The sequence below is a fragment of the Astyanax mexicanus genome, chromosome 21 (assembly GCF_023375975.1).
Source record: "Astyanax mexicanus isolate ESR-SI-001 chromosome 21, AstMex3_surface, whole genome shotgun sequence".
NCBI classification, from domain to species: Eukaryota; Metazoa; Chordata; class Actinopteri; order Characiformes; family Acestrorhamphidae; genus Astyanax; species Astyanax mexicanus.
In genome coordinates this window covers 9,222,198-9,366,376 of record NC_064428.1, presented here as the reverse complement: position 1 = coordinate 9,366,376, position 144,179 = coordinate 9,222,198, and the positions used below count along the sequence as shown (strand labels likewise).

General features: G+C 38.5%; 1 protein-coding gene, 1 long non-coding RNA gene and 1 pseudogene across 2 annotated transcripts; 1 reads left to right on the top strand and 2 right to left on the bottom strand.

The window, feature by feature from the left end:
• Positions 1-27,789: 27,789 nt before the first annotated feature.
• Positions 27,790-92,864, bottom strand: LOC125785908 (uncharacterized). The gene is made up of 14 exons (XM_049470119.1): positions 92,802-92,864; positions 68,099-68,264; positions 67,751-67,850; positions 66,368-66,427; positions 59,817-60,167; positions 58,286-58,375; positions 56,482-56,647; positions 54,698-54,871; positions 50,756-50,929; positions 50,454-50,624; positions 48,136-48,306; positions 47,866-48,030; positions 28,620-28,666; positions 27,790-28,448 (listed from the first exon to the last, which is right to left on the bottom strand). Exons 3-14 carry the CDS (start codon positions 67,839-67,841, stop codon positions 27,844-27,846), a joined length of 2,265 nt encoding a protein of 754 aa, XP_049326076.1. The 5' UTR covers positions 67,842-67,850; positions 68,099-68,264; positions 92,802-92,864; the 3' UTR covers positions 27,790-27,843.
• Positions 92,865-98,249: 5,385 nt separating this feature from the next.
• LOC111188820 (exosome complex exonuclease RRP44-like) lies at positions 98,250-122,887 on the bottom strand (annotated as a pseudogene).
• A 7,473-nt stretch (positions 122,888-130,360) lies between these two features.
• Positions 130,361-131,256, top strand: LOC125785912 (uncharacterized). The gene is made up of 2 exons (XR_007428200.1): positions 130,361-130,635; positions 131,138-131,256. It is a non-coding gene; the product is annotated as an uncharacterized LOC125785912 (long non-coding RNA).
• Positions 131,257-144,179: the final 12,923 nt, after the last annotated feature.

Here is a 144,179-nt window from a genome sequence, read left to right as displayed (position 1 = left end):
GCCTCAAGTACCACCCCTGGTACAGGAACTACAGTACTAAATAATTAATAGTAGATGATGAATAATTATAAGTAAATAAATAATAGGTAGTGATGTTATCCTGTTATTATTTTTTATTAACCCTCAGTTCTACAGTGTAGAGGTTCTATACGGATACATGCAGTGCTGCCTCTGTCCTGTAGATGTCACCATTACCCAGATTTAGAAATACACACTAGAGTAATATATATGTGTGTGTATATACACTGCTCAAAAAAATAAAGGGAACACTCAAATAACACATCCTAGATCTAAATGAATGAAATATTCTCATTGAATACTTTGTTCTGTACAAAGTTGAATGTGCTGACAACAAAATCACACAAAAATCATCAATGGAAATCAAATTTATTAACCAATGGAGGCCTGGATTTGGAGCCACACACAAAATTAAAGTGAAAAAACACACTACAGGCTTATCCAACTTTAATGTAATGTCCTTAAAACAAGTCAAAATGAGGCTCAGTATTGTGTGTGGCATCCACGTGCCTGTATGACCTCCCTACAACGCCTGGGCATGCTCCTGATGAGGTGGCGGATGGTCTCCTGAGGGATCTCCTCCCAGACCTGGACTAAAGCATCCACCAACTCCTGGACAGTCTGTGGTGCAACGTGACGTAGGTGGATGGAGCGAGACATGATGTCCCAGATGTGCTCAATCGGATTCAGGTCTGGGGAACGGGCGGGCCAGTCCATAGCTTCAATGCCTTCATCTTGCAGGAACTGCTGACACACTCCAGCCACATGAGGTCTAGCATTGTCCTGCATTAGGAGGAACCCAGGGCCAACCGCACCAGCATATGGCCTCACAAGGGGTCTGAGGATCTCATCTCGGTACCTAATGGCAGTCAGGCTACCTCTGGTGAGCACATGGAGGGCTGTGCGGCCCTCCAAAGAAATGCCACCCCACACCATTACTGACCCACTGCCAAACCGGTCATGCTGAAGGATGTTGCAGGCAGCAGACCGCTCTCCACGGCGTCTCCAGACTCTGTCACGTCTGTCATGTGCTCAGTGTGAACCTGCTTTCATCTGTGAGGAGCACAAGGCGCCAGTGGCAAATTTGCCAATCCTGGTGTTCTCTGACAAATGCCAAGCGTCCTGCACGGTGTTGGGCTGTGAGCACAACCCCCATCTGTGGACGTCGGGCCCTCATACCATCCTCATGGAGTCGGTTTCTAACCGTTTGTGCAGACACATGCACATTTGTGGCCTGCTGGAGGTAATTTTGCAGGGCTCTGGCAGTGCTCCTCCTGTTCCTTCTTGCACAAAGGCGGAGGTAGCGGTCCTGCTGCTGGGTTGTTGCCCTCCTACGGCCTCCTCCACGTCTCCTGGTGTACTGGCCTGTCCCCTGGTAGCGCCTCCAGCCTCTGGACACTACGCTGACAGACACAGCAAACCTTCTTGCCACAGCTCGCATTGATGTGCCATCCTGGATGAGCTGCACTACCTGAGCCACTTGTGTGGGTTGTAGAGTCCGTCTCATGCTACCACGAGTGTGAAAGCACCACCAACATTCAAAACTGACCAAAACATCAGCCAGACAGCATAGGTTCTGAGAAGTGGTCTGTGGTCCCCACCTGCAGAACCACTCCTTTATTGAGTGTGTCTTGCTAATTGCCAATAATTTCCACCTGTTGTCTATTCCATTTGCACAACAGCAGGTGAAATTGATTGTCAATCAGTGTTGCTTCCTAAGTGGACAATTTAATTTCACAGAAGTTTGATTTACTTGGAGTTTTATTGTGTTATTTGAGTGTTCCCTTTATTTTTTTGAGCAGTGTATATATATATATATATATATATATATATATATATATATATATATATATATATATATATATATATATATATATATAGTGGTGTGAAAACGTGTTTGCCCCCTTCCTGCACTCACAGAAATATTTAACCCTAACTTTTAAAACCCTAATTTTATTACATGACAAATTCCCATTTAATTTTTTTTTTGTAATTTTAACACAAACCTATCAAATAGACCTTATGTGATGCATATTCATTCATGTAATACAGATTATTTATTTTAAATGCATAATAATCAGGTTTATGTATTGAGTATTAATAAAGTATAATTACTCTAAATGAATAACAATAATGAGTGAATTTATTTCAAATACATAAAGTATACAGTTTGAATTATAATGAGCGTAATCAGGTTACCTATTCAAAATAAATTGCATAAATTTATTTGAATTACATGTCTTTTATGTTTAAGGAATAAACCAAATTAATCAAAATGCATCACATTTATGTAATTCATTTCCATTCAGTACAATCATAATAAGAACATTCATAACCCCTTGTTGATTAAACAAAGCTTTATTAATAATAAAGCCAAACATATAAGAGACACGGAATTATAATTTCTTAAAATCACATTTCAGTCATACTTATGTAATTAAATTAAAGTTTGGCACAAGACGCGAGTTTGTCAAAAATTTTAATTCAATATTAAAAGAAAAAAAAAGACGACTTAAGTGACAAACCACTTTGGTAGGAACTGAAGTACTTTTTTGTTTAACAAATATTGTTTAAAAAACATGGAGAACTCCAATGTAAAATTGACTTTGGCTGTAGTACAAACTTGTAAACTGTTTTTTTTAATAAACTTCTTGTGCATTTTTAAAGTTATTAATGCCTCGTTTTAGATGTCAGGGCTCTGCGGATTCTACCAATGAGGTGTGGAGCTACTTTTGCTTTAAAAATTGCTTTATCTCGGAAAGTTGTGGGAGAAAAGAGGTGGGATATTTACCAAAGGTTAGTACTTCATCATGTTTTACTACACCCAAAATCAATTTCACACCAGAGCTTTCCTTTGAAGAAAAATCTGGGTTGACACTACAACAATGCCAGCTAACATTTAGAAACTACACATCCCCAATGAGAAGGTTTGGAGAAGGTTGGATAGGAGAGGAGTAAAACTTACTCCTACAGGAGCTTAGGAGAGAGGAGGGGAGTAGAGAAAGCAGAGGATAGAAGAGAGGGAGAGGTTTGTTTCCTTTCCTTCAATTTTCCCTGCATCAAAGAACAGTTTATTTGGTATCTACATAACAGATCTCTGAACAAAATTTGATTGCTTCAACACCAAGGTACAAATTTATCAAACAGCTATTTCACTGGCATACCCTTCAAGAACTAAGGTACCATTTCAACAAATATCGTGTGTGTGTGTTTGTGGTAGGTGTCAACCAAATCACTGGAGCAATTTGAGTTTCAGTGCATGTACTTTGGGTGTAAGCTTAGTTGAGTCCAGGTCCATCAGGACTTTCTGGTACACCTCAAATGTACGCTTCAGGCTTTTTGGATAGCTCAAGTTGAGTGCATAAAATCAGTCCATAAAGCATCACGCATGCATGGGTGACACTCTGCAGGTTATGGAGAACTTCCACGCCTTCCAGCACAACACCAACATCAGCAAAGCGTCCATCACCTAGACAATCAGAACCATGTCCCTCTGCTCGGACAGTGTAGATGCCCATGGTCTTCTCTGCAATCTCTGCCTCAGCCTCTCTGGATTCAATGTCCTGGAATATAAAGAGAACAGAATGATGTTCTGTGTGACCCTAACCATGACCACCAAAATCTAAGCAGCTCGCCCATAGGCCAACTGAGTATTAATTTGTAGTTATTTCTTTAAAGCACTGCGCTCATGAGAATGAGATAGATGCAAGTTCATGGTAACAATGACCTTTGACCCCCTCCTAAAAGCCTGGAACGAAAGAAAAAGTCACAAGGATGCATTTGTGTTCTTGTTAACATGAGATTATATACAGGCTACAGTTTATTAAGCGCAAAGCAGAATTAACCGTTCGATCCCCCCTGGCTACGGGCCTGTAACATCACTGGCTCTTTTTTTGGTTGTTGTGACGTCATAATGCTATTATGACATCACAATTACTGAATAAATAGAAGAAAAATGCAGAAAAATGGTAGCCAGTCATCCCATGTTAAAACATCATAATGGCATCATAACTGTTGCAAAAGACATGTTAAAGCTCATGGCATCATATTGGGATTATTATGTTACAACTGCTAAAAATGGTAACCAGTAATTCCAGTTTAAATATCATGATGTCACAATTGCACTGTGATGTCACAACTATCAAAAGAGGTAGCCAGTCATGCCATATTAAATTAACACCATGACATCATAATCCCATTATTGGGATTATGATGTCACAACTGTCCAAAAAGGTAGCCAGTCCCCCCCATGTTAAACATCATGAAATCCTAATGGCATCATAACATCACAATTGCAGAAAATAGTAGCCGGTCATTCCATGTTAATAAATATCATTACATTATAATGTCCCTGACGTCACAATTGCCAGAAATATACCCAGTAACCCCATGTTAACTATCATGACATCATAATAGCATTATGATGTCAGAATTGCCAAACAATTTAGCCAGTTATATCAGGTTATATTACCCTGCGCTCGTTTTTAAGAATAGAAAAGCACATCATTTATTTAGCACCAGGCGTACATAGAGATGTACAGGCAGAATACATTTAGGTCAGATGGCTCAGAGCCCTTTTAGAGTACAGCTCGGAGAGTTTACGTTAATCTACAAGAATTACACTACATTTAATCTCAGGCAACTGTAATCTCGCCGCAGACAGACCGTCTGCATGTCAGCAAGCAGCAAATGGGATAATCCAATATTATAATCCTGACCCGCTTTTATAGGCCATCGTGGCAATGACGTCATATAACATCCATGACGCCACAGCGTTCCTGTGACCTTCATGTAAAAGAGGGCAGCTCCACTCGCTGTGTGATTGGTATCCAGGTAATGATGTGTTCAGAATATGGATTGTGTCCATTATTAAAAATACTGATGTATGGAGTATTTATATTAATATCCCTTATATTTTATATGGTCAATATTCAGAGATTTAACCTCTTAAGCTCCAAGCCTATTTTTACCATTTTCCGCCTGAAATTACATACTCACATTTGAAGGCTTATCACTAATATTAAATGATTCAGAGTCAAATCTATGAATTAATATTACTAAGAAGCCTTTACACAATTCATTTAAGACACTTTAATTATTCAATTGAAGATGTAATGGCCAAAATATGGTAAAAACCAGGAAAATTCTTAGGCGCTTTTCAGATTTTTTTATTTTATTTTCAGACATGAACATAAAATGAACTATGTATATGAATGAAGTGTTTTGGCAGCTCTACATTGTGCTATAATGTGTTTACAATCATCATATAAAATGATAAAATGATGCCTTTTACTGGTTAGATTTTATTGTGATCCGAGCCTGTAATGGTATTTTCTTTCTCCAAAGGACTGGAAACTATATAATAATAAAAACTACTCATTTTATAAGTTATTCTGCAGTTTGAAGCTGCAAATATGAGAGTTATGAATTCTTATATTCATAACCAAAGGCATATTTCGCCCTAAATGTTTATTTTCTGAAAGAGATACTGCTAAATAGGCTAAATAACTGGAAAGCAGAGATTCTAAGCTTTAAAATTGCATATTGTTTGTCTATATTGAACCTATAAGTGTCCATTACTATTCATAAACACATCAAGATATTATTTTCCATATATTTCTGGCCCGCCGGCGTGTTAAGAGGTTAACCATTTTGCACACACAGTTCAAAAGCTATTGAAGAAAGAAGAAATCCGAATATGCAACCAACTTTCCAGGAGTTGAACAGTGCCCTTCCCTCCAGCTCCACCACGCTGTTCGCCACATCGCCGCTTAACCATGTTTCAGTAAAGAACATGAGATTACAGTCCATGAGCCTTCTCTGTGTGAGGGTCCAGATCTTTAATTCATCCAGCTTTCCCGGCAGCGAGCAAACATATGCTGGGCAGCGCTGGGAAGCACTATTTTAGGTGCTTCTGATGTATATTGAAGTGTAAAAATACAATAGGAGCTTCTGATGTATATGTAAGTGTAAAAATACAAAAGAAGCACTATTTTAAGTGCTTCTAATGTATATTAAAGTGTAAAAATACAAAAAAAGCACTATTTTAAGTGCTTCTAATGTATATTAAAGTGTAAAAATACAAAAAAAAGCACTATTTTAAGTGCTTCTAATGTATATTAAAGTGTAAAAATACAAAAGAAGCACTATTTTAAGTGCTTCTTGTTACGGTTTAGTGGGGGAGGTGGACTCAAATGCAGGGTTGTTTTATTTATTTAATTGTATTTTATTTTGTGTTTATTATTATTATTTATTTATTATTATTTATCAATATATTTGATATTACTTGTTTGTGTGTGCATGAATGGAGTGTTTCAACTTGGATTTGAACTCCCAACCTTTGGGACTGCAGACGGGTGTGCTACCACTGCACTACACAGAGTGTGTGGAGTGGCTTTGGAAGATGGCCTTAAATGTGGCAGTGGAGAAAAAGGGCGGGAAAATCAAACAAAGTGCCTGCCACATGGCATGGCCCAAGCAAAGGAAGTTGAATCAAATAAACAAAGAAACTTAGGGAAGGCTTTTTGAAAAAAGGCATAACTTAGAAAAACACCGAGATCTTTTTTATCTCCGTTTGTGACTTCAAGATCTCTTTTGCTTTTTTCTCTTGTGAGCCTTTGTTTGGTTTGAGATCCTTTTTTTTTTTTTTTTTTTTTTTTTGTGGCTTCTTTTAAGATCTCCTTTTTTTGTGAGCCTTTGTTTGTTTGTTTTGAGATCTCTTCTCTTTTTTTGTGGCTTCTTTTAAGATCTCTTTTTGTGAGCCTTTGTTTCTTTTGAGATCCTTTTTTTTTTTGTGGCTTCTTTTAAGATTTCTTTTCTTTCTAATCTCTTTTCTCTTTACCCCCTGTTACCGGTCACCCCTCTACAAAGGTATGACAGTGAACTGAGATTTGGCTGGGGTTTTTAAGCTGTGTTCACAGCTGAGCCTGTTTTGCACTAATTACTGCTGGGGATTCTGGGACTTGGAGTTTTTTGCCCCAGATCCACCAGCTCTTCCACTGCAGTGTCCACCCTGGTGGTGGTTGGCGGCACATGCCGCTTTCTTACACTTCTGATGTATATTGAAGTGTAAAAATACATAAAGAAGCACTATTTTAGGTGCTTCTAATGCATATTTAAGTGTAAAAATACAAAAGGAGCACTGTTTTAGGTGCTTCTAATGTATATTTAAGTGTAAAATACAAAATGAGCACTATTTTAGGTGCTTCTGATGTATATTTAAGTGTAAAAATACAAAATGAGCACTGTTTTAGGTGCTTCTAATGTATATTGAAGTGTACAAATACAAAAGAAGCACTATTTTAGGTGCTTCTAATGTATATTTAAGTGTAAAATACAAAATGAGCACTATTTTAGGTGCTTCTGATGTATATGTAATTGTAAAATACAAAAGAAACACTATTTTAGGTGCTTCTAATGTATATGTAATTGTAAAATACAAAAGAAACACTATTTTAGGTGCTTCTATTGTATATTTAAGTGTAAAATACAAAATGAGCACTATTTTAGGTGCTTCTAATGTATATGTAAGTGTGAAAATACAAAAGAAACACTATTTTAGGTGCTTCTAATGTATATTTAAGTGTAAAATACAAAATGAGCACTATTTTAGGTGCTTCTAATGTATATGTAAGTGTGAAAATACAAAAGAAGCACTATTTTAGGTGCTTCTAATGTATATTTAAGTGTAAAATACAAAAGTAACACTATTTTAGGTGCTTCTAATGTATATGTAAGTGTAAAAATACAAAAGGAGCACTATTTTAGGTGCTTCTAATGTATATGTAAGTGTAAAAATACAAAAGGAGCACTATTTTAGGTGCTTCTAATGTATATGTAAGTGTGAAAATACAAAAGAAACACTATTTTAGGTGCTTCTAATGTATATTTAAGTGTAAAATACAAAATGAGCACTATTTTAGGTGCTTCTAATGTATATGTAAGTGTGAAAATACAAAAGAAGCACTATTTTAGGTGCTTCTAATGTATATTTAAGTGTAAAATACAAAAGTAACACTATTTTAGGTGCTTCTAATGTATATGTAAGTGTGAAAATACAAAAGAAACACTATTTTAGGTGCTTCTAATGTATATTTAAGTGTAAAATACAAAAGTAACACTATTTTAGGTGCTTCTAATGTATATGTAAGTGTGAAAATACAAAAGAAACACTATTTTAGGTGCTTCTAATGTATATTAAAGTGTAACAATACAAAATGAGCACTATTTTAGGTGCTTCTAATGTATATGTAAGTGTGAAAATACAAAAGAAACACTATTTTAGGTGCTTCTAATGTATATTAAAGTGTAACAATACAAAATGAGCACTATTTTAGGTGCTTCTAATGTATATTAAAGTGTAAAAATACAAAATGAGCACTGTTTTAGGTGCTTCTAATGTATATTTAAGTGTAAAAATACAAAATGAGCACTATTTTAGGTGCTTCTGATGTATATTTAAGTGTAAAAATACAAACGGAGCACTATTTTATGTGCTTCTAATGTATATTGAAGTGTAAAAATACAAAAGAAGCACTATTTTATGTGCTTCTAATGTATATTGAAGTGTAAAAATACAAAAGAAGCACTATTTTAGGTGCTTCTAATGTATATTAAAGTGTAACAATACAAAAGAAGCACTATTTTAGGTGCTTCTAATGTATATTTAACTGTAAGATACAAAAGAAACTCTATTTTAGGTGCTTCTGGTGTATATTTAAGTGTAAAAATACAAAAGAAGCACTATTTTAGGTGCTTCTGATGTATATTTTAGTGTAAAAATACAAAAGAAGCACTATTTTAGGTGCTTCTAATGTATATTTAAGTGTAAAATACAAAAGGAGCACTATTTTAGGTGCTTCTAATGTATATGTAAGTGTAAAAATACAAAAGGAGCACTATTTTAGGTGCTTCTAATGTATATGTAAGTGTAAACATACAAAAGGAGCACTATTTTAGGTGCTTCTAATGTATATGTAAGTGTAAAAATACAAAAGGAGCACTATTTTAGGTGCTTCTAATGTATATGTAAGTGTGAAAATACAAAAGAAGCACTATTTTAGGTGCTTCTAATGTATATTTAAGTGTAAAATACAAAATGAGCACTATTTTAGGTGCTTCTAATGTATATGTAAGTGTAAAAATACAAAATGAGCACTATTTTAGGTGCTTCTAATGTATATGTAAGTGTAAAAATACAAAATGAGCCCTATTTTTGGTGCTTCTAATGTATATTTAAGTGTAAAAATACAAAATGAGCACTGTTTTAGGTGCTTCTAACGTATATGTAAGTGTAAAAATACAAAAGGAGCACTATTTTAGGTGCTTCTAATGTATATGTAAGTGTAAAAATACAAAAGAAGCACTATTTTAGGTGCTTCTGATGTATATGTAAGTGTAAAAAACAAAAGAAACACTATTTTAGGTGCTTCTAATGTACATTTAAGTGTAAAAATACAAAATAAGCACTATTTTAGGTAGTGCTACAAGTGCTATGACATAGGTGTAAACTATGGTCGTGAAGGTGATTAAAACGTATTTGTTTTATAGTTTATTATTCTTATATTTTTTTATTTGCCATCACTTTTTTAATTGCAATTAAACATTGAAGCAGGTGGTTTAATTCACCCAAGGAAAAAAATAATCGTTATTAAAAACATGAAAAAATTAAAAACTGTGGGTCGGCGCATGCGCACTGCCGTTAAGAAGCACATATCGAGGGATAGCATAACTTGACAGAACACCAAAAGGCAATAGCCTTGTGTAAGTTACCAGTCTTGATCGCGTTAGTTACTCACACAATATCACACAGAACTTCATGTATTGATTTTGTGAATAAATAATAAAACACTGAGATACTGTGAAGCTCTTAATATTTATTAATTAACCTGCAAATTTACCCGTTGTTTAATTTCACCGGATTCTGCTTTTTACCGAGTCCCAAAAACTGGAGAGACGCCGAGCCTCGCGGTGTGGTCGCGACACCATCTTCTAAATTGTTTATTTAAAAATGTAAAATAGTCTAATAATTAAAGATTTGTTTGTTTAATTATTACACATAAGTCTGTGTCTAATTACTTGTTGCCTATTAAGCAGAGATAGTTAAATAGTTACATATATATATATATATATATATATATATATATATATATATATATATATATATATATATATATATATGAATGGTATATAGTATATACCATTCATTAAATCCCTGAATATTGACCATATAAAATATAAGGTATATTAATATAAATACTCCATACTTCAGTATTTTTAATAATGGACACAATCCATATTCTGAACACATCATTACCTGGCTACCAATCACACAGCGAGTGGAGCTGCCCTCTTTTACATGACGGTCACAGGAACGCTGTGGCGTCATGGATGTTCCATGACGTCATCGCCGCGATAGCCTATAAAAGCGGCTCAGACTGGCAGGTTGGTGTTTTGTGACTGTGCTGATAGAGTTGGAGATTGAGAGAGATACAGAGACAGAAAGTGATAGATAGGATCATGGAGGAACTTCTCGAAATGATGAGTGATCCATTTCGGGCGGCTATACTGTTCACAATCTTTTGCAAGTCCGTTTGTTCTGGCTTTATGTTGGGGGGTGCTGTGGGAGCTGCCCTCGGAGCTGCCCTGGGATATAAGGTGGTCGCTAGTGTGTTGGTCGCTGGTGTGTTGGTTGCTGGGTCTATTCTGTTTCGCTCTGTGAGGAGGGTGTTTTGCGGCTGATAGCCCGCCCCCGGCGGCTGGGTCGAGCCGCTCTCCAGCGCTGATAGCCCGCCTCCGGCGACTGGGTCGAGCCGCTCTCCAGCGCTGATAGCCCGCCTCCGGCGACTGGGTCGAGCCGCTCTCCAGCGCTGATAGCCCGCCTCCGGCGACTGGGTCGAGCCGCTCTCCAGCGCTGATAGCCCGCCTCCGGCGACTGGGTCGAGCCGCTCTCCAGCGCTGATAGCCCGCCCCCAGCGGCTGGGTCGAGCCGCTCTCCAGCGCTGATAGCCCGCCTCCGGCGACTGGGTCGAGCCGCTCTCCAGCGCTGATAGCCCGAAGTCAGGTCGGACAGTCTCCACCTGCAGCTCACCTGAACAACAGCGGATCTCGCGATGATTGCGCTGTTTATTTACTTCTGGTGTGAATAAAACCGTTTATAAGTGAAACAGAGATAACATGAGTGTTATTAAATTTAGATAAAACCTTGTTATAAATATTCACAAAACATACTGTCATGTTACAGGTGTATTGTGTAGCACAAAATGAATAATGGGATTATATTGGGCATTATTCAAAAGTCTGTTCCTCAGACACAGAAAAGTAAATTTTCAGACACTAAAGATGAATCACACATAAAACAATCCGCTTTAAAACAGTTTTTTGCAGACCAGCTTCTCTGTTCTTTGTTCTTGGAAATAAATACAACATCATTCTCATTTACACAGCTTTAATTGTTTAGCGCATTTCACAACAGAAAAAAATAGGACAGAAATGTAGATCTCAGTATAATAGTTACGTAGTGCTTTTAAAGATAATTAATAAGAGCAGTTCAGAATGCTTTATAAAACAGTTTAAATGATAGCAGTTGAGCTTTATTATTATATAAAATGCTGATTATGAACAAATAAATATTTTAAATACTGTATGAAAATGAACTGTCTTGCTACTAGATATGACAGTGTAAATTCTGTGTTTTTAAGGGGTTTTAGAGGAGATATATATTTTATAATAAAAAGATTCACACGTGATTGGTGTCTGCGGATCTTCTAACCAATGAGGATTAAGCTCTGTCGTCATCAGGGCGTGTCTAGGCTCACGCAGTTGGTGGGGAGCAACTGCAGCGTCTACGTAAAGCGCCTGGCGTTCGGGCACACTCGCGGGACTATAACGCCGGAAGTCATCGTCACGTGATGAAGGCGCAGACGCAAGTCGGACAAAAAAACTAACCGGCATGCACCGTACCGAGCCAGGCGGCGATCGGACTGCGCAGCGCCGGGTTAAGTCGAACAAGCCTTTTGGCTAGGTCTGCATAACGACAGAGCGATCTATTTTCTGATTGGCTCAAGCGTGTGAAATGCCATGTGTGGCGTGAGAGCGTGTGAACTCGCTGAAAAGCGTGAGACTTGAGAACCCTGATAAGACCTACATTCAAAAAATTATTTTGAATGTAGTGAACATTCTGGTTGAAGTCTCCTGATCAAAAACCATAACCTGTAGACAACTGTTGACTAATTGTAACTCATTTAATGAATATCCTGCCAACATTAATAGATTAGTATGTGAATTCAAGCACTGATCATTTTGAAAGGCCTCTGCTCAACATTAATAACAGGTGAAATATTTTTGATAATCTCTAAATGTGACAGAGGTTCTCCAATTATATTAGACCTTCTAACACCTCACCACCCTGTGCTCTAGTATGCACCATTGTGCCAATGCCGGTGCTTGAACCCACTGGTTGCCGCTTGCGGCTATATTTAGGGTTCAAGCACCAAAGGTGCGTAGAACCGTATTGTTTTTACTCAGATTTTTCTTATTATTAGGGTTCAAGCACCAAAGGTGCGTAGAACCGTATTGTTTTTACTCAGATTTTTCTTCTTCTTATTATTATTATTATTCTTTTTCTCCTGAAAAAGCATATCTACAGCCTAAACCGTAAGTCATAGAGACATGTCACTTGGTAGGCAGATGTAGTATCAGTGCCTCAGTATCTCGGTGGACAACAAAAATGGCACGATTGGTCTAGTGGTGGCACTATAAACAAGGAAATTCATTTTTCACATTTTTCTCAATAACTCAAAAACCATAAGACCGTTCAAAATTATTTTTTTTGCTGGATTCCTTGGGTCAATATCTACAACTTTCCAATTTGGACCATGCACTTCGGTCTAATTAGATTTTTTGCTAATTTGCAAAACATACTTTTGCAAACTAGTCCTAGGGATTTTGACCAATCCTGGCATGTTTGGTATCAAAATACTCAGGAGAGCATGGGCTTCAAAAGTCCTCAAAAACATTACAATTTGTAAACAACATGGCCACCATATGCAAATTAGTCTTCCGGATATATGCCCCATTTCTCAGCAACCGTGAAACCTAGCAACCTGAAACTTTGCATACAGAATCTACCATACACACTCTAAAGGATGTTCAAAGGGCAACTTCATCAATCAAAATGGCCGAACCCCATCAGCCAATCAGCATTCAGCAGGCATTTTGGCAGACTGTATGTTGCCCAATCAGGATGGAACTTGGGAGTTATGTTCAGGTGGAGACATTATAGTGACCTGCAAAGTGGTGAAACAATATGGCCACTGGGGGCGCTGTTCCAAAAAACTACTATATGTCAATCCTACTGTAATATTTTGACATCTAATTGCTTTTGCCATATTAAGTGCAGTGCCTCTGTCAAAATTTTAAACTATGTTTAAAAAATGCTTTGTTTATTCATAATTGCTAATTGTTTAGAAATAGCTTTAGTCAAACTACTCTCTGGATATTTGGCCTATCACCTCCATTTTGGTCTTGTTGCACACTGTAGAGTCTGTAGGTAAATAGTTATTAAATAGTTATTGAGTCATTAAACTCAATTGTGAAATGGTCACTTAAAAGAGTGTCCAGGCTTTAAGCAATCTGTGCGTCCTTGGTATTACCACCCTAAATTGCTGTAACTCTGCAGGATTTGCTCTAATCATCTCACAATGTTAAAGACCTCTCTACAATATCACTGTGATGAAGCGCCATTTAATTCAGAACTGGATTTAGAACAACTTTATAATTACATGTCATGTCAGAACATTCACTCCTTGGTGTTAATATAAACTTGTTTGGTCAAAAACATCAGCTTATTTTGAAAAGGTCAAAAGGTCAATCTGAACACCACTTTGTGAACAGTCTCTTGATCAAAAACCATAACATGTGGACAACTTTTGACTAATTCTACCTCACTTAATGAATATTCTACAAACTTCAACATAATTGTATGTGAATTGTAGGACTGATCATGTTGAAAGACCTCTGCTCAACATTAATAACAGGAGAAAGACTTTTGATCATTTCTAAATGTGACAGAGTGTCTACAATTACTAAGCCTTCTTACACATCACCATCTTATGCTCTATGAGGCACAATTGTGCCAGTTGGTGCTTGAACCCGCTGGTTGCCGCTTGCAGCTATATTTTTTATTTATTTTTTCTTAATTTTAAATATGTTTTACTTTTTGTGTAAATCTTATGGTTTATATATATATATATTTTTTCTCATCCATATTATCACTTTTCAATCCCTTCTAAACTGTAAATGTTCAGCTGCATTGTAAATGAGGGTCACCAAGGTGTAAATAAGTGATCATAAAGGTTGATTGACTGATTATCAATTTAGCTGGTGAGTTGGATCAGCTGGATAATGAGTGCCCTAGAATAGGATTCACAAATACACAAAAAAAAAATCATTATTCTTTATTAATAAACAACAGCCAACAGAAGAGGGCTCCACTCACTCTCTCATCCTACTCTCTCACCCCACTCACAACCATTTCATGGTATGTCTGTAACATTAGAGAAATCTGTTAAATTCCCTTTGAAGGTTAATGCCAGTTTTCCTTCGGATTCCTGTTCCAGAAAAAAGCAGCATAATATCTGCAACAAAAATAAGATGACATTAGAAGACAGTAATACTGCAGTAAACTTGTGTGTGGATGTGGGGACAAATGTTTTTACTTTCGTGACTTTTGTTTACAAGCTCAAAATCTCCAATGAATCTCCTTCAACGTAGTAAGTTCATAGAGGAGTGAGGAAGGTGTGAGAGCTTGAGACTGCTACTACACCCAGCTAATCCTTGTGCATTTCACCTTTTACATATTATTATGTTTTTTTTTTCTTTTTCATGGACAGATTTCATGTAACTTGCTATCAAGACACGTCTGCTTTGTGGTGTTGCTGCCCTCTTTTCTTTTGTGCATCACTTTCTTTAATTTTCCTTAATGCCAATTTATCTCGGGAGCTTTTGTGATCAGCATTTTGATTCTAGCAACACTAGAAAAAAAAAAATTCTGTTAAAATGAAAGTAAAAAAATGAATAAAATTATTTTTTGAGTGTGTAAATGAAATAATATGAAGTAGTTTAAGAAAATAGAGTTTTTAAACTAAAATTAAAATGCATAAATCAAATGTAGATAATGAAGGAAAGAAATTGCTATAAAGCAAGTTTTGCTGTTTAAGAGAAATACATACTTAGCACTGTACTTTTAAAGAATAAACGACCATCCTTTTATCAAAATGTTTAAGCTTCAGAATGAGCACTAGACATCTTATGGGGTACAATTTGGTGGAGAGTGTCAATATAAAGCAATGTCAACTGTCAAATTTTCCATTCACATTCATGCACTACGGGAGCAAGATCACAAAAAAATCTTTAAAAAGAATTCAGGAAAAAACTAATTAATGCTAACACTTTACAATAAGGATACATTAATTAACAGTACCTATGACGGAATGTCTCAACTAATTATCACACAAGTGAAGTGAAGTAGAGTGGGTACTCTGGGGGTGCTGGCTTGGTAGGTCTTAGAAACAGGAGGCTCTGGTAAGAGAGCAGGGCTCAGAGAGATATTCATCCATATTTCTTACAGTGACTATAGTTAGTGCAAACTACTCACTATAAAGCAGTTACTCTACTAATAGGACACACATTTGAAGTGCTTAAGTAGTCAAATAGCGTAAAAGATTGACATAGGATTAACAAACATACACAATATCATTCACTTTAACTCCTGCAGTTAGCTCTGCTAGTAAAAAAATGGATGCAATATGTAACCTAGGATCAACATATGAAGCCAACTACAAAATATATTACTCATTATAGCGTTAGAGTTATCAACAAACGTACTTTGGTCAAATTGACGTACACAAACTGTAGATTATAGTGCATTTGTCATCAAATGAACAGTGGATCTGCTTCCAGCTCTGTTTACTGCACGAGGGAACTACAGCAGAACATGAAGGACAAAACACTAGCTACACAGGAAAATAGCATTCAACTATAAGGCTTTATCGCCATCTAGTGGGTGGTCTATGAACTACACCTTGCTGATTTAACTGAAACAAACAAAGTGAAGACTTTCCTACATTAAGGCATTATTAATCATTAACTAGTTATAAATAATTATTATTCATTATAACATTCTTAAGTTTAATGTATAATATCAATTAATAATTAGTTGTAAAGCTGACAATGATGCTGATAAGATACTCCAGAAAGGCCCATTTTCTAACTGTACCTGGGATTCATATTGTCCAGAAGGAGTCCTATTGTAATATGCATATGAAATGAATATTTTGTACACATTTGATCATATTCTTAGATGTCATACGATGCCTCTGATCTGGTTGGAACATAAAGGATTACTATGCCCATCATCAAAGGAAAGTTTAAAAAAACACTATGATATGTTTAAAATATAATATAATGGAAATACATTTTAATATGCACAGGTTTAAAATGTTTTTCTGTATATATTCAAAGATAAAGCAGCAATTTTAAGAGGCTAGCAAACCAATTAGTCTGGGTCTTCCCAAGGTTTCTTCCTTTTTCACTAACAGAATGGAGTTTTTCATTGCCACCGCACTCATTGGGCAGTAAAGACTAGCTGCATCTAATTATTTAGCGGTTTTATATTTTGACTGTCAAATTGACCTGGTTGGCTATGGTCATTGTTTGTAATAAAGAATTGCCTGAGTGATGGATTTGTTTGTCTGTCTTCTCCCTCTCCACTGTTATCTGTGGATTAGTTTCAAGGTTTTGTGTGATACTGACAAATGGTAAAAGAAGAAGACACGCCCATCCGTTCGTCTGTCTGTCAATCTTCATTATAGACTAAACAGTGCATGTTCAGTGCTGATTCATATGATAAAAGAAAAGATCTAACTAAACTAACTAACTAAAGGGATTAATCTGAAGATGGGCAAGTTTATTCACTGTAGCTATTTATAGGCAGTATCTCAGTAATGCTGGTCTGTACTGTGTCTAAATGGGATGATTGGTGTGACCCACATTATCTCATCAAGAAGTCTCACCCGATTCGAATGTTATCTCAATGGAATGATAACATTCGAATCGGGTGGCAGAAATTACTATCAGTATTACGGTTTGCTTCTTACTGTAGGCTTTAAAGATATATCATAAAATATTTCATTCTGATTTTGCGAGAAAGTGTGTTTAAATTGAGTATATATTTTATCAAATAATCACTTGTAGCCCATTTTGCTACCCCAAGTCTGACTGTCAGATTTTTCAGAATTTTCAGATGATAGAATTAAAAGGTTTACGTTCTATTGTGACTACTTTTGAAATAAATATTATGAAAAATAACTAATACCGCTACACTTGCACAATTATTTCAGCAGTTTTAGTTTAATGTTATTTTTTTTCTTCTTATATATTATTTATTTATCTGTTTCTTCTATATCTATTGCCACAGGTCAGCAAGGGTTAAATTGACCAATATCAGAGTTGTAGTATGTCATGTGTGTGGTACTTGATCTAATACAACTTGTTTTATATCAGTACCATCAACGGTTTAAAAGCTATTGAAATTAATTCACAAAAACCTATTGCCACAGATCAGCAAGGGATAAAGATATAAATATAAGAGTTGTAGTACATCATGTGGGTGGAATTTGTTCTAATCCAACTTGTTCTGTATCAATATCATCAAGGTTTAAAAGCTATTGAAATAAATTCACAAGAAAACGTCACCACAGATGAGACAGTATTATTATTACATTTAGAAAAATATTATGTGTAGTACATCATGTTGTTTGAACTTGATTTAACTTCGTGCATCACAGGATGTGTGCAGTCTACACATAGTTAGTATTTTCAACAACTGTTAGATTTCATCATCATTTTTTATTTTTGCTTTGGTTTACATAACGGGTGTTTGGCTCATTTGCAACAACGCTGAGAGCATTCCAAAGTAAACAAGGTATTGGAAGTAATTGATATTGTTAAAACAAAGATTTAGAAGAAACAGATAAATAATATATATATATATATATATAAGAAGGTGTAGAGGTATCCCTTATGAAACAAAAATATATGGCAAAAGTACATATATTGTTTAATATAGGGCAATATATGCATGGACCATGTATGTCTATATATTGGTTAATATAAAAACACCGACAAATTCTCTAAACTCCAATTTTTTTTAGACCAAATGTTTTTATACATCAGCGCTGGAGAGCGGCTCGACCCAGACTTCGAAGGCGGGCTATCAGCGCTGGAGAGCGGCTCGACCCAGACTTCGAAGGCGGGTTATCAGCGCTGGAGAGCGGCTCGACCCAGACTTCGAAGGCGGGCTATCAGCGCTGGAGAGCGGCTCGACCCAGCCGCCGGAGACGGTTTACCAGCGCCAAAACACCCTCCTCACAGAGCGAAACAGAACAGACCGATTGGCCAACACACCAACGACCCACACACCAGCGACCACCTTATATCCCAGGGCAACTGCCAGGGCAGCTCCGAGGGCAGCTCCCAAAGCACCCCCCAACATAAGGCCAAAACAAACGGAATCGAAAATCAATGCTTTCAGTATAACTGCCCGAAGTGGATCACGCATAATATGGCAAATTTCCTCCAGGATCCTATCACTTTCTGTCTCTGTATATATCTCCATCTCCATCTCCATCTCCAACTCTATCAGCACAGTCACAAAACACCAACCTGCCAGTCTGAGCCGCTTTTATACGCTATCGCGGCGATGACGTCATAGAACATCCATGACGCCACAGCGTTCCTGTGACCGTCATGTAAAAGAGGGCAGCTCCACTCGCTGTGTGATTGGTAGCCAGGTAATGATGTGTTCAGAATATGGATTGTGTCTATTATTAAAAATACTGAAGTATGGAGTATTTATATTAATATACCTTATATTTTATATGGTCAATATTCAGAGATTTAATGAATGGTTCCACTGAATGGTTCTAATTACTTGTTGCCTATTAAGCAGAGGTAGTTTAATATCTACACACACACACACACACACACATGTATATATATATATATATATATATATATATATATATATATATATATATATATATATATATATATATATATATATCGCAAACGTAAAAAAGGCGAGGTAATCGCGGAGGTCTGTGTGCTAAGCTAAGGTTAAACCCACTCCGGCCGGTGTTCTGTCGAATTGTGCTACCCATCGATACATGCTTCCCAAAGGTACTGCGCATGCGCTGACCTACACAATTTAATTTTTTATTGTGTTTTTTTTATTTACAATTCATCTGTTTTAGGGGGGTTTATGTGCATCAAACAACCTGGACGCACTGCCATTGCACAAAAGTGTAACTGGAAACAGTGCTTCTTTTGTATTTTTACACTTTAATATACATTAGAAGCACCTAAAATAGTGTTTATTTTGTATTTTACACTTTAATATACATTAGAAGCACCTAAAATAGTGCTTCTTTTGTATTTATTTTACACTTTAATATACATTAGAAGCACATAAAATAGTGCTTCTTTTGTATTTATTTTACACTTTAATATACATTAGAAGCACCTAAAATAGTGCTTCTTTTGTATTTATTTTACACTTTAATATACATTAGAAGCACATAAAATAGTGCTTATTTTGTATTTTACACTTAAGTATACATTAGAAGCACCTAAAAGTGCTTCTTTTGTATTGTTACACTTTAATATACATTAGAAGCACCTAAAATAGTGCTCCTTTTGTATTTTTACACTTTAATATACATTAGAAGCACCTAAAATAGTGTTTATTTTGTATTTATTTTACACTTTAATATACATTAGAAGCACATAAAATAGTGCTTATTTTGTATTTTACACTTAAGTATAAATTAGAAGCACCTAAACTTATCAAGTTATCAAGTAGTTTTATTGTCAATGCTGCATATGTACAGGACATACATAGAATTGAAATTACGTTACTCTCCTTCCCAATTTTACAGCAAGTACAGATAATGGATAATAAAGAAAAATAAAGAAAAAGGGGAGACACTATGTGTACAATACAGCAGCAGGGACACAGACATACATGAGACAGAACAAGGTGCAGTAGTGGTGGGGGTGAAATAGATATATAAATAGAAATAAAAAGAAATAAATATATAATCTAAATCTAAATGAGTGGGAGACACTATATGTACAATACAACAAAAACACAATAGACATTTGTGAGACAGAAGATAATAGTGCAATATTAATGGTGATTAAGATCAAGTGACAATATAAATAGAACCCGTATAACAGTAGTGCAATGTTGTATCTAGCTTAAGGCTGGTAAAGTTCTTAAAGTTCCCAGTTCTTGGGGAATTAAAGTGTGTATGACAGTGCAGCGTAACAGTAGTGCAGGTATTGGGTGTGTAGTGCAGGTCCTTTACAAAAGTTACAGTACTGTGTGTGTTCTAAAAGTGCTTCTTTTGTATTTTTACACTTTAATATACATTAGAAGCACCTAAATAGTGCTTCTTTTGTATTTTTATACTTCAATATGCATCAGAAGCACCTAAAATAGTGCTCCTTTTGTATTTTTACACTTTAATATACATTAGAAGCACCTAAATAGTGCTTCTTTTGTATTTTACACTTACATATACATCAGAAGAACCTAAAATAGTGCTTCTTTTGTTTTTTTACACTTTAATATACATTAGAAGCACCTAAAATAGTGCTTCTTTTGTATTTTACACTTTAATATACATTAGGGCAGCACGGTTCGACACGGTAGGACATTTCGAAAGAACACCGGTTTGAACAAGGTGGTTGGAGAACTCATTCTCCAAAGCCTTGCAAAGAGCAGGATAATCTCTCTTAACCTGGGGTGGTTGGCGCTCAATGAAACGTCCAACTTCCCGACTAGAGGACACCTTAATGAGGTAGATTTTATCATCTACCGTGGCCTTGGGGAAACGGCGTAAGAAGAAGTCAATGTCGCGAAGATACTGGTGGACATCATTAGAACCGTCCGGTTCTGGTTCAAAGCGTGGGATGTTACGCGCAATTTTGTCCAGATCTCTATCAGAGGGTGCTTGAGGTTGCACAGAGGTCCCATGTGGCTGGGAACGCTGAGTGAACCTTGGTTCTACTGGCGCTTCAGCACCTTTAAGGGAGACTAGAGGGATTGTATTTGTGGATGGTTGTTGCTTAGGATCCGGAACCCCAGGGGTTCCTGATTTACCAGCTGGATTGATGGGGGAGTCTCCCTCCATCATCAGCTCAAATGTTAACTCTGTTTGGTCTCGAGTTAATTTGACTGCATTGTTAGCATGTGCTAATTCAGTTTGTAGCTCAACCTGTCTTGCAATAGCATGTTTTAGTTTTTCCTGTGACTGAGCTGCAAGTTGGGTAGCTATGTTGGCTTCCTTTTGAAGCAGCTGCACTTCGGTTTTGAGGTCTCTTTGGTTCATTTCAGACTGTACAGTTTTGTTCTCTAGGTCTGCAACTCTATCATTTAAAGTCACAATCTCTGCTTGGAGATTTTGAATGGTTTTGGAGGAAGCAGCAAGTTGATCCTGTGACAACAGCAGTTGTTTCCACAGTATTAGGGAAATCGGATCCACTTGTTGCTTGCCCTCAAGGATTTTAGATACACACTCATTGAGGCTTTTGGCAATTAGTGCATGGAGACCCCCACTGTCCATTTGTTGGACTGGGATGGTAAGTCCTGGGGGTAGACCAGCTGTAAGCTCTAAAAGAGCTTTTTCGGTGGCACACATTTTGATTTACGTAAAGCACGTGGAATCAAACAATTTTGATGACAAACAAGTTTATTTTATGTTCGAGTCAATTAGCATTGTGCCTTTTCTAAGAAGAAAATCTGTTAAAAGTGGGCGACCTAAGGTTACAATTAGTAGATTAATTTTAAAAGAATAGTTAGATTTGTTGTCAGTGATGCTAGTGAACAGTTTAATAACTGTAGGGCACTATACACAATGTCTAAATCTAAATATGGGTATAGTTATTAACTATGTACAGGATGGGAGAATTTAACTATGTATTAAGCACAGGTGTGCTGGGTATATGGTTGAGTAACTGATAACTGGATAAGTTTTTTTTTTTTTTTTTTTTTTTTTTTTTTATGGTTAATTAATTAATTAATTTCAATCAGTTATTAATAATTGATCTTAATCGATCAATAATTAAGCTTAATTTATTTGAAGATGGTTGAATTAAATTGAAAATAATTAATTAACAAAAATTTAATTAACTTTACTTAATCAAATTGATTAAAATGACCAGTTAATTATTTTATGTTGTGATTAGTTACTCAATGGAGATAGCTATTTAGCTTGGTTCAATGTAACATAAAGAGTGATGTTTGAGAGAGCAGACCTGAAACTTAAATTTAACTATTTAATATAAACCGATTAAATGAATGCAGTTATTTGTTTACTTATTTAGAAACCATTTAACCAAACCACAATGCAAATTCCCTTTATTAACTTAACGAAAAGTTTGTTTGAAATTGGCACCCTCTGGCGACAGAAACTCTAAATGCACTCTACAGGATGATAGCAATTACACAAGTACAACACCAGGTGGCGACACAGCTATGTGGCTAAGTGGCTCCCTCTGGTGGTCAAACAAATGAGATGCACCTTTCTGCACTGTATGCAGTTACCCAAATCAAACACCAGATGGCGATGTGGCAGTGTACCCCCCCCTAGTGGTGAGGGGTAGTAAAACACCCTTTGAGTTTGAGTGTAAATAGTTAGGCTGTCCACCAGATGGTGGCAGAGGCCGACTGGTGGGAGTGGTCACGCCCACTGATGATGCCACGTTAAGGACCGCCCCTTGGGTCTGGGACCTGGTCAGCAGATTTGACTGACTCAGTCGACTGTGAATAGCAGAGGAGAAGGACACGGCTGTCCGAAAGTTTAACACAGCAGCAACACACTTCACAAGATGAGCAAAGAGGATTTACATCCTGGCGTGGTTAGTTTAATCACGCACACAATAAACTTCCTGCCACTCAGGGTGGTGTTACGTAAAAGTTAGCTACTCTTTTACGCACGTGGAAGTGTCCAGTACTGCAGGATTTTACGGATTTCGCGCAAAAACCGGCAGTTTTAACTGGAGCGCGGAGTCGATGAGCCGGAGATCCGCGACTCAGGGCTGCGCGAAGGCCTTATCAGATCAACACTGGCAAAATATGTCTATTTTACCGGAAACAGTTCGAACTTATGTAAGTACACACGTATATACACGTATATACACCCGGGTTTAAGGTTACCCACACACGGCGGTGTGTCAACCAAGCTTATTTTACAAATAAGCGTAATGTTTTCAAGAGCGCTCACGTACCACACACACACAACACGTTATACAGACACACAGGGGACCGTGCGCGCGACACGCACACACAGCGGGGGACTGGCCAGTCCTGAATTGTAAACAAAAACACGTGTAGAACATGTGCGTGTGTTTCTAACACGCTAGGTTTATGCAGTTAACTCCAGCTAGGCCAGCTAGCCAGCAGCTAACGCATTTAATAATGAAAACAAAATACACTTTATTCTGCAACTTACAGCGCTATTTTCTGGAACTGGTTATGAAATGTGTATATATTCTGGTCTCGCGGCGGAGAACCAATAAGAATATAATCCTGCCCCACGTTGGCGAGCCAATTATGTAGCGGCTCAGTGGTTTAATACCTGGTGCTAATTGAGATGTTGAAATATTTTTTAATTGGGCGCCAGTTATTAAATTAATTTAATTAGATTAATCAATTAATTAATTAATTGATTAATCAAATTAATTAATAACACAAGACATCTCAGGGTGTGGTTTCTACAGGTAACAGAAATTTTCATAACCAAGTTATCCAGAAAAACACACTGAAATGACAGGTTTTGTAAAATAAAAGTATTTATTAAATCACACAGATATGAGTAAATAATTCATTAAAAAGTCATAATGTAGCCATTATATATCAAATCATAGTGTAGAATAATAAATGAGAAATAAAAGAACAAACACGTTATAATGCTGACATGAAAGGAATAGAGATTAATAGAACTATTAAGTGAATATTTCTAAATAAGGGTCTAAATGTAATGAGGTCAAACTAATCAAATGAGAACACTAAAATAAGTAGATAAGTAAGATATTTTACGGCCTACAAAGATCATCCCTTTTGCCAAATAACTAAAAATTAATCTATACTAAGAAGAGAGTTAAGAACAATAACCAAACTAGACTTGACCAACCCAAAACACCAATTACTGAGAGAAATACCCAAACTGCCTTACTCTGAGACGTCTACAAAGGGGGGTCCCCATCGGTTCGGTCCGCTGTTTAAACCTCTTGTTCGGCTGACATCCTGCACCCCTAGAAGGTCCGGTGTGGACCCATCCGCAGGGTAAAGATGGTGCTCTTGTGGGCCAGCGGCGCACCTGGACGACACCCGCTTCTAGTCTCTGCACAGGGAAGGCCTTCCCTGGAGCTGGATCGGCTGGCGTACTCTCTCGGTGATCCGTCGGTTGGTCTAGTTGGTTTACTGAACTATATTAACTATCTTGGCAAGCAGGAGAACTCCGTAGATCATAAAATAGCTTAGTTATTTAACCTAGGATAGCTAATATTAATATACTTGAAGATTAAATGCACTAGTCTAAGAAAACTAACTTAAGATGACTACACTAACAGTCTATCCTTTTTCCATCTCAACTACATCTTCTTCTCCTCTCCTCAACTCCAAACTGAACTGAACTGCAAACTCCTCCAACTCTAAACTGGAAACTGAACTGTGTCTGCCCAGTTTAAACTATTAGTCTCTGTGGCCTGTTTGGCCCCTGAGCTATGATTGGCCCTGTGGCCCAAATGTCTGTGTTTTGATTGGTCTAGGAGCAATTTCAAACTTTGGTGGGGATTCACAAAGGGCCATAAAACCCCCCCTCGCTCACATGGTCAGCATGCTTCAGAATTTTTCTAATAGATCAAACCAAAAGAAAACTCAATTAAACAGTGGATCAAAATACATTTTTCAGCATATCAGTTTGTGATGATAAATTCAGGAAACACAATCTAACAATTGAATCACAATAAATGTAATATATATATATTGCCCACAAACAGTTTTGTAATACTCAAGATAATCTTAGAAATACAATGATGGATGGTACTCTGTCAGAAAGAGATCAAGAGTCATGATATTATTTAAACCCAATTAAATCACTTAAAAGAAAATACATGGTTAAACCACTGATAACCAAATAAAGCTAAATGATCAAATGCTAGTTAAACCTTGTTGATTCAGACTTGAATGTGTAGGAAAATTTAAATCAGGACACATCCAGACACATATACCATATACCAGACACATATACCATTATTTAGTAAACATTCTATAAAACACCTTTTTTATATAGTCAATATAGATGTATTTTAAGCAAAATCTTCTCAGTGAGAAATTCCTCTTCTCTGCTGAGTGTTCAGATAAGCGGCTGTCGTCGGAATTTACGACCGTGGGGGAAGTTGGTGTTGGGAATGTAATTTCCAAGCTAAGAGCATTCATTTTAACTTCATGAATCTTATTTCTAAGTGGTTGCAGAAAGCACAAACCCCTAAATTGGTATAATATATTTGGTGAATTTACAATTTCCAAGGCATTCATTAAGTTTTGAACCCTCTCTCAAGTCCCGTAGTCCCGTCCTTGTCCTGGTGATTGTGCTGTTGGCAAAACCACAATTGTGCACAGTTCCAGATGTTTAAACATTAACGGTCCTAAATCCAGATTTACGACTGACAGCGTCTGAAGGAATGTCAAAAAAGAATTTAAAAATGTTTACCCTGACTTGCATTTAGGGTTCTCGAGCGAGGCTGAGTGAAGAAATAGTCAGGAAATGTCATTTTGAAATTTAAGGCTGTTTGAAAAAGATAACTCCAAGGCTTTTAGAGTGTTCTGGGGGTTGAAGTTCCTTATAGACCATAAAGTGGGGGTAGTGTGTGTGTGTGTGTATGTGTGTGTGTGTGTGTGTGTCCAAGCGATGCAGGAATCCTCTGTTTAATCCACTACACAGTAGATGCTCAGAGATGATCAGTAATCAGAATATTGATTAATTATCAGTAATATTTTGCTGAATTGTAGATTATTAATGATGAAGATTGGATAAGGGCGCACACAATCACAAACACACCCACACACACACACATACACACAGTTTCTCTGTCACACACACTCATTTAGAGGTGGAAAAAGTACTGAAAATTTGTAATTAAGTAAAAGTACCTTTACTTTGCTAAAATTCTACTCAAGTAAAAGTAAAAGTACCCATCTAAAAATCTACTTGAGTAAAAGTAAAAAAGTACTCAATTTATGTACTTTGAGTAATAAAAAATAATGTACTTTGAGTAAACTTTACATAGTTACTTTTAATTATTTGATAAAAAAAAAGTACAACAAATCATAAATTAAATTGTTGTAAATGAACTATTATTCCACATAATAATTTGGACCTTTCAGGCAGTATTTGTTCAGCCACCCCATAAAACATTTTCAGGAACAAGTGGCATAGGTTTCTATGATCCATTTTTTTTCTTTACTGTTAAAAAGTTATGGTCATATATGTGACTATAAACCGTATTTTTATAGTTTTACAGTTCATTATTACTTTTTAACTTACCATTGCTCTGCTTTAACTGCAATTTACATGTTTTTTTAACATTCAAGCAGATTGTTTAATGTTCCCAATAAAAACTTATGGAATTATCATTAAAAACATGAAAAAATACACAGACCCCAGGCTACACAGCTGATTTACACAGCGTCTTACCCGCTAACCAAAACAACCATTACTGGAAAAAGTTCAGCTGCGCTGCCATGGAGAACAAAACTCAGCGCAAACTATGTGTGATAAAATCAGCGGAACATAAACACAGGGAACATTATGAGGCGTTTCTCTCACCACCAAGACTTTCAGAAAGGTAAACTCTATTTGTGGATGCAGGTTGAGCACGTAACATCGCACAGCTAGATTAACTAGCTAACTAGGGTTGCCACCTTTTAGAATTAAGGGACGCCAAAAATATTTTGTGTTAAAATGTTTATATTTTTGTGAGGAATACCGTGTCCAGTGATCTCCCGGAGACATTGTGGATCAACAAATCAAAATAAATAAGTATGTATTAAATTCTTATATATTAGAAAATATATAAGAATTTAATATATACTTTATTTAGATTTGTTCTTTAAATTGCCATAAAATCATTCTTTTGACAAAACTCAACATACTAATTGATCAAACCACAATAGTCTACTAAAATAAGCTCTGCCCCATGCACTGACATCTTCTGGCAAAAGCACGACTAGATAATTATCTGTAAAATATCAGTCTCAGGAGATGAGTGGGGGGTGAAGGACTGTGAGACTGATGCTCGGGCAGTGAGACACTGAGTGTGGGCAGTGTTGCTCTCCTGATCCATCTGATATCAGACAGTCCACCGCGAGCCACCAAAAACACTCACCGACACGTTTAACTACTTAACTTATAATCATCTCTACTGACACCCCTCTTCACACTCACGCCTGTGTTTTTGCACCGATTTTGCGGAGTACTTACTGTCTGTGGTGGAGACTTAAAAAGGTACCAGCAGCAGCACACAGAAGAGAGGAGCGGAGGGAGGAGGGGTTTAGGGTGGATGTGAGTGTCAGACATGTGGATTGGACGTTTATGGAAATATGGAACAAATCGTGTTCTGTATTGGTTTACTTATTTTTTTTCCAGCATTTTATTTTTTACTCAGTAACGGGGAGTTTTCCAAAGTAAATTACTAGTGTCAAATAAGTTTATCTATATCGCAGATACTTAAAGAACCCCAAACATCAAACCCAGCATAGAGCGCTTCAGTGAATGTGGTGTAGAATGTGTGTAGGTGTGTGTGTGTGTGAGGGTGTGTGTGTGGGTGTGTGTGTGAAGGTGTGTGTGTATGAGGGGAGATGGTGTAGAAGGACAGAGTGCCGGCAGGACAGTCCACATACACTCCTACTATGAAAGAGGGAGAGGGAGGAGGAGGGAGATCAGTTCTGTTATCATTGTGAATAACAGAGTAACTGTTTTTATTGTCATGAATAAAGTATCTGTTATTATCGATCTCCAGACTCCAGGACTTTTCATTCCCTCCAAACCCAGAGTCTGAACCTCGTCCTTTCCTGCTGATGGTTTTATAACTCAGAGCTACAACAGCTCCTCCTTTGCTGCACTCAGCCTCCCAGTAACAGCGTCCAGTAACTTCATCTCTGCTCAGAACCTGATACCACTCATCAAATCTCTCTGGATGATCAGGATACGGCTGCCTCACTCCACACTCCACTTTCCTGTTTTCTTCACTCAGAGTGAGAACTGGGTGCGCTGTGTTTGGATCCAGTGTGAGATCACAGCCGTCTGAACACAAGAACACACATTAGAGAGAACACACATTGTGTGTGTATGAGTGTTTGTGTTTGTGTATTTGAGTGTGTGTAAGAGTGTGTATATTTGGGTGTGAGTATTTGAGTATGTGTGTAAGTGTGTGTGTATTTTCATGTGTATGAGTGAGTGTGTGTGTATACTTACATTTCTTTAGTCCTGTTTTCATTCTGCTAATTCCTCCATGCTCCACCCTACACACACACACACACACACACACAAATGCGTTAATGCATATTTTGTTTACTCAGCAAATCCCTTGTGGTTAATTAATTATTAAATATCTATAACTAATCAAAATATACACATACACAGTTAACCCTGTTAGTGCCCTATTTTAGCGATCTATAGCCACTAGGTAATTGCACTTTGCACATCTGGATTTGGATCGTGGTGTACTGTAACGTCTCAAGGCTCTCCCTTCACACTCCCGAACGCCATTTCCCAAGATCCCACGGGCGATGACGTCACCGTCAGCCGTTCACCTTCACCCAATCGCATTACGCTCCCCCGTTCAGACTCACCTGTATTCTAGGAAGTTCCGGGTTATAGTAATTCTAGGTTTTGTATATATAGGCTTCTGTTAGCGTTTGACCGTTGCCAGAGGTGGAAAGTAACGAATTACATTTACTCACGTTACTGTAATTAAGTAGATTTTATGAGTAATTTGTACTTTTTAAAGTAGTTTTTAAAATAGGTAATTTTACTTTTACTCAACTACATTTTGACACAAGTAATCTACTTCGTTACATTGGAAAACTCCCTCGTTACTGAGTAAAAAAATGCTGGGGGGAAAAACTGTCTGAACTAAAAAAAAAAAATAAAAAAAAAAACGGCGCACGGATCATTCCGGCAACATAAAAAAAACACACAGATAAATCGCGCCATCCGGAAAGCTTGTGGTTGGATAACAAGTGTAAACATATAGCATTCAGACTCTCTATTGGTCTGTATTTAAAGCGTGACCTGCACGTCACGCTAAACTCAAGTAGTGCGCCGGTGAGAAAGTTAGTTCTGGTCTCCAGCTGCAGAGAGGAGCTTCAGAATTATTGGATTAAAAAAAAAACTCTTTTCGGATGCAGCAGCTCAACACCACGAGATTTCAGAAATTCACCATCTAATCTGAAGAAGCATATTAAGGTAAACTGAACGTTTCCTACAGTTATATGTTGATCCTAGTGATGGTGAATTTGTAATGTTTGCTGTGGCCAAGACATGCCGAGGTTGATGATTCAGTGTTGTAAGTTCGTTTAGAGAGCGCGTGTGAGCTTTTAATTTGATGAGTTTAGGTGTAGAGGGGGGTAATCTGGTTCAAAAGTAAAAATCCATCTCAGGATTTCGCTCCTATTGCCTGGCTGGCTCTGGAGTTCAACCTAATCCCTGGGATGGATTTTTATTTTCTGGAACTGGATTACCCACCTTTAGCTCCGTGTGAGTTTCAAGCTGGCTAAGAGAGCGTTGAGAGTGGACAACACTGACATCAAATCAAACGCTTCTACTTTATCGTCTTAACGCGCCCTGGCCCACCCCCGGGCCAGAAAAATATCATAATTAATATCTGACTGTGTTTATGAATAATTATAGGCTCAATATATACACACACAATATGCCATATATTGAAGCTTAGAATCTCTGGCTTTCAGTTGTCTAGCCTATTTATCTGTATTTCCTTTTAGAAAAGAAACATTTACGAAATATTTATAATTTGCATATTTGTACAGTCTCACACACACACACACACACACACACACACACACACACACACACACACACACACACACAGCCCCACCAGCGTTACCTCTCCCTGCTGCTTCTAAATCGCTCCAAATAAGTAAATCCATCAGTCCATTTGACAGTAATCCTCAAAGTAGTGCTCATACTATCGAATTTAACGCGTTATTTAAAGGTCTGGCTGTGTTTACAGCTTACTAACGCGCATGCGCAGAATCTACAGTATTCTCTGAAGAAAGACTTTTTTTTTTTTTTTTTTTAATTTACAATATCAACTTACAAACAAAAACAAGGCACCAATAGTAATACAAGGCATCAGCATCACCGAGTTGAGTAGCATGTGTACAAAAAAAAAGGATTCATATAAAACACGAAATATACATATATGTATATAGAAATCAACATAAAAAATATATATATAAAAAAAATGAAATAAAAAATAAAATAAATAATAATAATAAATAAATAAAAAATATATAATAAAAAAAAGAAAAGAAAAAATATATATTTAGAGATTTACATCAGATCACATTTTTAATTAAAAAAAGTTTTTCAGCAGACTTGTTTTTAACTAAATTAAGAGACTCCAAAAAATTCTTAAGGTAATTTTTAAAATGGTATACATTAGGGTTAGTTTTAAAAAATCTACATTTATGAATGAAAAACTTTCCCAATAAAATTAAATTATTTATCAAAAATTCTGTCTTGGGGTTCTGAGAATAACTACCAAATTTGATTATTTTTGAATTCAAAGCTGGCAAATCAATTCCTTGATCGTGGAGCCTATCCCACAAACTGCACCATCTTGGATGTCGTGACACTGAAAAAAAGATGATCTAAATCCTCCTCTTCATCACTGCAGAATGTGCATCCATCAGTCTCTAATTTAAATCTAGACTTTATAAAATACTTAGTCGGATAAATGTCATTTAGAATTTTAAAATGGACTTCCTTTACTTTAGGAGGAAGAGGAAAATAAATATATTTAGTTCTAATTTTATAGATTATATCAAGACCATAGTCATTAACAATATATTGCCGCTTAACCTGACCAGGATACAACTCTTTCTGTAACACTCTCCGAATGAACCTGTTAGTCATCTTTTCACTATTAAAGTCTGTATCTTCTATATAGAGTTGACTCAGAGCAGGAGAAGTTTTGGAGTGACACACATCTTCTTTAACCATAGATTTAAGAACAGCTGGGAAAGCATTTATCAATTTGTTGTAACTCTTCCCATCAAAAACAACATTAAATTTCAAACAAAAGTCTTTGAACGATAACATATCCCCATTGTCATCCATAAAGTGTGATATGGCCCAAATTCCTTTCGAAAACAGGTTCTCATAAAAAACTGATTTTCTGTTCAACAAAATATATCTGTTGTTCCAGACAGGAGAATTATGTGGTGTGAAATTATGTTTATACAGGAGTTTCCAATAAAGCAGGACCTGTTGATGAAAATCTGACAGCTTGATGGGTAACTTATTATAGTCAAAATCACATCTTAAGAGAAAATCAATTCCCCCTACATTCTGAAAAACAACATTAGGAATGATACACCAGAAAGACTGTGAATCATTACAAAATGCTCTCAGCCAATTAAGTTTTAGAACACCATTCATGGAGCTGAAATCAATTACTTTAACACCACCTTCCTCATAGTGGTGTTCATCTTCTCTTCTAATATAATGACATTTATTTTTCCATACAAAATTAAAGTTGGTTTTGTTTATGGCTTTAATAATGTCAGGTGGCATCGCCAAAGAAGATGCAGGGTAGATCAGTCTGGATAAACTATCCATTTTGGTTAGGAGAGTACGTCCAAAGATAGTGATATCCCTTGGAATCCATTTACTTAAAATTAATTTACATTTTTCAATATTATTGTGCATATTATTCTTCTCGGAGACTGCTTTATCTTTACAAATCAATATTCCCAAATATTTTACTTCTTTCTTTACTTTTATATTATATAGTGTTTGCAAAGGATATTCATGAATGGTAAGAATTTCACATTTGTCTATATTTAATAGTAAACCAGAGGCTTTAGAGAAACAATCTATAGTTTGTAGCACTAATGGAATTTGACTGCTGTCCTTTAAAAAAAGAGTTGTGTCATCTGCCAATTGACTTATCAGTATCTTTTTTCCAAATATATCAATCCCTTCTATGTTACTGGACTTAATTAAAATTAAAATTAAAGACTCGAATCAGGCCAATCAGGTGCCGCGTTAGGCGGCGACAGAGCGGGGGCGGGGTCTGTAACCCGACACTGTTACTGGGCAGATAGATATAAAGAATACAGAAACACATTCTTTACTGGAAATTAAGTTATAAAATTAGTATTTTTTATTCTTATAAAGTTTCCAGTCCTTTGGAGAAAGAAAGAAATATCCCAGGAGCAGATCACTATAATATCTAACCAGTTTATAATTTTACATGGTGAATGTAAACACCTTGTAGCTAAATAAAGAACTGTAAAAACACTTATATAAACACACATATAAATATTTCATTTTAAAATTAAAAATGAGAAACTGAAAATCCTGTTTTTACCATATTTTGATGTTTTGATATTACACGTTCAATTGTATATTTTTAAGTGATTTCAGTTAATTTCGTAATATTAATTGATAAAATTAAAATTCTCTGAATAATTTAATGTTAGTGTAAAAAGCTTTAAAATTTGGGTATGAATTTTCAGGTGGAAATTAGGCTTGGAGTTTAAGAAGTTATAAAAAAGGTTTTGTTTACTATTTTTATGTTTTGTTTACTGCATAACTCTGTAAATTAATATGCCATAAATTTGATAGCATAAATAGCAGCATAGCAATGGCAAGTTAAAAAAATAATAATGAACTGTAAAAATATAAAAATACGGTTTATAGTCACCTATTCATAATTTATGACTTTTTTTTACATCAAATAATTAAAAGTAACTAGTAACTTTTACTCAAAGTACATTTTAAATTGAGTACTTTTTTACTTTTACTCGAGTAGATTTTTAGATGGGTACTTTTACTTTTACTTGAGTAGAATTTTAGCAAAGTAAAGGTACTTTTACTCCATTACAAATTTTCTGTACTTTTTCCACCTCTGTCCGTTGCGAGGTATTGTCGACTCATGTTGCGTACTGAGCGTTTTTCCAAACCCTTTTCTGTCTGCCCTTTTGTTATGACCCTTTTTTCTGTATCACGGATTTTGCCTTTTGTTTTTGTCCTTATCGGATTTGTTGTATTATCGGACTGTCTCTCTGGCTTCGGATCTTGGACTGTTTCCTGTACTACGTCTCCTGTTAACCCTGTGAGTGGTGCTCAACCTGTTCTCTGGCTGTGTTTCCCTGTTAACAACTTTGTGAATAAACCAGTCTTTACCTTTTATTCGGCAAGCGTCACTCCTATCTGTCTGGCGTTACATGGACAAGATTTTAATTAATGAATTAATATATTTAATAGGCCTGGACAATAATTCGATATCGGTATTTATCGCGATAAGAAATGTTTCAATAACGGTGATATCATTTTTGTGGTATATCGATATGTATTATTTACAGATCTGTCACGGACATGCGATTTACTGGCGTCAGCTCGCCGCACAGCTGAACACAATCAGCTTCCGTAGCTGGACTATCTCTGTGCGTGATGACGTAATCACATAGGCACGTAGCCAGATAGGCTAGGCTAGGCTAGATTTGGCTAGGCTAGGCTAGGCTCGTGTCCGCCACGCATCTAAAATGCCTCGCGCTGGAGCCAAACGGAGCCGGCACGAGCGGATCCAAGGTTAAGGTAGGCTCGGTTTGCATCTGAAAAGTTTCCGCGCTGGAGTGGAACGGAACGGAACCGAGCCTAGCCTAGCCTCGGGTCCGCCCACGGGTCCGCTCGGTCTGCCTACGGGTTCGCTCGGTCCGCCTACGGGTCCGCTCGGTCCGCCTACGGGTCCGCTCGGTCCGCCTACGGGTCCGCTCGGTCCGCCTACGGGTCCGCTCGGTCCGCCCACGGGTCCGCTCGGTCAGCGGTCAGTTGCGGGTCCTCTTTGTCAGCCGCGGGTCCTCTTGGCTCCCAGCGCGGGACATTTTTGATGCAAAATGAATGCCCCTGCCGCTTCCACAAGTGATTAATTGAAGGAGGGAGGTCTAATTCAGTGGTGAGGATTTGGTTCGACTCTCGGAAGGTCTGCTAAACTTCAGTTTGCTGCAAATTGTGCCGGAGAGTGGAGCAGGTTAGCAGCGGTAACGTTAAAACATCTAATCTGTTCCACCACCTCAATCAGTTCCACTACATACAGTATTTTCCTTATACTGGCTGAAGCACTTTTATAGCTTATGTTGTAAGTTATTTAAGTTATTTAAAGTTTATGAATCCTTTAGGTTTGTTTATTTGACGGGGATATCATGTTCCTTTTATGTTCATAAAGAGTTGTATTTTGGCTGAAGCACTTTTGTAGCTTATATTGTAACTAAGTTATTTATAGTTGATAAAGCCTATAGGTTTGTTTATTTGACGGGGAAATTTTGTTGCTTTTATGTGTATAAAGGCTTCTTGTGTTCTTTATCCTAGTTGGAACACTTTTGTTTTGATCTGTTAAATTTGTTTACAAAAGACTAAGAAGCTCTGCTTCTATCCTAATTTTAAGTTATTTTTTATTGGTAATAGTTATATTGGCTTATGTTTGATAGGGATGTCATGTTTTTATTTTGCTATATGCAAATAAAATTGAGCATTGATTTATCTTGACTATTGTTTATTTCTTAAGTATTATAATGTTTTCGTGAAAGGAGGTTTCAAAGACTTAAATTAAGTAGACAGTAGTAGGTACTAGGGGTGTGCCATATCATATATCACGATATTATACTCTGAAATATCGTGCCACATCACTCATCCCTAATTATCACATCAGGGTACTATTTTTTTTGCTGTTTTAAGCAAAAGAAAAGCTCACACATTTCTAATTTCCTATTAAATATTTACTAGAGACAGATTATATCTGTAAAGTGTCATTTATTTTACTTTAATACTGGATATATGGAGATATTTGGAGTGCATTATTATTATTAGTATCATTTAATTCTCAAATATTGACTTCTGTTATAAATCTGCTGAAATTATTGTTTTTTTTTTTAAATATCTTAAAGGTGTGCAATATCATATCGTATACAATAATAAAAAAGTTTTTTGTTTTTTTGTCATATCGCCAAGAGTATCGTTATCGCGATAATACCATGAAATATTGTGATATTATTTTAGGGCCATATCGCCCACCCCTAGTAGGTACATATTTCCATTGCAGGGATTCTTAGCAGTTTTCTGAGGCCTTCTAAGTATTTATATCGATATCGGAATTATATCGTATCGACCGAAATTAAGGAATATATCGTGATATGAATTTTGGCCATATCGTCCAGCACTAATATTTAATATTTTAATACATTTGCCCTGGTGATAAGAAATGAATGCTAACATATAGCTTTATATTTCTGTGTAATTTCAAATGTTTTAAGTTTTATATAATTGACGGGCAGCCTCAGACGCCAGGATGACAATGTGCTTTATTTTTCAGATAGAAAAGTTAAATACTAGCAAAGTTAAATAAAATAAATTTATGTTCAGTCAAAGTTATTTTCTATTTTAATTTTCCATTTCAAAAACTCCAGCATTTGAGTGAGAATAAACATCTGTTGAAATTCTTAAACAGCAGAATGCCTGTATCTGCTACATTAAGTTACAGTTATTTAGTCTGTGTACTAAACTTAAATATAAATCCTTATAACTGACAGAAATAAATATAACTAATAATAATTTATAGTTACTGTGCAGATTTTAAATATATTTTATTTTTATAGTTGATTGCTGAAGGCTGTGGGTGAGGTGTATTTTTCTGTGGTAAAGAAGGGATGGTATGGGTTTTTTTGGAGCGCAGGGCGCAGGGTGATAGTGATTCAGTTCTGGGTGTGCCACCGACTGTTGAATTTAGACGTCTTTTCAGAGGATCAATCGTGCAATGGGTTTTTCCGTAGCCAAGATAGAAACACACCAGAAATGTACCTGAACACACGTCATTTCCAGACCACCATAAAATATATCAGTTATAGATTTATTTAAATGGATTTTATTTTTATTACATTTTATTTAAAGGATTGGTGTAAAAACTGTGAGTAAATAAGGTATAAAATATGAAAAATATAACTGATTAAAACATCAGAACATGTTCTCCAGTTCCAGTCAGTGGAATAAAGCGGGGGATCTGAATCTTCACAGTGGATTCAGTGACGTAACGAAGCTTCGGTTACTGTTATAACGTGACTAGTGATTTTAGTGAGGACACTGCTTTAATCTCTGTATCCAGTGAAACATCCAGACTTTACACTGAAAGCTTCATGAAGCATTGTGTAACACCACAGTCCAAGATAAGCCTGTTCTGGATCAGTTTTATCAGAGAATGAAAAGATGGAGAATACATTAGCCGCTTAGCTTAGCATAGGGTCTGTTCTAATGGGTTCAGAAGGAGAATCTCACTCTCTGTACTTTTATATGATCTGTAATTCAGTGTTTTAATAAAGGATTTATTACAGCATCAGGGTAAAGGTTTTAAAGTGGGTTTGTGTTTCTGTTCTTCTGCTGTTTTAATCCAGAACTTCTACTCTGCTGCAGCTTCTTCTATAATTCAGCCTCTATAAAAACATTAGCTCCTCTGTGTTTTTACTACTGAAATGTGAGAAAAGTGTTTATATGAGTTTTATATTTAAAAGCTGTTTATTTTAGTATTGTTATGTATGTGAGACTGAAATTTAGCTGATTGTATTACAGTGTTAATGTCTGTACAGTGATTTTGTTAATTTAAAGGAATTAAGAGTCAAATAGTGCAGATTTCAGATGTTAATGTAACGTGCATCGCTAGCCCTTTTTAGTGGAATTCCAGCACCTGAAATGTATCCCAGCACCCCTAAATAAAAAAGTATTAGTAAAATATTAGAAAGTAGATAATTAATCATAATTTTAGGAATGAAAATACAGCAGTTTCCCCCTCAAAAAAGTATGATTCACTTTCTGTCCCGCACGCTCACAAAATAAGAACTGCACAAGCCATGGCACTACATTTAAGTAGCTGCTATTCTGATTTTCTTCACTAAATCTATCACATTGTTTAAATTGACCATTCCACCTTAAATGCAGCTGTGGCATCACACAGGCTTTTTAGGAACTGGATGTCTTCAACTCTTAAGAGGCACACAGAAAATTTATATGAGAATCAAGATGTAGTTTTATGTGGACTGTTTTTAATGTCTGCACAACATAAACAGAAATGTATAAAAAAACATCACATCTACTGCAGGCTCAATGTATTGTGTGCTTCATTTTAAGATGGAATTAAAAATGTGAACATGAAACTAAAAGCTTGATATTCTGGTGGGTTTAGTAGTGAGGACTTAGCTGCACATATATTACTAGTACTACAGTAAACTCAAATTATGGTTTCTGCAGGTTTGGGGAAATAAAATGTAAGACTTTGTAAGAGAGAACCATCAGACCATTAAAAAAATAAATACACCAATATAAAGTTTACTTTAGTTTACAGTAAATCTGTTGTATTTTTTTTTTATTATTATTTAACATTAATATGTTAAACAAAACAACTCTGAACACTGCAAAATGCTTTGTGTAAAAATAAAATCTGTGTTTACTGTCTGTAACATTTTAAGAACCTCAGGGGTGGATTCAAGACATTTTAATCCTAATTTTTAGATAAATGAACTTAAGGTTTTTAAAGGATCTGCAGAAACTCTGTCATATATTCACATAGTAAATCAATACACTAATGTACAGTGTATCACAAAAGTGAGTACATCCCCTCACATTTCTGCAGATATTCTGCATTTACCTTTTATGGGACAGCACTGACAAAATGACACTTTGACACAATGAAAAGTAGTCTATGTGCAGTTTAAATAACAGTGTGAATTTATTCTTCCCTTAAAATAACTCAATATACAAACATTAATGTCTAAATCACCCGCAACAAAAGTGAATACACCCCTAAGAGACTACCCTCCTAAATATCTAAATTAAGCAATGCTTGTTAATTTCTCTCCAAAATGTCATGTGACTCGTTCCTATGTCTCAGGTGTGCATAGCGAGCAGGTGTGTTCAGTTTTGTGGTACAGCTCTCACACTGGTCACTGAAAGTTCCAACATGGCACCTCATGGCAAAGACAAATTTTTGCGCTACATGAAGATGACCAAAGCTTCAAGAAGATTGCCAACACCCTGAAACTAAGCTGAGGGTCCACTCAGAACAAACCTCACGTTGGTCGTCCAAAGAAGCTGGGTGCACATGCTCAGAGTCACGTCCAAAAGCTGTGTTTGAAAGATAGGCGCAGGAGTGCTGTCAGCATTGCTGCAGAGATTGAATAGGTGGGAAGTGGGAAGTGTTCAGACTATACGCCGCACACTACATAAAACTGGTCTGCATGTCCGTCACCCCAGAAGGTTGCCTCTTCAGAAGTCTGTACACAAGAAAGCCCGCAAACTGTTTGCAGAAGACGTGTCAACAAAAGACATGGATTAATGGAACCATGTCCTATGGTTTGATGAGACCAAGATTAATTTGTTTGGTTCAGATGGTCTCAAGCATGTGTGGCAGCAATCATGTGAGGAGTACATGATAATGCATGATAATGACCTAAAACACAGCTCTAAGATGACCACTGCTTTATTGAAGAGGCTGAGGGTAAATGTGATGGACTGGTCAAGCATGTCTCCAGAACTAAACCCAATAGAACATCTTTGGGGCATCCTCAAGCGGAAAATAAAGTAGTGCAAAGTCTTGAATATCCTCCAGCTCCGTGATGTCATCATGGAGGAGTGGAACAACATTCCAGTGGAACCTGTGAAGCTCTGGTAAACTCCATGCCCAGGAGAGTTAAGGCAGTTCTGGAAAATAATGGTGGCCACACCAATATTGACACTTTAGAAACTTTCACTAAGGGGTGTACTCACTTTGGTTGTGAGTGTTTTAGACATGGCTGTATATTGAGTTATTTTTAGGGGGTGTATAAATTTACACTGTTATAAAAACTGCACACAGACTACTTTTCATTGTGTCAAAGTGTCATTTTGTCAGTGTTGTCCCATGAAAATATATACTTAAATATCTGCAGAAATGTGAGCGGTGTACTTACTTTTGTGATACACTGTATAACCTTGAATTCTGTTTTAGTCTTTTGTAAAATATGTACACAGTAAAATTAGCAGTGCTGGATCAACACCTAAACTTAACTTTAACACTCCTTCGGAGCATATATGGTCCCACTCTATAGAGAGTAAACATTACACTAATAGCAGTGTTATATGCTCAGTGTTAATATGGCACTGTGCAGTGTACTATTTTCTTATGCTAGTGTTGTTCACAAGTGTTATAGCAATACTTAAAGTGTTAATTTTACTCTACTTTGGAGCATATTTGGTCCCACTCTACAGAGAGTAAAAATTACACTGATAGCAGTGTTAAATGTTTAGTGTTAATATGACACTGTGTAGTGTACCATTTTACTCATGCTACGCTAGTGTTGTTTATTAGTTTCATAGCAATACCTATAGAGTTAATTTTACACCGTTTGGAGTATATATGGTCTCACACTACAAAAAGTAAATATTACTGTATTAAAGTGTTAAACTTAGTATTAATGACATTGAATAGTGAAATTTAAAATAAAGATGAAAACATATCCTTTTATATTATTCAGGTTACTGGTATTTTTATTTAAAATGCATCACATTTAAACACATTCATAGATATGAATCAAGTTGCAGTAGGGTACAACAGGATTAATTTCTAACACAGCCTACTGCGTAGTTTAAGGTGGACCAGAAACAAAAATCCACCTTAAATGGTAGATACAGAAGTTAACTAGCTAGCCTACATGCTGAGACTTCAAACGCCAGAATTTAACAACCGTGCCATTTAGCTAGATAGCTAGCGTTGGTTTCATGAAAGAACTTTTCAATTTCGCCTCAGCTAGCTAGCTACCTAGTTAACTTTAGGTTGTTTCTTGCGATAAGTTGCCCGTTTCAAGTAAGCTAAGGCTAGCTAGCTAGCTAGGTTAGCTAACCTAGCCTTTTCTGGCAAGAGGGTCCCTATTTAACCCAAGTTAAAGCTAGCTAACGCTACATTAGCTGTTTCTTGAGCACACTTTCCCACACTTTTTGTTTAACCTGTGAGAAGTCTTCCGCCTCACGTCAGCTAGCTAACCAGCTAGGTTAGTCCCTATTTCACATCAGCTAGCTGAGCAAGTTTAGTAGTTTAAGAGAACATAGGTTAATTCTTCTCCTCAGCTAGCTTGGCTAGCCAGTTTATTGTGAGACATTTCCCCTCAGTTAGCGTTAGTTAGGTTAGCTAGCTAATTCAGTCGTGGATTCACAAATCATGAAATATTGTTTTTTTTTTAGGTGGCTTCCTTACTATTATTTTACTGTGTAATAATTTTTTTAGGGTGAGAAAACTGACAGATTTATTGTTTTGGGTGGTTTATGGCTTTAATGTTACAGGTACAGGTCTAGATTGTGATAGCAACCAATAGCACTGTGTGTGTTTGTGGGATTGACAAGCTGTTGATTTTGTTGTATAATATATTGTTTATTACCCTGACTATAAAGGCTATAGTGGTAGTAATATGTGCTACTGGTGTAAATGATTTATCATTTATATACTGCATAAATTACAGTAAGCAAATAAGACACTGTAAGGATTGTAAGACTTCAGTTCACTGAAGCACATCCTGCACTGTACTTGTTTCTCTTTACACCCTAAAGAAAAACTTCTCTTCGATTGTCCCTGTATAATTCACACCCTGGACCAGATAATGGAGAACACAGCTGTGAGAGGAATGTTTAATAAAAATATGTAAATGTGCACCCAACAGTTTTATCTTCCTATCTGCTGAAAGAATGTGTAAAGTGAAAGTAACACACCTGTCTCCTGTATATAATGGTCTGTGTTTGTCAGGGATGGCTCAGGCAGGGAGACGTGGAGGCGAATGCAGGTAAATGCAGGTAATCTACTTTATTACAATCAATATGAACAAATCAGGAGAGGGTAGAAAACAAAGAACAAGAACGCCAGACCAGACTAGGACAGAGAACACAAGAGAGGAAGCTGGACAGAGGACGGGACAGGGAACAGAAACAGAAAGTTGAGAGGAGGAATAAACTGGGACAGGACACTAGACATAAATGGGGACACAGACTGGACAGAGAAAGAAGACTGGACAGCAGATGGAGCCTGGAATGGGGACCAAACAGGGAACGCAGGCTGTACAGGTAACGAAGACTGGACACTGGGCACAAAAGGAAACTGGAAGGGAGACGGAGACTGGAACCAGGACAGGGAGAGACAGGGGTATAAAAACATGGATGGGTGCCCAGGACTGGCTAAAATCTGTGGTGCAGTTCGTGGGACCAGCCTGGGCACAGTTCTGGTGGTGAGGTCAGGAGGCCTCGGGGCAGGCCTCCGTAGGCGGTGCCTGGGACTGAACAAAATTCTGGGAGCAGGCACAGGAGTAGGTGCAGCGACTTGGGCTGCTGGAGCAGGCACGGAGACTGGGGCTGCTGGAAATGCAGCGTATGCAGGTTCCGGGATGGCAGAAGCAGCGTATGCAGGTTCCAGGGTGGCAGGAGCCATAGAATGCAGTGCTGCAGCCGTGAGAATCGCAGAGCATGCCGTTTCAGCCGCGGGCATCACGGAGCGTGATGCCTCAGCTGCGAGATTCAGGGAGCACGGCGTTTCAGCAGCGGGCATCACGGAGGGCGGCTTCTCAGCCGCCGTGTGAGTCTCGGAGCACAGCGTAGCAGCCGCAGCAGCCTTAAAGCGCGGCGTAGCAGCCACCGGGGGAATCCAGTTCAGCAGCCGCCGTGGAAGCTAGCTCTGCAGCAGCCGGGAAAGCTAGCACTGCAGCCACTGGGACGGAGCGCCCCTCTGGAGCAGCCGGGACGGAGCGTACCTTGGGAGTCATCGGGACGGAGCGTGCCTTCAGAAACGCGCGGACAGGAGTCGGGACGGCCTCTGGAGCTGTGCGGCTGAGAGCCGGGTAGAGCACCACCCCTGGGGGGTAAGGCAAGGGAGTACGGGTCGGTGTGGGGTAGAGCTCCTCCTCCTCCTCAGAGCTGCTGGGAGCACACCCAAGGAAGTCCCACGGTTCCCGCTTTACCTGCCTCGGGTACTCGTAGGCGCCGCCTAACATGGGACGAGACCAGAGGCTCACCGCACCAACCCGTATGGAGGCGGACGTAAACGGAGGTAATCTACTTTATTACAATCAATATTAACAAATAACCAAAGAAACAAACCAAAAACAAACAAGAGATAATGTTAAATAAACAGGGACAACAGAATAAACTAACAGGGCAAGGAACATAAACAAAGCAATAAACAAGGAGAAATAAACAAGGAGAAATACACAAGGAATAAACAAGGGCTATGATTGTGAAAAACGAGAACGCGGACCGACAAGACAACAGGGGTTAGTTCAAAGACTGACGCAGACAAACTGAGGACTATATATACAAACAGGAAACACACTAAACCACGAACACCTAGGGCTAGGGGGCGGAGCTACGAATGAGACACGAATGGAAAAGTACTGGGGCAGAGAAAGAGGAGCACAGGTCAAGTGGGGAGCACACAGGCACGAGGATCAGGTAAACAAATAGAGAAACATAACAGACAGGAAACAGGGCAAGGATGTGACAGTGTGTTTGATTTGAATGTAAATGTTTTTATTTCTTCTGATATGATTCACTCAGACCTCCGGGGAACTCTTCTTAAATTAATTGACTTATTTTTTAAGGGAGGACGTTGGGCTGGGTTTTTTTGTGGCTCAGCTTCCCTAAAACTCTGATCCTAGAATCGGCCCTGGTCAAGTGGAAAAGCATCTACTGATGCGGAGTTAAACTATTTAATTACATTTTATTAAAAACCTGTAGTAGAGACTGATCCAGATCAGTAACACATTCAGAATAAACATTTTACTGCAGAGAGAGAAACAGAGAGAGAAAAAGAGTAAGAGAGAGAGAGAGAGAGAAAGAGATGGTAAGAGAGAACGATACCACAGCCATTATACCGCCTATACAACCTAGAACGCAAGTTTTTTTGCATGTTTCTGTTTGTTTGTTTTGTTTAGTTTGTTTGTTTACTGTTCTGGTTTAACATGTTGATTAATCGACCCATAATTCTGGTCATATTCTCGATCTGATCTGCTCTGCTGGCTGGACTCTAACATGGTGATGCCCCAACCTTACTTCAAACATTTTCAATTAATGGAAACCATGAACTGCATTGTAAACTCATCATTTAATAGAACTGAGTAAAAATTTATATAAAATTATTCATTTTTTTATATTTGCATGTCCTCATTGACAATCATTACATTAAATTAATTTTATATGAAATTTCAATTTCAACACACGCTCCCAGTTTTTGAAACCCAGTCACACACTTTTTATATTACTCCTTATAAAAATAATAGATCAGTTTCTGTGATATTATCATTGAGGAAATGATTCTGCACGTGTCTCTATTGAAGGACAAACTATAAATACCAGCAAGAGTCACTTTTTTTACCTAAATTAAGTGTTTTTTATTGTCAGATTGAGATTTCTATTCTCAACAGTTAAACTCTGTTATAAAAATAAATGATAGAAAACAATGGGTTAGGAAAACATACAATAATGCTGAATAAAAAAAATATAATGTGTTAAATACCATGTGATGATGTTAATCATGATAATCTATTAATAATCTAAACTAGAATAGCTCAATTTGAATAGAACATGAGTAGTCCATGTATTTACCTCAGTGAGAATAGAGAGCAGTGCTACTGAGGCCATTTTGAATACAGTTTTATCTGATTGAAGAGGAGGATAATTCTTTAAATAAACAGTTAAACAGAAGAATAATAGTCATGTAAACTCCTGCATTCATTACATTTATAATCAGAGAGTTTAAGTACATTCTCCACATATACAGGGAAATACCAACACGCAGAATTACTGGAATATGAGCACAACACACTCTAACACCTCATACAACACCACCATCCAAATAATAATAGCTGCTCTGTGGTGGTTTGTCCTGTGGGGTTCTGAGGATTGAAGAACAGGGTGAATTGAGGGTAATAATTAAGTATGTAGTGAAACAGATAAAGAACTACAGTCTGTAATTATTATAGAACTACAAAGTGCTCCTTTATGATCAGTGGAACTGATAAGATGGACAATTAAGGAGGTGGTCATAATATTCGGATATGACCATGTATAGCTGCTTTTTAGATATCTAAAAAAACATAGGATAGCATTATGTAAACTGATGGTAAACACTATCCAAAGTGCTCATCCAAAGGTGATGTAAACTATGGGAGTTAGGGAGTCATGTCTGATAGTGGGTACAAATGGATGAACATTCAATCTCAATAGTTCTGTGGTAATTTAATATTCTTCGATCCAATGTGTCCATAGTGTGTACCAGCAATATGTCATGGAAAGCATTCTAACCTACAGTGAAGAGCAAAGATGCACCAATTCCAATTTCCACTTCTCACATAAATTATAAGTAAAATTTCTTTTTAGTAAAATATTTAAACAAAGTGCAGCACTGGACTTTTTACAGACTAGCTGTTGAAATGATGTACACTATTTGTAAGGGTTTGTTACCGGCTTGTAGTAGCTGTGTGTGCCGTCACAAGAGGTGAAATAATCCTGGAACACACGTTTGAGAAGTATTGCATTGTGTGTTGTATTCCTTGAGGTTCAGTGAAGTGAAGTGTTTTTAAAACCTTTAACCTCGACTGCTAACTTCTTCAGACTGGGCATACTCAGCAAGTGTCTTATTAATTTGTTGCTCTGAATATTGAAGGAGTTGTTCCTCCGCAGCTGAGCCTGTAGATATGGCAGATTGCAAGCTTGCTGACGTCTGCACGTCTTGCTCACAATGTATTTTGTGTGAGTCTGTATGTGTGTACCGCTATTGCATTAAAGTGAACCATGTGAAATTTGTGTCAATTTTTTGTAAATTTGAATTAGATTTCTGAGACTGATTAGCTGGTCAACAGTCATGGCCGATCAACTGAAAATCATCAGATTCCAGTCACTGCTTGATCAAGCTTTGCATCTTTGGTGGATAGTGCAGTTGGTGGTAATGATCATGACCGGACGTATCTGCCTAGTTCTGTCCACTTTCACACCAGCACTCTTTGGTTTGTTCCGTTTCCCTTGGTGCAGTTCGTTTCAGTGGGTGTATAAACAGTAATTAAACTCTATTGTTTACTAACACAACTGCACCAAGCCCTGCAAGAGGAGGTGGTGTCCTTCTCGTTCTAAACCTATTCTGGAGAGGCTTGTTTGGGTGTGTATGTGATCTGTCCTTAATCTAAATTAACTATCAAATTTACTCCACTCATTTTAGATACACAGCTTTTCAGGTGCAGTTTAAACTGATTCATTACCCAGATAATTAATAAAGCTATTATCTGCTGTCTCTGCTGCTGCTCTATGTCAAAACATTAAAATACTCTACATGTGGGGTCTTGTGACACACTGTTTTTTCTAAGCTGATATATTTAATTGGGGATTTGGTTAATAACATGTTATTTGAGTGTAAACTGTTTCTGATGGAGTATTGTAATGTAAGATAAAAAGTGATATATTAAAGCTGTATATATAGCTTAGTAATAGTTAAGTTCAACACTGATAATAATAATATAGTCCAGTGGTTCTTTTGTGAAGACCTAAATATGTGGTGCTTATTTGGACACTGAGGAGACTAATTAAGAATGTTTTTAAGCTTTTGGCTTCATTGTATAGTTTCCATTGTCTACCACTGTGTTCTTTTTTCAGTTTGAGCTGTTGTTACATTTGTTTGTGTAGGGAATGTAGGTGTGCAGTTCACCATAAAATACAGGGAAGGGATCTATTTTACCCAATCTTAAAATTATCATATAATTAAGTTAGTTTCATTAATAAATTAAATACAAATGTCCAAATCATTGATATCATAACATATCTCATTTCTAACTAGAGAAAACTATCTGATCTGAAGTTTTTATTAAATGTGAATTCTTTTACATATAGTTATCAGTAGCAACCAAGATTAATGATTTCAACACAGTTGGAATACTAAACATGACGATCATATGTTAATAAGTTCAGCTGAGTAGAAATGACTGTTTGAGGAAGCATATTGTGATGGTGAAGCTCCATGTTGGAGGAGCTGAGAGAGCAATGGAGATTATTCATGGCTATAGGTACACACACGTGCGGATAACTCAGGATAAGCACATAGTTACAGAAGAGTTACAGCTCAGCATGTTCATGTTACAGAGCTCAAAAACAAGGTCTTCAGATATACTGTCACTGTAGCTTTACTGGAGCAACAACAAAAATGTCTGCAAATGACATAGATGGGCTTTTTTAGAAGGACAATCATATGCTCTGTGCTTTCTTTCCCTCTAAATACATTAACTTTCCTCCAAAAGCTTCATAAAAAGGACCATGCAGAGCTAACAAAGATCTATCTTACCTGATGTGCTAGCTAATATAGACTCACTGTGTTCAATCTACCATACTGGTATTCAAAAAGCTTCTAACTTCAGTAATATATAAAGTCTGCAATACACTGGACACCTCAACATCCCCAACAACATAAACTGACTAATAACCCATGAGTAAACACCAGCTCACATGCAAATTACATAGAAAGACTTAATTAGGAGGACAACAGCTCTGTGCTGTGCTGCAAACTCAACACTGAGTATTACCGGCATACGTAACACTAAACACTAGTACACTAACCTACTGTCCTGAACTGTTGGTGACTAGACAGTGAAGGTTTTCGACAACAAATTAAGAAATAATTGTTCTAACATTTCTCTTGATAATTATTTAATGTATTCAACTTAAAGGCCTTACTAGCCCAGTTGTTTAATGTTCAGTCTCATGTGATGGATATTATAGGAAATATACAGTGTTTGTCATCCTCATATGATTTGGAGGTAATTTTACCATTCCTCTTCTGTCTGTATCTGCCCGTTACAGGCTTGACGTTGAAGGAAATATCCATGTGGAGCGTTGATCAGACGTTTGGTTTAGATTCTAAGATATGGCAGATAGCTAAGGTTCGCTTGGTCAGAACAATGGTGCAGACCTTCTTTGTGTTCTTTTTTTTATCTGTTCTGTCTACAGGTGATATCTGATTCAGACAGCTGCTTTCTTTGATTCTCTCTGTTAAATATTCACCTCTTAGTAGTGAACAGCAGAGAGAACGATTCTCCGTTGTACAGGGATGTTGTTACCAGCATAACTCCACACCTTTTCCCTGTTTGGTGTTGATTGCACTGTGCATTGCTGGTGGTGCCGTTATCTTCTGGGAAGGATACATTTGGTCTTGGCTTTGTAATTTGTACATGCTCTGTGGGTAATCGGTTCCTGTCAGCCTCACAACTGGTACTGGGCAAACCCAAATTTAGTTTTTTTGCACAAAGTCTAATAATTCTCTCTCTCTCGCTCTCTTACTGGTTATTTTTTCTTACCACTCATTCATGTGAAATGCTAAGCAGTGCCTTTAAGTATCGGTAGTACATGTCATTGGTAGTAAAAACAGTACACACACACATACCTGAGTGTGCTGAGTTTGCAGTGTGGATCCTTCATTTTTACAGAGAGCTCCTTTACTCCAGAGTCTCCTGGGTTATTGTAGGTCAGATCCAGTTCTTTCAGGTTTAAGCTCAAAGATGAAGCCAGAGATGAACATCCTTTCTCTGTGATCATACAACCAGATAACCTGCAGAGAGGAGACACAGATAAGATGAGAGACACAGATAATATAGACTGTTGGTATTCTTTAAAATTAAAGTTCTTTTAGTAATATACTGACAGAGGCACTGACCTGAGTGTCTCCAGTTTACAGTGTGAACTCTTCAGTCCAGAACAGAGTTTCTCCACTCCTGAATCCTGCAGGTCATTATTACTGAGATCCAGCACTTTCAGGGAGGTTTCTAGTTTTAAAACTGATCCCAGACTGTCACAGGTCTGTTCCCCAAGATTACACAAAGCTAGTCTGACAAAATAGAATGTACATAAAGAAGAATGTATTGAATAAAGCAAGAAAATGTATTAATGTTTGCACTTCCATATTTAGTGTAATATGATTCTGGGTGCATTCATGATTCATGCTGACTAGGCGTATTATGTTAATATTATCTGATTAATGCAGTTGTGATGCAAGTGTTTTCTAAAACCAGATTATAAACTGTAAAGGTAACTTCAATCATACAAACCAACCAGCTACACAGACAACGATTGCAACAACAGCATTCAAGGAGTGTAGTTCCAGGTGATAACATGATTGATGACAGAACATGCAATTACAAGAGTAGTAATACTTTCAGAAAGCTAATTATTTATTTTAATCTAGCTATACAACCATAAGGAGTGTCCGGAGTTGAATGTGTAGTTCTTCTTAATGAATTTCTTTTTTTAAAGTTATGGTTGTATTTATTAAATATTATCACTATATCCCATTGTGCCCATATGAAAATCATGGCATGAGATCTCGTGTGATTAAAACGTGATAATATTTCATGTCAAGCTTAAACCTGTCTCGCGGGGGGAAAAAAACAGTTTAGTGTGGACTTTTTAAGAGGGATCTGGCAACACAGTAGCGATAGCAGCGAGTGTGGTGGCTGAGCAGTGAGAGCAGCTCTCAGCAGAAGAGTAAAATTCGGGCATTTGCATAGAAGATGCTTCTGCTACTTTTAAGTTGTATGTCTTGTTGCATTTTGGCTTTCCAGTGGAAACAATAAACAGTAACAGAGTGACCAACAAGATACAAACCATATGTAAATCATACACGTGACTGTTTCATAGGCAGTTGTACTAATCCCTTAGCTCTGTACTGTATAAAAAAGTTTCATGCACTCTGTTATGCAGTTCAAGTATAGTCTTAATATGACTGGTTATGGTTATGCATAGTTAAATTACAAGAGATTTAGGAGAAAAAAAACACAAACCATAGCCTTAATATGACTGATTGTGGTTTGTACTCATTGTTTGCACTATATAAGACCTAGAAAAGTTTTATTTTTATTAACAGAGAAACCAGTCTGTTAAATTTGCGTTATATGATTTTGTCTAATAAAACTCCAGTTTTTATGCCATTTTTAATTTTTTTTTTATTTGTTCTTGTGAACCCAGTATCGTGTCTCGTCTCGTGATATTAGTGTCTCGTCACACCCCTAGTTTCAAATAAATGTTTTTTACAATAATTTTGGTAGATATAATAAAATTAATTTTACTGTGATGAACCACTCTGACAGATATCGGCTAACGTCAAGTTCACACGTTTTTTGGCACTGTGTGTTGAATGAGGAAGTTCTGTAAGTATGATCAAAGCATTTCTTCTGAATCATATTTAACAAAACAGAAAAATGTTTTTTGATATTACCTGTTCTGTTAAATAAAAGTGTCAGTGGCATTTATTAGTAGTGTGTATTGGTGGTAAGTTGTGTCAGTGGATTTCTGACCTATTTCAGATACGATATTGAACAGTTCATTTCCCTTCTTAGCAACGTTGGACCCCAAATAGCAAGGCATTTTAATTAATATTAGATCGCTTTGTTGCAAAAGCTCATGGAACCTGGCACTAAAGAGAATCATTTTTATCACAGAGCGATAACATGAATGCTGTTTTGCTTGGCTTAACCAGACTTAACTACAATTTTTACATTTTTTACATTTTAAGCACTGCTCTGTCGAGCGTCTTCTCCCCTGCTGTACTGGAGAAGAGATCTCTCAGCTCATGGAAATGAGAAGACACTGGTCAAATACTTTAAACTCTTTGGATTGCTAAGCAACCTGGACAGGTCCCTTAAACAAACAAAATGGAATACAGTGTTTGACATGCTGGATTCTGTGTTGTAGCAGGCAGCAGCCTTTAACATCAAATTATAAGATGCAGAGAGTCTCTAACGGGTTGTATTTATTTTGAGTCTTTATTATACTGGATAATACTGGATGATAATAATAATATAATGTCTTTATCACTGACGAACACTGTAAAGAGCACTGTGAAAACCATAAAATACAAAACAGCAATTGAAACAGCCAAATGTTTTGTTGTGGCAACAATACAATGCAGACATCGTACCATATTGTAGCATTGTTCTATATAATTTTCTAAATAATTATAAAAAAGATCATTCTTACCTGAAAGTTTCCAGTTTACAGTGTGAACTCTTGAGTCCAGCAGAGAGTTTCTCTATGGAATCCTGCAGATCATTATTACTGAGGTCCAGCTCTTTCAGAGAGTTGTTTTCTGATTGTAAAACTGACTGAAGAGTCTCAATGGACTGTTTACTGAGTTTACACGTAACAAGTCTGTAAAAATAATAAAAACACCTTTTACACAACAATCAGTGACACATGTTACTATTGAATAAAATTACCCTAAATGTTTACAGGTAGGGAATTAGAAAAGGCACTGAATAAAAAGTTTAAAGAATACTGACCTGAGTATCTCCAGTTTACAGTGTGAACTCTTCAGTCCAGCAGAGAGTTTCTCCATTCCTGAATCCTCTAGGTTGTTGTTAGTGAGGTCCAGCTCTTTCAGTGAGGAGTTTTCTGATTGCAAAACTGACTGCAGATTATCAAATGATTGTTTACTGAGTTTACAGGCAGATAATCTACAGAATGCAAAAAAAATAGAGTACAATATTTTAAATCTCACAAATAATGTTATACATTTAGAATGATCTAAATATAACAGCTTCATAATTGTTCAAATATTTGTTTGTGCTTCATTGACAATTCAGAACATATTACCTATATATTACCCTCATTCAGAATCAGTATTTACTCAACATTCTATCTACACATAATTCACAAAACGAGAGAAAAACACACAGAGCCAACATAACATATGTAAGTTGCATGAACTCTTTTGTAGCTTTCTGCACAAATGATATTCTTAGTCACGACTTATTTTGAATTTAGTTAGCTAGCTCGCCGCTAACATTAGTATGTTAGCTAATGTTACCTAGCTCTCTGTTAACCTTAGGTCTCTCCCCAGTAATGTTAAATAACTCACTGCTAAAGTTAGTATGTTAGTTAGCTCACTGCAAATGTTAGCTAACTCGCTGCTAATGTTGGCTAGCTCGGCACTAATGTTAGTATGTAAGCTAGCTCGCTGCTAATTTTAGCTAGTTCTCTGTTACCTTTACTTCTTGTTTTGGATTAGACGTTTATGGTGGGCAGTGTTGTGCGTGAGAAAAGAACGCGTTCAGTGAACACACTCATTTTTTCGTGAACGTTGAACTGAGCGCAACACATTTTTTAATAAAGAACTTGAACGGGAATCAGTTCACATTATGTTTCATGAACAGCATAGCCGCATAGCAGGCAACAACGAGAGCGTGGAGGGCTGGAGAGCGAGAGAGAGCGAGCGAGAGAGAGCGAGCGAGAGAGAGCGAGTGAGAGAGAGCAAGCGAGAGAGCGCTGCAATTAAAAAAAAAGTTGAGTTTTGCTCATTTCATACACACACATATGCATATATAATATCATATGTATCAAATAAAATATACTAGGGATGCAACGGTTCTCAGTATTTTATGGAACCGTTCGGTTCGGCCTGTTCGGTTTGATACACCCAGAAGAACCGTGATATTCCGTTGCGCGCATTAACAGAGAAGCGAACGCTCTGCCGCTGTACATGGTGCTGAATGCAGCCCCGCAGTCAAGCAACTGTTTGGGACAGCAGACTCTGCCACATGGCCAGGGGGAGGGGCTGCTGAGCACGTGCTGCTGAAGGCACGTGAGGATCCTCACTCTCAGCACAGAGCGACAAAGGCACGCCAACGCTGTGTGTGTGTGTTTTTTTTCCTGCCGGTGTTGAAATAGAAAGGTTGTTGTTAGATCCAAGAATGTTGGAGCTAAATAATATTGATATATCAAAACCGTGGCCCAAGAACCATGATACAAACCGAACCGTGACCTCACTGTACCGTTGCATCCCTAATTTATACATATTACATATTATATATTCTTTTTTTTTATTAAATGCTGGTAGATTTCATTGCACCAAGTATAGAACTGGTCTAGCTTGTCTGTACTGCTGCAAGTTTCTTCACCTGGTAAGAAACCCACAATTGCAGTTTCATGAGCAAATGTCTACAATGAGCAGTTTCAAAGAACGTATAGTGATTTCTAGCTTGTAGTGTGAAAAAAAGTATTAATTTGAATATCTCACGAAAAAAGTAAAATGAACTGAACTTTCAACTAATTCAGAAAAGCTGTGAACTGGCACAACACTGATGGTGGGCCACTGAGATTTCCCACCTGCATTAAACATGCGGTTTGAAAATGTAATACTTACAGCAAATGTTCAGTAAATTTAAGGCATTTTAAGACTTTTTAAGGAACCACAGGAACCTTGACACACACAAACCCCTCCTCAAACAACTATCAAAGATGTTCCTGAAATATTACAAATTACCTACATATTTCCCCATTTACTGCTTTTATTAATGGAACAATAATCAGTATAACATAAATAATTAGAAGAATAAAAAGAACAAAGTGAAAATAGGTTGCTACAAAGAAAAGTAAGTACAATATATAATGTAAAGTAAGTAACTGCATACATATTCTTCTATCTTCATGGTGTATTTATAGCAGCTAAATGTGTCCCAAAATGCATTTGCGGGTCTCGCTACTAAGCAACAGACAGCCGAAGAAACGGGGCGGAAAGCAAACCATCAGGGTTGCCAGGTTGTTACATTGGAATTCAGATAAAACCAATTCACTGGGTAAAACGTGTTTCAAATCCAACAAAATACTGAGAAAACCACCCAAACAGCTGATGTTCATCATATCAACAATATTACGGGGTTTATTCCAACATGATAAAATAAAATAAAACACCTTAAATATCTTAAATATCACTAATTAAAAACGGTATTTAAATTATTTTATCTGCATGTTTGTATTACATGTTTTGTGCCTTGTATCATTGGACACACAAACAAAAAAAAGGAAATACAGTACATAAAAATAATCTTGCAAGAATGAAAGAAATAAATACTCGTATAATAACGAACATAAACACAACTTCAAATTTCCATCAGCAGGACTAAAAGCTCTGTCTCTGCAGGGTTAGATATCTAACTACAACACTGATGAGTTCAATTCCAAAACTCTTTACACTTGGTAGTTTTGTTCACCTGTCAAATCACAGCGTTTCCTCCAGACAATTTCAGACACAACTCGACATTTGGCATGAAACCACCCAATCTGGCAACAGTGCGAGCCGCTGCACGCTGTTAATTTCAGGTTTTCTTCATGTAGTTTAATAATTTAAGGATCATCTTCTAAACAGCGTAAATATAACAGGCAGAGAAATGACTTCATGATCAGCTCAGAGCTTCACTAACTTTAATTCAGAGCTCAGTTCAGTGTGTTTATGGAGTTTTAAACACGGCTCAACCCCTCTCACCTGTGTGTGTTTATGCGACCGGTGCTGGCGCATGATAATGATGAGTTAGTGTCCGAATTCACTCCTGTTTTACCGGTAATTAACTACATAGTGTCTCACTAAATAGCGCAACACTAATGAGGGAGTAGGGAGCCATTTCGGTCACAGTGTAATGTGTAATTTTGTACTTTATTATATTTCCTTGTCATGTATGTATTTTTTATCCTGCACTGAGGGCACAGAAATCAGAACCAATGTGAAGCAGTGTGATTTAACACTTCCAGTACCCCCTCATCCCCCACCGAGATCAGGTGACAGAAGCAGCAGTATATTTTATACAGTGTGTCAGTTCTACAGTCAGGGGCAATTATGGGCTGAAAGATACGCAGTAGAGGTCAGCAGGGCAGAGAGATGAGCAGTGGAGGACAGTAGGGTTGATAGATGAGCAGTGGAGGACAGTAGGACTGAGAGATGTGCACTGGAGGACAGTAGGGCCGAGAGATGAGCAGAGGAGGACAGTAGGGCCGAGAAATGAGCAGTGGAGGACAGTAGGGCAGAAGGATGAGCAGTGGAGGAGATTAGGTCCAGTTTGAAAAATCTAAATATATCTTTTTAGAAATTTAGAGAGTGGGATCTGAATTTGAGCTGCCCTATCATCAGCTGGCACACCTCACTGTGTGGTATAACTCAATTACTGACAAATATTTAAACACTCTCAATTATAAATACATGAACAGTGATGTATAAACTAATATTACTACAAAAGTATTTTTACGGTCAGGTAAAAAAATCTAAAGAATCTAATTTTATTGAACAGTGTAAAGCAGTACCTATAAACAAAAATAATGGGTTATCTGCAGTTAAATATATTATATTACATGAATAATATATTATTTAACAAGTTCCTTTGCAAAAGATAAATGAAGTCCTTAAAACTGCTGTAACCGAACTATAATATTTAAGGATATTCTGTAATTCTGACCTGAGTATCTCCAGTTTACAGTTTGAACTTTTCAATCCAGCAGAGAGTTTCTCCATCTTTGATCCCTGCAGGTCGTTGTTACTGAGGTCCAGCTCTTTCAGGGCAGAGTTTTCTGACTGTAGAGCTGTACTTAAGGTTTCAATAGACTTCTCAGTGAGATTGCAGCCAGCTAATCTGCAGAAGAAGAAGAACAGATCAGTATTATGAAGTACACATACTTCTGTCTGGATTAAAAATTTTAGTCTTGTGTTGCACAAGATTTGAGACATCGCCATGACTTATTGTAAAATAAGCACTCACCACAGTCTGTTTGCTTAATGTTATCTCTGTCTTATACACTATTCTGGCAAAAGTATCTGCTGGCCTGCACTGTGTTTGGTGATGTGAGGTTTAGATGAAGCTGCTCGGCCATAGAAACCCATTCCATGAGTCTCTCTACACTACTGCTCTTGATCTAATCTGAATCTACATGAAGTTTGGAGGTGTGTAGTGACGTAGTGACTCTGCAGAAAGTTGGTTCCTCTGTGTTATTTTACACTGACAGAGCACAGAGTCGCTGTCGTTCCCAGTCGTGTTAATATTTCACGGTACCATGCTGGAATTACTATAATTTTAGTTCTTTATTAAGAAATATGATCAAATCTGAAAACAATATCAATAGATATATAATCACAGCATTTTTGAAGTAAGCTATAAAAATTAATAATCTAAAAATTAAAATTCAAAATCAATATAAATTTCTAATAATAATTTAAAAATAATTTAACTTAGGATATCCTTAATCCTCTCTAACCACTCTAATTACAATTCTAGTTGATAGACACCTGCTACCTCATTCTCATTTTAAACATTGTAAATGTTGGGTGTAATAACATTATTCAAATGGTGTTTTCAAACTGTGCATTTCTTCAATATATATTTAGTTATATTACCTCTCAGTATTATTCACATAAAGATCAAATATAAATACACTATATTGCCAAAAGTATCTGCTCACCTGCCTTGTAATGCAGATTTTAAACCATGGAAACCCAAGAATCTCTTTATGCACTGCTCTTTATCTAATCTGAAGCTACATGAGGTTTAAATGTGCAGGAGTTCACTGAGCTCCTGAGAGCGACCCATTCTTTCACTAATGATTGTAGAAGCAGTCTGCTTGACTAGGTGCTGCTTTTATACTGCTTTTCTGACATTAAAATGATTGGAATCTGGTCACACTTAGAATCTCAGTGAATTTCAGGGATATTAAATTCAGATATGCAGTTAGTTTGTGCCTCTCATGTCTATTCACAAATAAAATACTCTTTTTTTTATCTTTACTCAACTGCAGAAAGTTCTGACCCATCCAATCAGCAATGTGCTCAAGGCACTTACACAGTATGTCAAGGGGACTGCAGTTATGTGGACTGAGGGAAACTATTTAACTATTTAAAATTTCAACAAAATGATTCCTTCCATGCAGCCCAAATCTCAAGTCTATCTATGAGAATTTTGTGGCCAATAGTTTTCATTTCTGGAGCAACACATCAGTTACACAATTACCCAAACTTGGCATATCATGAACTATATTGCAACAATAAGTAGTCAACACTTTTATTAATTCTGGACTGTAATTACAACTGTAGCTGGGGTTCTAGTTTGGAAAGCGGGTCAGTGGTGCATGATGGGAGGGAGACACTGTGCCCCTCAGCACTCCTCTACTCACAATCTGTAGTGATGGTCACCACAATACAGTAGTAACCCTTTTAGCATGATAATTGATAATCTGTATAATAAACACTCACTGAGCCTTCCTGCAGTTTGTGATAGCTGGAATGAGTCTCCTGTATCCTTTGTCTGTTGTTCTGAATTTCCTCAGGTTCAGCTCTTTGCGGGGATTCTCGGCGTGGAGACGCATGTAGGTTATAACTGAGCACTGTGTAGGAGAGAGCTGCTTTTCAGAGTATTTATCTGGAATCAGAGACAGACAGCAGAACATTGATAAGATACTGCTGTCACTCAGTGACAGGTCTTCAGTCACAAATATTCATGTAAAAAGGGCTTTTATCCAATACAAAAGGGTGGGGTTGTTTTCCTTTAAGGGAAGCTGCTGCTGATAGGTTCAGTATTCTGTAAAAAATCTCGGGGTAATTTTTGACGACAGGCTGAAATTTGGTTGCCAGGTTAGCTCGGTCATGAAAAACAGTTTTTATCATTTGAGGGTTTTATCTAAAGTAAAAGGATATCTACCATATAAAGATTTGGAAACGATAATCCATGCTTTTATCAATTCAAATGTTGGATTATTGTAGTTCTCTCTACTTTGGCCTTGATCAGTCACTGTTGCACCGCCTGCAGCTCGTACAAAATGCAACGGTTCATCTCCTCACTGGTAAACGTAAGCGTGATCACATTTTCCCCAGTCTTAGCTTCGCTACATTGGCTTCCAGTTGCTTTTAGAATAGATTTTGAAATTGTATTGTTTGTTTTCAAAGCTCTTAATGGCTTAGCCCCTCAATATCTAACCGATTTACTTCATGTTTACTCTGCCGCCAGATCACTGAGATCCTCCAATCAGCTCTTACTGGTCCCTCCTAAAACAAAACTCAAAACCAAAGGTGACCGAGCCTTTGTGGCGGCAGCCCCTAGCCTCTGGAATAACCTGCCCTGGTACATTCGATCTGCAGGTTCTTTTAAGGTTTTTAAATCCTCTTTAAAACACACTTTTTCTCTCTGGCGTTTAATCATATTTAAGTAGACTCTTGGCTGATAACCTTGATTTGTTTTATTTTTAACTATTTTAAAGTATTTCATATGAACTTCGTACTGTGTTATTGTATTTAAAAAAATATATAAATTTAAGCTGTCCTGCAGGCTCAGGGTGTATCAGTGTCTGTCAACATTTTAAAAAATGAAACACTATGGCAGGAGACCGAGGAGGAAACCACTGCTGACACAGACACACAAAAATGTAGACTCAGAACTGATTCTGAACTTTTTTCTATACCTGGGAGTTTGGCAGGGGTGGTAGTGCTATGTATGTGACGCATAACTGGGCCCAGAAATATAAACAGTTTGTGTATAGTCATGATGATCATACTGTCAAGGGAGGTCCATGGCTATGCACCCCTTGGAGATTTTTTTAGCATCTTAAAGCATGTTAAATTAAAACTCCAGCTGCAAAACAGCTAATTTCTTATATGTTAATGAGGAAATCAACAGAACCAGAGTGAAACTAAGCCAGATTCCCTCCAGCATTCACTCCAGTTCAGTTTAAAATTAAATACAAATTAAAGCAGTAATTTAAATTATTTTATTCTGTAGTTTAGAGATGATCCTGAAATAACACTCTGCTGTGTAAAAACTTGTTCACCGTCTGAACTTTAGCGTAGCATTTCCAGCCTTTAAGGCTGGTTTGTGCTTAATGCATAAATAAATTGTCAAAACAGACACAGCCCAACGCGAAAGCTCCGCACGTTGGTCCCCACAAAGCGTAGTTTCTTCTCATGTGGTCATGCTGAAAAAATAGCTGCGTTACACAACCCAAACATGAATATAATCCTTAAAGTAATTAAACATTTTTAGTGAAAATGATGGAAATAAAATTACCTTTTAAGATGTATGCTATAAAGGCAGTTAAAATAACAGCAAAAACAAAAATGCAGATACTGGCAATCTTCCAACCATGAAATCCTTTTCCTGAAAAACAAACCAGATACAAATTACTATTTATGTACAAAAAGATCTTTAAGAATTTGAACAGTGATGCAATTCTGAAGTTTTGTCTTCAGGCTCTCAGTGGATCTAAAATAAAACAGTTCATGATGTGAATGAAGTGTACAAGTCCAGATTGTTTGACAACAGAACTGCATTAGTAATTTAGTAATTGTTTACATTGTTCACTTTATTGTAAATTCATTATTGAATACATACTATAAATTAGAAGAGAATCAGTAGAGTTAATGGCTGTCAGATGATTGGAATCAATAAGTGTCACAAAATGCTGTTTCCTTCTTTGAGATGCTTTGCTCAGCCTTTATTTTAGCCCCCTTCAGTTAATGCTTGTTTGAGCTGTTTTCTGCTTCAGTTTTGCCTTAAAAAGCTTGTGGTACTTTAATTGTATGTTTCAGAAATGTTTCATCTATATACTCTAAATTACCATTGTATGATTTTGACTGAATTTGTGCAGATTTTATGTTTACATATTGCAGAATGTTTCCTGCTATTTGTATCTGCAGTCTCATCATAAGGAAAAACCAGTAACCCAGTTCCACTAGCAGAAATGCATACCTCTCACACACCACTGTCCACTCAATAGTATTAGATGATGTGGTATGCTCAGGGTCATGAACTCTTTATTTCCTTCTTCATATTCAGGTTAATCTTTGTTTTATCTGTGAAAAAAATCTTGTTCTAGAACTAATCAGACTTTTATTTATTTTGGTGTAATCTGGCCTTAAGCCTTACCCATGGTTTGCATATTGAAGTAAACCACATTTTATTCACAGTGGAAGATAGAACACATGGTGATGAAATAGACATTTTACAATTTGATGAAAAATATAATTTAGAACTTATATAATTAAATATAAAAAAGAGTATTTTAAAGTAGAGTCTCTCAGAAGCAACAATACACAGGAATTTATCAATCTGTCAAAAACTGTCAAAAAATTGAATTTTAGTAAAATGTTCCTTTGCTTTGGATTTCTTTTGGTGAGATAAATAAAGGATCATCTTAACATATAAATCTGACTGTCAGTATTAAAGATGGATGATCCGTGTTCTTGGGCTGATCGCGATACCAATCTTTGGCGGGGCCAAATGCCACAAAGACGCCAGGCCAACAACAGCTCCCCCTAATTATCGCCACCTCTAAACAAAAACTGGGAATCTAAGCTGACTCCAAATAAACGAAAATGCTCAGTAATCAAATTTCAGAAATAAAGAAATTATTTGAAAATAGTTTATATTTATATTTTATATTATAATGACATATCATCGTCCATCGGCACAACCCTAAAATATACAGGAAGCTTATAACACTGAATAAAGAGTTGAGATGAAGTACTCATCACTGCATAGTTTATACATACAACAAAGATGTAAAATCATGATGAACTGAAATTGTAAAGTTTCTCACCTTTAACTTCAACATACAGAGTCACATCATCATACCAGCCAAATGATCTAATCAAACATTTGTAAGCTCCATCATCAGAAGGTTGGAGAGCTGAGAGTATCAGTGAGGCGTTTCCTTTCTTCAGTTCTTCTTTAAACAGAGCTGTTCTCCCTCTGTAAGACTCCATCTGATCTCCATTTCTGTCTTTATAATCTTCATACAGGTGAACTAGCGTGTCTGTCTCATGCAGTCTGGACCACTCCACCATCATACCCTCAGCACTGATGCTGGGCTGGAGAGAACAGGGCAGAACCAGATCTTCTCCAGCTTCAGCAACAAGAGGAGCAGCTGCACCAATTAGTTTCAAACGTACTGAAATAAGAATGAAAAATAAAATAAAACCCAAAGGAATGTTAATTCTTTTCACTGCATTCAGTTAACCAAGTAGCTGCTAAGCCCTCAAAGATCAGTGTATTGCTTAAACAAACATATTAACTTAAATACTTATTGACTTAGAATGCACATTTAGCAAGAATGTATAATAAAGTGGAGGAAAAGTATTTGATCCCCCACTGATTCTGACACTCCAACATCTCCACCATGGGCAAGACTAAAGAGCTGTCTAAAGATGTCAGGGACATAATTAACTTAATTTTAATGGAGTGGACAGAATACAGCATCTCTCTTATCCACATTAATTTAAGGAATTTTAGTGATGTTAATGAAGGAGTGAAACCTGTTTAAACTCACCTCAGCAGCTCTCTGCAGTAATTTAACTCAGCACGGGTAATGTCAGTGTTTAAACTGTTCAGAACTAGTCAAGACTGACTGTAGAGTTTAGTGGAGTTAAATGTGTTAGTTTGTGTTTAATGAACACAGCCCTCTTATTACACTGTATGCGTCTCTATCGCTCGCGCTCTCTCCCTCTCTTGTGCGCTGCAAGCCCCACCCACACTGAAGCCTCATTGGCCAACTATGCATAAGGAGTGGCAAATCAGGACGGTCATACTCTCTGTGTGTGTGTGTGTGTCTTCTTCTCGCGCCATTTTTTTCTCGTGTGCTCACTCTCTCTCCATCGAACATTAATGACACGTCAACAATGAAATTCCGCATCGATAATTTTTAATAGTTGATGTTGTCGATTACACAGACTAAACGTTGCAGCCCAATACAACATTACTGTCAATTAACCTTGGCCTGGAGCTCCATGCAAGGTATCACCTCGTAGAGTCTCACTGATCTTGAGAAAGGCTAAAAATCAGCCAAGAGCTACATGGGAGGAACTGGCTAATGATCTCAAGGAAGCTGGGACCACAGTCTACAAAAAAAAACATTTGTAATACACTAAGACATAATGGTTTAAAATCCTGTAGTGCACGAAGGTGCTGTGGTCAGATGAGACCAAAATTAAGCTCTTTGGCCTCAACTCAACTCGACGTGTTTGGAGGAAGAAAAATACAGAATATGACCCTTAGAACACCATTCCACTATGAAGCATGGTGGTGAAAATATTGTTTTTGGGTGTTTTTCTTCTAAGGGCACAGGTCAACATCACCTGCACTAATGGGAAGATGAAAAATCCTGTGTGACAATCACCTTGCCTCTGCCAGGGCACTGAAAATGGGTTGCGGATGGGTCTTAAAGCACAACAACGACCCAAAACATACAGCTAAGGAAACAAAGAGTGGCTCCACAAGAAGCATATCAAGGTCATGGAATGGCCTAGCCAGTCTCCTGACTTCAGTCCCACTGGAAATCTGTGGAGAGAGACTATATAAAGCTTCACGTTTCCAAATGCAAGTCTTAAAACCTTAAGGATTTGGAGATGATCTGCAAAGAGAAGTGGGCCAAAATTACTCCTGAAGTGTGTTCAAACCTTATAAAAACTACAAGACACATCTGGCTGTTGTGCTTGTCAACAAGGGCTTTGCCACCAAGTATTAAATTATGTTTTACTAGGGAGTCAAATGCAAATTTCTTTCAATGAAATTCTAATTAATTTTTGTTTCTTATTTCATGTAATTTGCATAACTATGCATAAATTGAACAGTCAGGTCTTGAAGTTGCAATCCAAGGGGGGCTGGCTAGTATTGGATAGACACACAACTAGACAGTTGGTGCTAATGTTACGGCAGATCAATGTATGTTATGATAGAGCAGTGGCCGTCTGCTGCAGAAGTGAAGGCAGGGGTCAAATAACAAGGAGGCAGATAAAGTGAGGGCATATCTATAATCAAAGCCAACAATGCCAAATCAAAGGGTCATTTAAAGACATTAAACAAAAACATTAAAAGAAAACTAGGATACTCAATAAAATTACACGTTTTATACTGATTTTTTGGGCAGGTGTAATTGAATTGAACTATCACAAAATGGCTGCTGCCTTCACTTCCAAAAAAGTCAGATATTGTAAGTAAATAACATCAATTCCTGATCTTTTGAAGATCAGTCCAATTTTTACAAAACCTTTCATTTTTTTCACCCTGAATTATTAGTATTATGTATTAATAGAGACAAATCTTATGTAGTCTTTTATGTAGTCTTTTGAGATGTAATGAAATTCATTGGACACTTTTCTTTTTCAACTGTATAAAATCTGTTACTGCTCTTACCATTAATTGCAACACGAAGAGTAAAGTCCTCATACCAGGATTCAGATGTAATTAAACACTTGTAAGTTCCCTCATCAGAAGGTTGGAGTGCTGACAGTTTCAGGGAGGTGTTTCCTTTCTTCAGTTCTTCTTTAAACAGAGTTGTTCTCCCTCTGTATGTCTTAATCTGATCATCATTTGTGTCTTTATAATCTTTGTACAGATGGACCAGTCTATCAGTCAGATCTGTTCTAAGCCACTCCACCATCATTCCCTCAGCACTGATGTTGGGCTGAAGAGAACAGGGCAGAATCAGATCTTCACCAGTTTCAACAACAAGAGGAGCAGCTGGACCCACTACATTAAAACGATCTGCAATACAGAACAAACAGGACAGCACAAATTATACAATATTCTGTAGTAACAATCCTCTAACCACCTGTTGTATTATCTGCAGTTTGTATTTTGGGAAACAATCTATGAACATTTTGATTTACTCTGCATTTAATATATATATATATATATATATATATATATATATATATATATATATATATATATATATATATATATATAACGATGTAAGAAAGATATTCGACTACAGCTCAGCATCCAATAGCATAATGTTTACTGTCAGGGTTTCAGGACAAGTCAGATGTTCCCAGATGTAAAAATTTAAAGATGAATTTAGGAGTTGACAGGTAACACAGCAAGGTTTAACCAACACACGAGTAACCATATAGCAAACAGTTCTGATCTTCAACTGAAGATGTTCAGTGTTTCATTTAGCTCGGAAAAGCTGTTAGCCACTGTTTTTTTTACTTTTTTAGTCTGCATGAATGGGTGCTCTCTCTTGAATTGTGTATCAGATCCAGATGCAAATACCTGGAAATGAAAGCTGAAATGTTGACCTTTTGTGTCATTATTTTTAAATGTCAAACCTAAATGACAGTCTATAGTAAAACAAAATAATTGGTCTTACAGTCCCAATACTTTTGGATGGGATTGTTTACTGGATCGACTGAAATTAAGAAATATGTTGTGACATAAACTGTTGCCCTATTGTACCGCACTAACTGAAAGATCTGCTACAGCTATGTGGGGTAACATGCACGTGGGAATTATTTGCCCTGAACAGGAGAAAATGTGGCTGGATTGAGAATTAAATTCTGGAGTCTGAGGCCTTCCAGACAAATCTGACATAGCAAAACGCCTTCATATTTTTTAAAACTATCACCTAGAAATCCTTCTTCCCAAAGTGTCTCATACTGTGTACTTACATTCAAAATTCATTACTGGAGTTCAATACCAGCTTCTGATGTGTTTTATGGCATTTTCACACCTATAACTCTCATCTATAACTCACACCTGTAACTCAGACCTATAACTCACACCTGTAACTCACACCTATAACTCACACCTGTAACTCAGACCTATAACTCACACCTGTAACTCACACCTGTAACTCACACCTGTAACTCTCACCTGTAACTCTCACCTATAACTCTCACCTATAACTCTCACCTATAACTCTCACCTATAACTCTCACCTATAACTCACACCTATAACTCTCACCTATAACTCACACCTATAACTCACACCTATAACTCTCACCTATAACTCTCACCTATAACTCTCACCTGTAACTCTCACCTGTAACTCTCACCTGTAACTCTCACCTGTAACTCTCACCTATAACTCTCACCTATAACTCTCACCTATAACTCTCACCTGTAACTCACCTATAACTCTCACCTATAACTCTCACCTATAACTCTCACCTATAACTCTCACCTATAACTCTCACCTATAACTCACACCTATAACTCTCACCTATAACTCTCACCTATAACTCTCACCTATAACTCTCACCTGTAACTCTCACCTGTAACTCTCACCTATAACTCACACCTATAACTCTCACCTATAACTCTCACCTATAACTCTCACCTATAACTCACACCTGTAACTCACACCTGTAACTCTCACCTATAACTCTCACCTATAACTCTCACGTATAACTCTCACGTATAACTCTCACCTATAACTCTCACCTGTAACTCTCACCTGTAACTCTCACCTGTAACTCACACCTGTAACTCCCGCCTATAACTCCCGCCTATAACTCCCACCTATAACTCTCACCTATAACTCTCACCTATAACTCTCACCTATAACTCTCACCTATAACTCTCACGTATAACTCTCACCTATAACTCTCACCTGTAACTCACACCTATAACTCTCACCTATAACTCTCACCTATATCTCTCACGTATAACTCTCACCTATAACTCTCACCTGTAACTCTCACTCTATAACTCTCACCTATAACTCACACCTATAACTCTCACCTATAACTCTCACCTATAACTCTCACGTATAACTCTCACCTATAACTCTCACCTATAACTCTCACCTGTAACTCACACCTATAACTCACACCTATAACTCTCACCTATAACTCTCACCTATAACTCTCATCTATAACTCACACCTGTAACTCAGACCTATAACTCACACCTGTAACTCTCACCTGTAACTCACACATATAACTCTCACCTATAACTCTCACCTATAACTCACCTATAACTCTCACCTATAACTCTCACCTATAACTCTCACCTATAACTCTCACCTATAACTCTCACCTGTAACTCACACCTATGACTCTCACCTGTAACTCTCACCTATAACTCACACCTATAACTCTCACCTATAACTCACACCTGTAACTCAGACCTATAACTCACACCTGTAACTCTCACCTGTAACTCTCACCTGTAACTCACACATATAACTCTCACCTATAACTCTCACCTATAACTCACACCTGTAACTCAGACCTATAACTCACACCTGTAACTCTCACCTGTAACTCTCACCTGTAACTCACATCTATAACTCTCACCTGTAACTCACATCTATAACTCTGACCTATAACTCACACCTATAACTCACACCTATAACTCTCACCTATAACTCACACCTATAACTCACACCTATAACTCACACCTATAACTCACACCTATAACTCTCACCTATAACTCTCACCTGTAACTCTCACCTGTAACTCACACCTGTAACTCACACCTGTAACTCACACCTATAACTCTCACCTATAACTCTCAGCTATAACTCACACCTATAACTCACACCTGTAACTCACACCTATAACTCTCACCTATAACTCTCACCTATAACTCTGCACACCTCCAGGCAGCTATTCACCCGAATATTGAACACACCAGAGAACTTGGTATTTAAGACCATTCAACACTCACACTCATCACAGATAATTGTTCGGTTCGCTCTGCCTTACAAAGCGTTACTTCTCTGTTTTTGATTGCTCTCATTATTGACCATTTTTCGGTGTACCTTGATTTTTGGCCTGTTCTTCTTTGTTGATTGCCTCTATTTGAACCTTGGACTGTTACTCACTGGTATGTTATTTCCTGTTGGCTACCAGAACTGACCCTGCATATCCTGACTACTCTTGTAACGCTCTTTTTTTATAATAATGTTTCTTATTTGTATTTGCGTGTGTCTATGTAAGATGTGCCTTACCACGACAAACATTTTAAACATTATATCTGTTTAGTTTTCATAAGTTCATTTTGCTGCATATCACACATGCTAATGGAGGGGGAGTTGACTTCTGTCAGTGAGGTGGAATTCAGCACAACAACTGGGAAAACAACAATATTCAACAAACCAATTAATGTAAAGTATAGGGAGATTAGGAAAATAGGCTGTCCACATAGGTGATAAGGAGAGGACTTGGGACAGTTCTGTATTCCATTCAGTAAACTGTAGAGTGAAACCAAACCTAACCAAACCAGTTACTATATACAAAGTAACAAACACTAGACTCTGGTTCGGACTTTCAGGTGTGAAAACAACCTTGGTTAAGGTAACTGTTGAGTACACACACAGCACACACACACACACACACACACCTGTACCAGGAATACACATACCTGACATGGTCTCCATTAGTCCAGAGAAAGCCACTAGAATCACCCAGAGAATCTTCATCTCTGCAAGAGAGGTTAAACAGATTCAGTTTTATAAATACAGTCCCTTCCAAAAGTATTAGAACAGTGAGGCCAGTCCCTTAATGTTTGTGGATGAAGGTATTTGTGACCATTCCTCTTTATAAAACAATTCCAGTTCAGTTGAGTTTGATGGTCGCCGAGCATGGACAGCCCGCTTCAAATCATCCCACAGATGTTCAATTACATTCAGGTCTGGGGACTGGGATGGCCATTCCAGAACATTGTAATTGTTCCTCTGCATGAATGCCTGAGTAGATTTGGAGCGGTGTTTTGGATCATTGTCTTTCTGAAATATCCATCCCCGGCGTAACTTCAATTTCCTCACTGATTCTTGAACATTATTCTCAAGAATCTGCTGATACTGAGTGGAATCCATGTGACCCTCAACTTTAACAAGATTCCCGGTGCCGGCATTGGCCACACAGCCCCAAAGCATGATGGAACCTCCACCAAATTTTACAGTGGGTAGCAAGTGTTTTTCTTGGAATGCTGTGTTTTTTTGACGCCATGCATAATGCCTTTTTGTATGACCAAAGAACTCAATCTTTGTTTCATCAGTCAACAGAACCTTCTTCCAGAATGAAGCTGGCTTGTCCAAATGTGCTTTTGCATACCTCAGGCTACTCTGTTTGTGGCGTGCTTGCAGAAATGGCTTCTTTCGCATCACTCTCCCATACAGCTTCTCCCTGTGCAAAGTGGGCTGTATTGTTGACCGATGCACAGTGACACCATCTGCAGCAAGATGATGCTGCAGCTCTTTGGAGGTGGTCTGTGGATTGTCCTTGACTGTTCTCACCATTCTTCTTCTCTGCCTTTCTGATATTTTTCTTGGCCTGCCACTTCTGGGTCTTCCATTTCCTTACTATGTTCCTCACAGTGGAAACTGACAGGTTAAATCTCTGAGACAACTTTTTGTATCCTTCCCCTGAACAACTATGTTGAACAAGCTTTGTTTTTAGATCATTTGAGAGTTGTTTTGAGGAACCCATGATGCCACTCTTCAGAAGAGATTCAAATAGGAGAACAACTTGCCACCTTAAATACCTTTTCTCATGATTGGATACACCTGACTATGAAGTTCAGTAAGTTAGTAAAAAGTAGTTAGGAGTTTTCAAATCAATAAAATGATAAGGGTGACCATACTTTTGCACCGGTCAAATTTAGGTTTAATGCATATTGCACATTTTCTGTTAGTACAATAAACCTCGTTTCAATCCTGTAATATTACTGTCCATCAGTTATTAGATATATCAAACTGAAATGGCTGTTACAAACACCCAAATATTTAGAACTAAAAATGCTCACCCAGCCGTCTGCAGCCAGGTCCTCTTGATTGGAGCTGACGTTTCAGTGTGGCCGCCATTTTGGGGTCGGCAACCATGCACCCCCAGTGCATTAATTTTCACTGAGGAAGGAGTTTAATAAACCTATTTACACACGATTTACACACGGTTTGATTTGTTACAAACAGCAGAGATGTAGTAATGATTCAGGACGCTGTGACACATTACAAATGCAGCGGGGTTTAGCTCCCCCTTTTGTCCCCCCCCCCCATGTTAATAATGTGTTCAGTTTACAAGCAAGTGATTGGTAGAGCTAGGGGGATTGTAAAAAACTGTTACATAATCAGAAGTTAGGTTGCTCACTGCTCACCGCATGGACGAAGACTACGATCCCGTTCTGTGCCCGAGAAAGAGCACCAACAACAGCAGAGTGCTATCGCTGCTCTCTCTGTGCTCTCGCGGGGCAGCGATCAAGCGAGTGACGTCACATATGAGAACGTTGAGACTCAATCAAACAGGGTTCTGCGGCAGCATATCTAAGGAAGAGAATGTGAGTTAAAAAAAAGAAGAAAATTTAACAGGCTTCTACAGCAGCATATCTGAGGAAGAGAATGTGAGTTAAAAAAAGAGAAGAAAATTAAACAGGGTTCTACAGCAGCATATCTGAGGAAGAGAATGTGAATAAAAAAAGAAGAAGAAGGAAATTAAACAGGGTTCTGCAACAGCATATCTGAGGAAGAGAATGTGAATAAAAAAATAGAAGAAGAAGGAAATTAAACAGGGTTCTGCAGCAGCATATCTGAGGAAGAAAGCGTGAAAATAAATAAATAAAATAAAAGACAAAAAAGAAAAATGACTGATGAAAAAGTTATGGAAGCGAGCGCTACAGTGTCTGATCCTGACAATCCACCTACATGGCTGAAAGCAGTGCTAGACAATCAAGATAAAAGTAATCAGCAACTGCAAATGATGCTTACTCCAATACTTCATCAAATACGTGAGAATAACCCTGCTCCCCCACGAGGCTTAAACACTGAAAGAGCATCTGAGAGGCGTACTCACTTAAATCCTACCCAACCATCTTCATGGGAGATCCCACAGGGACCCAGCAACATGACTAGTGGTCCTTTTTGCTGCAGAATTAGAGGTGATACAGCAGACAGAACGGAATGCAGGCCCAAGCAGAACAAGTCACACTTCCGACCCTGATGTAAGGCCTAGAGATAACCGTTCAGCATCAGCTTACCCTGGCGATTATAGATCTCGCAGCCCTTCTCAACCACCCCAGCATGCTTCTTTAGAAGGGCATAAGGTGAAACTAGCCCCTTATGATGGCACAGAAGATTGGGACTCATTTCTCTTGCCATTTGAATGACCAGGAAATATAGTTGGAGCAGCACCCAATGAGTTGACAAACTGCTTGAGTGTCTGAGAGGTGCTGCCATCAAGTATGTCTGCTCCCTACCAGAACACATTAGAGAAGATTACACAATATTAAAGGAACAGCTCACTCAGCGTTTCGGTCAAAGAGACCCTCCAACCATAGCTAGGAGAAAATTGGGAGAGCTACATCAACTCAAGGAGTCCTCGGCCGAGTTTGCAGAGGAGGTCAGACGGCTGATCACATTTGCTTACCCTGGTGTGGATTTACAACTTCCAAAGACCAACTTGCGATTGATGCATTCCTGAAAGGGCTTAAAAAACATAAAGTGGCATATGAAGTAATGAATCGAGATCCACACGCCCTCTTGGAAGCTCAACGACTTGCAGAAGCACATGAGCATAACTATCGTGCTACTTTGGGCAGAGATGTTAATACAAGGACTCAGGCCCGACGCATATCCTGGGCAGATGAGGAAAACATGCCTTATGAACTTCCTGTGACATCTCATAGAGTTCAAAGCCCAAGTTATGTCACAGCAGATCAGTTTGCAGCCCTGACTGAAAAAACAGCATGTTTGGCCGATTCATTTGAAAAGATCAAACAAAACTATGTAACTGTAAGCCAATTTCAGGTTTTGATGGAAAAACTGGAGCAAATTGAAAAAAAAAAAAGCTTGATCAACCTACAGCTTCAAGTCAGCTAGACTGCCGCTCAGACAGCCCAGAGAGGAGGAAAGGTCAACCAAACCTGCTGCAGGGTAACCGGCCAAGAACTCGCTCACCAAGCCCCAGTTCAATATGTTGTAGATGTGGGGGTGAAGGACATTTTCAACGGGAGTGCAGGAGACCCCCAAGTCTAACAGCCCAGCACAGTCAGGGTGCTAAGGAGTTTAGTTAATCAACCTCCACAGATAAACTGACAAGTCCAGGAAGTCTAGCCCGACAAGTTGGTCGCACAATGTCTAGGGGCCCAAGTCTACTGATCACCCTAACAGTTAACAACATTCCAGTACAAGCTGTGCTTGATTTGGGTGCTGAAGCAACTGTCATCTCAGAGAGACTTTACCAGCAATTTCAGCCAAGTGGGCAAACAGCATCAGAGGACACATGCCTCAGGAATGCTGAATCAGGAAAAGAAATGACTGCTATGGGAGGTTTGAAGGTCACTTTCCAGTTGGGAACTAAGTGTTTGACATGGGAAGTCTATGTGGCCCCTATCCGTGACCAGGTCCTTCTTGTTCTTGATCTCTTGAGAGCTGCTGATGTAACAATTCATGCCAGTGGGAAAGTTTTCCTTGTTGAGAGTACGTTGAGAGTACGTAGAGCGCGTTTGTTGCTGCCTCTTCTCACCGGCTTTCTTTTCTTTTTCTTTTTTTTTTTTTCCTCTCCCTTGTTACTTCCCCCTGACATTATGGACTTGTTTTCGGACTTTTTGGTCTGTCTGCAATCTGGACTATTACGCTGGATTTCTCTGGTGCAATTTGGAACTGAACCATCTTCCCTGGTTGTGTACCCGGCTTTTTTTTCACTACCTGCTAACCACGTTCGAGCCCTCTCCCCTCCTCACCTCCCCTCCTCGACTACAGCCGCGGTGAGTGAGTTTTTACCCCTCGCTAAGTTGTGTCAGTTAAATCTGATGTATTGGGTAGTTATTATCACTTTCCTGTACTCAGTCTCAGGGTTAGTGTGGTTGGTCTGGCTAACGTGCGTTGGTGGTTTTTAGTGATAGTGATTTGGCTGTGGTTCTCAGTAAGCCTGCTGGATAATTGGTACAATGCTGTGCTTTGATCTACGTCCTTCTGGCTGCTTTTGGATACGGATTAATATTTTTTGGTCTACCTGTACGTATTTTTTTCCTGAGATGATCACATACTCGTCATATGAACTGAAAAACTTTAATACCCACTCGCGTCTGGATCCCCTGACATTTAACTTATGTCGGAGTTCTGGGTTTGTGCGTCGTCCGAGGTATATTCACCGGTCCCCGCGCTATCACGTCTCGCATTGTGCTTCAGATGGATACATTCCGGTTATTTGCTCTCAACGGCGGATTAATAAAAAGCCTAATCAGCCTTGTGGCAGTAATGCTGCTCACTTACGTTCTCTCGCTGAGGTCAGCCTCGACTCATCCAACATGACTTAATTATTGATAAGAGCCTGGACATGCTTCTTCTCACTGAAACATGGCAACAAGCTAATGATGTTGATTTATCGCCCTCCCAAAACCTCTGTTAATGTATTCCTATCTGATTTGAGTGAACTACTCACTATGGCTTTATCTTTGTCATCTGTTATCATTTTGCTGGGTCACTTCAATATTCATGTTGATTATAACTGTGCATTCTCCACTGAACTTTGTAATGTTTTTGAATGTTTTGGTTTGTCACAGCACGTTAATTTTCCTACACATGCTCATGGTCATACTCTTGACTTGCTCTGTACTCATGGTCTAAATAATGTTTCAGTTTCTGGTTCTGCTGTTGGTTTCTCTGACCATAAACTCATTGAGTGTGGTCTGGGTGTACCTCCTCCTAAAACTCATGTGATCTCTCTTCTCTCCTTCCGTAATCTTTCCTCTGTTTCCCCTCAAACATTTTCTAATCTTCTCCAGACTTCTGCTCTGTCAGACCCTTCTATACTGTCCTCTCCAGAGGATTTAGTCTTACACTACAATAGTACTGTGTCTGAAATAATTAATTCACTTGCCCCACTCAGGACTAGATGTGTCCCTGCCATTCGTACTTCGCCATGGTTCACCCCTGAGCTTAGAACCATGAAGGTTAAAATTAGACGTTTAGAGCGATTATATAGGAAAACGGGTCTCTCTGTTCATTTATCCCTTTTTACTGAACAGGTTTCCAGTTATAAGGTTGCATTAAATGCTGCCCGCTCAGTTTTCTACTCAAAACTTATGAACTCTGGTAGTCATAGGCCTAAAACTCTTTTTCATATCATAAATAAACTTCTCTTACCTCCTTCTTTATCCACCTTGAGCTCTTCAGCCCAGTGTCAATCATTTTTGGCTTATTTTCAGGACAAAGTCAGTACAATCTATTCACAGTTTCCGAGATCATCTTGTTCTTCCTTTCCTGAGACTGTCTCGCTCCCACCAGACAAATGTCTCTTTGTCTTTACCCCTGTGGATTCTTCCACTGTTACTGAGATCATATCTAAATCATCCTCCTGTACATCACACCTAGACCCAGCTCCCACAACTATTCTAAAAACTGCTGTCTCTGATATTTCTCCATTTATAACTCACTTAATAAATTTGTGTTTTTCATTAGGCACTGTTTCCACAGTCACTAAAAACTGCTGGTGTTACCCCTATACTGAAGAAACCTGGGCTAGACCCATTATGTTTAGCTAATTACCGTCCAGTCTCTAATCTTCCCTTCCTCTCCAAAATTATGGAAAGAGTTGTAGCCACTCAGCTGCATAATTTTCTATTTTCAAATGATCTTTATGAACCTTTTCAGTCTGGTTTTCGCACATTACACAGTACAGAGTCTGCTTTGGTTAAAGTTTTGAATGACCTACTACTATCCTTAGATGCCGGAACTTTCAACATCCTGGTTCTGTTGGATTTAACAGCTGCCTTTGATACGGACAGTCATAATTTACTTATATCTAGACTTTCATCTATTGGTGTTTCTGGCCTTGTCCTCCAATGGTTTATCTCATACCTCTCTGAGAGACATCAGTATGTTACTATTGGATCACATAAATCTTCATTGGCCCTGGTTGATTGTGGTGTCCCTCAGTGATCGGTCCTTGGACCTTTGCTTTTTATCATTTATATTTCTCCGATTGGTCAGATTATCTGCAAACATGGTCTAAAGTTTCACTTCTATGCTGATGACATTCAAATTTACATCAGCACTTCTACCCTTTCTGCCTCCGCTCAGACACTTAGTGCATGCATTGCAGAGTTAAATGGCTGGTTGCAGCATAACTTTCTTAAATTGAATGCAGACAAAACGGAAGTTTTGCTGATTGGAACAAAAACATCACTTTCCTGTGCTTCAAATTTCTCAGTGAATATTGAGGGTGTTGATATCAAGCCAGCCTGCTCTGTTAAGAACCTTGGCTGTCTCCTGGATTCTAGTCTCACCTTCGACTCTCATATTAAACTGGTCATGAAAGCTGCATTTTATCATTTACGCAATATTGCTTGGCTACGTCCCATACTTAGTGACGGTGATGCTAAAATGTTAGTAAATGCTCTAATTTGTTCACGCATTGATTACTGCAATTCATTGTTATATGGTCTGCCAGCTAAACTGATAAATCGCCTCCAATACATTCAGAATTCTGCAGCTAGGTTTCTTACTTCCACCAAGCGTACAGTACATATTACTCCAGTTCTCCAGCAGCTGCACTGGCTTCCTGTTGAGTTTAGGATTAAATATAAAATCCTTCTCCTCACCTTCAAAGCTCTCCATGGTCTGTCTCCTCCATATCTGTCTGAACTCATTTCACTGTATTGTCCTTCTCGCTGTCTTCGCTCTGCTAACTCCGGTCTTCTTACTGTCCCCTCAACCAAACGTTCTACTATGGGTGGTAGATCTTTCAGTGCTGCTGCCCCTAAACTTTGGAACTCTCTTCCTTCCCCTCTTCGCAACTGCTCAACTTTAACTTCTTTTAAATCTCTGTTAAAGACATTCCTTTTTTCCACTTGTTACTCCCAGAATTTTTTTTTTTTTTTTTGTATGTGTTTGTAAAGTGTCCTTGGGTTTGGGAAAGGCGCTATATAAGTTGAACTTATTATTATTATTATTATTATTATTATTATTATTATTATTATTATTATAAGAATTGTTACCTGCCAAGATAGTTGGAGGAGATGGACCAGATTACCATATAGCCCGAGTGCTCCTAGAAAAAGACACAACACTGCCTCCTGAATGTGAGTGTGTAGTATGGGAGATGTTGATGATCCCAGACCAGGTATCTGTGCAGTTCTAGAACCCCTCTGCATCTCCGAAGCCATTGCTTCAGGCAGTATTGCAGCAACCATGGAAAAGCGAGTTCCAGTAAGGCTGTACAACCTCTCAAGGAATAAGGCTGCCCTACCCAAAGGAGCTTGCCTTGGTCTGCTGGTGGAAATGTATCCAGTTGGAGTAGAGGAACAAGTTTGCAGCATGGACCCACAACAGCCAGAAGTAAGAAGAATACAATTTGCAACAGACCTGCCTGAACTCTAAATGAGCTTCAACAACAGAGACTTATTATGCTCCTGATGAAATATCAGACCCTCTTTGCAAAAAGGGACACTGATTTAGGTTTCCTGTCGGTTGTTACTCATAAAATCAACACTGGCACGGCTAGACCAGTTCGACAGCCTGTGAGAAGAACACCCCTTGGGTTTCAAAGTGAAGAGGAGCAACATCTTCAAGCTATGCTGGAGACAGGCGTTGTTGTACCCTCTTCCTCAGAACGGGCCTCCCCGGTTGTCGTAGTTTGTAAGAAGGATGGCGGTGTGAGGTGGTGTGTCGACTACCGGCGACTGAACAGCGTCACAACAAAGGATGCGTTCCCGCTCCCTAAGATAGAGTGTCTTGATGTCCTAGAAGGACCAAGTGTCTTTTCAACTCTTGACCTCCAATCTGGGTAATGGCAGATCACTGTTGATGAAAAAGACAGAGAGAAAACAGCATTCATTACCTGCTATGGCCTTTATGAATACACACGCATGCCGTTTGGACTCTGCAACGCTCCAAGCACGTGGAGCCATGGAGCTAGTGTTACGCGGACTCCAATGGGAAACACTACTAATCTATCTAGATGACATCATTATTCTTGGAAGAGGAATTGAGGAAAGCTTAGATCACCTCAAAGTTGTCTTTCAGCGGCTGAGTGATTGTGGGATAAAATTGAAGCCATCAAAATGTCATCTTCTCAAGGAACAGGTTCTCTTCCTTGGCCACATAGTCAGTGGTGAAGGTATCAGACCTAACCCTAGCCTTATAAAGGATGTACGAGACTGGCAACCTCCTTGTTCTGTCCAGGAACTCCAGGCTTTCCTTGGGTTATGCAATTATTATCGCTAATTTGTGCCAGCCTTTGCAGAACTTGGTAGCCCTTTGACTGGTCTCTTGAAGAAAGGTACCATATTCTCCTGGGGGCCGGAACAACAGCACGCATTCAATCAGCTTAAGGGGAAACTTGTGTCAGCCCCTGTCCTGGCATACCCCAGAGCAGAAGGACAATACATTGTTGACACGGATGCCTCTAACCACAGCATTGGAGCAGTGCTATCAAAACTCCAGTGGGGGGAGGAGAGAGTGATCACATATGCTAGTACACAGCTCACACCAACACAGAAGAGGTACTGTGTGACTAGAGGGGAATTACTGGCAATTGTCTGCTACACTCAGCAGTTCCGCCACTACCTTCTGGACCAACTATTTGTGTTGCGGACAGACCACAACAGCCTCACCTGGTTGTTTTGATTTAAACATCCTGAGGGACAGCTGGCGCGTTACCTAGAGGAACTAAGCCAGTATGTTTTTGACATTGAGCACAGGGCAGGCAAACAGCACTCTAATGCGGATGCAATGACAAGGCGATATGGTGCAAGCTGGAATGATTGTAATTACTACCAAGCAGGGAAAGAGTTGACTGATTTACCCTGTGGTGGCTGTAAGCACCGTCAAAGGCTCCAGAATTTGAGGGAAAGGTTTGAAGAGGATGTTGACAATGTTGTTCCTTTGGCAATAAGGAACGTTAACCTTGGCACAAAGAATGCAGAAGAGATAATTAGTGAGAGCCAAGCAGTGGGTCAGAGAGAAACTCCACTAAAAGCTCCATTCCCAAACTGGCTGTGTCCTCTTACCAATGAATAGTTGATACAGGAGCAGATATCTGACCCAGTCCTGTCTGTTCTTCACCAATGGAAAGAACTCGGCCCCCCTCATACTAAGGAGAATGTATCACTTGAAAGCCCGGCAGTGCGGAAATACTGGTTGTGTTGGCCACAAATGGGAGTGCTATACTATTGTTGGGAAAAACCAGGGGAACCAAATCCCTCTGTCCTGCTGCTGGTTCTGGCCTTACTACAGAAAGAAATTTTGCAAGCTTGCCACAATCCTCCACAGTCTGGGCACTTAGGGGAGGGAAAGACACTGGAGCGGCTTCGTCAGAGTTTCCACTGGTATGGAATGGGGGGCGATGTCTATTTGTTTGTACAGAGATGCCAACACAGTAATGAGCGCAAGGCAGCAGGCCCTGCTAAACGTGCCAAACTGCAAACATACCAAGCTGGAGCACCTTTGGATCGTCTGCATCTGGACATCTTGGGCCCATTTCTAGTGTCCAGCTCTGGGAACAAGTACATACTCATTATAATTGACCAGTTTACCCGATGGGGGGAAGCTTTTGCAGTCCCAGACCAAGGAGCGGAAACAACTGCCAAGAAACTGGTTTATGAGTTCATCGCTCGTTTTGGTGCCCCATTAGAGCTTCACACCGATCAAGGAATACATTTTGAAAGTTCCCTCTTCAGCAAAGTGTGCAAACTCCTTCAGATTTCTAAAACAAGGACAACCCCCTATCACCCTGCATCCAATGGACAGGTTGAACAGTTTAACCGTACGCTACTCCAAATGATCAGATACTACGTGGACAGAAATAAAAAAAAATGGGATGAACATTTACCACTTTTGACTGCAGCTCGTAGACTCGTAGCTCCCCACATGCAACAACTAAATTCATACCAAACAGGCTAATGTTGGGAAGGGAAGTATATCAGCTTCAGGATATCTGGTCCAGTGTTGCAGAGTCCAATTATGGTGCCATGGAAATCCCAGACTTCCTCCACAGCCTGCAAGAGGGGATGAAAGAGGCTCACAGTATTTCCATAGAGCATCTTAAAGTGGCACAACAACGACAAAAGAAGGTGTATGACTTGAGGGCAAAAGAGAGGGTTTTCAATGTAGGAGACCTTGTCTATGTGAGGGACACCGCCAAACAAGTGGGCCAGAGCCCAAAACTGCAGGCTCCTTGGAAAGGTCCATGTGTGATCTCTGCATGTTATGGCCCTGTACTTTATGAGGTCCAAGGAATGCGACACAGAAGGATATGCATCATGATCGCCTTAAGCCATATGACAGTGAGGTGATACCAGCATGGATTCAACGCCAAAGAAACCAAGTTCTACAAAGCAGTGCAGTTCCCACAGAGCTCTGCCCGCAGCTTCAAAATGAGAAACAATTTGCAAGCCATGACCCTGATATGGGCATTAATTCTGTGGAGCAAGAACAGCAGGTGACACAACCTGAAAAACAAAAACAAAGGAGAAAACCAGGAGGTCTAAATGAAAGAAAAATCACAGGACAAGAGGAAACAGTTCAGACTGCCATGGACCAGGGCAAATGTCTGAACAGGAACATAAGGCAGTGAAGACACTAAGAGGGCGGGAGGTTCATAAGCCTGCAAGATACAATAGTTAGAAGAGAATATGGACTGTAATGTGTTAGTTAAGTCTTAAATGTTTTAAAATATTGAGGGTATGTTTAAGTTCATCAAGTAGCCTTTTGTTTGTTAATAAGTTCCAGTGATGTACTGCAGGGATGCAGCACTGTTAGAGGGGGGGTGGTGTAGTGCAGCGGGGTTTAGCTCCCCCTTTTGTCCCCCCCCCCCCTATGTTAGTAATGTGTTCAGTTTACAAGCAAGTGATTGGTAGAGCTAGGGGGATGTAAAAAAACTGTTACATAATCAGAAGTTAGGTTGCTCGCTGCTCACCGCATGGACGAAGACTACGATCCTGTTCTGTGCTCGAGAAAGAGCACCTACAACAGCAGCTGTAGAGTCCCAGTAACAAGTGAGAGTTATAAGAGTACTGTCGCTAAGTGTTGGTGAGTGCTGGCTGTCCTGCTTACCTGTATTGCACAGAATTTCTCAGTAAACTCACAAGCTAACTGCATCCAAGTTGTCTTGTCGTGGCTTCCTAACACCCACGCGAATAGACCCATAAAGATCCGTAGACACAACAATATTATGCTCTTTAACAGACATATGGTATGGCATATTAATAAGTGAGTCTGAAGTCAGACTCTTATCCGGTTCGCTGAAAAGCACCGCGGTTATAAGTCCGAACGGAACTAGTTCAAGAACCAGACTTCTTTTGGTGTAAAAGCGCTGTCTGTGGTCCCAGCGGATCAGAAGTATTTTACAGTACTGATTTCATTTCTTTCTGCATCACTCTGATCCGGAACAATAACTGAAGCTCTGTTTAATCGCCTCTGTTTAATAGGCTGTTTGATTTCTGAACACACACTGAGGTTCTTCTTTTTTTTTCGGTAAGCTCCATATAAACGGTATAGAAATCATATTAGAGACAGATCTTTAACTTACCGGGTGAAAAGTAAAGCGCTGAGCTCTGAAATCCACTCTGCTCTCTTTCTGAAATGCGTTAGCTTTCAGTTTCACCCTCTTTCATTAACCCCGTCAGACTCCAGCAGAACTGAAGAACCAGGAAACCTCTAGAGGAGAGAACACCCACTCCAGAATGTGTTCTGGGTTTGTTTCAGTACTGCAGATATTTATTGGTAAATTTCTATGTAGTAACAGAGAAACAGAGCACTTTGTTTTAATGAAATCTTGAAAATATTTTGCTATACATTTTGCTAAAACTTTTCAATGTATTTTTTTCTAGCTCTTTTAAGACAATGCTTACTAATTTGTATTTTTATTAAGCATAATATGTATTCATGATAAATATATAGTTTATTATTATTGCTGTCCCAGATAGCCACCGAGTGCTGGCCCAGAGTTGGGCCTTAGCTGGTTTCTGACTATCCTCAAAGGTGGCCCAGAACCGGCCACTGGACTCGGCCTAGTGTATTTTTGAACATAGGACCAGGACTGGGCCTTATTCGGTTTCTGACTCCTGAAAGCTGGCTGAGATCCGGCCACCGAACCCGGCCCAGTGTATTTTTGAATGTAGGACCAGGACTGGGCCTTATTCGGTTTCTGACTCCTGAAAGCTGGCTGAGATCCGGCCACCGAACCCGGCCCAGTGTCTTTTTGAACGTAGGACCAGGACTGGGCCTTATTCGGTTTCTGACTACTCAAAGCTGGCTGAGATCTGGCCACCGAACTTGGTCCAGTGCCCGACACTGGGCTGAATAGTCCAGAGTAGAGGTCTGCACTCCCGCGGCACTCCCGCGGGACCCAACAGAATATCTTGCGGCGCGGTACAGAAATTAATTGTTATTTGCGGGAGCAGTCCCGCACAGACCTCTAGTCCAGAGTAAGCAAACTGCTTGTAACTGAAGATACTTTGTGTTTTACTGTTAGTGAATTTGTTTTCAAAGAACTATGAGGTTCAGGAACCTACAATGTTATTCCTGCTACAAGCTATTTGTGCATACAATTAATGTAAATAACCACTTACATCAGAACATTAATATGATTATTAGATATAATTATAGGAAACACTAATAAGGAACTCACCATTGGTTTAAATAGAGTATTCTGTTTACTCAATTAGTGTTAATGAGAGAAAAACTGTTTGTCTGGAAGCTCAAAGAAAGACATAAACAAAGATTTATATTAAATGTATGTTTAATTTATAAAGTTTACATATTGTAAAAAAAAAAGGGAAAAAAAGAAAACAGAAACAGAATACAATTTGCAAATCCTTTTTAACTCATATTCAATTGAATACACTACAAAAACAAGAAATTTAGTGTTGCAAATATTCACTAATTTTGAATTTGATGCCTGTAACTAGGGTTAGGCGGTATTGAAGTTTCCCATACCGTCATACCGTCGTCAGATTATATATATATATATATATATATATATATATATATATATATATATATATATATATATATATATATATATATATATATACACATATTTCACTAGAACCGTCTGACTGCTTTCTGTTCTATAGGTGTTGCATCTCATAGCGCTGGTAAAGCTTTATATTCTGTTTTCTTTATATCACTTTTTGTACATGTGGGTCCATTATTTTGTTTCGTACTTTTAGAATTCGTTACACGAGTACATTTCTTTTAGCACTTTGAGCTTAGTTTAGTTGGTTATTTTCCTATGTCATATCTATTTTCTGTTTTTATTAAATGTAATTGTTAGCTTATTAGCTTGTTGCTGCCTTCTTTGTTATTTAGCATACAGAACATCTCACTGGTCTTTTCAATTAATGTTGATTTATTCATTTAATAGCCGTCTCTAACTATTTTAAGCCAGACAGACTTTTTAATCGGGTGTGGAAAACTCATCCGCACGTTTGAATGATTTGCCCTGAGAGAGAGACCGCACTTCATGCAGCCGGTAGGCAGTAGAAGAAGCCGCGCACCCATTAATCCACCTGAAGAGCTTTAAACACGTAGGTGAGCTGTAACTTTTAGATCAGCACAAAAATCACAGTGTGATTTGTTACATTGAACATAGTTCTACGTCACGTCACAGACCATTTTCTTCAGCCGAACCCGACAGCGCGCCAGGAAAGCGGTGAGAATTCAGTCAGTCTTCACGTTCAGGCAGACAATCTAAACTCGAGTATGCAGCACTATATTATTATTGTTATTAATTTTCCATTCTTTTAAATAGCAGGATACTTTGACTTTTATTTCTCTGCCCGGACCCAACCCGGGATTTCCTATCACTTTCCTCAGGCCGGGTCCAGGCTCCAGGAAATAGTCTGTGATGTAGTGTGATCTGTTTTTAATTGTCAGGTCTTAGCCCTGTCTCGTGTCTCTGTGTGTCTTCCCCACGTGACCTGTGCTCCCCTGTGTCTCCTGTCAGTACTTTTCCACCTGTGTCAATTTGTAGCTCCGCCCCTTTGCCCCAGGTGTTTCCTATTCTAGTGTGTTTCATGTTCTTATAAATAGTCCTCTGTGCCACTTTGTCTTCGTCGGTCTTTGCACCAACTCCTGTCGTTTGTCTCTCTCTGTGTTCCATTGCTTATCTCAGTGTTTTTCTAGTTTCTCATAGCCTTAGTCCCTTGTTCTCTTGTTTATAGTCCTTATTTCTAGTTTCCTGTTTATTTCCATTGTATATATATTCCCTGTTTATTATTATATTCTCTAGTTTGTTTGTTTATGTTATTAGCTCTGTTTAGTTTCTCGTTTATTTCTTGTTTTCACATTTATAGTTTATTTCCTGGTTTATTTTCTAGTTTATTTCCCTTATATATATATATATATTCCCTGTTTGTTATTTATTATCATCGCTCGTTTGTTATTGGTTATTTGTGTTTCTTTGTTACACGTTTACTTGTTCCTCGTTTCCTTGTTTCTTTGTTATTTATTTAATAAATTATTTATTTAAATCGCCCTTACCTGCACCTGTGTCCGCCTCCTCGTCTCCCTGCCTGGGTATTCGTGACAGAAAGACCGACCAAACATGGACACAGCAGGTTCTGCCTGGACTGGCACCAGGATGGCGATTCGCCGTACTCCAGGCGGGATCCCGGCGCAGGAAACCTCGAGGCCTCATGGACGCCGCAGGCCTCGGGGTAAGCGTTCTAAGGGGTCCCGCCAGACGGAAAAGGAGCCCTTTTCCGGGGAGGATTTTCTTGGGGGGGCGCTAAGGGTTGGTGCGGTTAGCCTCGGTGCCTCCGTGTACCCGAGGCTCAAGGAGCGGGATCCGTGGGACTTTCTCGGGTGCGCTCCCAGCAGCTCCGAGGACGAAGAGGAGCTCTACCCTGCACCAGCCCGCACTCCATTGCCGTTCCCCCCAGGGGCGGTGCTCTACCCGGCTCTCGGCCGCACAGCTCCTAAGGCCATCCCTACTCCCGTGACTCTCGCGGCCAAGCCACCGCGCTCCGTGAAGCCCGCGGCCGAGCCGCGCTCCGTGACTCTCGCGGCCAAGCCGCCGCACTCCGTGAAGCCCGCGGCCGAGCCACGCTCCGTGACTCTCGCTGCCGAGACGCCGCCCTCCAACCCGGCGAGCCAGCCGTGAGCAGAGACTTTCCCAGCGCTTGACTCAGCCGGAGAGAGTAAAAATCTGGTCTGGGTTTTTGCGGCAACCGCAGCTTTGAGCCCCACAGCTGCAGCGCCAGCACCTCAGGCTGAGGAGCTGGCTTTCATGGCGGCTGCAGAGCTGGATTCCGCCGCTGCGATCCAGCCGCTCTCTGGGACTATCTCCGCGGCAACCCAGCCGTGCTCCGGGACCATTTTAGAGACTTTTCCCGCGCCGGTCTCTACCGGCGGCCCCGCGCTGCTTGCTATGGACTTTACCGGCGAGGCTGCAGATCCAGTCCGGGTTTTTGTTTCACCCGCGGCTACAGGACTCACAGCAGCAGCGCTGGATCTCTACGCGCCCAGCTCCGAAAACCTCTCAGCTGCTGAGCCACGCCCCCGGACTCCTGCCGTGTCTGCTGAAGCTGCTCAAGTCTCTGTGTCTGCAGAAGCTGCTCAAGTCTCCGTGTCTGCAGAAGCTGCTCAAGTCTCCGTGTCTGCAGAAGCTGCTCAAGTCTCCGTGTCTGCAGAAGCTGCTCCAGCCTCCGTGTCTGCTGAAGCTGCTCAAGTCTCTGTGTCTGCTGAAGCTGCTCAAGTCTCCGTCTCTGCTGAAGCTGTTCAAGCCTCCGTCTCTGCTGAAGCTGTTCAAGCCTCCGTCTCTGCTGAAGCTGTTCAAGCCTCCGTGTCAGCACCCGCTGTTCAAGCCTCCGTGTCTGCTCCAGCTGTTCAAGCCTCCGTGTCTGCTCCAGCTGTTCAAGCCTCTGTGTCTGCTCCAGCTGTTCAAGCCTCTGTGTCTGCTCCAGCTGTTCAAGCCTCTGTGTCTGCTCTAGCTGTTCAAGCCTCTGTGTCTGCTCCAGCTGTTCAAGCCTCAGCACCAGCTCCCGCTGCCAGAGTCGCCGCGCCGCCAGCACCAGCTCCCGCTGCCAGAGTCGCCGCGCCGCCAGCACCAGCTCCCGCTGCCCGAGTCGCCGCGCCGCCAGCACCAGCTCCCGCTGCCCGAGTCGCCGCGCCGCCAGCACCAGCTCCCGCTGCCCGAGTCGCCGCGCCGCCAGCACCAGCTCCCGCTGCCCGAGTCGCCGCGCCGCCAGCACCAGCTCCCGCTGCCCGAGTCGCCGCGCCACCAGCACCAGCTCCCGCTGCCCGAGTCGCCGCGCCGCCAGCACCAGCTCCCGCTGCCCGAGTTGCCACCCCACCAGCACCAGCTCCCGCTGCCCGAGTCGCCACCCCACCAGTTTCTGCTCCCAGGACAGTGTTTGGCTCCAGGTCCCACATACCCAGGCAGGCACCGAGGTCCCCGGACTTTAACCCCAGACCTGTGCCCAGGCTGGCTCCTTGGACTTCCCCACAGACTTTTGCCAGTCCTGGGCACCCTCCCGTGTTTCTGGTCCCTGTGTCTCTCCCCGTTTTGGTCCCTGTCACTGTCTATGTCCCTGTACCCATGTCTGTCTCTGTCTCTGTTCCCGTCCCAGTTACAGTGTTAGTTTCTGTCCCTGTTAATGTCCTTGTCCCTGTTCCCATGTCTAGTCCCGTCCAGTCTCCATCTCCTGTCCAGTCTCCGTCTCCTGTCCAGTTTCCCGTCCAGTCTCCGTCTCCTGTCCAGTTCCCCATCCAGTCTCCGTCTCCTGTCCAGTTCCCCATCCAGTCTCCGTCTCCTGTCCAGTTCCCCATCCAGTCTCCGTCTCCTGTCCAGTTCTCCGTCCAGTCTCCGTCTCCTGTCCAGTTCCCCGTCCAGTCTCCCGTTCTGTCTCCGTCTCCTGTCCAGTCTCTGTCCTCTGTCCTGTCTCCGTTTCAGTCCCCGGTCTCGACTCCTGTTTTCCCCGGCCTCTCCCTGCCGCCAGCCCCCGGGGTTCATTTTTACGTGCCTCGGGAGCTGCGCGTTTAGGGGGAGGCTTCTGTCAGGTCTTAGCCCTGTCTCGTGTCTCTGTGTGTCTTCCCCACGTGACCTGTGCTCCCCTGTGTCTCCTGTCAGTACTTTTCCACCTGTGTCAATTTGTAGCTCCGCCCCTTTGCCCCAGGTGTTTCCTATTCTAGTGTGTTTCATGTTCTTATAAATAGTCCTCTGTGCCACTTTGTCTTCGTCGGTCTTTGCACCAACTCCTGTCGTTTGTCTCTCTCTGTGTTCCATTGCTTATCTCAGTGTTTTTCTAGTTTCTCATAGCCTTAGTCCCTTGTTCTCTTGTTTATAGTCCTTATTTCTAGTTTCCTGTTTATTTCCATTGTATATATATTCCCTGTTTATTATTATATTCTCTAGTTTGTTTGTTTATGTTATTAGCTCTGTTTAGTTTCTCGTTTATTTCTTGTTTTCACATTTATAGTTTATTTCCTGGTTTATTTTCTAGTTTATTTCCCTTATATATATATTCCCTGTTTGTTATTTATTATCATCGCTCGTTTGTTATTGGTTATTTGTGTTTCTTTGTTACACGTTTACTTGTTCCTCATTTCCTTGTTTCTTTGTTATTTATTTAATAAATTATTTATTTAAATCGCCCTTACCTGCACCTGTGTCCGCCTCCTCGTCTCCCTGCCTGGGTATTCGTGACATTAATACTATTTTTATTTTATATAAAGCTATGGCATGAGAATCACCATATAGTTAAGTAACCAAATATTATTGTTAACGAAAACGAACAAAATAACGAGAACTGAAAGTTATCCTTAACTGAAACTAATAAAAACGGTCACTAAAAGAAAAAACTAAAACGAACTGAAATTACAGATTGAATACCCTCATTTTTGTGTTTGTTAATTTATTTTTAAGCGCTCTTTCAGTGGAAAAATAAATTAACAGCAGTTTAACAGCGGGTGGTCTTGTGCCGTTTTGGCTTGCGAAGGGGTGCCAGATTTCATGGTGGTCAGATTTCGGCAACGCACTACGGCGCACAGCGCCCCGTGGTCCACGGAATTACGTATTTTTACAGTGCTAGAGCTAGCCAAGAAATAACGACAGAAAACCCTGAGGAAACTGCAGAATTCTGTATGGGATTAGAATATGAGCGTGAGGGAGATAAAAAAAAAACCTGTTTTGTAGAGATACAGGAGATGAGGAATAAACTCATCTCAAAAAATTGAGAAGCAGTTGTAACTTTACCTGTAAGTAACTCATACACCCCACGCAGCAGGATAAACTGATAAATCTCATCATTTTGAGAAAACGTGGTTAATATACCGTCACCATATTTAAATACTGTGGTATACAGAAATACCGTCATACCGGCCAACCCTACTGCCAGGTATAGTTGAGTACAAAAAACTGATATGACATAGTAAAAAAAATAGTAATAACAAAATCTATAAAAATTGGTTCTGGCTTACCTCTCTAATGAGACACTATAAAATTGCGAGGGCAGAACATGACACTTAAATCTTTTGAGCTTAACAGAGGTAGTAGGCCATTTTGAAACAAAACAAAAACATTTACACTGTTTGACTTACCTCTCTCTTAGAAGACACAATACGATTGTAACCATTAAAATTAATGCTTTGTGAGTCTGTTTTTAAGTGCACTATACTCAGCTTCAGGCTGTTTATACAGGTTACCTTACCAGGAACATGGCCTCAGGTTATGAAATGTTTCAAGTGTCTTTCCACAGCCTTGATCTCACTTGCTTCCCCCACTTTCCATTTCCTCAGTGATCACTATTTGCCTAAATAAAAGCAAAACATATTAAAGACAAATGCTAAGTAACAGTAATTCACCAATATACTGTTGCAAGAAAATGTATGTGAACCCTTTTGGGATTACTTGAATTTCTGCATAAATTGGTAATTAAATGTGTTTTGATCTTCATTTAAGTCACAATAATAGACAAACACAGTCTGCTTAAACTTATACCACACAAAAAATATATATTTGCATGGTTTTATTGAACACATGTTAACATTCACAGTGAGGGGAAAAATGTAGGTGAACTAATGACTAATGACTTCTCTAAGAGCTAATTGAAGCCAGCCAACCTGGAGTCAAATCAATGTGATGAGATTGGATGTGTTGGTTAAAGCTGCCCTGCCCTATAAAAACACACATCAGTTTTGAGTTAAGAAGTATTGCTTGATGGGAATCCTGCCTCGCACAAAGAGCTTTCAATAATCCCATGTTCAAAAATTGTTGGCTTGCATGAAGCTGGAAAGGGTTACAAAAGTATCTCCAAAAGCTTTGATGTTCATGTGTCCACGGTAAGACAGTCTACAAATTGAGAAAGTTCAGCACTGTTGTTACTCTCTCGGTGTGGTCATCCTGTAAAGATGACTGCAAGAGCACAGCGCAGAATGATCAATGAGGTGAAGAAGAATCTTAGAGTGTCAGCTAAAGAAATCTCTGGCACATGCTAACAATTCTTCACAACATCCAGCTTCTAGCTAACTAGTTAAGCTAGCTAAAATAATTTTCCTTCATTATAGTTTACAGTAATCCTGCAATCCTAGTCTACAAGTCACAAAGACTATCACAAGCTGTATTTTATTAAATGGGTTTTATCTGTGTGTTTTGATTCAGATGAGTCTTTTTAACCAACTTCTCACAGTTTACATGTTTAGATCCGTTCCCTTTCTTCTAGGAAAATCGCTTTATATCCAGATCTGTTTTAACGTCAGCTCGCTGCACCCCGATGGTAAATCTCGAAAAAAAATAAAAAAAATAAAATCCTGCCCGGGGAGGGGGGTGGGTCTTCCCCACTCACCTCCGCGCGCAGCAAAACCAGCAAGCTGATTGGCTGTTTCTACTGAAAGGCGGAACTTGAGATTTCCCACACCGCGCTCAGTGGTGTCTCTCCTCGTTAATAGCACAGCTGAGCTGAGTGAAACGAGTCGTTCCTGGAGACGCCCCTGATCTGAGGTATCATTTTTGTGGGGGACAAATCCACCTGTTTCTACATGTCCCACCCATCCCCCCCGGTTCCTACGCCTATGCGCGCAAGCGCAGTGTTCCTTCCAGACCCGATTTGCATATATTAGACTTGCAAAGGGTTTTAAGCGTTATTGGAGGCCCTCCCCTGCAATACCAGCAGCAAACTATCGAAGCGCTGTGGAGCACAGCAGTTAACACACACAGTCTTGGTCAGAAATGTCATTTTTGGGCCAGAGCGGAAAATTCGTGAGGCACCTAGTAGGACTATCCCCACACTGCAAAAAAAAACAAATCTTAGCAAGTGAAACTGTCTAAATTTAAGGCAATAAATCTTATTTTCTTCTTTGATAAGACTTTTTGTCTTACTAAGCATTGTGTAAGTGTTAGATTATTTTGCTTATTTTAGGGATAATTATCTTAATCATTCTTACTTAGAATTTGTATCTTATGTTAAGTAATTTTGTACTCAAAATAAGCACAATCAAGCAGCAATCAAGATATTCTGATTATTGTGTCCAAAAACAGTAACTTTTTTGCTTGATTAAGGTGTTACTTCACTCATTCTTTTTTTAAGAAATCTTACTAAGAACATTTTGCTTACCCCATTGGCAGATTTTTTTTGCTTAATATACATATATTTGTCTTGATTTGCATATATTTTATCTAGTTTTTGCCAATGGAATTTTTGCAGTGCAACAACCTTTAAGGGGTCACACTTGTGGGGACCAAGTTTTCTGTGTGGAGTAGTGCTGTAGCAGTGTGTGTGTGTGTGTGTGTGAGAGGAGAAGCATAACCGCGGGAGTAAGTACTCTTACTGACAGGAGTCATCTGTAACTGTAAATAAAAAGAAAATATACAAGTCACCTTTGGTAGAAAAGGGCTAACAGTGGGGAACAGTCAGTTTTCCACTTTGTTAGTGCAGTGCTGGTACAGGGTCGTTTGCCTGTGTTCAGAAAATCAACAGGTCAGGTGCCACAGTCGTTCACCAGCACCAAAACGACTGCTCAGTGACACTGATGTAGAACAGTCAGAAAGTGACACTGACTATTTTTCTGCTTACGACTCTAAACCAGTAGTGCCGACTTAGAAACCAGTCCGGGCCAAAGTCGCTGGCTATCTGGGGTTATATAAAGCAATAATAATTAACTTCTTGTGTTGAGACATTGAACCACATTGACTTATCTCCATTCCAGTCTATAAATAATAATGAATAGGGCTGAATGGGAAGCATCATTCCAGCATTCATACCGTGCACTAGAACCTTAATAAAGTGTAATTTTAGTAGCAAAGTTCATATAAAATATGTAATGCAGTTTATTTATATTCGCAATAAGTATTTCAAACATCACACATGTATCTACCCAATTTAGTGAGTGTGGTGAGACTAGACAATCCCGATAAACCATACTTCCTGGAGTCTGAACAGAATAATGTAGCTTTATATAAACGGTATGGCAATTCACTAGATCAGCTGAACTCAGTCTATAGCGATGGGTTAAATGTGTAAATTTATCATGTTAAGTGTAAAATATGGCTGTTTGTGAGCTTAGCTTGCAGTAAATTGCTAAAAACTGAAATATACATTTTAGTCTGGGGCTTGTAGAAGCTTTTACTGATACTGTGTTCTTTTATTAATATTATTTCATGCTGTGCTTGTTTGGTGTTGAGGGCTAACAGTGCTACTCTGTAAACACGCTGTTTTATCAGCTGTAGACAAAGCCGTGAGCCCCGCACTGACTGCCCGCAAGCCGCGCAGCGCACCGACTGCCCGCAAGCCGCGCAGCGCACCGACTGCCCGCGAGCCCCGCACTGACCGCCTGCAAGCCCTGCACCGACCGCCTGCGAGCCCCGCACTACACCGACAGCCCGTGAGCCAACTGCCCCCAGGTGGAGGGTCTCTCTCGACCCGTGGCGCCGCAGCTTTTACCTACAAGCTGCTGAACTAACCACTCAGTAGTGTCCCCACAGCAGCGTTACACTCACACACTTCCCTGCCCCCATCATATTCAGACTTGGCGACCACCTACTCAGCTTAAAACACAAATAAACTGCTTCACTGTGGCACCGCTGCAGTATTTACCAATAGAGGGGAAGAAAAAACTCTTTATCAGAACATTAGATATCTAGTTAGCTAGTTAGCCCCGCTAGCTAACACTAAATAGCGTACCAGTCGTTTCATATTTGAAGGTTAACCCACCTAACTAACCATCCTAATCGTCTTTTACACTGTTAAAACAGGTAACAGATGTATAAGAAGTGAATGTTGTACTCACCTTTGTTGGTTCAGCGTGTTCAAAAAGAAGAAGGGCTAAAATTATCCTTCGTTTGTGAGCCGCTTCAACTGTTACCGAGACGCGCAAGCGCAGTGTTCCTTCCGGACCCGATTTGCATACATTAGACTTGCAAAGTGTGTTAAGCGGTATCGGGGGGCCCTCCACTGCAATACCAGCAGCAAACTATCGAAGCGCTGTGGAGCACAGCAGTTAACACACACAGTCTTGGTCAGAAATGTCATTTTTGGGCCAGAGCGGAAAATTCGTGAGGCACCTAGTAGGACTATCCCCACACTGCAAAAAAAAAACTAAATCTTAGCAAGTGAAATTGTCTAAATTTAAGGCAATAAATCTTATTTTCTTCTCTGATAAGACTTTTTGTCTTACTAAGCATTGTGTAAGTGTTAGATTATTTTGCTTATTTTAGGGATAATTATCTTAATCATTCTTACTTAGAATTTGTATCTTATTTTAAGTAATTTGAACTCAAAATAAGCACAATCAAGCAGCAATCAAGATATTCTGATTATTGTGTCCAAAAACAGTAACTATTTTGCTTGATTTAGGTGTTACTTCACTCATTTTGAGACTTTGCCATTGCTTTTTTTTAAGAAATCTTACTAAGAACATTTTGCTTACCCCATTGGCAGATTTTTTTTTTGCTTAATATACATATATTTGTCTTAATTTGCATATATTTTATCTAGTTTTTCCCAATGGAATTTTTTCAGTGCAACAACCTTTAAGGGGTCACCCTTGTGGGGACCAGGTTTTTTGTCAGGTTTGGGGGGTGCGCGACGGTTGGTTTTGGGGTCTAGGGATGCTGATTGTTCCGGCATGACCGCGGGAGTAAGTACTCTTACTGACAGGAGTCATCTGTAACTGTAAATAAAAAGAAAATATACAAGTCAGCTTTGGTAGAAAAGTGCTAACAGTGGGGAACAGTCAGTTTTCCACTTTGTTAGTGCAGTGCTGGTACAGGGTCGTTTGCCTGTGTTCAGAGAATCAACAGGTCAGGTGCTTCAGGACCAAAATAACTGCTCAGTGACACTGATGTAGAACAGTCAGAAAGTGACACTGGGCCAGCTGTGGGCCAGAAGTATTTTTCTGCTTACGACTCTAAACCAGCAGTGCCGACTTAGAAACGAGTCCGGGCCAAAGTCGCTGGCTATCTGGGGTTATATAAAGCAATAATAATTAACTTCTTGTGTTGAGACATTGAACCACATTGACTTATCTCCATTCCAGTCTATAAATAATAATGAATAGGGCTGAATGGGAAGCATCATTCCAGCATTCATACCGTGCACTAGAACCTCAATAAAGTGTAATTTTAGTAGCAAAGTTCATATAAAATAATATGTAATGCAGTTTATTTATATTCGCAATAAGTATTTCAAACATCACACATGTATCTACCCAATTTAGTGAGTGTGGTGAGACTAGACAATCCCGATAAACCATACTTCCTGGAGTCTGAACAGAATAATGTAGCTTTATATAAACTGTATGGCAATTCACTAGATCAGCTGAACTCAGTCTATAGCGATGGGTTAAATGTGTAAATTTATCATGTTAAGTGTAAAATATGGCTGTTTGTGAGCTTAGCTTGCAGTAAATTGCTAAAAACTGAAATATACATTTTAGTCTGGGGCTTGTAGAAGCTTTTACTGATACTGTGTTCTTTTATTAATATTATTTCATGCTGTGCTTGTTTGGTGGTGAGGGCTAACAGTGCTACTCTGTAAACACGCTCTTTTATCAGCTGTAGACAAAGAAGAAATGTCTTGTTTCAGTCGTGATTACAATAAAGTAAATATTTCATGCTAAAAGAGACAAATTGATGATGGTTGTAATTATTTTTGTGTGCTTTTTACTTTCTGATGGAAAAAATAGCTTACATGCAGGTGGATTTTCCACTATTTATGTAGTACATTTTAGTAGTAATAACAAAAGCTAGTGGAGCTTTAAATATAATTTATAGTGTAATTTACATCTACAGTATTGGAGACCCCTCATTTTTATCTCCTTTTAAGTAAATTTTTTGCCTCACCTTTGATATTGGATTTACTGTGTATGACTGGGATTGACTGACTCCTCTTATTGGTAGTAATAATAATAATAAGAATAATAAGAATAATAATTTTCACCCATATTAAGGAAACAGCAAAGCCACCATGAGATGAATAACAATAGCACCATGCAGACACCCTTTACCCCATTAGTTTAAACACAGTGTATTAACACTGTATTTCTGTGTTCTGTAACACACAAGTGAGCATGTGGCCCAACACACACAAACAGGTTAAAATACTAGAAAACCAGATAAATTAGTGCTAAGAAACAGCAGCACAGAATGCCAGCGGACAATTGGAGACCTCACACTCCGGTCAAATTTTTACAGCATTTTACAGTGTCTTTACTGAGGCGAGCTGAAAGTGTACTAAAACAAGTAGTACACTAAAACAAGTAGCACAGTGTTGGCCCAGAACCAGACTTTAAACACTGTAACTTGGTCTTTCATAGCTAGGTTAGCTCTGTGGTTCTGTTGCAGCACTGTCCTGCTAGTTTTAGTGTTTTCTTGCTGTAAAGGTGCTTGCACGCTGCACATGGAAGCCATGCTGCTGTCTGCTGACTCCCTTTGGATTCCATTGTTTCTTCAGCGTTAGAGAAGTTTGGCGCTGCTGCGGAGCAGTGCATCCACCTCTAAAACATGCCTCCACCGTGCAAACGCTTAACGCGGTAAGTATAACATGTAAAACACAATCATTCAGAGATAACAAGAGGAAGATCAGAATCAGAGCTTTATTCTGACGTTGAGAGACAGATACAGGTCTACTGATGCTGTAGCCGACTCAAAACACTTACAATGCAAAAGTGCTTACCTAAGTGAGGACTTGTTAGTTGATTAGTTGGATCAAGTGTGCTGTAGTTAAGCAATAAACCCTGCTGATGAACACTGTTATAGAACCAGGACTGAGAAACACTGGGCAGCTGATTCTCACTTTCTCTTCATAACTGCCTTTTACACACTGCTCAACATCACCAGACTGAACGTGTTATTCACCTCTTTAAATACTTTAATGATCTGTGAAGAAAGATAATAATCCAGATTGTGATACAACCAGAGCTTATAGGACAGCCAGTTTAATACCACTGCTAGCCTCCTTTTTCTGTGCTGCTGTGCTGTGATAACAGTTCAGTGAGCTGTAGCACTTGCTCACATTTAGCATTATTCTCATTAAGACTCTTAAACAATCTCATATTTCAGAGGATCCAGTGATGTTCATCTTAGACACGTAACTTCAAATATAGGCATATGAGGACTACAGAATGACAATTGAAATTTAAATAAATAAAATGAATAGTCAAATCAGATTTGTATCTAGAATCCAAAGGGTGTGCCTGTTTTCTGAAACCTATCTGTATCATACACAGGTGTTATATTTAATGATCTGAGTAATGCAGCTGAAGTGCTATTGATTTTTTATATTATTTAATATTTATAATTTAATTTTTTTCTGCATTAACACAAAAAGGGCGGTGTGAAAATTCACACAGAGCTTCTTCTTTTTTCTGTAAGCTCCATATAAACTGTATAGAAATCATATTAGAGACAGATATTTAACTTACCGGCTGAAATATAAAGCGCTGAGCTCTGAAATCTGCTCTCCTCTCTTTCTGATATGGTGTCCGTTAACAGCAGCTTTCAGTTTCCCTCTCTTTCATTAACCCTTTAGACTCCAGCAGAACTGAAGAACAGGAAACCTCTAGAGAGGAGAACACCCACTCCAGAATGTGTTCTGGGTTTGTTTCAGTACTGCAGATATTATTGGTAAAGTTCTATCTAGTAGCAGAGAAGCAGAGCACTTTGTTTTAATGAAATCTTGAAAATATTTTGTCATACATTTTGCTAAAACTTTTTAATGTGTTTTTTTTCTAGCTGTTTTAAGACATTGCTTACTAATTTGTATTTTTATTAAAAAAATAATATGCATGCATCATAAATGTATAGTTTATTATAATTGCTGTTATAAAAAACAACAATAATGGACTTATTGTGTTGATGTTAACTGGGACATTGAACCAGACGGTGACTTTTTTCTTATTTCCATTCCAGTCTATAAATAATAATGAATAGGGGTGAATGGCATCATTCCATGCCTTAGCAGCTCACTTACAGTGGCACACTTTGGAAGGTAAAAGGCTTGTTGGGCTCTGTCTGAATTCACTAGTGGGCTAGTGAATTGAGACAGGGCTGGGAAAAAACGCCCTTATAAGGAGACAATGAGCCCAAGAACAGGCGGAAAAACAAGAACGGGCGGAAACTTGAGTCACACTGAGCTCGAAAGAGAGACGGGTGGATTGTAAAGAAAAGCTTGCCAGAGAAGCATTTTATTATTATTTTCTTTTTCAGTATCGTTCATTATAGTTTAAACAACCTCATGGGTCAGATGTTTCATGCTTGCGGGTAGTGATGGGCAGATGAAGCCTCATTGGGTCTATGGCAGGGGTTCTCAACCTTTTCTACATAACGGCCCACCTGTTTATAACTTGAAAGCGCCAAGGCCCCCCTAAAAAATAAATAAATAAATAAATATATATATATATATATATATATATATATATATATATATATATAGAGAGAGAGAGAGAGAGAGAGAGAGAGAGAGAGTATAATAAACTCTTGCTACCGTAACTTTACCCTGAAACTGTGAGATTTAGGCTTTCCAAACATAGTACATGAACTTCTTACTGGAAACATGCTCTATTGTGCTTGCTATGTATTTTTACCTTTAAATATACACATAAGCAGGGACGTGCACAGGAATCTTGAAGGGCAGTTGCTCTAATTCAAATTCAAAATTCAAATTATGCAACAGGTGTAGTCAATCATAAGTTTAAGATTTTTAATCAACCTCACAGTGATCTATAGTTCTATAAATCCATTTTCAGCTTCTCCTCCGTGGCTGAAAGGCAGCTGTTCTGTATGTGAGAGGCTCGTGTGTGTATGTGCGTGTCTCTCTCACACACAGCTGAGCTGTTTTTGTCAGAGGGCGGGGCTGCGCTCGTGCAGCGGCTCTCTCTATGTAAATGAATGGGATGCGCTGTGCTGGTGGACGGGGAGAGAGTGCGTCTTTCTTGCGGGCGCTCCGCACTAACACTAAAATTTGATTTCAATAGTGTGCGGGCCGCGAGTTTGAAACCCCTGATTTAAAGGGCTCATGCCACTTCTGGTATACGTGTTTAGATGTGTCCTGATTAAATTTTCCTACACAGTCCAGTCTAAATCCACAAGGTTTAACTAGTATTTGATAATTTAGCTGTATTTAGTTATCAGTGGTCTCATCCATGTCATATTATCTTTTAAGTGATTTGCTGTTAAATAATAACTGTTAAATAATAATAATAACATGACTCTTGATCTCTTTTTGACAAGGTACTATCCATTGTTGTATTTTCTAGGATTATCTTGAATGTTACAAACTGTTTTTGGGCAAAACATATAATTTACATTTATTGTGATTCAATTGTAAGTTTCCTGAATTTATCCTCACAAACTGGTATGCTGAAGACTGTATTTTGATCCACTGTTTAATTGAGTTTTCTTTTGGCCTGGTCTATTAGTAATATAAGAAATCTGTCACTAGCCAAAAGCAGGGAGGGGTTTGTTTTATGGCCTTTGTCTAAGCAGCACTTTCCTTCCCGCCAAAGTTTGAAATTGCTCTTAGACCCATTAAAACACAGACACATAGGTAGCTCTTCCCTAAAAGGGCCACATAGCCAATGGGAGCTTCAAGGGCCAAAGCAGGTCCAGAGAGACACTCACAGTCCAGGAGTGAGTCAGTTCAGTTCAGTTAAGAGTTGAGAGAAGTTGGAGAAGGTGGATGGAAAAGTCCAGTTTAGTGAGCCAATGGCTCAGGTTAATTTTCAGGTCTGGTCCTGAGTAGAGGAGATGGAAGGATAGACAGAGAGTAACAGCAGTTAGCTTAGTTTAGTATTTTTAGCTCCGGTTATTGATAGTTTAGCACTCTTAGTATAACTCATTTAATCATCTTCAAGTATATGGTATTAGTTATTCTAGATTAAAATAACTAAGCTATTTTATGATCTACTGAGATCTTCTGCTCGCCAAGGTAGTTAATTCAGTAAACCAACTAGATCAACCGACGGATCACCAAAAAGGGTACTCCAGTCAAGCCAGCTCCAGGGAGGCTTTCTCTGTGCCGAGACTAGAAGCGGGTGTCGACCAGGTGTGCCGCTGGCCCACAGAGCACCATCTTTACCCTGCGGATGGGTTCACATTGGACCCGCTAGGGATGCTAGATATCAGGCGATCAAGAGGTTTAAACAGCGGATGGAACCGATGGGGAGCCCCTTTGTGGACGTCTCAGAGTAAGGCAGTTTGGGTGTTTCTTTCAGTAATTGGTGTTTTGGTTGGTCAAGCCTAGTTTGGTTATTGTCCTTAATTCTTTTCTTAGTATAGATTCATTTCTAGTTATTTGGTGAAAAGGATGAACTTGTAGGTCCTAAAATATCTTAATTATCTACATATTTTAGTGTTTTCATTTGATCGTTTTGATCTCATTACATTTAGACCCTTATTTAGAAATCCTCACTTATTAGCCACCACGGCTCCTGAGGTCATCACGGCTCCTGAGGAGATTTGAAGAGTTATTATCTTGGGCTAGGATGAAAATAAAACCCACTAAGTCTCGCAGCCTGTCGATCTGCAAGGGCAGACAAACGGCCTCAGTTTCTTTCCAAGTGGCAGGAGAAAGAATCCCGGTGCTCGCAGAACAATCGATTAGAAGCCTGGGCAGAGAATATTCAGTGGATCTTTCAGACAAACACATGGTGACGACAGTCACAGACCAACTAAAACAGGGCTTAAAGCAGATAGACCAGAGCTACCTTCCTGGAAAATACAAAGTCTGGTGCTATCAGACAACACTCTACCATCGTGTGATGTGGCCACTAAAGATGTCTGAAATAACAACAACAGTAGTCAGGAAGTTGGATGCCAAGGCGAATAGTTACATCCGAAAGTGGCTTGGGCTACCTCGATGCTTGTCCTATGCCTCTCTATTTGGAAGAAATGCACTGCAGCTGCCTCTGAGAAATATCACTACTGGTTACAGGCTTGAGAAGGCCAGGCTTGTCCTGGAACTCAGACAGTCAAGTGACCACCATGTCAGAAATGCTGGTGCCAGAATCCAGACAGGTAGAGCATGGAAAGCAGAAGTATGTGTGGACAGTGCCATCTCGAGACTGCAGCACCAAGAGCTTGTGGGAAGAACACAACAAGGAAGACAGGGCCTGGGCTAGGGAGAGTCACTAAAGCTGTGGTCTAAAGCATCGGTGAAGGAGAGGAAAAATCTGGTAGTCACAGAGGTGGCAAGGATGGAGGGAGAGAAGCTCTTGGTCAAGTCTATCGGCCAATGCCAGCAAGGCCAGTGGACAAAGTGGGAGGGCATTTTACCAAGATCTGTAAGTTGGAGTGACCTGTGGAGGATGCCTCAGGCAAGGGTGAGTTTTCTCATCCGAGCCACATATGACACCCTTCCTAGTCCAGCAAACCTGGCACGGTGGTATGGTACTGAAGAAAGGTGCAGCCTGTGCAGTACAGCCGTGGGAAATCTTCATCACATCCTAGCTGGCTGCCGGGTGGCCTTGGCCCAGGGTCGCTATAGGTGGAGGCATGACCAGGTGCTGAGGAAGCTGGCGGAACACATTGAAACCAGAAGGCTCCTTGTAAATGAGAAGTCAACATCCCAGCAGAAGCGTGTGGTCAACTTTATACCAGCAGGACATGCCATACAAAGCTGCCCACAACAGGACAGGACATCAGTCCTGACCCCAGGCAAAGATTGGTCAATGACCGCAGATGTCGGTAAGCAGCTACGCTTTCCCACTAACATCACTACTACCACATTGAGACCTGACATTGTTGTGTGGTCATCAATTGAAAAGCGTGTCCTGTTGAACTGACCGTGCCATGGGAACAGGGCATTCCAGAGGCATATGAGAGGAAGAAGTCACGGTATGCTGACCTAGTGGCAGAATGCCAAGAGAGAGGCTGGAGAGCAACAACTTACCCAGTCGAAGTTGGCTGCCGAGGCTTTGTGAGCCTCTCAACAAATCGCTTTCTGAGAGACATTGGCTTCACATCAACCAAGGCCAAGAGGGTCATCAAGGATCTTTCAGAAGAAGCAGAAAAGGGAAGTTTCTGGCTCTGGTTGAGGAGAAACAATAAGAGTTGGGGAAAACAGGAGGCCACATGTTAACTTCACCATCAAAATCCAGCTGCAGGGAGCGGCAGGGAGACGTCCCTGTACGCTGCCCCACCATCCTGAGATGTTCTGGAGATGAAAGGGGCGAAACATCAGTGAAGGATGGCTCCCAGCTGAAGACCCTGCAGCTGGTACTTTGGCACCGGCGGAGGTGCGACGAGCAGAAATGCTTCTGTAGGTATTAACATCTGCCGGTCATCAAACTAGCTATATTAATCTTTATTCTTTTCATACCAGTATTATAACGTTTGTTCTTTTGTTTCTCATTTATTATACACTATGATTTGATATCTAATGGCTACATTTATGACATTTTATTGAATTATTTACTCATCTGTGTGATTTAATAAAATACTTTTTATATTACTAAACCTGTGATTTCAGTGTTTTCTGGATAACTTGGTTATGAGAATTCCTGTCACCTGTAGAAGCCACACCTTGAGATGTCTTGTGTTATTAATTAATATGATTAATTAATCTAATTTAATTAATTTAATAACTGGCGCCCAATTAAAAATATTTAAACATCTCAATTAGCACCAGGTATTAAACCGCTGAGTTCGCTACATAATCAATTTTTTTATTGATTTGCAAAAAAAAAATAATATCCAAATATTATAACCACCTCCTCGTTTCTACACCATTATAATTTTTTCTTTGTGTGGTGAATCATCAGTGCTCTGGTCCTTTATCAGTGTTCCTCACAGGATTAAACCATTTAAATTTCTAAACCAGTTTCTGAGTATTAAACACAAAACACAATCTGAAGAAAATGACGAGAACTGTGTTTTAGCTTAAAATCGTTTTATTGAAGTGTTTCCATTATTATATGATGTATGGATTATTTTTTGTATAGTTTTGTACAAAGTCCTGCATTTGTGCTTTTCAAGTGGAGCATTTCATAGGATAAAATGAGACTGTCCTTTAAGTCTGTACTTCAATGCATCCAAAAGACCGTGCATGTCTAGAGTTTTGTCTTTTTTGTTTTTAGGAAGTCACAAAAACATCCATAATTGATATTTAACAACAATCCCTATCGTTTACACAAGCTATAGCCACACATTCAAAAGAATATTACATTCATTTTCTAAAAATGAACATGAAAATAAAAGAAACTAAGATGGCAGTGTCGGACAGCTTCTGCTGAGCTCAGCGATCCAGTTTGGGTTTCTTTGCTTCTGGTCCTGGTTCTGGTAACGCCACACTGACGCCAGGGATCTGGAAGAGAAACACCATAGGGTTAGTTTAGTTACTTAAAGGAACACTAAAACCACAGATTTTTGCTGACTCCACCCTCAAATCAAATTTGAAAAAGGCTAAAGGACGGGAGGAAAAATTTGGGAGGGGCACTGGGTGATGTATGGGTTTAAGGGCGGGGCAGGAGGGAGAGCTGGTTGGCTGAGCTGTAGCAGCAGCAGTGTTTCTCTGATAGCGGTGAGATGCAGATACACATTTCAGCTATTATTGGATAAAATATGGTTTAGTTTTAGTTTTTTTAAAAAGACTGCTCTGTAGAATGTGGTAATTTCAGCAGATTGTATTTCCAGATGTTGTGCCAAATTCTGCCTCCATGCCAGAATCCAACAGCACCCTTAGAGTGCAGGTTTCCCCTGCCTGCTTCTGACTTGGATCAGTCACTTAAAATTAGCCATGGTAAACCTGCTTATCTGGGCGGTAGATGTTTGTTATTTAGCAGTAGTTTATTGTGTTTAAACATCTGCAAATCTCTAGTATTATTTATAATTTTCACCATATCAATACCTAGTTTGATTTGAATCAAATTGAGAACTTTTTTTTTTTTTACACTGTATTTATGTTAAACTGCATCTGTTCTAATGGGATCTGGAGTTTTTATAGTAAAATGTATGCACCTATATATATTATTATAAGTAATTTATTTCAGTAGTTCAGTTCAAAATGTGAAACTCATTATGCATTGGTCCACAGTGTTATATCAAATCATATAACATACTGTATATATATTTCCTCTGCTGACAACTTTTTTATAGAAGCGGATTTCATTTTCCAGCAGGACTTGGCACACTGCCCACACTGCCAAAAGTACCGATTGGTCTTATATAATATTCTAAATTTCTGAGACACTGATTTTTTGTTTTTTATTGGCAGTAAGCAATAATCATCAACAGTAAAATAAATAAACGCTTAAAAGATTGAAAAAATAGATCACTCCGTGTGTAATAAATCTATATAAAATTACACATTTTGAACTAAATTACTGAAATAAAGTAATTTGCTCTACTGTACTCTAATAAAGTAGAGTAATTGAGATGCACCTGTATGTGTAGGTGTCTGAAACCTCTACACTGTACTCTATTTGTTTATCTAAAGTGAGGGAAAGACAGAGAGAGAAAAACGTACCACTGGCTCCACCAGGGCCATCCTGATCTTCTGGTGCTGGATATTGGAGGCGTCCAGACTGATGGTCACTTTGACTTTGTCAAATATGTGGAAGGTGTGCTGATCCTCCACGGCCAGCGTTGGTCCCTGGAAAGAATAATGATTTAAAATAAAAAGCATTCAGTTATATAAAGGAGGAGCAAAACCACCAGATATGTTCGTGGACACACCCCATCTAATTAAAATGCATTCATCTACTTTAAGCTTCATCTATTGCTGACATAGATGTGCAAATGCACAAGCATACATGGCTGGTCTATCAGAAAACCTACATGAACCTATTGGTACCATGCCTAATGCCAAGCATAGGCTATGGAGGAATATACATCCCCCCAGCATTGAGGAACACTATGGAGCAGTGGAATAACTGTATTCTCTGGAATGATGAAGCTCTATCCAATACCAATATAATACAGCTCTGTGAAAAAATGAGATACCACTTAAAAATGATGAGTTTCTTTGATTTTACTAAACTGAAAACCTCTGGAAAATAATCAAGAGGAAGATGGATGATCACAAGCCATCAAACCAAACTGAACTGCTTGAGTTTTATAGTTATCCAAAAGCAGTGTGTAAGACTGGTGGAGGAGAACATACCAAGATGCATGAAAACTGTGATTAAAACCAGGGTTATTCCACCAAATATTGATTTCTGAACTCTTAAAACTTTATGAATATGAACTTGTTTTCTTTGCATTATTTGAGGTCTGAAAGCTCTGCCTCTTTTTTTTGTTTTATTTCATCCATTTCTCATTCCATTTCATCCATGACAACATTTTTATTTGTACTTTGGGAGAAATGTTGTTTGTAGTTTATAGAATAAAACAACAATGTTCATTTTACTCAAACATATACTTATAAATAGCAAAATCAGAGAAACTGATTCAGAAACTGAAGTGGTCTCTTAATTTCCAGAGCTGTATATATTGGGATGATGTTGGGAACGTAAGGATAAGTGAGGTAGGGGGTGTTGATCATCCTGGGTCAAAAAAGGTGACCTCATTTATGCTTTTTGTAGAAGAATGCAATCAAATCCTCACAGCAATGATTTCTGAGGAAACAATAAATGAGCAGGTGTCCAATTACTTTTCTCCATTGCGTGTATGCTTATAGGCCAAATACAAAATTAAAGTCAATGTTTTTATTATTCCCCAAAGTATGGGATCCTAAACTGACTAACTAAACTGGATTTGTGTCCTCCACAGTTATGCTAAGAGACTAAAATGCTTAAGCAGCTAAATATCATACTAACATGATCAGTGTAGGTGATACTGATATCACATCATTACTGCATCCATAATGTTATAATGTATAAAAATAACATGTAACAGATTAATATTGACCATATTAATGAACAATTAAAGACATTCAGTTTAAAACAAGGCCAGGACTGGTGCTCAGTAACAACCTCAGTGTCAAAGTTGAGCCGTGGTCCAGGTTTTTGTTGTCTTTGTTCTCGAAGAACACCGTTCCCTCCAGGCCAAACTTGGGGATGAGGATGATGGTGGCGTTCTTCCTCACAAAGAGAATGAAGCCTTCTTCATTTAGGATTCCTCTGTTCTTGAAGAAAAGCTGAAAGACATTTGAAGATAAGATAATGAAGATTAAATGCATGAAATGCATAATTTCAAGCTTGTGATTGACATGGCCATGTTAAAACCTTGTATCTCCAAAAACAGACAACTTTACAGAATAAGGTAAAAAAAATAAAAAAAACATTCTTAACTTTCATAACTTGGAAGTGAACATGGAATATTTTTTTAATCCCAGAGTGTGTTCCATATCGTACCATATGAAATAATATCGCCAACATTTTCTAATAACAAGAACGATATTATACCCTGAAATATCGTGCTGCATCACCCAGCCCTAATTATCACATCAGAGTACTATTTTTTACTGTTTTTAGCAAAAGAAACATTCACACTGGTCGCAAAGAAAAGGACTGGTTCCAGAAATGAAGGCAGCTCGAGAAAGAGGTGACATTGCATACTTGAGATATGACAGACTCATTGTCCATCCACCTCAAAATCCATCACAGCAAAAAAGAAGAAATTAGCTTACTGATTCTTCACTAAATATTGACAGTAACTTTTTTAATTTACATATTTATATCATAATTTTTAATTATGAACTGTAAATGTGACTTTGAAAATCAGATCTTTGAACCTTTTGATCATGCTACAACTGATTCTTATACTTTGAATCTTGATCCAGATTTAAATTTTTTTTCATCAGTTGATGTTTCTAATCTCTGCAGTTTTTATAATGAAATACAATTTAATGATTTATGTTTTTCTATGTCCTCTAGGGTATTTTCTACTTTTCATCTGAATATAAGGAGTCTTTCTAGTAACTATGATAAATTTATTCACTACTTATCTTCGCTTAAACACAAATTTTCGGTTATTGCTTTATCAGAAACATGGCTTACTCAGGATCTTAAAGATATTTTTAAATTTCCTAGTTATAATTATATGCATTATATTACAGATAATAGGTCTGGAGGTGGAGTATCTCTGTTCATTCATGACAATTATGAATTTAAAATTAGGAATGATCTTAATTTAAAGTCAGATGGGTTTGAGGCGGAATCTGTTTTTTTGGAACTTTTAGATGCTTTTAATGGGAAAAATGTAATTATTGGTGCTATTTATAGACCACCTGATATAGCTATCAAAGATTTCAATGAAAGTTTGTCGAGGTCACTTGACTTGATTAATGTAGAAGGCAAAATTTGTTATATATTAGGGGATTTCAACATAAATCTTTTAAAAAATAAATTAGATACTCAAGTAGAGGATTTTCTTAGTGTTCTCTATTCAAATTATTTTTTTCCTCTTATTTATAAATCCACACGAGTTAACGAAAATTCAGCAACCTTGATAGATAATATTTTAACAAATTCTCTTAATGAAGGAATTAAATCTGGGGTTTTGTTGGCAGATCTATCAGACCATTTTCCGATATTTCAGTGTTCTTTAGTTAATTCTATTAAAGTTAAAGATACTAAGAACAATATTAATAAACGAATTATGAGTAAGTCAAACATTTGTAAATTTAGGAACATGCTCACTAGTACATCATGGTGTGATTTATATTATGAAAACAATGTTGAATTTGCATATCAAAAGTTTATGAATGTGATTAGTTTTAGTTTTGATGAATGTTTTCCAATTTGTACTTCTACTAAGAAAAACAGTAATGATTTTAATAAGCCTTGGTTTACTAAAGATTTACTAAGGATGCTGAGGAAAAAAAATGGTTTGTATAGAAAATATGTTGTAAATCCTACTCCTTTAACACATAGTACTTATAAAAACTATAGAAACAAGTATACTCATTTTATTAGATATGCGAAAAAGAAATATTTCAGTAAAAAAAATTATGATTAATTCACAAGATACTAAAGCAACATGGAAAGTGATAAATCAGATGTTACAAAGGAAGAAAGCTGCTATAGAGGTACCATCAGTTATGTCAGATGGTGAAAATCATTTCAATAATCCATCTGATATTGCTAATCATTTTAACAGTTTTTTTCCAAATATTGGTTGTGAATTAGTAAATAACATTCCCTATTGTTATGGTAACCCACTGGACTTTATAACCAGAACTTTTCCTGTTATATCTTCTTTTAAATCTGTTGATATCCAAGAAATAAGTGATATAATTGATGAATTAAAGATATCTTCAGCTGGTCATGACAATATTTCTGCATTTCTTGTTAAACAGGTGAAGCATGAAATATTGCAGCCACTAGCTTATATTTTTTCATTATCTTTAAAAACTGGTATTGTGCCATCAGATTTAAAAGTTGCCAAAGTTATTCCAATGTTTAAAGCAGATAACCCATGTTGTTTTAACAATTATAGACCTATATCAATTTTGCCATGTTTTTCAAAAATATTAGAAAAAATAATATATAAAAGGATTATTTTTCATTTAGATTCTAATTCAGTTTTTTACAAACATCAGTATGGTTTTCGGAAACATCATTCTACTTATATGGCTCTGCTTCATCTGACTGACAAAATTACCTCTGCACTAGAAAAAAGTAAATTTGTTTGTAGTATTTTTTTAGACCTTTCAAAGGCATTTGATACAGTTAACCATCATATATTATTAGAAAAGTTACATAAATATGGTTTTCAGGATACTACATATAATCTTTTAAAAAGCTATATCTCAGATAGAAGGCAGTTTGTTTGTGTAAATGGTTGTTATTCTAGTAGAGCTGAATTGCTTTGTGGTGTTCCACAGGGTTCTATTCTAGGACCATTGTTATTTCTTATTTATATTAATGACTTGTCTAATGTTTCATATTTTTCCCCAATAATGTTTGCAGATGATGTAACTCTAATAAATAGCCATTCAAATTTTGATACATTGATTAAGGATGCAAATACTGGTTTAGCTGCTTATGTAACCTGGTTTAAATTAAATAAACTTGTTTTAAATATAAAAAAGTCAAATTATATAATTTTTAGTGGAAGAAAAATGTATTCTAAAAGCTTATCAAAAATTACAATTGAATCTATGGTGTTTTTGGGAATCATTATTGATGAAAACTTAAGTTGGAAAGAGCAAATAGACTGGGTTAGTAGAAAAATAAATAAATCTATTGGTATAATAAGGAGGGTTAGTTATCTGGTTAACACAAAATGTCTTCTTACTCTTTATTATAGTCTTATTTATCCATATCTTTCATATTGTAATATAGTTTGGGGGAGTACATATTCTACTAGTCTTAGTAAAATTCTGGTTCTTCAGAAACGATTTGTCCGTATTGCAACACGATCACATCTAAATACTTCATCTGCTCCTTTATTTCAGAAACTTCTAATTCTCTCTATTTATAATATTAATATATTCCAAATATGTATCTTTATTTTTAAAATTTATTCGAATCAGGAAAATTTTCCAGAACAATTTATAAATTATTTTATTACAAATGCAGAAATACATAAGTATTCAACCCGTCAGTCTTTAGATCTCCATCTTCCTAAATTTCTTTCTTGTAGAGGTCAGTATTCAATAAGATATAGGGGGACAAAACTGTGGAATAATTTTAATCATTTGGCAAAAAAATGTACATCTGTAAAACATTATAAAAGATGTTTAAAAGATCATCTGATGAATGTATTGTGAATATATTTTTTTGTTACATGTTTAAATTGTGATATTTTTTTTTGTTTTGTTTGTTTGTTTTGATGTTATATTTGTTATAATAGATTTTGATATCATTTAGGTAGAGGCATTTTTTAAGCCCATGTTAGGTTTTTGCCTCTACCTGCACTATTTTGTTTATTGCTATTTGCAGTTTGTGTTTATTGTTTTTATTGGTGCAAATAAATAAATAAATAAATAAATATATATATATTATTTATTTAGTGTCATATAGTGTTATTTATTTGTCATATCTCCAAGAGTTTCATTATTGCCAATATACCATAATAAATGAAGGCTCATTATTTTGTTTTATAATGGGAATTGCTATGCTATATCAGTCGTGCTGTACCTGTGTGTGGAAGGCCACCGAGGCTCTCTGGGCGTACTGGGCCATCTTGTGTCTGTAGTTGTGTTTGTCCATCAGGTCCGGGTAGGTGCTGTCTGCGTTTATGGCCACAGCCAGCAGCCGATGCACAATGATATCAGAGTACCTGAGTAGAAATGAGAAACAAATGAGAAGATAAAAATTAAACATTAACTTTAAAATAAAGGTTGCACAGCTACAGTTAAAGGAACGAGGGATGATAAAAAGAAAAACAGAAGAGTGCTGGTTAGTACAGCTGTGGATCGGAGCTTGGGGACCTGCTCTACTTTACTCAAAGAGGTTTGATGGCTATATGGACGTAGAACTGTAGAAGTGGCTTTAGATCAGGGGTATTCAACTAGAATTCACTATGGTCCAGTTAGAGAAAATTTTGCCAGGCCAAGGTCCGGACCGTCGCTATTTTTAACTTTTAGTGTTATGATTCAGTATTATATACTGTATTATATACAGTATTATATACTGTATACTGAAAGACAAAACAAAATACACATACTAGTATATTTCAACAATATGTATTGTTTTAAAATTTAAATAAATTACATTATGAACCTATCATTAAATAAATGAACTTATCGAGTCTATTAATGTGAATCTGTATGTTAGCTTTGTTTCAAAATGCTTTATTTATTCTATTTAATTTTATTTATATTAGATTTGCGCCTGCCTGTCATGATTATTACATGAATGAGAAATCATACAATGTGTGGAGAAATGTTTGTTGAACTTGACCAAAGTATCAGCTTTTTTAAAAAAAACAGCAGTTTTATTTTATTTAATATTATTACTGTATCAGACTTTATTATGTAGTGTGTAAAACTAATGTGGGAAGTTGCCAATGCTTTTTGTCCCGTGGGGGTTGCCTTAGTTTTGAGGTAGGGTTGTTTTGGGATTAAAGAGAGCGCGTCTGCGAGCGAGGGAGGGAGGGTTTTTTTTCTTGCTGAGTTCTGATCAGGTGGAGTAAAGTGGAATATTTTGCACTGTTGTCTCGGTTGTTTCTTTTTAATTCCTCCAAGTAACACCGCTAGGTTACATTACTGTTAATATGTTTTTATTAAGGTAGTATTTTTATTTATTTTTCTGGTGCGCACCATCTGTATTAGCTTTTCTCGCTTTATTCTCCGACTTCTCACCGCCTGTCTCAATGCCCGCGTGGCTCCGCGCGGCTCCTCGCGCTCGCATCTGCACAGCAGATGAGGGCGTTTGGTGATTTTACAGCACATGCGATTGGTCTGTGTGCTTACTGCGCTGCACGTAAACCATAAAGACAATAAACGTTCCGCCGCTTTAAATGAATACGGTCAGAATTAAATCCTTCTCTCTAGTTTCGGTTTGGGTCCGGATCGGACAACGTCTGGGTCCGGACACGGACCGCGGTCCGCCAGTTGGTGACCTCTGCTTTAGATGTTCGAAAATTAATGGCAGTGAATGAAAGTAGGGGTGGGCGATATGGCGCTAAAATAATATCATGATATTTCATGGTGTTTTTGCAATAACAATACTTTTGGCGAAATGACAAAACAAAAAAAATAAAGAATACACTACTGCAACAAAATAGAAATTTAATTCTAAATGAGCTGCATATGATATGATACATGGCACACCCCTAACTGATATATAAAAAAAAAAAACAAGAATTTTATTAGATTTGAAACAGAAGTCAATAATCAAAAATGTCATAATACTAATAATGCACTCTTCCAGATAGCTTAATATATCCAGGATTAAATTAAAATAAATGATACTGGACAGATATAATCTGTCTCTAGTAGATATATAATGGGAAATGAGAACAGTGTACATTTGTTGCAAAAAAGTATAAATAAATAATATAGTACAATGTACTCCAGAAAGTCCTATTCTATTGGCAGTATTTCACGGTATATCACAGCATTTTTATTATAATTGTTTGCATGACTGGGCTTTAATATAGGTTTGTGAGTTACTGTACTGTTAGGAGTACATATAATATAAAAAACTAAGGCTTTTAATTTAGGCTTTTATTACTATTGGGTTTACTTTATCGAATGAAATTACACAATATAGGAAGAAATCAGACTTTAAGATCAGAAAAATAGCTGAGAAATGTAAACAAAATGCCTTAAAAATAGATACGCTAACAAATTTAACACGGCTCCCTTTACAAAATTAAATATTTGAATAAATAGTTCCATAAACCCTATAAACAAACCAAAAATACTCAATGTTTAAGTATTCAAAGACATATTTCTCAAAAGTTCTATTGCACAAGTTAGATAAAAGTTTAATATCAATTTACTATAGGTTATCCCTGAAGCCATTAGAGGCTTTACAGTATTTAAATCAGCTACAATTCCCTTCTTTCTCCAGTTAACAAATACATTAAATGTATGGCGGTATGAGAGAAATGCATACTGGTTCAAGTTCACCACGCGGTATACCGAATGAACCGGTATACCACCCAGCACTAACTGAAGGTAAGAACATCATTCTGAGAGCATGTCAGGTCCTGCTCACCTCCTGATGGGCGAGGTGAAGTGTGTGAAGATGGGCGAGGCCAGGCCGTAGTGGTGGAAGTCGCTGTCCATCCCCGAGCAGAAGTAGACAGCCTGCATCATGCAGCGGGTGGCCAGGATACGCAGCAGCGTGTTGAAGTAAGGAAAGTCCTCCAGAGTGGCTTCGTTCAGAGAGTCCGCCAGAGCTTTCGCTGAATCTGTGCGAATATCCAAATCCTGAGGAAGAGAAAAAGAAGATGAGTAGAAGATGAGATGAGATGAAGATGTGCATGTGCATCGAGTGTAAGCTGTGAGGTGTTATCTTGTGAGTGAGGCTGAATGCTGGCCAGCGTGCTCATGGCAAGACGAAGTGGCGAATTATGGGAGTTTGAAAGAGGCCTGACAGTGGCTGCAGCATTCGCCTCCACAGTCTTAGGATTTCCAAAGTTTTGCAATAAGCATTTTGTGCATCAATCCACAGTGAAATGTGCATCCAGTGAATATATCATAGAAAGCATTACCCAGACCTAGCTGTGTATTGTTTTTACATTTCCAATATCAATATGATGCTTTGAATTCACTACAGACACCTAAACTACGTTATTTTCAATACCTTTTTCTAAATTTGTACCCAAAACATACAAAAATCAATAATTATTCTCACAAAACGCATTTATTTAACAGCAGACAAGAGTAATCTCATTCTCATACTGTCACCATGAGAGAGACATCTTTCTCCATCTTGTTTAAACAAATGTTTGTGGTGCTTTATTAATTACAAAAACAGCAGCATTACTTTCACTGTCTTTTAAGAAGTAAAGGTTTTGGTTCACTTCTGGCAGACTTACTGTATTATATCTCAAGGTAGAGTGCAAAAGACACAGAGCAAGAGATAGCACTAGTGAGCAAAAGTAAGCACAAGAGAGGCAGAGACAGCGCAACAGAGACCCTACACACACATAAATCCATGGCAAAAGTGATGGAACCATATACAGCAGGGGTGTTTAATTAGAATTCAGTATGGTCCAGTTAGAGAAAATTTCGCCAGGCCAAGGTCCGGACCGTTGCCATTTTTAACTTGTGTTATGGGTCAGTATTATATACTGTATACTGAAGAAGCCTATAGTACTCCTGTCAGTGTTTTATGTCATCAACAACTGAAAGACAAAACAAATTACACATACCTGTATATTTCAAAAATATGTATTGTTTTATATAGGCCTGTAACAATCATACAGTAAATGGGAACACCCTTAATAATCGAGTCTATTAATGTGAATCTGTATGTCAGGTTTGTTTCAAAATGCTATATTTATAATTATAATAATTGTATTTATATTAGATTTAGGCCTGCCTGTCATGATAATTACATGAATGATAAAATCATACAATATATGGAGAAATGTTTGCTGAATATCAGCTTTTTTTTTTTTAACAGCAGTTTTATTTAATTTAATATTTTTACTGTATCATACTTTATTATGTTGTGGGTAAAACTGATGTGGGAAGTTGCGAATGCTTTTTGTCCCCTGGGGGTTGCCTTAGTTTTGAGGTAGGGTTGTTTTAGGAGTAGAAAGGTTTTTTTTTTCTTGCTGAGGAGTTCTGATCAGGTGGAGTAAAGTGGACTATTTTGCACTCTTGTCTCGGTTGGTTCTCTTTAATTCCTACAATTAACAACACTCAGTTACATTACTGTTAGTATATTTTATAAAGGTAGTATTTTGATTTCCTTTTCTGGTGCGCACCATCTGTATTAGCTTTTCTCGCTTTATTCTCCGACTTCTCATCACCTGCTTCGCCTGTGTGTGCTCCTCCGCGCTCTCGCATCTACACAGATCTGATTGGCAGAGGAGAGCGTTTGGTGATTTTACAACACACGTGATTGGTCTGTGAGTTTACTGCGCTGTAAAGCACGTAAACCATAAAGACGATAAACGTTCCGCCGCTTTAAATGAACACTGTCAGAATTAAATCCTTCTCTGTAGTTTATCGGTTTGGGTCCGGATTGGACAACGTCTGGGTCCGGACCCGGACCGCGGTCCGCCTATTAGTGACCCCTGAGATACAGTAACTCGTCCCATGTCCCATTGGTCGTATTGGTCGTGTTTTTACAGTAGAATGAGTTATAAGCGTCACATGTACCCTGGATTTAGCAGCTTTGATGAGGATATTGTAGTTGGATGGCGGGGGGTGAGGGGTGTTTTCTGAGCAGGGCACATTCAGAGAACTCGTCATAGATCTTCTGCGTCACTGAGATATTCACCAGCAACATGAATTCCTCCACCATTGAGTTTGTTTCTCTGAGAGAGCAGAGAAAAAGAGTTTTTTTTTTTTTTTACAAAAATTATCAGGTCAATAACAATATAATTATATAAAAAAATAAAAACAAATATACAAGTATTACAAAAAAAATTAATAGCATCTTTTAGCCAAGTAACAAAATAACATCTAATTCACAACAATGCTCTAATAAAATTCACTTCAGCTCTTTGGTCTGAAGATCTATGGGGTTGTGAGTCTCGCTGTCCATGTGGAACCGAACCTCTGGAGAGGACAGAGTCAGAGCCCTGCAACAGAAAACATTATATCATACACACGTTCTTATTATTATAATAAACTAATAAGAAATATAAAACTACATTACAAAACAGTCCTTCATGCTGATTGAAAGCATGTAACTTAACTTCAGAGATACACAACCTGATTATAAACAATAAGTAATAATCAAATAACCCCCACCATTATTACGGCACCCTGGTAAAATACACTGCTCAAAAAAATAAAGGGAACACTCAAATAACACAATAAAACTCCAAGTAAATCAAACTTCTGTGAAATTAAACTGTCCACTTAGGAAGCAACACTGATTGACAATCAATTATACCTGCTGTTGTGCAAATGGAATAGACAACAGGTGGAAATTATTGGCAATTAGCAAGACACACTCAATAAAGGAGTGGTTCTGCAGGTGGGGACCACAGACCACTTCTCAGAACCTATGCTGTCTGGCTGATGTTTTGGTCAGTTTTGAATGTTGGTGGTGCTTTCACACTCGTGGTAGCATGAGACGGACTCTACAACCCACACAAGTGGCTCAGGTAGTGCAGCTCTTTCAGGATGGCACATCAATGCGAGCTGTGGCAAGAAGGTTTGCTGTGTCTGTCAGCGTAGTGTCCAGAGACTGGAGGCGCTACCAGGGGACAGGCCAGTACACCAGGAGACGTGGAGGAGGCCGTAGGAGGGCAACAACCCAGCAGCAGGACCGCTACCTCCGCCTTTGTGCAAGAAGGAACAGGAGGAGCACTGCCAGAGCCCTGCAAAATGACCTCCAGCAGGCCACAAATGTGCATGTGTCTGCACAAACGGTTAGAAACCGACTCCATGAGGATGGTATGAGGGCCCGATGTCCACAGATGGGGGTTGTGCTCACAGCCCAACACCGTGCGGTACGCTTGACATTTGCCAGAGAACACCAGGATTGGCAAATTCGCCACTGGCGCCTTGTGCTCTTCACAGATGAAAGCAGGTTCACACTGAGCACATGACAGACGTGACAGAGTCTGGAGACGCCGTGGAGAGCGGTCTGCTGCCTGCAACATCCTTCAGCATGACCGGTTTGGCAGTGGGTCAGTAATGGTGTGGGGTGGCATTTCTTTGGAGGGCTGCACGGGCTGCATGTGCTCACCAGAGGTAGCCTGACTGCCATTAGGTACCGAGATGAGATCCTCAGACCCCTTGTGAGACCATATGCTGGTGCGGTTGGCCCTGGGTTCCTCCTAATGCAGGACAATGCTAGACCTCATGTGGCTGGAGTGTGTCAGCAGTTCCTGCAAGATGAAGGCATTGAAGCTATGGACTGGCCCGCCTGTTCCCCAGACCTGAATCCGATTGAGCACATCTGGGACATCATGTCTCGCTCCATCCACCAACGTCACATTGCACCACAGACTGTCCAGGAGTTGGCGGATGCTTTAGTCCAGGTCTGGGAGGAGATCCCTCAGGAGACCATCCGCCACCTCATCAGGAGCATGCCCAGGCGTTGTAGGGAGGTCATACAGGCACGTGTAGGCCACACACAATACTGAGCCTCATTTTGACTTGTTTTAAGGACATTACATTAAAGTTGGATCAGCCTGTAGTGTGTTTTTTCACTTTAATTTTGTGTGTGGCTCCAAATCCAGGCCTCCATTGGTTAATAAATTTGATTTCCATTGATGATTTTTGTGTGATTTTCAACTTTGTACAGAACAAAGTATTCAATGAGAATATTTCATTCATTCAGATCTAGGATGTGTTATTTGAGTGTTCCCTTTATTTTTTTGAGCAGTGTATAAATCAGTCTATTTACTTAATTTAAAAGATTATTAAAATGTCATATTCAAATTTAATGGGTCTTTTTATATGTTATGTCTTTTAAGTGATTGTTCTTAAAATATATAGAGACAATGTATAAAATGCAGAAAATTAATTTAAATAATTTTTTACTTAAAGATTCAACTAAATTATGTGCTCAATGTTTTGCTTTTTTGGCATTTGGCCAGCATGATATTAAGAAAACTACAGACAACATTTCTCCCAAATTCCAAATAATAATATTGTCATTTAGAGCATTTATTTGCAGAAAATGAGAAATGGCTGAAATAACAAAAAAGATGCAGAGCTTTCAGACCTCAAATAATGCAAAGAAAACAAGTTCATATTCATGAAGTTTTAAGAGTTCAGAAATCAATATTTGGTGGAATAACCCTGGTTTTTAATCACAGTTTTCATGCATCTTGGCATCATGTTCTCCTCCACCAGTCTTACACATTGCTTTTGGATAACGTTATGCCTTTACTCCTGGTGCAAAAATTCAAGCAGTTCAGCTTGGTTTGACGGCTTGTGATCATTTATCTTCCTCTTGATTATATTCCAGAGGTTTTCAATCTGGTTAAATCAAAGAAACTCATCATTTTTAAGTGCTCTCTTATTTTCTTCCAGAGCTGTATATTAAAGTCCTCCAGATGATCTATTAAACTGGCAGCTGTTACCTTTTCTCGATTCGCTGCGCCTTTAAGATCTTGGCTAGCTTGTTCAGCCCCTGCAGGCTCTCGGTGATGTCATCGTTCATGCTGGCATCATCGATTCTCATCTGAGCTTCGGCGTACGTCAGAGAAGCCTGAAACGACATCACTTATGTTCATTTCTGAGGAATAGACTCATCGCTCTAAGCACATGCTTATACATTAACTGTTTATCATTATATTGATGTTGCACTTGTAGAGCAGCTATAATCCAGTTTTACAATAATATTGGTGTTCAGAAAGACAATTCAGGGATTTCTTTAGCAAAAAAAAAAAAAAAAAAAAAAAAAAAAGATTATTTATGAACCTTATTTTTAAACTGGACATCTTAGCAATGCACACAATTGACATATATATATATATATATATATATATATATATATATATATATATATATATATATATATATATATATATATATATATATGTATGTATGTATGTATGTATGTATGTATGTATGTATGTATATATATATATATATATATGTATATATATATATATATATATATATATATATATATATAATTAAAATATAATTATATTATATATAATTAAAATAATTAAATAAATCAAAAACAGTTCATATAATCTTGCACTATAAGGCACACTTGAAATGATCAAAAATAGCTTTATGTATGAATTTTACCAGTCAGGTTGAAAGAAGCAGTAAAGCCACTCCGCTGAAGTACAGTGTTATAAAGGAGTTTCAGTTTAGTTCTCCAGCACCAAGACTGGAGGCTGGAGCATTATTAGCATTAGCCGCTAACCGTGCTAAGTGCTAGCTCTCTCACCGTTCAGAGGTGATTATTATCTGCCTGCTGCTAACCCCGGCTAGCACTGCTGGAGCAGCATTAGCATTAGCCGCTGACTGCACTAAGCGCTAGTTAGCTCTTTAGCCGTTCAGAAGAGAGTATTTTCTGGCTGTAGCTTTTGTGTTTACCCTGTTAAAACAAGCTACGTGGGAAGAACCACTAGCTAATATCACCCTGAGTTATCAGAACACTCAGGGTTCCTCAGTGTAGTGCTGTTGGGCTAGCCTTGGTAGAAATCTGGAAATCTAAGCTTACTGTAAATAAACAAAAGCACTTTACTCACCCAAATAAATGGTTTTCAGCAGAGAAATCTGTGTAGATTAACATCCAGTGCTTGCGTTAATGTTTTTTAAATTTTTTTTTTTATTACAGATTTGTTTACTTATCTTAGCTTAGCTTTACACCCAGCGGCGAGACCCACTGAATTAGAAGGGAAACATGGCGACACCCCTGTTCCTTACTAGTGTCACATAATGCGCCTTATAATCCAGTGCGCTTTATAGTGCAAAAAATATGGTATATCTGAGAAGTCTCATAGATGATAAATAGAACATAAGCAACTTTAACACATAAACGTGCATTATTCCTTATTAAAATCTAAAATTTGAAGCTTTTATACACTATTGAGCGTACGTAAACCTACATTGGGATATCTGGAATTCTCGGCCATCCATCGATCGCCACGATGATCCTCTGACCCACCAGCGTGGAGGCCTGTCGAGTCTCGATTCGAATCCGCGGGATGCGTCTGTCTGCTGGAGTGAAGATGTGCCTGGTGGCCTGGGCGATGAAGATGAAGAACAGTGTTAATAACAGGGGAGGAAATCACAGAGCATCTCACGATACGATATCACAATACTGTGATTCTGTGTTATATTCTTATATATAAAATTCTCTACAATTCTTCACAGCCTCTGTGTAACTGAAGAGGATAAAAAAAATCCTAAATAAGCAAATACCAGGAATTATGGGTTTATTATTTTTTTTATTTAACCAAGTATATTTTTCACTGCATGTTTACCTTATTCATTTGATTATAGGGCCACCTTGTGGAGTAATGAAGCAGTAAGTTTGACTTTAGTACCATATTTTTTGCATCGGATTATAAGGCGCACTATTAATGAAAATCTATTTTCTGGTCTATTTTCATTCATAAGGTGTACCAGATTATAAGGGATATTAAGTGACATTAGTAAGGATGCCTACTTTAAAGTGAGCAAGGGTGTCGCCAAGTTTTCCTTCTAATAGTGAAGCTGGGGGGAGTGCCTAAGTAAACAAAACTGTAATTCTTTAATAAAACATTTTCTTTTAAAGTCAAACGAGAGCTGGATGTTAATCTACACAGATTTCTCGACTGAAAAACTGTTAATTTGGGTGAGTAAAGTGCTTCTGTTTATTTACAGTAAGCTAAGAATTTCAGCATTAATTGTAGCTTGTTTTAACACAATAAACACGCAGACTACAGTCCAAAATACTCGTCTCTGAACAGCAAAAGAGCTATCGCTGTGGTTAGCAGCTAATGATAAATGCTGCTGCTCCCAGCCTTAGTGCTGGAGAAACTTCCCTGAAAACTACCTTTACTTCAGCTGCAAAGTGGCTTTACTGCTCCTTACAACCTGACTGGTACAATTCATACATAAGGTGCACCAGATAAGGTGTACTGAAGATTTTGGGGGAAATTAAAGGATTTTAAGTGTGCCTTATAGTCTTACAAATTACTAATCGAAAAAATTATCGTCAGATTAGTCGACTACCAAAATAATCATTAGTTACAGCCCTAAAGCAAACACTGCATTAGTAACAAACATTAGGCATGGTCAATAGTTCTTTACAGGGATTGGACAAGCTATTCGTGCCTTTGCACATCTATGTCACCAATGGGTGCAATCAAAAGTAGCTGAATGCTGCATTCATTTAAAGGGGTACCCACATACAGCTCTGGAAAAAATGAAGAGACCACTTCAGTTTCTAAATCAGTTTCTCTGATTTTGCTATTTATAGGTTTATATTTGAGTTAAATGAACATTGTTTTTTATTCTATAAACTACAGACAACACTTCTCCCAAATTCTAAATAAATATATTGTCGTTTAGAGCATTTATTTGCAGAAAATGAGAAATGGCTGAAATAACAAAAAAGATGCAGAGCTTTCAGACCTCAAATAATGCAAAGAAAACAAGTTCATATTTATAAAGAATTTAAGAGTTCAGAAATTAATATTCGGTGGAATAACCCTGGTTTTTAATCACAGTTTTCATGCATCTTGGCATGTTCTGCTCCACCAGTCTTACACACTGCTTTTGGATAACTTTATGCCTTTACTCCTGGTGCAAAAATTCAAGCAGTTCAGTTGATGGCTTGTGATCATCCATCTTCCTCTTGATTATATTCCAGAGGTTTTCAATTAGGTTAAATCAAAGAAACTCATCATTTTTAACTGATCTAATATTTTCTTCCAGAGCTGTATACTCAGACATATACATCGTACCTCAGTGCTGTCCTCTCCTTCCCCATGGATGAAGACCGTGGCCTCCAGGTTGTTCTCGGTTGGCGCGGAAAGAGCCCTGCAGGAAAGTGCCGCTCTTAATGCCCGCCTGGATTCTGGACAGCGGCAGGTGTTCTGGGAACATCAGCTTACTGCCCGTTATATCATTCTGCAGGAAGATTATTAGGAAAATGTGAGTTTAAACAGGAGGAATCTTACAGGGAGAAAAGGGTTCATCACTGCTGATCTCACCTGATCATCAGACGCCAGTGCCAGACTGTCCACCAGCTCAGGATTACCAATCAGGCTCTTAATGTACTCCTCACCTGCACACAAACACATCCATAAAACCCTACTGATTCATCTGTTTATCCAACTATCCATCCATTCATTCATTAATCCAAATATACATGCATCTATTCATCCTTTACAATTGCAATCCATCCATCTTTCTGTCCACCCCAATAGATATCCATACATCCATCTAATTATCTATACATCTTACTATTACTTACTATTGATGCATTTGTCCATCTCACTATACACTACTCTATCCCTGTATCCATCCTCACAGCCTTTCATCCATTCTTCTGACCATCCATCCCAATACACTGTCACAAATCCATTCATCCAATTATCCCACTTTGAACCCCTTTCACTATCTAGTCAGGCATCCATCTGTCCATCCAACTTATCCATCCCACCCAGCCATCCTTCACCCACCTGTTAAAATGATCTCACTACTTGTCCATCCAGCCATCCAACTGTGTATTAGGGGTGTCACGATTCTCTAAATCCTCGATTTTATTTTATTTCCGATTTTAGGGTCACAATTCGATTCTCGATTTTCTTTCTGGCCTATGTCAGTTTTGGATTAATTTATGGTCAGTCATTGGTTTGATTAATCAAATTAACAATATCTTACTTCAAAAGGTGGGCTTGATATAAGTGATGCAAAGTGATTAAAGTGATCTGTAATACACCACATTAGGCACTAATGGTCAAATTTTAATTATTTAATTAAGATAAACGTAATGCCATCTAGTGGCTTTTTTGGTAACAGCAGTGTGCACTATTAAAACAGCAATGTGCAACATAACAAAATAAATAATAAAAAAAATACAGGAGCAGTCACGTACAAAATAATAGAACGATTAGAGCCGTAACTAAATTAACTATATCCTATTATAACAGTTAAACATGAAAAATAAGACTTCAAGACTTTTTGCGTAGCATGCAGCGCCATCAAGAATTTCCCCCGGGGATCAATAAAGTATCTATCTATCTATCTATCTATCTATCTATCTATCTATCTATCTATCTATCTATCTATCTATCTATCTATCTATCTATCTATCTATCTATCTATCTATCTATCTATCTATCTATCTATCTATCTATCTATCTATCTATCTATCTATTTGCATAGTGCTCGCCCGCGTGCTTGCGTAGCTTACAGGGAGGGATCGTCGTTCCTCTTTTTGACTTCGAGGCTCGAGACCATGACCTCATTTTGACCGATTTCGGTGAAATATCGAAATCGTGACACCCCTACTATGCATCCATTCATTAATCCACTAATCCCACTATCCATTCATCTATCCATCCCACTATCCAATCCACTGCCCAGTCACACCATCCGTCCAATTAACTATACATCCATTCTACTGTCCATCCCACTACCTAGTCACACATACATTTATTCAACTATCCATCTACACTTCCTTCTATCCCTTTATAGATATTTATTTGTCATTCCATTAGCCAGTCTTTTATCCATCCATCCAATCATCCTACTATCCATCCACAAGTATTTCCACCCTAGTGAAGCAACCATCTTCCAATTCATCTCACTATTCGTTTATCCAGCTAATCATCTCACTGAATCGTACAACTGTTCATCCACCTGTCAATTTAACTATCCATCACTCCCACTATTATTCCATTACATCATACAACTCTTCATCCATCTATCAATTTAACTATCCATCCATCCATCCATCCATCCCACTATTATTCCATTATATCATCCAACTGTTCACCCATTCAGGTAAATTCAAGTGCAATATACAGCACATACATCTGTAGGCCAGCAGGCCGCTCTGCTCAGCTTTCTCCTTGTTGGCTCGGACGTTGGTCAGCAGCACAACCTTCAGCTCTCCTACATTCGGGGCTTTACTCAGGTGATCTGTGTACCGTTTAGCCGCCACACGGATGGCCCGATCGTTGCGGTCGTTGGCGATCTCTCCCTGCTCCCGCTCGATAAACGTCTCCCTGAATGAAACAGACGAAAATGTAGTCAGATTATACTCTTACTGTTATATACTTGGGCTGTAGCAATGAAAATAAACTGAGCTTTTAAATGGATGCAAAAACGTTGAATTTCCAAAGCCTTAGTCTGTATTAAAGCAGTAAAGCTGGAACAGATGGTGTTGCTGCTGTTACTCTCTACTGCCACATTTACACATTTACACACAGCATTTTCACGCTTTCATCATCATAATAACTAGAAAAAGACACAGATAAACACAGAGAACTCTGTAACTATTAAAAGTAGAACTCTTTTCTTTAGAGAAATTACAGATGAAGCCAGAGAGAGTGGTGAGGACTGTTTCCTACACCTTTAAAAGACTCTTGGAAACTGGAGAAAACTGCTACAGGAAGAGTCACGTCTGGCTGACCCACATACCTGTCAAGCCTCCTGTTTTGGCCGGGATACTACCGTATTTTACTCCTCTTTCCCGCCGTCCTCCCGTATTAGTATTTTCCCGTAAACTTCCCGTATTATATTAAAATTTTAAAAACTTTATTATTGAGGAGACAGCTGTGTGTCTCTTAACCAATCGTGGTGCCGGTTAAAGGAGAAAGTCCTGCCTTTCAGGAGAAACAGCCAATCAGGTTGCTGGTTTTGCGGAGCGCAGAGGAGGGTCAGGAGGTGTCCCTTAGCTCCCTATCGACCATAGATCAATCATTATGTATATCAGCAGTGTATTAGACACATCATACCACCACTTTATTAAATGCCTTTAAAGAGAGAAAGCTCTAGAATATACAGAACAGTGTTAATATGCAGTAGAATATGCAGGAACAGGGTTGAGAAACACTGATATAACGTGACTTCTGTTCATTTTTTTATTTACTGTAATTGTATGTTTTCAGCAACTAGACAGCAGTTTAGTCAATAGTGTGACAATGTTTAAGCAAGTTTGTGAAAAGCATAAAGAGAAAGAATGTTGCAAAAGAAACGCTAGATCATTTTTATACATCTTTTGTGAATGTTGCAGAATTAATTTATTTTCATAGTTCAGGGAGAGTTTTAGGGTTTGTTAGAATTTGTTCAAATCTCAAGTATTGTGGGGTAAGAATTACATATGTAGGAATGTCCACAACATTTTAGTGTAAACAAAGGTAGACCTATCAGATTCTAAACATCTAATTGTAGTTTGTAAGTGGTTCACAGGTGATCACGTTCCTGATTAAAGGATCGTCAATTATAACGATCTGTGAGGACAGAACAGACCATGTGATTGTGATTAAACAGATATCCCCAAATTAGGCCATTTAAATGAATTAATTTTCAATTCCATATAAACAAATAGATTGTTAGCTCAATGCCACACAACAGTGTCAGGGAACTCCAGGCCTGGAGGGCTGAATTCCTGAAGAATTCTGGCATTTTCCAGCTCTGGAGCACCTGGTTCAACTCTCTGGTAATTGCCGGGTTTGGTAGGTGTGTCAGAGGAGGTAAATCAGAAAACTGCGCTGGACCCAAGCCCTTTTGAAACATCTGGCTTTTGGATTTCTTTTAAAATTGTTCAATAAATACTCCTAAATATGATATTTTCAACAAGATGATTTGATATACAAGATGTTTGGGTATAAAGAAACAGTTTTATGTTGAACAGTTTAAAGAATCGACACAGGATTCAGAGGCTCTTGGAAGAAGTTGTAAAGTAAAACTGGAGAATTCATATATTATATATATTATAAGGTTCTTGAAACATCTCTTAAGCTTCTAAAATAGATTCTAGTCTGTTTAACCACATTTTTACAATGTATTTCCACATTTGCTCCTGTATAGCTTTGATGTCTTAAAGGGGCACTAAACCCTGTGATTTTTTTGTGACTCCACCCTCAGCTCAAAATTGAAAAAGGCTAAAAAAATGAGAGGCATAATTTGAGAGGGGCACTGGGTGATGTATGGGTTTAGGGGTGGGGCAGGGGGGAGATCTGATTGGCTGAGCTGCAGCAGATAGTTGGACACCAGGGGCCTCATGTACTAAAGGTGCGTACGCACAAAAACATTGCGTACGCCATATTTCACGCTCACGGTCTGATGTACTAAATTTGACTTGAACGTGTGAAAGTGCGTTCCCCCACGGAAGTTTTGTTTTGGGCGTACGCCTTTTTTTTGTGCGTATGTATTGTGTTTTTGTCATTTGGCGACACTTAGAGGCGATGCATTGAAATTACAACTATTAAGATATTCTTTATGCAAACATTGAAGTAAGCATTATTGGGTAAAATAAAGTAAATTAATCAGACAGTTTCATTGTCTTACAGAAATAATCGTTTAACGTGTTTCCACTTAGCCTAGATTAGGTTTGCGCTGGAGTTGTTGGAGATGCAGCGTTGGCATTACTGGAAAATACTGCTAATGGCCGAATTCATTGAGCGCGTATTTTCCGTGACCATTATGTTTTTTTGGCCCATGACGATGACTGGCTTATAAGCAGTTTTAGATTTCCAAGAGGATAAGAGTATAAGAAAACAAGCTGAGTGCGTGACGTGTGTCTTTTTGGTAGGCAACTCATTTAAAGCATTTAAATGAAAGCATTTATCTTAGAATAATAAAACTTAAAACATGGGTAATTATACGCTATGCGTATATATTATTATTATTATTATTATTATTATTATTATTATTATTAATAATAATAATAATATTATTAATAATATAACATTATACTCTGCGTAATTGAGGGAGGAGTCGTGGCAAGTGTGATGCTTTCGTGCATTTGCGCTTGATTTCAAGTTGATTGTGATGTACTAAGAGAAAGTACATGGAATTCTGCCTACGCACGGTTTGATAAATCCGGATTTTTTTGTGCGTACGGAACTTTTCAGATCTGAGCGTACGGAACATTTTAGTAGGAAGTCCACGCAAGTCTTAGTACATGAGGCCCCAGAAGAGGGACGGTATTATTGACTGACTGATCTGCATATTGTGATGTGTCTGCGTACCAAAAAACATAGAAACATCATCCTTGCCTATAGCACAGTTGAACCATCACTGATTGTGGAAACTTCCTACTAAGACTACGTTCCCATTACAAGCCACATTGATCAAATCAGATTTTTTTGTTCAGATCAGATTTGGCTATCTTGACGGTTCACATTCACAAATGTAAGTGATCTGTATCTGTGTGTAATGTGAACGAATCTGTCCCTGAAACTTCTCACATGCGCACATTGATACCTGTATAAACGTCGCCTTCTTCACCAACAACAAAAACCCTCATATTAGAGAGACGACTCGTAGCTTTATAAAAGGGAAATGGATGAGTTAGCACCGAGAGATGGGTGGGTACGAGAGAGAAGCACGTAGCGCTAATTCTTATGCGTAAAAGCAAAAAGACACATGAATTCTGATTTGACCGTTCACATTTATGTCGAATGTCCATGAATCAGATTTCTGATTTAGGACCACATATGAAAGTGATTCAAATCTGATAAAAAAAAATTTAAAAAAAGGATTTAGCACGTTCACACAGCCATGAAAAAATCAGATCTGAGCCACACTGAGCAAAACATTTAATGTAAACGTAGCCTAGACCTCAAGCAGCTTGAACTGTGTGTCTCTCCACTCTTCCTCCAGACTCTGCTCCCTTCATTTACAAATAAAATGTAAAATTTACTGATGATCAGTGATGGTTTGGAGAGACATGTCATCTGCTGGTGTTGATCCACTGTGTTTTATCAAATACAAAGTCAGTGCAGTGTTTTCCCACAAAATCTTACAGCACTTCATGCTTCCCTCTGTTGACTGTTAACTTTTATGGTGATGTGAAAGATTTCATTTTCCAGCAGGACTTGGCACACTGCCAAAAGTACTAATTGGTCATTTAGGTTTTGAGACTACATTGGTGAGATTGTGTTTGTGTGTGTGTGTGTGGTATAGAGGGTGGTTTACCTGGTGCATGACTACATTAGTATCTGGGAGGAGGTAGTGTGTGTGTGTGTGTGTGTGTGTGTGTGTGTGTGTGTTTGGTATAGAGGGTGGTTTACCTGGTGCAGGACTACATTAGTATCTGGGAGGAGGTAGTGTGTGTGTGTGTGTGTGTGTGTGTGTGTGTGTGTGTGTGTGTGTGTGTTTGGTATAGAGGGTGGTTTACCTGGTGCAGGACTACATTAGTATCTGGGAGGAGGTCGTGTCAATAAGTAAGTTACACAGGTCGCTGTCTATCTGGCAGTCCCGCAGCAGCACAGGAGCTCCGTCCCCGCACTCCACGCACACCTCACTCCCGCACCAGATGTCATCCCGCAGATAATGGTCCCGCACGATCTTCAGCACCCCGCCCGAGCGCGTCTTCTTCACAAAGGTCTTAGACTTCAGCATGATTTAACCCCGCTAATACAGATAAATACGCACACCAATACACACAAACACACTCCTATACACACGTGTATCCGGCCGGAGCAACCACAAAACACGTCCGGGCTGCTACAACCCCCCGCAGCCGGTGTTCTTTCGAAATGTCCTACCGTGTCGAACCGTGCTGCCCTAATGTATATTAAAGTGCAAAATACAAAAGAAGCACTATTTTAGGTGCTTCTAATGTATATTAAAGTGTAAAAAAACAAAAGAAGCACTATTTTAGGTGCTTCTAATGTATATTAAAGTGTAAAAAAAACAAAAGAAGCACTATTTTAGGTTCTTCTGATGTATATGTAAGTGTAAAACACAAAAGAAGCACTTAGGTGCTTCTAATGTATATTAAAGTGTAAAAAAACAAAAGAAGCACTATTTTAGGTTCTTCTGATGTATATGTAAGTGTAAAATACAAAAGAAGCACTATTTAGGTGCTTCAAATGTATATTTAAGTGTAAAAATACAAAAGGAGCACTATTTTAGGTGCTTCTGATGCATATTGAAGTATAAAAATACAAAAGGAGCACTATTTAGGTGCTTCTAATGTATATTAAAGTGTAAAACTACAAAAGAAGCACTTTTAGGTGCTTCTTATGTATACTTAAGTGTAAAATACAAAATAAGCACTATTTTATGTGCTTCTAATGTATATTAAAGTGTAAAATACAAAAGAAGCACTAATTTATGTGCTTCTAATGTATATTAAAGTGTAAAATAAATACAAAATAAACACTATTTTAGGTGCTTCTAATTTATATTAAAGTGTAAAAATACAAAAGGAGCACTATTTTAGGTGCTTCTAATGTATATTAAAGTGTAACAATACAAAAGAAGCACTTTTAGGTGCTTCTAATGTATACTTAAGTGTACAATACAAAATAAGCACTATTTTATGTGCTTCTAATGTATATTTAAGTGTAAAATAAATACAAAAGAAGCACTATTTTAGGTGCTTCTAATGTATATTAAAGTGTAAAATACAAAAGAAGCACTATTTTAGGTGCTTCTAATGTATATTAAAGTGTAAAATAAATACAAAAGAAGCACTATTTTAGGTGCTTCTAATGTATATTAAAGTGTAAAATAAATACAAAAGAAGCACTATTTTAGGTGCTTCTAATGTATATTAAAGTGTAACAATACAAAAGAAGCACTTTTAGGTGCTTCTAATGTATACTTAAGTGTACAATACAAAATAAGCACTATTTTATGTGCTTCTAATGTATATTTAAGTGTAAAATAAATACAAAAGAAGCACTATTTTAGGTGCTTCTAATGTATATTAAAGTGTAAAATACAAAAGAAGCACTATTTTAGGTGCTTCTAATGTATATTAAAGTGTAAAATAAATACAAAAGAAGCACTAATTTATGTGCTTCTAATGTATATTAAAGTGTAAAATAAATACAAAATAAACACTATTTTAGGTGCTTCTAATGTATATTAAAGTGTAAAAATACAAAAGAAGCACTATTTCCAGTTACACTTTTGTGCAATGGCAGTGCGTCCAGGTTGTTTGATGCACATAAACCCCCCTAAAACAGATGAATTATAAATTAAAAAAACACAATAAAAAATTTAATTGTGTAGGTCAGCGCATGCGCAGTACCTTTGGGAAGCATGTATCGATGGGTAGCACAATTCGACAGAACTCCGGCCGGAGTGGGTTTAACCTTAGCTTAGCACACAGACCTCCGCGATTACCTCGCCTTTTTTACGTTTGCGATATATATATATATATATATATACATGTGTGTGTGTGTGTGTGTGTGTGTGTGTAGATATTAAACTACCTCTGCTTAATAGGCAACAAGTAATTAGAACCATTCAGTGGAACCATTCATTAAATCTCTGAATATTGACCATATAAAATATAAGGTATATTAATATAAATACTCCATACTTCAGTATTTTTAATAATAGACACAATCCATATTCTGAACACATCATTACCTGGCTACCAATCACACAGCGAGTGGAGCTGCCCTCTTTTACATGACGGTCACAGGAACGCTGTGGCGTCATGGATGTTCTATGACGTCATCGCCGCGATAGCGTATAAAAGCGGCTCAGACTGGCAGGTTGGTGTTTTGTGACTGTGCTGATAGAGTTGGAGATGGAGATGGAGACGGAGATGGAGATATATACAGAGACAGAAAGTGATAGGATCCTGGAGGAAATTTGCCATATTATGCGTGATCCACTTCGGGCAGTTATACTGAAAGCATTAATTTACGATTCCGTTTGTTTTGGCTTTATGTTGGGGGGTGCTTTGGGAGCTGCCCTCGGAGCTGCCCTGGCAGCTGCCCTGGGATATAAGGTGGTCGCTGGTGTGTGGGTCGTTGGTGTGTTGGCCAATCGGTCTGTTCTGTTTCGCTCTGTGAGGAGGGTGTTTTGGCGCTGGTAAACCGTCTCCGGCGGCTGGGTCGAGCCGCTCTCCGGCGCTGATAGCCCGCCTTCGAAGTCTGGGTCGAGCCGCTCTCCAGCGCTGATAACCCGCCTTCGAAGTCTGGGTCGAGCCGCTCTCCAGCGCTGATAGCCCGCCTTCGAAGTCTGGGTCGAGCCGCTCTCCAGCGCTGATAACCCGCCTTCGAAGTCTGGGTCGAGCCGCTCTCCAGCGCTGATAGCCCGCCTTCGAAGTCTGGGTCGAGCCGCTCTCCAGCGCTGATAGCCCGCCTTCGAAGTCTTGGTCGAGCCGCTCTCCAGCGCTGATAACCCGCCTTCGAAGTCTGGGTCGAGCCGCTCTCCAGCGCTGATAGCCCGCCTTAGAAGTCTGGGTCGAGCCGCTCTCCAGCGCTGATAACCCGCCTTCGAAGTCTGGGTCGAGCCGCTCTCCAGCGCTGATAGCCCGCCTTCGAAGTCTGGGTCGAGCCGCTCTCCAGCGCTGATAGCCCGCCTTCGAAGTCTGGGTCGAGCCGCTCTCCAGCGCTGATGTATAAAAACATTTGGTCTAAAAAAAATTGGAGTTTAGAGAATTTGTCTGTGTTTATATATTAACCAATATATAGACATACATGGTCCATGCATATATTGCCCTATATTAAACAATATATGTACTTTTGCCATATATTTTTGTTTCATAAGGGATACCTCTACACCTTCTTATATATATATATATATATATTATTTATCTGTTTCTTCTAAATCTTTGTTTTAACAATATCAATTACTTCCAATACCTTGTTTACTTTGGAATGCTCTCAGCGTTGTTGCAAATGAGCCAAACACCCGTTATGTAAACCAAAGCAAAAATAAAAAATGATGATGAAATCTAACAGTTGTTGAAAATACTAACTATGTGTAGACTGCACACATCCTGTGATGCACGAAGTTAAATCAAGTTCAAACAACATGATGTACTACACATAATATTTTTCTAAATGTAATACTAATACTGTCTCATCTGTGGTGACGTTTTCTTGTGAATTTATTTCAATAGCTTTTAAACCTTGATGATATTGATACAGAACAAGTTGGATTAGAACAAATTCCACCCACATGATGTACTACAACTCTTATATTTATATCTTTATCCCTGGCTGATCTGTGGCAATAGGTTTTTGTGAATTAATTTCAATAGCTTTTAAACCGTTGATGGTACTGATATAAAACAAGTTGTATTAGATCAAGTACCACACACATGACATACTACAACTCTGATATTGGTCAATTTAACCCTTGCTGACCTGTGGCAATAGATATAGAAGAAACAGATAAATAAATAATATATAAGAAGAAAAAAAATAACATTAAACTAAAACTGCTGAAATAATTGTGCAAGTGTAGCGGTATTAGTTATTTTTCATAATATTTATTTCAAAAGTAGTCACAATAGAACGTAAACCTTTTAATTCTATCATCTGAAAATTCTGAAAAATCTGACAGTCAGACTTGGGGTAGCAAAATGGGCTACAAGTGATTATTTGATAAAATATATACTCAATTTAAACACACTTTCTCGCAAAATCAGAATGAAATATTTTATGATATATCTTTAAAGCCTACAGTAAGAAGCAAACCGTAATACTGATAGTATTGAAACTAATCCACAGATAACAGTGGAGAGGGAGAAGACAGACAAACAAATCCATTACTCAGGTAATTCTTTATTACAAACAATGACCATAGCCAACCAGGTCAATTTGACAGTCAAAATATAAAACCGCTAAATAATTAGATGCAGCTAGTCTTTACTGCCCAATGAGTGCGGTGGCAATGAAAAACTCCATTCTGTTAGTGAAAAAGGAAGAAACCTTGGGAAGACCCAGACTAATTGGTTTGCTAGCCTCTTAAAATTGCTGCTTTATCTTTGAATATATACAGAAAAACATTTTAAACCTGTGCATATTAAAATGTATTTCCATTATATTATATTTTAAACATATCATAGTGTTTTTTTAAACTTTCCTTTGATGATGGGCATAGTAATCCTTTATGTTCCAACCAGATCAGAGGCATCGTATGACATCTAAGAATATGATCAAATGTGTACAAAATATTCATTTCATATGCATATTACAATAGGACTCCTTCTGGACAATATGAATCCCAGGTACAGTTAGAAAATGGGCCTTTCTGGAGTATCTTATCAGCATCATTGTCAGCTTTACAACTAATTATTAATTGATATTATACATTAAACTTAAGAATGTTATAATGAATAATAATTATTTATAACTAGTTAATGATTAATAATGCCTTAATGTAGGAAAGTCTTCACTTTGTTTGTTTCAGTTAAATCAGCAAGGTGTAGTTCATAGACCACCCACTAGATGGCGATAAAGCCTTATAGTTGAATGCTATTTTCCTGTGTAGCTAGTGTTTTGTCCTTCATGTTCTGCTGTAGTTCCCTCGTGCAGTAAACAGAGCTGGAAGCAGATCCACTGTTCATTTGATGACAAATGCACTATAATCTACAGTTTGTGTACGTCAATTTGACCAAAGTACGTTTGTTGATAACTCTAACGCTATAATGAGTAATATATTTTGTAGTTGGCTTCATATGTTGATCCTAGGTTACATATTGCATCCATTTTTTTACTAGCAGAGCTAACTGCAGGAGTTAAAGTGAATGATATTGTGTATGTTTGTTAATCCTATGTCAATCTTTTACGCTATTTGACTACTGAAGCACTTCAAATGTGTGTCCTATTAGTAGAGTAACTGCTTTATAGTGAGTAGTTTGCACTAACTATAGTCACTGTAAGAAATATGGATGAATATCTCTCTGAGCCCTGCTCTCTTACCAGAGCCTAGTGTTTCTAAGACCTACCAAGCCAGCACCCCCAGAGTACCCACTCTACTTCACTTCACTTGTGTGATAATTAGTTGAGACATTCTGTCATAGGTACTGTTAATTAATGTATCCTTATTGTAAAGTGTTAGCATTAATTAGTTTTTTCCTGAATTCTTTTTAAAGAATTTTTTGTGATCTTGCTCCCGTCGTGCATGAATGTGAATGGAAAATTTGACAGTTGACATTGCTTTATATTGACACTCTCCACCAAATTGTACCCCATAAGATGTCTAGTGATCATTCTGAAGCTTAAACATTTTGATAAAAGGATGGTTGTTTATTCTTTAAAAGTACAGTGCTAAGTATGTATTTCTCTTAAACAGCAAAACTTGCTTTATAGCAATTTCTTTCCTTCATTATCTACATTTGATTTATGCATTTTAATTTTAGTTTAAAAACTCTATTTTCTTAAACTACTTCATATTATTTCATTTACACACTCAAAAAATAATTTTATTCATTTTTTTACTTTCATTTTAACAGAATTTTTTTTTCTAGTGTTGCTAGAATCAAAATGCTGATCACAAAAGCTCCCGAGATAAATTGGCATTAAGGAAAATTAAAGAAAGTGATGCACAAAAGAAAAGAGGGCAGCAACACCACAAAGCAGACGTGTCTTGATAGCAAGTTACATGAAATCTGTCCATGAAAAAGAAAAAAGAAAAAAAAAAACATAATAATATGTAAAAGGTGAAATGCACAAGGATTAGCTGGGTGTAGTAGCAGTCTCAAGCTCTCACACCTTCCTCACTCCTCTATGAACTTACTACGTTGAAGGAGATTCATTGGAGATTTTGAGCTTGTAAACAAAAGTCACGAAAGTAAAAACATTTGTCCCCACATCCACACACAAGTTTACTGCAGTATTACTGTCTTCTAATGTCATCTTTTTTTTGTTGCAGATATTATGCTGCTTTTTTCTGGAACAGGAATCCGAAGGAAAACTGGCATTAACCTTCAAAGGGAATTTAACAGATTTCTCTAATGTTACAGACATACCATGAAATGGTTGTGAGTGGGGTGAGAGAGTAGGATGAGAGAGTGAGTGGAGCCCTCTTCTGTTGGCTGTTGTTTATTAATAAAGAATAATGATTTTTTTTGTGTATTTGTGAATCCTATTCTAGGGCACTCATTATCCAGCTGATCCAACTCACCAGCTAAATTGATAATCAGTCAATCAACCTTTATGATCACTTATTTACACCTTGGTGACCCTCATTTACAATGCAGCTGAACATTTACAGTTTAGAAGGGATTGAAAAGTGATAATATGGATGAGAAATATATATATATATAAACCATAAGATTTACACAAAAAGTAAAACATATTTAAAATTAAGAAAAAATAAATAAAAAATATAGCCGCAAGCGGCAACCAGCGGGTTCAAGCACCAACTGGCACAATTGTGCCTCATAGAGCATAAGATGGTGATGTGTAAGAAGGCTTAGTAATTGTAGACACTCTGTCACATTTAGAAATTATCAAAAGTCTTTCTCCTGTTATTAATGTTGAGCAGAGGTCTTTCAACATGATCAGTCCTACAATTCACATACAATTATGTTGAAGTTTGTAGAATATTCATTAAGTGAGGTAGAATTAGTCAAAAGTTGTCCACATGTTATGGTTTTTGATCAAGAGACTGTTCACAAAGTGGTGTTCAGATTGACCTTTTGACCTTTTCAAAATAAGCTGATGTTTTTGACCAAACAAGTTTATATTAACACCAAGGAGTGAATGTTCTGACATGACATGTAATTATAAAGTTGTTCTAAATATAGTTCTGAATTAAATGGCGCTTCATCACAGTGATATTGTAGAGAGGTCTTTAACATTGTGAGATGATTAGAGCAAATCCTGCAGAGTTACAGCAATTTAGGGTGGTAATACCAAGGACGCACAGATTGCTTAAAGCCTGGACACTCTTTTAAGTGGCCATTTCACAATTGAGTTTAATGACTCAATAACTATTTAATAACTATTTACCTACAGACTCTACAGTGTGCAACAAGACCAAAATGGAGGTGATAGGCCAAATATCCAGAGAGTAGTTTGACTAAAGCTATTTCTAAACAATTAGCAATTATGAATAAACAAAGCATTTTTTAAACATAGTTTAAAATTTTGACAGAGGCACTGCACTTAATAGCTGCGGTCCAATCTGAAGGGAGCTGCCCAACTAGGCAGCATTTGCAGGCAGCATAGGCGCGCTCCCGAGAAAAGGACTGTCCCATTCGGAAGGTAGCATGTGCTGCCTACCTGGGCAGCTGCCTTATTTTACCCCAATTCTGAAGGCAGCGTGAGATGTATCCTTCACGGCGAAGGCAATCCCATGATGCATTTCACCAGCTCAGAGTTCCAGCGCTCAGATTTAAAAACATGGCGGACGGAGCCGGCCTGCCACGGAGTTTCTGTACAAATGTAAGTAATTCCCGCCTGTATTTCCACTCACCGCTGCGTGGGTTTATCAAACTAGCATATTTTAGACTGTTTTAAGTTGTTTTCCATCGTTGTTTTCGCCTGTACTTCATTTAATGTAAGACCTGACCGGCGGAAGCTACCGTTAGCTTATCGCGCTAATTTACCGGGTAAGCTAACACGCATCTAGCCGACTTACAGAGTACCAAACGCGGCTGCAGCGCTGAGGAAACCCCCGCTAGGAAACAAAGATACCCTGGCCGTCCAGTATAAAAAGTTTTAACTGTTTTAAGTCACTGTTACGTATAACTAAGTGATTTACTGTGTAAATAGTGTAAACGTGTAGAATAACCTGTAATTTAGTGATTTAATGCGTAAACAGTTTAATTGTTAGAGGGAATAACTAGATTTACCTGTAACTGAGTGATTAATTGTGTAAATAGTGGAATTATGAGCGTGTTCTCCATAAACCACTGTTACTAATTCAGATTTATTTTTTCCACAGGGATGAACGTGGGCCGGGGAAGGTGAACGCTGGTCAGACCGGCTGGAGGCAGCGTTAGCTCCCTTTATGAATATATATTTTTTTCTTTGAATGTAATAAAGTTTTCTCTCTTAACATTATTATTTTTGCTTGCTGTGTTTTATAGTCACTATGCTTATTGTAGTATCACATCTCAACTAGTGGGTATGGGTAAATAAATAAATAAAAAGTTTATGAATCATGTGTTTTATGCAACTAAAAGGTAAAGATAAATTAGCTGACTGTGTATGAATGTACTATTGTGTGAAACGTAGCTTAGTTTGATAATTTAGCTCTGATGGCTCATACAAAATATTTATTATATTATGGTTTCATTACTCATGCATTTCTATGAAGCATCTAATCAAAAATAAATTAAATACATAAATAAAACTGACCATACTCTGAGAATTAAGTGAGGAAAAGTGTAGAATTAAAGTAAATCATGAATATTTAAATATATGTAATATTTGGATGAGTAAAAGAGAAATAGCTGCCGCTCCATTTTGCCACTGATTTATCCCGAGGTAAGTGATCATTAACTTTAGTTATTTATAAACAGCTCACGGGCACAGCGCGCTAGACGTGATGACGTATGCTGACTCCAGAGCGTGTCCCAAACGCGCTGCCTTATAAGATCCCTTATGGGTGAAAATGCTGCCGAACGAGGGAGCTGCCTTTGAAGGCAATGACTACCTAGGCAGCTCCCTTCAGATTGGACCGCAGCTAATATGTCAAAAGCAATTAGATGTCAAAATATTACAGTAGGATTGACATATAGTAGTTTTTTGGAACAGCGCCCCCAATGGCCATATTGTTTCACCACTTTGCAGGTCACTATAATGTCTCCACCTGAACATAACTCCCAAGTTCCATCCTGATTGGGCAACATACAGTCTGCCAAAATGCCTGCTGAATGCTGATTGGCTGATGGGGTTCGGCCATTTTGATTGATGAAGTTGCCCTTTGAACATCCTTTAGAGTGTGTATGGTAGATTCTGTATGCAAAGTTTCAGGTTGCTAGGTTTCACGGTTGCTGAGAAATGGGGCATATATCCGGAAGACTAATTTGCATATGGTGGCCATGTTGTTTACAAATTTTAATGTTTTTGAGGACTTTTGAAGCCCATGCTCTCCTGAGTATTTTGATACCAAACATGCCAGGATTGGTCAAAATCCCTAGGACTAGTTTGCAAAAGTATGTTTTGCAAATTAGCAAAAAATCTAATTAGACCGAAGTGCATGGTCCAAATTGGAAAGTTGTAGATATTGACCCAAGGAATCCAGCAAAAAAAATAATTTTGAACGGTCTTATGGTTTTTGAGTTATTGAGAAAAATGTGAAAAATGAATTTCCTTGTTTATAGTGCCACCACTAGACCAATCGTGCCATTTTTGTTGTCCACCGAGATACTGAGGCACTGATACTACATCTACCTACCAAGTGACATGTCTCTACAACTTACGGTTTAGGCTGTAGATATGCTTTTTCAGGAGAAAAAGAATAATAATAATAAGAAGAAGAAAAATCTGAGTAAAAACAATACGGTTCTACGCACCTTCGGTGCTTGAACCCTAATAATAAGAAAAATCTGAGTAAAAACAATACGGTTCTACGCACCTTTGGTGCTTGAACCCTAAATATAGCCGCAAGCGGCAACCAGTGGGTTCAAGCACCGGCATTGGCACAATGGTGCATACTAGAGCACAGGGTGGTGAGGTGTTAGAAGGTCTAATATAATTGGAGAACCTCTGTCACATTTAGAGATTATCAAAAATATTTCACCTGTTATTAATGTTGAGCAGAGGCCTTTCAAAATGATCAGTGCTTAAATTCACATACTAATCTATTAATGTTGGCAGGATATTCATTAAATGAGTTACAATTAGTCAACAGTTGTCTACAGGTTATGGTTTTTGATCAGGAGACTTCAACCAGAATGTTCACAAGGTGGTGTTTAGATTGACCTTTTGACCTTTTCAAAATAAGCTGATGTTTTTGACCAAAGAAGTTTAACTTAACACCAAGGAGTGAATTTGTTGACATGGCATGTAATTGTAAAGTTGTTCTAAATATAGTTCTGAATTAAATGGCGCTTTATCACAGTGATATTGTAGAGAGGTCTTTAACATTGTGAGATGATTAGAGCAAATACTGCAGAGTTACAGCAATTCAGGTCAGAAAGTCTATGGATGCACAGATTTCTTGATGCCTGGACACTATTGTAAATGAAAATTTCACAATTGTTTTTGATGACTATTTACCTGCAGACTCTACAGTTGTGCAACAGGACCAAAATTTAGGTCATGTGTCAAATATCCAGAGACTAGTTTGAATATAGCTCTTTTGAAATAATTAGCAATTATGAATAAATAAAGCACTTTGTCAACATAGTTGTATTTACAAATTTGTCAGAGCCACTGCATTTAATATGGCAAAACCAATTAGATGTCACAATATTACAGTATGATTGACATTTAGTAGTTTTTTTGGAACAGCGCCCCAGTGGCTGGATTGTTTCACCACTTTGCACGTCACTACCACCTAAACATAGCTACCAAGTTTCATCCTGATTGGGCAACATTCAGCCTGCCAAAATGCCTGCTGAATGCTTATTGGCTGATGGGGTTCAGCCATTTTGATTGATGAAGTTACCCTTTGAACATCCTTTAGAGTGTGGCTGAGTCCAGAAACTTTTGCTACTCCTCCTCTCCTACTCCTCCTTTCCTACTCCTCCTCTCCTACCCCGGAAGAAGGTGGAGGAATCGATGAGAAGAGAGGAGGAGGAGGAATGGAGGGAAGGAGCTGTAATTGGGGAAATGGGACAGCTGATCCCTTTTAGATAGGATGTTGACTACAGTTGAACTGAGCCAATCACAACGCTCACTTTCAGCACGTTTCAGAACATTACTATCACACACAGCTAAAAATTCAGATATTCCAATAAAATCCTGTTTACTCCCAGCCGCATTTTAGGCCACATCTCTGACCAGTGACTCTGGCAGCCCTGTCTGACCTCAGCCTTATGAGGGATTCAGTTTCCTCATCAGTCCCTAAGTTAAAATAAATAAGTAAATAAATGAATTAATTAAAATTTATATATATATATATATAAATAATATATGTTTTTATATGTATAACATGATACACATAGGGTCATAAATATAGTTTTACTGAGCATACAGTTTATCTAATCTATAAATTATATTACTGCTTTACTGGCTGTTTAATTAGATAAGGAACCTAGTTAATTAATATGTTTATGACGTATATTTGGGCGTTGCCTTCCCCATTTTCGCGTGCTCTGTGGGCGTGGATGCAGTGATGTCATTGGAAAATCCTTAAAAGTCTTCCGGAGTAGGATACACTGATGTAACCTCCGTTGGAAGCCCCTACAGGTGGATTTTAAGCGGCTCCTTTCGTCTCCTACGGTATTCGGACAGGCGGCAAGATGGCCTCACGAAATCAGTTTCCGGGTCACGGAGGAGAGGAGGAGGATCGGTAGGAAAAAGGAGACACTTTTGGGGTTTCTGGACGCAGCCTGTGTATTGTAGATTCTGTATGCAAAGTTTCAGGTTGCTAGGTTGCACGGTTGCTAGTTTGCAAAAGTATGTTTTGCATATTATGCAAATTAGCAAAAAATCTAATTAGGCGGAAGTGCATGGTCCAAATTGGTTGTGGGTATTGACCCCAGGAATCCAGCAAAAAATTATTTTGAATGTAGGTCTTATCAGGGTTCTCAAGTCTCACGCTTTTCAGCGAGTTCACACGCTCTCACGCCACACATGGCATTTCACACGCTTGAGCCAATCAGAAAATAGATCGCTCTGTCGTTATGCAGACCTAGCCAAAATGCTTGTTCGACTTAACCCGGCGCTGCGCAGTCCGATCGCCGCCTGGCTCGGTACGGTGCATGCCGGTTAGTTTTTTTGTCCGACTTGCGTCTGCGCCTTCATCACGTGACGATGACTTCCGGCGTTATAGTCCCGCGAGTGTGCCCGACCGCCAGGCGCTTTACGCAGACGCTGCAGTTGCTCCCCACCAACTGCGTGAGCCTAGACACGCCCTGATGACGACAGAGCTTAATCCTCATTGGTTAGAAGATCCGCAGACACCAATCACGTGTGAATCTTTTTATTATAAAATATATATCTCCTCTAAAACCCCTTAAAAACACAGTATTTACACTGTCATATCTAGTAGCAAGACAGTTCATTTTCATACAGTATTTAAAATATTTATTTGTTCATAATCAGCATTTTATATAATAATAAAGCTCAACTGCTATAATTTAAACTGTTTTATAAAGCATTCTGAACTGCTCTTATTAATTATCTTTAAAAGCACTACGTAACTATTATACTGAGATCTACATTTCTGTCCTATTTTTTTCTGTTGTGAAATGCGCTAAACAATTAAAGCTGTGTAAATGAGAATGATGTTGTATTTATTTCCAAGAACAAAGAACAGAGAAGCTGGTCTGCAAAAAACTGTTTTAAAGCGGATTGTTTTATGTGTGATTCATCTTTAGTGTCTGAAAATTTACTTTTCTGTGTCTGAGGAACAGACTTTTGAATAATGCCCAATTTAATCCCATTATTCATTTTGTGCTACACAATACACCTGTAACATGACAGTATGTTTTGTGAATATTTATAACAAGGTTTTATCTAAATTTAATAACACTCATGTTATCTCTGTTTCACTTATAAACGGTTTTATTCACACCAGAAGTAAATAAACAGCGCAATCATCGCGAGATCCGCTGTTGTTCAGGTGAGCTGCAGGTGGAGACTGTCCGACCTGACTTCGGGCTATCAGCGCTGGAGAGCGGCTCGACCCAGTCGCCGGAGGCGGGCTATCAGCGCTGGAGAGCGGCTCGACCCAGTCGCCGGAGGCGGGCTATCAGCGCTGGAGAGCGGCTCGACCCAGTCGCCGGAGGCGGGCTATCAGCGCTGGAGAGCGGCTCGACCCAGTCGCCGGAGGCGGGCTATCAGCGCTGGAGAGCGGCTCGACCCAGTCGCCGGAGGCGGGCTATCAGCGCTGGAGAGCGGCTCGACCCAGTCGCCGGAGGCGGGCTATCAGCGCTGGAGAGCGGCCCGACCCAGTCGCCGGAGGCGGGCTATCAGCGCTGGAGAGCGGCTCGACCCAGTCGCCGGAGGCGGGCTATCAGCGCTGGAGAGCGGCTCGACCCAGCCGCCGGGGGCGGGCTATCAGCCGCAAAACACCCTCCTCACAGAGCGAAACAGAACAGACCCAGCAACCAACACACCAGCGACCAACACACCAGCGACCACCTTATATCCCAGGGCAGCTCCGAGGGCAGCTCCCACAGCACCCCCCAACATAAAGCCAGAACAAACGGACTTGCAAAAGATTGTGAGCAGTATAGCCGCCCGAAATGGATCACTCATCATTTCGAGAAGTTCCTCCATGATCCTATCTATCACTTTCTGTCTCTGTATCTCTCTCAATCTCCAACTCTATCAGCACAGTCACAAAACACCAACCTGAGCCGCTTTTATAGGCTATCGCGGCGATGACGTCATGGAACATCCATGACGCCACAGCGTTCCTGTGACCGTCATGTAAAAGAGGGCAGCTCCACTCGCTGTGTGATTGGTAGCCAGGTAATGATGTGTTCAGAATATGGATTGTGTCCATTATTAAAAATACTGATGTATGGAGTATTTATATTAATATACCTTATATTTTATATGGTCAATATTCAGAGATTTAATGAATGGTATATACTATATACCATTCATATATATATATATATATATATATATATATATATATATATATATATATATATATATATATATATATATATATATGTAACTATTTAACTATCTCTGCTTAATAGGCAACAAGTAATTAGACACAGACTTATGTGTAATAATTAAACAAGCAAATCTTTAATTATTAGACTATTTTACATTTTTAAATAAACAATTTAGAAGATGGTGTCGCGACCACACCGCGAGGCTCGGCGTCTCTCCAGTTTTTGGGACTCGGTAAAAAGCAGAATCCGGTGAAATTAAACAACGGGTAAATTTGCAGGTTAATTAATAAATATTTAGAGCTTCACAGTATCTCAGTGTTTTATTATTTATTCACAAAATCAATACATGAAGTTCTGTGTGATATTGTGTGAGTAACTAACGTGATCAAGACTGGTAACTTACACAAGGCTATTGCCTTTTGGTGTTCTGTCAAGTTATGCTATCCCTCGATACGTGCTTCTTAACGGCAGTGCGCATGCGCCATCCCACAGTTTTTAATTTTTTCATGTTTTTAATAACGATTAATTTTTTCCTTGGGTGAATTAAACCACCTGCTTCAATGTTTAATTGCAATTAAAAAAGTGATGGCAAATAAAAAAATATAAGAATAATAAACTATAAAACAAATACGTTTTAATCACCTTCACGACCATAGTTTACACCTATGTCATAGCACTTGTAGCACTGCCTAAAATAGTGCTTCTTTTGTATTTTTACACTTAAATATACATCACCACCTAAAATAGTGCTTCTTTTGTATTTTTACACTTAAATATACATCAGCACCTAAAATAGTGCTTCTTTTGTATTTTTACACTTAAATATACACCAGAAGCACCTAAAATAGTGCTCCTTTTGTATTTTACACTTAAATATACATTAGAAGCACCTAAAATAGTGTTTCTTTTGTATTTTACACTTACATATACATCAGAAGCACCTAAAATAGTGCTCATTTTGTATTTTACACTTAAATATACATTAGAAGCACCTAAAACAGTGCTCATTTTGTATTTTTACACTTAAATATACATCAGAAGGACCTAAAATAGTGCTTCTTTTGTATTTTTACACTTTAATATAATTTACTACCAGAAATTGGTACAGTAAGATCAAATAAGAACATGTTTAATAGACAAATTCAACTTACATTTCAACAATAATCTTAGTGAATAATCTTAGTCAGATATAATATTGGTACTTTGTACAACTCTTTGTTTGGAATGAGAGCACTGCTGTACGCTGCCAAAACCCTAACTGGTCACTCGCGCTGGAGCTGAAAAGCGCGGGAAAAGGATAAAAGTTGCCTCAGCGGAGCGGCTAACTGTACCCTAGCTAACGCTAACCCCTTTCCCCCTCAGACTGACCCACAGATACAGCTAGATATGAGTTTAGACTCAGTCTAACTCACTCTGCAGCTCCACCCCTGAAAGTATCCGGTTCCTCACCTTTTAAAGAGAGAATTTAACCCGTGAAGCAGCTCCTCAGTTCAGCTCCAGTAACATTCAGCTCAGAGAAAAGTCCTCAGCTTTCAGTCCAACTCCTTTATATCCCTCACATGGAGCTCAGAACTGAGAATAACACTCATACTGCACTGATATCTTACTGATACTGTAAATAAACCTGATCTACACGCTGGAAATAACGCTCAGAATGTGGAAATTAAACCCTGTAAATTTCACATCATAATGGAGGAGTTTCAGCTAACCCTCCTCTAGCCCTAACACTGACCAATCAGAGCCCAGGTAAAGCTGATATAGCCTCGCCCACACCGTGCTCTCATTGGTCAGAGAGTCTGTCACTCAGATTGTTTTAGTATTTGGTACTTATTTACTGTATTTTAGCAGCTCAGAGCTTCTCTATTAATTATTATCAATATATTATTAATTATTACACTGTAATCTACTTTACTCTCGCTGACTTACAACCTGAAAATAAATTTTCATCATAATTATGATTTTACTGGCTTATATTTAATTAATACAAACAAATAAATATTTAAAAACAAATGATCAAACATGACTAACAGCAAGTAAAATTAATGATAATAATAATGATAATAATAATAATGATCCATTGTTTGTATTAATTTAATATTGTATTAATTTTAATTCTACAGCACTTATAATAATAATAACAATAATAATTATTATTATAATAAGAAATATTATTATTATTATTATTGTCAGTGTTGTTATTATTATTATTATTAATACATTATACTTATTACCAGATGTTAAATAAATTAATCACTGTATTTATACTTGTTTATTTATTTGTTAACCAAATTTTTACTTTCTTTATATATTAAATAAGATAAGATCCGGAGAAATTCTCTAGGTGCCACTAGAGGGCGATGTTCACCGTGTGCTGGATCAGGTCACGTGACTGTAGGAAAGCGACAAACTGCAGAAAACTGATAAAAAAGATATGTTTAAAACAGAATCATATAAATCAAATAACTGTATAATTGATGCAGTGTATCTATGATTAATACGAATTGTTCCTGCTTAATTCACTCGAAATAATAAATATATGAGCGTGTATTTATAGGTTAAATACATTCAAATATATTTCTAAATGTATTTTAACGTTATATGTTTCTAGATCTGTCACAATAACGCATTATGCCAGAAACTGTTATTGCCATTTAAACACCATTTCATCCCACTGATGAATACAACAGTTTTGTGTCAGTGCTAAGTTGTAAAAATAATAAGAATCAGGCCTCAGACATGTATCGGCTTCAACACTCTCCATTTATTTTTCTTCTCTGCCTCCACATGCTTCTTATATCTCAACTACGGCCAGAGCTCCCTCTACTGTCCTTTTCATGCAATAGCACAACACAACATTTTCCCTTTCTTCTGAAGCAATTACTTACATGTAACACTTGCACAACATAACTCACTGTAAAATCAGATTTGTAACATTACCAACTTAAGAAATGAACAGCAACATAAGCTTTACAACTGTATTATCCAAGGCAGCATCTGTAAATTAAATACATGAAAAATAACCAGTTTCACAGTATAAGATCATCTCAGCATTACTTGTTAATCATGTGAATTCAATCCAACATTTTGTAGTGTACCTCAACCAAACAATAAGGCTTCTTAACTGGTCTTATAACATATAAAAACTAAACAGTAATGGTTTTACTTTTTTTTTAATCTCACATAACTGCTTAACCATCTTGGAGTGTTTCTAGACCTCTGACTTCTAGAAAGTATGTCAGCAGCTTCATTGGTGTTTTCAGCTAGTGTAACAGTATCAAATACAGTGTCCTTGTTTTGTTCTGAACCAAGTAGGGCTTGTGTTGGAAAATGTGCAAGTTTCGAAGCATTCCACTTGCGTCCGTCACTTAGTGTGAATGTATTGTGTCCCACTTTCTTCACAACAATTCTTGGTTCTGTGAATCTTGAAGATCCTTTGTGAACGTGCTCCGGTCTACGGACACGAACCGTATCGCCCACTTTGATTGTTGTTGTTTTAGCTCCCTTTTTCTTGTCTGTGTATTCCTTCATTTTGTTTTGCTTTTGTATCACCCTCTTTTTGATTTGAGCATGGCCTTCGCTAACAGTTGCAAAATCTGGAATGAACTTACTATACCATGATGCAAGGCCCAGGAAAGATCTCAAAGAAGATGTGAGGCTGGTGTCATGTGGGGCTGGGGCGTGAATTACAGCAGCAACTCTGTCCTGGTCCGGTAGCAGTCCTTCCATCGAAATAGTGTGACCCAAGTAGTTGAGGGAAGGTTGATTGAACTTGCATTTGTGCATGTTTAGTTTGAGTCCTGCATCAGTCAGGGCCTGGAGCACTCTTCGAAGGTTTTCATCATGTTCTCTTTGTGTAGTGCCATAGCAGATGACATCATCCAGGTATGCCTGCACACCTGGCAAGCCTGCAAGAATGATTGACATCATCTTTTGAAAGGCGGAGGGAGCTGAAGCCAACCCAAACGGGACTCTGCAGAAACGAAAAAGTCTGTCATGTGTGATAAATGCAGTAATATCACGACTGTCAGGGTGCAGAGGCATTTGGTGGTAAGCAGAAGCTAAATCAATCGTAGAAAAGACAGTAGCCCCTCTTAAATTTGAGAACAGTTCCTCCATGTGCGGTAATGGGTGGCAATCAGCTACAATGACTTTGTTTGGCTCCCTCAAATCTACACATATGCGTGGTTTTCCACCATCTCTTTTGTGTGTCACCACTATTGGGGAAACCCAAGGGGAAGAATCAATGCGTTCAATAATGCCCTTATCCTGGAGATCCTTGAGCTCCTCCGAAACAGCTTGTCTGACTGCAAAGGGAAGTCTCCTGAGTTTTTGTTGTACTGGAACAGCATTTGGCAGTACATGCACTTTGTGAAGGAAGTTTTTAGCATACCCTATTTCCTGAACTGACACTTCTGAAGCAGCATTTTCTAGTACAGTTTTTGGCACAGCTGGGTGAGCGGTAAAGGTAGGCTGAGTATTGGTAGTGACGACTTTTCGTCCTTCAAGTTTCATTTGCAATGCCTGAAATAAATCTAAGCCAAGGAGGGCAGCACCTGACTCAACCACAACAAGAGTACCTGCAGCAGAATGATGATCATGAGAGATAGTAGCTTTTAAGCACCCCTTTACATGTATTTTCTCTTTTGCGTATGTAACAAGAGCAAATGTAGGTTCAGTTCGCACACCACCTGGGAAGCAGTTGTGATAAATGTTCTCTGGAATAATGGACACTGATGAGCCTGTATCTACAATCAGCTCAACAGGTTTGCATTGTCCATTAACAGTCACTTGAACCGTGCAGAGGATCTTGTCTTGCACTGCATTGTTCATATAAAGAACTGTTGGTTCATTTATTACAACTTCACGTACCTCCTTTTGTGTTGAACGACATACACGCGAAAAGTGTCCTATTTTACCGCACTTGTTGCATTTTACTCCGACAGCAGGGCACGAAGGTTTGTTGGCGAGGTGGCTGAAAGATCCACAGTGGAAGCAGGAACGGTGATTACCCGTGTGAGCAGCAGCAGGAGCAGGATTCTGTAGCTTCTTCTTTGTGTCCCCGTGACGATTTGTGCGACTTGTTTTAGATTGGCGTTGTATTACCCTTACTGAAGCGGAAACGCCAGCAGCGGTAGCATCAGACAGAACGTTAGCATCTCTTAGTCCACTTTCAATTTGCAGCGCCAAAGTAGTAGCTTTTACTAGAGTTAAGTCCGGTTCGAGTAGTAATCTGTCTCTTATGCGAGCATTAGCAACACGCTCGATCAACTGATCACGTAGCATTTAGTCCTCCATGTCCCCAAATTCACATGTAGCAGCTAACTCCCGTAATGAAGCTAAGAATTGGTTTACCGTTTCATCCGGTCTTTGCATTCTTTGGCGAAACTTGTGACGCTCAGCAATTACGTTCACCTTCGGCACAAAATGTTCTTTCAGGGCAGTAATAGCGGCTGCAAACGTGTCTCCGGTATTCGGCAGGGTGTAGAAAAGCCTCTGTCCCTCTGTTCCCAGAGCATGAAGTAGCACCGCGCGCTTTCTGGTATCAGGCCAGCCATCTCCCGACGCAGCTATCACCAGCATGTAGTTATCAAACATCTTTATCCATGTTGGAAATGGTATTGCTGGTTCCCCCGGGCAGGGCATGAATGGAGCGGGTAAAGGCACAGAAATCGACATCCTCGTCGCCAATTTTGTGTCAGTGCTAAGTTGTAAAAATAATAAGAATCAGGCTTCAGGCATGTATCGGCTTCAACACTCTCCATTTATTTTTCTTCTCTGCCTCCACATGCTTCTTATATCTCAACTACGGCCAGAGCTCCCTCTACTTTCCTTTTCATGCAATAGCACAACACAACAAACAGCATTACTTTTAAAGAGCAATGCACTTTTAATTACTAAGAAGGTTCAATTCAAAACAGAGTTAACTTTCCGCCTCATTCATATTAATGAGACATTCTCACTATGTAAACACAGTGAGCAGTTCTGAGGTCAGCAACAATTACTGAGCTCATGCCTATATATTGTACAATAATCTAAAATCAGAATAGTATTTACATTTAATTGGTGTAGAATATAAATATTTGTGCATATGTAATATTCTTACATTTTAAAATGTATTTAAACAAGTGTAGTATATTATGGATTTTTAAAAATGTATTATATAAATATATTTCCATATATTTCGTCTCCATATTGTTTCTCTGAACAAACCAAACCAGAACAGACCAGCATAAGTTATATTTTGGATGCTGGTATTCTGGTCTTCTTGGTCAGACTGTGTTACTATCTAAACCAGCACCAGATCATCATAAACCACAGAAATTTATACTATATAATCTAAAGGGCGCTTATAATCTATTCATTACGGTAAACTTTCCTGAGGAGTCACACAGCCTCACAGGAAGGGGGCGTTCCCTGTGGAATCTGCCTCAGCTCTGCAGCAGGAGTCAGAAGGTGAGTTTAGAGTTTATAAACTACAGATTAAACAGCTTTTACAGCCTGGAGTTCCTCTCCTTCTTAGCTTTATATAAAATAGAGTGTAAATAACGCGTGTTCTTAGTGTACAGAAGTGATGTATCAGGATCACAGAGCGAGTTCAGCCTGTAGAACTGTGGAAATACTGGAACTGTTATCAGTCTGACTGTGAAAACAGGGCTTTATTTATAGATTTACATTTATAGCGTTTATCACTCTTACAGAAGCTCTTAACTGTTCACTCAGAAAGTTTCTCCAGCGAGTAAGACTAGACTCCAGAGTCTAAACCCTCCTCTAGTCTGTAGATACTGTACAGTACTATAGTCAGTACTGTAGTGCTGCCTAGATCCAGAGATCTACACTCAGCAGCTCACAGTGCTGGAGGAACTACACACACCCTGTACTGCAGTTACAGTACAGATACACAACATCACATATTACTCCAGTTAAACTCCTCCCTTTAGACCTCCACTGGAGTAAAAGTACACAAGTATTCCCCCTCAGATCCACAGTAACAGTCAAAAGTTTGGACACACCTTAAATTCAGTGTGTTTGTTTTATTTTAAAATGTTCTGTATTGTAAATAACAGCAGGAAAATCTCCCTCAGAGTGAGAGAAAGAAACTGGATCAACACCGGATAGCTAAATAAACAGCAGAAGCCTGAAAGGATGATGTAATAGCTGAACACAAAGACACTGATCAGCCCCACTGTCAGTTTACTGCAGGAACTGAAAGAGACGCACCCTGTTAGCAGTACAAAG

Excerpts from the sequence above, each read along its gene's own strand:
- LOC125785908 (XM_049470119.1), bottom strand. The coding sequence starts at position 67,841 with ATGCACTGGGGGTGCATGGTTGCCGACCCCAAAATGGCGGCCACACTG. Across the intron at positions 66,428-67,750 it reads ACCTGGCTGCAGACGGCTGG|AGATGAAGATTCTCTGGGTG; the intron begins GTGAGCATTTTT and ends CCTCTCTTGCAG. Across the intron at positions 60,168-66,367 it reads ACTAATGGAGACCATGTCAG|TACGTTTGAAACTAATTGGT; the intron begins GTATGTGTATTC and ends TTCTTATTTCAG.